Source organism: Ixodes scapularis, unplaced genomic scaffold, assembly GCF_016920785.2.
Source record: "Ixodes scapularis isolate PalLabHiFi unplaced genomic scaffold, ASM1692078v2 PGA_scaffold2__306_contigs__length_199485367, whole genome shotgun sequence".
NCBI lineage: Eukaryota > Metazoa > Arthropoda > Arachnida > Ixodida > Ixodidae > Ixodes > Ixodes scapularis.
The window spans coordinates 133,448,870-133,593,048 of record NW_024609857.1 but is presented as its reverse complement, the minus strand read 5'-3'; the positions used below and the strand labels follow the sequence as shown (position 1 = coordinate 133,593,048).

At 45.4% G+C, this 144,179-nt stretch overlaps 2 protein-coding genes across 2 annotated transcripts; one reads left to right on the top strand and one right to left on the bottom strand.

Annotated features, from left to right (window-relative positions):
- Positions 1–41,306: 41,306 nt before the first annotated feature.
- Positions 41,307–42,442, top strand: LOC115330108. Its single transcript, XM_040206419.2, has 2 exons — positions 41,307–42,371; positions 42,431–42,442. The coding sequence occupies exons 1-2, from the start codon at positions 41,607–41,609 to the stop codon at positions 42,440–42,442; spliced, it is 777 nt and encodes a 258-aa protein (XP_040062353.2). The 5' UTR covers positions 41,307–41,606.
- A 16,286-nt stretch (positions 42,443–58,728) lies between these two features.
- On the bottom strand, positions 58,729–134,200 carry LOC120836322 (SEC14-like protein 2). Its single transcript, XM_040218037.2, has 12 exons — positions 133,828–134,200; positions 113,993–114,062; positions 105,533–105,576; positions 99,444–99,506; positions 97,850–97,943; positions 97,680–97,774; positions 94,498–94,576; positions 94,359–94,439; positions 93,835–93,921; positions 82,455–82,561; positions 59,765–60,065; positions 58,729–59,526 (listed from the first exon to the last, which is right to left on the bottom strand). Exons 1-12 carry the CDS (start codon positions 133,885–133,887, stop codon positions 59,408–59,410), a joined length of 1,200 nt encoding a protein of 399 aa, XP_040073971.1. The 5' UTR covers positions 133,888–134,200; the 3' UTR covers positions 58,729–59,407.
- Positions 134,201–144,179: the final 9,979 nt, after the last annotated feature.

Here is a 144,179-nt window from a genome sequence, read left to right as displayed (position 1 = left end):
GCTGACGAACAAAACCGATCCCACCAAGCGTTGCACGCATGCGTGACGCCGCCATAACTGTAGTTCATAGGGTGCAGACTCCAGTTCCCGAGACAGCTCATGCCACCTCGTGCTCTGCTCGCACAGAGCTCCAGCGAGGTTGTCGCGCGTGCAGAAAGACTACGGCTCCCATGATGCACGGTGGCAGTGGTAACGTACTCAAACTAGCTGGTGAGATCGGTCTATTGTTGCTTGGCTTCTCCCGCATCGAATACGTGGTAAAAACATTTGTGACATCGCAATTCCTGCTTGCAAAAAAAAAAAAAAAAGCGGAAACTTTTATAACTTCATAATAAGTCGCTCATGGCCTGGCAAATTCAGGCAATTGTTTCATTGGTTCTATTAAACTTTTTCTAAGAATTGTTTACAAAGATAAAATCGGTCGCTGAGAAGCGCATCACGCATTATGCGCAATTATTTGTGATCGCAAAATTCAACACAAAAAGGGTAGTAATCATGGCAAGTTTAGGCCCCATTTTTTTTTTTTTTTTTTGTGGACACTGAAATATTGCCGACTTGTTAGATTTCACACACGTCGACTGCGAGGGGGCCTCGCACGTTTCGCGTCCACCGGGTGAATAAGGAGGTCTTTAGTCGAAAAGACTCCGGAAGCCTGCCACCGATTCTTCCCGCGAGTTATTTAAAAGAAATATATATTCGTTTACTAGTTTACCAAATTCAAGAAGACATCAACCTGAAACTAATATGAGACCAGCCTTCACACCACGTTCAAGTTAACAGTACACACGGGGTGTTTACTTCACTGAAGTGTTTACTACACACACGAGAGGTTCTCAAATTTCGCTTTGCTATTTTGAGTTTGATGAGAAATTCCCCTTCCAATTTTATCTTCTCCAACGGCGATGTTGTAGTGGGGTGATCCGCTGGATATTATATTTTCACTATTCAGTTTTTTGTAGTGGGGTAGAGAACAGAGCATCTGAGCACTTCGATACCTCAGCGCCAAAAGCGTTCGTTAGCACGACTAGGCGTGCCACGTTTTGAAGCTTTGGTAAAATGTTCTACTACAAATATCACTTCACCAAATAAAGACAAGGCGTGATATACAACAACTCATGTTTACAAACAAACCGAAGCGCCGCTAGCGGACGCCACCGGCGCCGCGCATGCGCGGTGGACGGTGGGCAAGAAGCCCGCCGTCGCACGTAAACAAACCATTGCATTGCCTTGTTTTCGGCGTCGGTGGGACTCCCCGTGCTCTTCTTCGCGTTGGAATTGTTGATTTTACGTCCTTCTAACAATGTCTGACTACTTGAGCGGCTTCAGCAAAATTAACGAGGCAAAACTTTGCGTGGATAATGTGACTTGTGGCGATTCATTTCACGTGCACGCCGCAGAATGGGCACTAAAGCCTGACTCCCACGATGGGATTCTGCTCACTATTTTCATCGCGACGTCGCTCGGGCTGCAAAATCGTGGACCCTAGCTGAAATGGTGGACGTCGATATTGAAAACCGCAAGTAGAATCGGGCATTACGAATCGGTGATGGCCACTGGTAACAATGATCAACATCTTCTTGTATCTACTGTTTACACTTAGGCTGCTTACCGCAACCAACCTTCAAAAGAGTTTTGAGGCCTGCACTTAGTTCTTATGGCAATTACCGGGTCAACGTTTGGTTTACGGGCCGCTGTCGTTTGAACGCGCTGACGAAAAAGAGCAGACAAGTTTGAAAGAGCAGACGACAGTTCGAACGCATGCGAAATGGAGTGCGGGCAAGAAGCACCGCGTCCCGCGTCCACAAACCATTGGAATGTCACGTTGTCAGCGTCTGTGTGAGCCTGCATACTTTTTTTCCCTTTGGAATTGTCGATTCTACGTCCTCATAGCAATGTCTTACCACTTTAATCGCCTGAGCGAAACTATCAAGGCTCGTTACACCGCTAGACTTTGCGTAAATAATTTGACGTGCGGCGGTTCATTCGCGTGAACGCCACAGAATGGACGCCAAAACCACGATGAGATTCGTCTAGATATTTCGGTCGCGACGTCCCTCGTGCTGCAAAAGTGTAGAAGGTAGCGGCGATGATCGACATCGACACTGAAATTCGGAAGCAAAAACAGACCAAGCGTAACAAGTCGGTGATGGCCACTGGTACCAATGATCAACACCTTATATGTACTGTTTACACCGAGCCTACTTAAGTCGTTTGAGGCCTGCAATTACTTCTTATTGCAATCACCGGGTCAAGGTTTAGTCTACGGGCCGCTTTTGTTTGAACGAGCAGACGACAAAAACCAGACAATTTCGAAAGAGCAGACGAAAGTCCGAACGATCAGGCGGCCGTGTGAATTCGAAGACGCACTGAACCCGCGGATGGCCCGGACAACTTGGCGGTTTTCTCTCGTTCATGTTGGAACAAAACAAATACATCTGGCGTCCACAAAGTGTGGCCCGCACAAGCAATCGTAGTTCGACAGCGTCTGGTTTACCCTTTTCACTGCTACTATCCACGTACTCGGACCAACGGAGCTGGCAGAAACACATGAAAACTGATCTTCAAACCTTTCCAGACTCTTTTGTTACAGCCCCCGTCGCAGAATTTTGACGACACGCAGGTTTTTTCTCTGGTTTCTCCGAAAAGAACACAAGAATGCATGTCTCGCACGGCGACTTCTGCCCACCGACCCAGACCGGAAGTGCGTCCGACGCGCCACCACCGCGGCGTGACGAAGAGAGTTGAGTTCGTGTATAGACCGTTTCTGTGTACTCTCGTCCCCAGCCACCTAATAGGCATATCCGGTATGGGCGACAAAAAAATAATCCAACGTTTCAACCTGCAAATGGCAAAAAAATAAAGGGGAAGCAAAACGAGGAAGTGGGACGGTTACGCTTATATCCTAAATGCCTTCTATTGGCGTGGCAAAGGCAAAACAATGTTTTCGCCCATACTGGAAGTGATGTCAATTCAAGATGGCGGCGCACTTGCAGAAAAGGTCTATAGGCTTTGCCTAGCGTTACCCAAACAACGCTTGAAGCGAACTCATGAGTCGAGGGATCCGCGATCTGCGTGTGTCAGTCCTACCCGCGACGTCACAAACGATGATAATGATAACTAGAGAAGCGCCCCCTGTAGTTCGCACACGCCGCCAATAGGGTCCGCTGGGTTTCGGGAGGAAGGGGGGGAGGGGGGGGGGGGCTGCAGTTTAATAAGCCTCACCCCTGGCTACGCCACTACCTTGATTGGCTTATTCGAACGTGACCTTTGTTCGCGCTAGTTGTTGAATATAAGACGGGCTCGTGAGTCGTGGCACCAAAAGAAAGGAGCTGAGGTCGTAGTTGAAACTCGGGAACGCGTGTGTAAATGAGCAGAGCGTACCACATTAAGGTGCAACCCCACCCTCGGTTAGTGTGATTCTGAACCAACAGATGGCGGTGGGATCGCTTTCCAGGCCTGTACATTATTGCTAGAAATCGTGTGTGGTGGCGCTTCGATACAGTGTGGTATTTTTCCATACCCTGAATGTGACATCCCTGGTCCTTGGCATGTTTTTCTTCGCACGAGCTTTATCTGGAACGCGCACGGCTGTGCCAGTTCTCGTGCAGGGGGGCCAGTTGCCTACGCTCCGAGCTCACGTCTCCAGCAAATGTGGTCCGCACTTCTAGTCCGCACAAAACGCCAAAATCGTCCTGAGCCAAATGGCGAGACACATCCACAACAAAACAACCGACGCGTTGAAAAAAATGTAAAATGGCCTGTGCGCCATTAGCACCCCGGAGAAATTTCGGAGGCCAATTACAAATGTTTCAATGTGATCAGATTTATATCAAGAGTCGGCCCTTTCGTCGTGAAGTGTTTGCCTCTTTGTGTATTCCCAGGAAAACGTGATGACATGATAAACTTGGGTTTCCAAAATTCTAGCTTGAGGATTCAGATACCTCAAAAATCAAAACAAATAAACTATTTTTTGGGTGGTCAGGTGTCTTATTTAGGTGGCTGGGTGTTTATTTTGACCAAAGCCACGACACTGGAAAACACAAACGATGATACTCAGATTTAGATATTGACTTTGGTAAACCCAAAGTAGGACTGGTGCAGGAGTCATAATAAAAAATGCCAAGGTTAAAATTAAGCCGCAGCAATAAATGTTAAGAATTAATTTTAATACGAGTTCAGTCACAGATGCAATGACTGGCCAGGCAAAGATTCTTGGTCTGTGGATAGCATTTTGCACATATTGCAAAAGAATCCAAAGCAACCAACGCTTTACTTCGGCTTTTAAAGTACACCCGCCTGAACCAAGAGCTGTGAACTGACATCACTGTTTTTAATTTACGTGCGGCTATTTATTTTTCGCCAATCTTTCAGTGCGTATATATGTGTTTGTGTTTGTGTGTGTGTGATGTGTGTGGGGGAGGGGGGGATACGTGTATATGTATGTGATCTCACTCTTTCTTTACTTCTCTATTCTGTCTGCTGTCTCTCTACTCCCTTCCTTTTCACGCAAAGTAGCAAACCAGCACTCACAAGCATTTTGACCTCTTTGCTTTCATGTAAATAAACATACCTTCTCGTCTTAATTTGGTGATTTATGCGCGCAAGTAGTGGTGTGCAAAAATGAAAAAGATGCAAGCTGGTAGAGTTTGACGTTGTAGAAAATATAGTGTAAGCACGCATATGGTAAGCTAATCAAGACTGAAACAGCGCTACATTTTACACTACTGTTTAGCGTATCGAAAGTTAAGAGTGCACGGAAAGCTAAAGCTTGTACACATATACTGCTCAGGCCGTTATGTTTGAATGTTCATAGTACTTTAGTACCCTCCAATTTGGTGTAAGTTGTCTCCTGATTGCTTACAACAGAAAAAAAGGAAACATTTTAACTCTGGATGGATAGAAAAACAACCGCATCTCCACGTGGTGAATGATGTTGATTGGGACGAAGCTCTGGTGGTGCTTGTCTGCCTAGACGCTGAGCCGCAGCATGCCGAGCCTTTCGAGCCCCAATCAAGATCATTCACCACGTGGAGATGAGTTTTCTTTTTGCTCTACACGAGCACGGGAGCACGTGCTCACGTGCTCGTGAGCACGTGAGTGCGTGAGCTCAAGAGCAGGAGCACGTGCACCCGACGGCGGACGACATATGGACATGGCTAGCCCCTAAAGGTGTATTCACACACAGCACTTTGTCCGCGGACAAATTCCTACGAAAGGCGTGACGTCACCTTTTCCGGGGTATAAAATCGGCCATTGTTCTTGCGAAAACAGCAGGCAAAACCTAGGGACATGTACACGGACCTGACGAACGTGTCCTCGGACCTGATATATCTTGCGTATCACGTGGGCGAACGTCACAAAATATGTCCGCGGACCTGCCGGACCATGATTATACGGGTTTTGAAAGCGATCCAATTCTGCCTTTTTTCGAGTCCGCTGTGGTCCTCGGACAAGCCCGGGAACCGATTGCGTGGAAGTGCTCGTGGTACACTTCGTTGCACGAGCGGTTTTCTTTTTTTTTTTTTTTTATGCCTCTCACGGTTCTCGTGCACGGATGAACCTTTGCTCATTTTCCTGTACGATTAGTACGCACGAGCTACAGCTGTGGAATATGCTCGAGGATTCCTGCGCATAGTGAAAAGAGGAGCCGAAAAGAAAAAAAAAGAAAACGACTGGAAATTGTTTTCAATTCGAACATGGAGGCCAACAAGGCTTCACGAGTTGTTGTGGCTTGTGCTCTCATGATGGCGGATGAGGAAGTTGCGGAAGCACCTAATATCGGCGCAAGAAAACCAGGGATTAAAACATGAATGTCCAAGAAGAAACTCGGTATACAGAATCTACTCTATCAAGAACTTCTGGAGAGCGACCCCGTAGAGTACCGCCGCTTGCTGCGCGTTGACTCCAACTCTGCTGACATTCTCTCGTCAATTGCATCATGCATCCAAAAACTCGACACTGAAATGCGTCCAGCCATCCCAACCAAAGACAAACTTCAACTGACGCTGCGGTTTATTGCCTCAGGTGTGTGGTTATTCTTCTTACTTTTGTCCTTGTTTTAGCATATTTGAGGGCTACGCTCGACTTAGCCGTGTTTCTTGTTTTCTTGCTAATTTTCAGGCGAAAGTCAACATTCCCTAAGCAGGCAGTTCCGCATTAGCCACAACGCCGTCAACGGGTTCCTCGTTGAAACTTGTGACGCCATTTACAAAATGCTGTGACCAAAATATCTGGTGTCCCCGCGGACGAAAGATGAGTGGCTTGCGGTAATGAAGAACTTTTACGAAAGATGGCAGTTTCTGCAATGTATTGGAGCGCTGGACGGAAAACATGTCACAATTATCACACCTCCAAACTCTGGATCTGTGTATATTAATTACAAGAAGACCTTCAGTATCGTGCTTTTTGCTCTTGTGGACGCAGACAGCAGGTTTTTGTACATTGATGTCGGCGCACCTGGGTCTGATGGAGATGGAGGCATTTGGAGGACGACACCACTGCGGAATGCCATCGAGAACGGAACAGCCGGTCTGCCGATCTCGGGACCTGGACCGGTCGGCGTCCCACCCGTCATCGTGGGAGACGACGCCTTCCCCTTGTCTACAAACTTAATGAAGCCGTACACTGGTACAAATTTGGACGAAGAAAAGGTTATATTTAACTACAGGTGTGTTGCCTACATCGTGTCATTTCTAAACACCGTTTTCCTTATCGTTTTCTTTATTTTTTTTTTATTTCAGATTAAGCCGAGCCAGACGGGTAGCAGGAAATGCGTTTGGCATTCTGGCAAACCGCATTAGGTTTTTGCACACGACTATCGATGCCGAACCAGGAAGGGTCACCTCATTCATCAAGGCGGTGTGTGTGCTGCACAACTATTTGCGAGCTGCACCTGTGCTTTTTAAAGCGTCGAGGGAGGACCACCAGCGAAAAAGGACAATCTACTTCGGGCTACGAAGTTGCAAAGGGCGCTCCGGGGCAAGAGCTCTAGAAGGCGCCATCGCGTGGCAGAGGGAAGAGGCGGGCCTTAATCTGCGGATAAATAACACAATGTAACCTTATCTGCATGTTCAGACAAGTGCAGAAGCAAAGATACCATTTTATGAGCTGTATATTGCTACTTCGCTTACTTAACAATCGTTCATGCATGTGCTGGCACTTTGACCACCAAAACATTTTGTTGTATGCTCTAATTGTTCAACTTTATGTAAATAAACTTGAAAGAATCTTCAGTGTTTTCTTATTTTTTATTTCGTCATGCTATAATATTGGTTCGCAATCTAGCACACTCGCCCACTCCAACAAAAACAGCCGTCAGGTCCTAATGGAATAAGTACGAAAGGCAAAGGATACAAGCATTTGTTGGTTTTCAAGTATTCCCTTTACTTATGAGTGCGAAATGCTAATTTTGGTTTAACATTTTTTTAGTTTAAATAGGGTTCGTTGAATTACATTTGTTCTTGCTGTCGGTCTAAATAACGCTTGACGAGTTCCAATACCTCTATCTGACACCCAATAAAATTGGTTCCGTTCAGGCTTCTCATGTGGCCCGCCACTACTCTTCCAAGATTATCAGCGTCGTCGCCACTTGTTTCAGTTGCAAAACTTTCGGCAATTTTAGTGAAAGAAACCGTGCGCTCTTTCCACCCAGAGCTGGAGCAGTCATCTGCTTTCTTTTTTCCGTCATCGCACTTTGAGCGCTTCACAGGAGTGCCAGACGCTTCCACACTGGAACTCGTTGTTCCGCGCGGTGTGTGTGTGGAATGCGTGCCCAGGACGGGTTCCCTCATCCCAGTCGTAACAGACGCCAATTCTGTCTCACTGTCCATCTGGAAAGGTAAAAGAAACACGAATGCGTTACTCTAGAGGAACTATATGTAAAGCCCCCGCTTGCACGGCAGAATATCGCAAGTGTCGGCCATTTACTGTTCAGAGCAATGAGGGAGAGAGAAAGCGAGAGAGAGATAGTTTTAGTAGTGAAGGGAGGACGGCGATGGGTTACGTGACCAAGCGTAGATGTCACCACCGTAGTATTGTGGGAGAAGCGAGAGTTGTTTTTGATATAGACGCAGCAGGTCGGACCCATCGAAGGCTCACCGGCGGTTGGCCATTTCACTTGCAAAATTTAATTAAAAAAAGCTTACTCAATAAAGGACCCTGTACACTGCATTTAAGGTCAAAACTGTTGCGTGGCCCTGACATTTGAATGAAACTGCCTTGCGGCCAGGACCCGGCCCGCGGGCCGCCGGTTGTCAAACCCGAGGTTAGTGTCTCGCAGCTTCATCCAGAGACTACCAGCACTTCAAGAAACCGTGATTAGCACGAGTGAACGAAACAAAATGCTGAAGCCTGAAAAAAAAAAAAAATGCTGAAGCGTGTAGAGCAAAGCCAGAACTCGAATGTCAGCCAAGCTAATAGGATTCAGTGACCTCCATCAACGAACGCTCGACAACGTTTCGTTCGATAGGTCTAAAAAATTAAGTTAAACGAATGGGTCAACCCGCCAAACGTTACTCACTCCACTGGGATCATTGTGTTGGTAAGATTCGTCGCACTCTCGGGAAAGGACAGGTTTGCTCCGATCCAAGAACAGGAGACTGCGGTAGAACCTCCATCTACCGTTGTACGTGTACTCCGCAGCTTGGCCGCTCTTCGTTTTCATGATCTTTTCCTTCTCCCGTCTGTAGATGCGTCGCGTATTTTGAAAAAAAGCTCCTCACTCCCTGTGAAATATCAGACAACAATAAGCGGTCAAATACAACTCGGGGTCGACACTAATTAGTCCGCCTTCAATGAACCCACCTTCCGTGTAAGGCCCATACTGGGAGTAGCGCCGTTGCATTTCATTGGCAATTTGTTTCCAGAGCTCAGATTTTATGCCGTTGTTGCGGTACTGGTCGTTTTGAAGGCACCAAAGCTCTGGAAACTCTTCTACGAGTGCGATTAAACACAGCGTCGCTTCACCGCTGAGATCCTTCATCGTTGTCGTCTTCAATGCCAGGTTCATCAGACGCTGGCGGGATTGGAATCGACCGTCACGTGCGTTGCGTGGCCGTTTTCTTGTAGCTTGGAACGAAACGAAGCACCACCAAGGCTCTGGCGCGAGGTGGGAGCGTTGGGAAATACCAATCCTGAACAGATATCTCGTGCAGCGAAGGCAGCGAGAAAGGTACGAGCTCAGACTCGCAGTTCTCGCCTTGGTCCACGGCAACCATGCAGTATTAATTCGCATGTCCTCGGACTTGAACAAGTCCGCGGACTAGTCCGTTGTGACATCGAAGCCACGTGATATGCACATTTCACAGGTCCGCGGACATGGTTCCCGAAATTTGTCCGCCGTGTGAATACACCTTTAGGAGCTTCGCCCCTAAAACTCCACCTGCTGACAGCTACCAATCATCTCTGCGACGATTATGAATATTCACTGCATGCCAACGGTCGCGTGCTTAGAATGAGTTCTTTCCACGTGATTTAATACAATCGCAATTTTTTTTTATAAACAACATTGTTTACTCACGCAAGCGACCACATGTGAAGTTTAGAATATGGCACCCATTTCATTTGGATTACGTCAGGCATGTGCACCGACGCCCAGTAGAACGCGCAAAAGCAGCTGTGCTGCACCCACAGCCTTGCGCTTGTTTTTCTGACATCTCTGGCTCGCTCACTGTGGGCATCCAGGCATCTGACACCCTGACATCTGGCGCTTTTTCTGTCTTTCACGTGGCGTTCCAAGCGGCACACGACGCAAAATGCACATCAAGCTATTCTTGAACAGGTGTCGCCATCTGTATTTTATATCAAGACACTGCAATTTGCCGTAACTGAATGGGAAACGTTTGAGGTCTAATAACATTCTTAACGTGTAATATATCAATATAAAAGTTATGAGAAGTATAACATCGAAGGATGCTTCATAATTTAATGTCTCGTAATTTTGGTTAGTTGACGTGATTCCGTTTTTATAGCACCATAAAATAATAGCATTTTAAACTTTATTTTCTATTTTAAAATATAAATCGTCTGCACAATAGACCGATCTCACTAGGCGTTCGGCGCATACGTTTCGCCGCTATAACTTTAGTTCACAGGAGGCAGACGGCCGTGCATGCGAGGGCTCGTGTCGTCTCGTGCTCCACACGCGCAGAGCTCCAGCGGGGTTGTCGCACGTGCAGAAAGACTAAAGTTCCCTCAATGCATTGCGGCAGCGGTGGCTAAGTCAAACTAGCTGCTGCCATCGGTCTATTCTTTGCTTACTTTTTTAATTCACTAGATCCAACCGAACGCTTAAGTAAAATATCGTGGACGATGGGACGTTATAACTTGAGAAATATTTCTTTTTATTATTAGAGACTGTGGTCTATTAAAAGCTAAATAATAAACTAAAAAATAAAATTAATCGTAATATTGAGACATTAACGTATTGTTGAAAAACAGCTCTTTGATTGGACATTAACTTTATAATTGTCGGATACATAGGAAGAAAGTTATAAACCATCAGAAAAACAGCTAAACGTCATGCACGGTAGGTTGCACCTTAAGAGAGAAATGCGGGAATATGGCGTACAAGTTCCGAAACGATCACCCATGGCGACATGGCGACACCACACTTAAGGCGGTAAACGCAACGCGGCGTGTGCCTGTAAAAGCTAGCAGCGGCCGGGGCATTAACCGTACAAAAAAAGATGCGCGCGAAGGCGATTGTTTCAATAGGGGCGTAAGCAAATCTGCGAGTCCTATCGGTGTAACCATAGCCTCCTCTATACGTATAGAGGAGGCTATGGTGTAACGCGTAAAACCATAATGGAAAAAAATCTGACTGTCTGTAAGAAATCCTTCGGAATTCTCGGCGACCCTCTATCCGACCCACCTTTTATCATCATATTTGTATCGATTATCTATAGAGTTGTTTCAGACTCATGTCTTCAGACCGATGTCTTTAAAAACTTGAATCGAATTCAATCGACAAGATTTAATCTACTTTTCATCAGCATGAGTGGGCAGACTTTATATAACCTTTGGTGAGAGAGAAATCCGTAGCCTAAACTCACTAAAATGTTTATCGAGATGGAAAGGGAATTTTATCGCACATCCATAATATTATCTTTATCTATATGAGCAGACAGACATTCTGTATTCTCATTGATATACAAGCAGTTGAATGGTTAAAAATCAATCAAGACTGGAATAGATTTTTATGGCGCATCTTGTATGTACGCCTTACCGACTTGAGTGGACATATTTTGTATTATATTTGTTGAAACAAAAAACTTAAAAAAACACGTAGTCGCTAAAACGTGTACTTATATTAGACTACAAATATAAAAATACCCATGGACACACTGACCCCAAACTCGACCTTGTGCGTCGCATAATTGAGATCCATATTGCTCAGCGTTGTATTTCTTCTAAAGCGCTCGAAGAATACCGAACGAACGATTGATTACGGAAGTATGACAGCATTCATTTATTTGAATAAACTCAGTCGACATACGGGCGGGCACAAGGTGCTATAAGAAAATTAATAATTGAACATAGAATCTTCAGATAGCCGTAACGTTATAAATTAACAAAATGCGTGAGTATCTTATTTTATTTTTTGGTTATGGCTGTTTAAAAAAAAAATAACACTGTTTGAGGGGGTTTAGCTGAGCTTGTTTTAAGTGCGATAGAACACGAACTTATATTTGTAGTGCACTAAGAAGATCTAACATTATGCTCGTGATTACCGCGGCATGAAAAACACGAGGGATGTGAAAGATGTTTTCGTTGCAGCCGTGAGTCTTAGGTTAGCGAACGTAACGGACTGCAGTTGCTAGTGATAGCTCCTGCAGGCACCCTGAAGCACGGTTGTGCATATGACGGCGTGATCCGTTATCAGCAGCGTACGCTAAGCTAATGCATTCTATACCGTGATACCATATGTGCACAAATTTAGCCATGGTCTGAAGAAAGTGGGCGAAACACATGAAGCACCGCTACTACTCTCAGCGCCTCAGAAATCGGGTAAACTGTGTGCAAGGATAGAAACGGGAGACTTAAAGGTGGGTATATGTAAGAAGAAGCATGGAACTAAATATATAGAGTGCAAGGAAGGGGTGGTGTATAGAATACCTTTAACGTGTGGGAGGGTTTACATAGGACAAACCGGAAGGTGCATAAATCACAAACTGAGGGAACACGCATTGGAAGTAAGATCTTCGCCCTCGGGTAATCTAGCGGTATACTGCAACCGATGCGATTCTGGCCCAATGCTTCAGAAAACTATCAGCCTGAGCAGAAACCGTAACAAAAGGGCTTGGAAAATTTCAGAGCAGTTTTTCATACGGATGTGCGACGGCGACACGTGCATTAGCGCCCCATCGATAGCATTGTACGATTCGGAGGTGGACTATCTACAGTCCTTTGTTAGCTCAAGCTAGAAAAATTATACTTAGATTACTGAAAATTATGTTTACATGACGTGGATGGTTGTTGATAAAGCATATATGCTTCTTCTTTGGTTTAAGTCAGATTAAACCTCAGTTGCAAGCGCTCTCTACTGTGTGTGTCTCTTCTTCTAGTGGTTCTCGTTTTTTATCTCTTTTAATCCTAACAGGTGCGACCACTTGTGCACAGAAGTATGACATCCTATACCAGAAAACCATAGCTATGTGATGTAGCTGACATCAGTTTGAGCCGTTATGTCCTTGTCTTCGTTGGCATTGTTATTTTCACATTTTTCTTAAAAAATGTCAATACTGAAGAGGCCTCAGCGAAATAAAGCAGGATCATTAAGCCATACAAATTTGGGCGGTAAAGCGTACGGCGGCCCACACAGCATGGCTGGCACAGGGCAAGTGCTAATGAATAAGTGGTGTCCATGAGATAGAATGGGGCAATGCCGCATCACCTTACATCTGCGGTTTAGATTGTGCTGATTTATATCCACCCACAAGCTCGCACGTCTTTAAAGCCCTACAATAATTTGTGTTTTGCAACCAGGATTTGAATGTGAAGACCCTCAGAACCTAGTCTGAGTGGTCCGAATCCGCTAACTCTGTTTTTGTGCTCATAATAAAACATCCAATATATTTTTCTCTACAGCCAGTAAGTCTGCATGAAGTAAATGAAGACATTCCCGCGGAGGTGGTCCTAGTTGGACGGTGTCCAGTTCAGTTTTGCGGCCTCTTCTCACGTTTTTCTACTGAATACGGATGCAAGATATACGTACTTACGTAAAAGGTAGGTTTGTCACCTCATAGCTTTTTTGGAACACTACTAGTCTACTTAACTCCGTGGCGTTTTGACTAGTATACAAGCTTATAATAGTTTTGATCAAAACACTAAGGCAATGCTATAGCTTCCCCAATTTGTTTTACTCAACTTTCAAAATAGATGGTGTGCCCAAAGCACTATATTTGAGGCACAATGTAGAAGAGTAGGTCGATGATGTACATTGGATGGTAACAATGTGGTAAGAAACCCATCACGAAAGTTAAACATGCCAACGTATCAGCTGCATGTGTACGCCATGATCACTTTGTGTCCCTGCTTCAATCTCAACATTGCAAATCTACTTGTAGAAAAACATTTTATGATGAAGCAAGCATGCTTAGGCTATATGATTTTGTGATTTCGAAGTCATTGCCTTTTCTTTGTCCATTCACATGACCTGTGAAAGAAATCAGAAAAAAAGTTATTCGCGACTACATACAGCCAATTTTAAGATTATTAATATGAATCTGTAGTTTTGGGAAGGACATTTTGAGAATGTTGTCGAGCGCCCTGGCGAACAAAACTGGGTCCTTTTTAAGGAAGAGATAAGGTTACTTACTGAAAAATACGTATATATGAAAACTATTACTTTAAAATATAATTTGCAGGCATAGTTCAATATGGTACTCATAAAACTTTCTACCAAAAAGAATCGTTTATTTAAAGCCGCCAAATGTACTCTTCCTCCATTTCCCTGGCATAAATATTCTACTGCTGCCGAGTGTTATAAAAAGAAAATATGTAATTCTAAACTTAAGCTCCTTAACCAATCATTCCTACCTATGCTACAAAATAATCCTCGACAATTTTGGAACGTGCTGTCAACCCGTGGTAGGTCATCCATTATTTTACTTCAGACAGCAAATAACACTCCGGTTGACGAAGCTGTGTGCTAGAATAGTTTAGGAAGAGTTTATTAAACCATTTTCTAATCCTCACAGTAACACCACTGCAACCTATCATGTTATAACTTTTTCATTAATGAACCATGTTTTGGTTGACCCCAACGGTGTTTCAAAAATTATCAATAGCTTTAAATTATAATCAGCCACAGGTATAGACGCAATCAATTCAAAATTCTTTAAAGCGACAATTGAATACTCTTCTGTAGTAATTTCGAGTCTCTTCCAACAGTCACTCGATGCCTCTGTTTTACCAAACGACTGGAAAATCGGAAAGGTACTTCCTCTTTACAAAGCTGGCGAAAAGCTCTTCACTAACAATTACAGGCCCATCTCATCGACTACCATTATATGTAAACTCTTCGAACACATCATTTACACAAAACTACTTCTCTTCCTTGAATCGAACTAATTGTTTTCTCCATGTAAACATGAATTTAGGAAAAAAAATTCTTATGAATCACAACTAGTCAGCCTTACAAACGACTCTCACGTTGCCTTTGTTCGGGGATCTTAGGAGAACTACAATTTTTTTTACTTTGCAAAGACCATTGATAAGGTATCACATAATATTCTTCTTCAAACATAAGTAAACTGAACATTGATCCTACTCTGTTTATTTGGAGTTTAGCATTTTAACAGATCGTTCGCAATTTGTAACTTGTCATGGTATGAACTCCACTCTCAAATCTGTTTCCTCCGGCGTACCCCAAGGGCCCGTTTTAGGTTCTTTACTTTTTCTCATTTATATTAAAGACATTCCCACAATAGTCTCTTCCTCAATCAAATTATTTGCTGACTACTGTTTTATTTATTGAATAATATCTAATAACTCTGACTTCAAGAAATTACAGCATGATTTGAAAGCTTGTACATGTCTGTTTTTGTCCCTCTGTTAGTTTTGTGCTTTCTTACTGTTACATTTGGACTATATTTTGTTTATTTATTTGACAATACTATTAGTCCTCACAGCGAGGATTATATTAGGGGTGAGCAACAAAAGTGAACATAGTGGGCAAGGCGGCACGACAACGATGCGGTCACCAACGAACCCCTTCTTGTTTCTGCTGCAGGTGTTCGTCTTGATTGCCCTTCCTTCAAGCTACAATGACCATGGACAGTCCAAAGCCGAGGAGTGCCAACTTTTCTCGGACCTAACATCAGTTTACCCTTTCAACGTCGAGTCGGGGACTGTCTTTGACGAGCGAGTTTTCGCTTTTGTGTCATCGGTGCAATCTTGCTGCAGCATCGCTTCGTCATCGGCATCAACGACGCTTTCGACATACGCCCCCAACGGTATCAGCTTCAGTGGGCAAGGCGGCACGACAACGATGCGGTCACCAACGAACCCCTTCTTGTTTCTGCTGCAGGTGTTCGTCTTGATTGCCCTTCCTTCAAGCTACAATGACCATGGACAGTCCAAAGCCGAGGAGTGCCAACTTTTCTCGGACCTAACATCAGTTTACCCTTTCAACGTCGAGTCGGGGCGAGTTTTCGCTTTTGTGCCATCGGTGCAATCTTGCTGCAGCATCGCTTCGTCATCGACATCAACGACGCTTTCGACATACGCCCCCAACGGTATCAGCTTCAGTGGACAAGGCGGCACGACAACGATGCGGTCACCAACGAACCCCTTCTTGTTTCTGCTGCAGGTGTGTAAACCGTTTTACTGCTGTAAAATCAAAAACAACTATTTGTGCTTGGTTGTGCTGCCTTGCCCGGGCGTGTTGTGTGAATGTTTGGCTGGTTGCTTTGATGCGTTCTGCCTACTTATACTTTTACTGAGCGGGGACGTAGAGTCAAATCCCGGACCTACCGTAAGTGAGCAGTTAGAAACTATTCTCCTAAGTCAACGGGATATGACGGCAAGACTCGCGTCAATAGAGCAAAGGCTAGAACAATCAGCTGCCAGTGCTAATGAACGGCTAACTTCAATCGAGCATAGAATTGAAGCACTTTCGTTTTCAGCCCAGAAGCTTGAACAGTGTGAAGCCACTATTGAAAGCTTGAAATGCCAGGTCGTGACGTTATTGGATAAGGTTGACGACTTGGAAAATCGCAGCCGCCGGAACAATTTAATTGTCTATGGAATAAACGAGGAAGATAATGAGACGCTTGCTTCAATAAAAAAGGCGGTAATTGAGGATCTTTTTAAATCGAAAATGGGAATAAATGTTGCAAGCGTTGAGCGCATACACAGACTAGGTAGAAAGGCGGCAAACAAGTCACGACCGGTTATCATTAAATTTTTTGATTACAATGAAAAAATGCTATTGATGAGAAACGCTCCTAAACTTAAAGGTACTAAGATATCGGTATCTGAAGATTACTCTCGTCGAGTTCAAGTCATTCGAAAACAGCTGTGGCAGACGGTTAAAGATAACAGAACACCAGATGACAAAGTCTTTCTTCGCTACGATAAACTTATCTTAAACAACGACGTGTACGCGTGGGACCACGAAAACAACACAAGAATTAAGGTTACATCCGCACGTGCGGAAAAGTGACTCTTAAATGATCAGCAGCGTCAGCTAAAAATAATAAATGTCAATGCAAGAAGCCTGGCGAACAAAGTTGAGGAGTTGGAGCGTATACTGCTTGTTCATTCTCCTGATGTGGTGGTTGTAACAGAGACATGGTTACATCCTAATATAGCAAATTCAGAGCTATGCCCGCCTGAATATAACATAGTTAGAAAAGACAGGGCTTCTAGGGGAGGGGGCGTAGCTATAATTCATAAAAAGTCCTTGCAGTGTATGCCTGTATCTACACCAATTGATCATGAAGTATTGCTGTGTAAACTCTGGTACGTCAATGTGTCATTCATGGTATGTGCTGTTTATAGACCACCAAATGCAGCTATCAGTATGATTAGCGATCTCAATGATTACTTAATTAAGCACGTTAAACCCTCAACTAATTTCATCCTACTGGGAGACTTTAATTTACCGCACATTGACTGGAGTACACTTACAGTGTCCAATAAAGATCGTGCGAGTGGAGAGGCCCTGATTGATTTAACATTTTCACTAAATTTAGTTCAAATAGTAAATTGCCCTACTAGGGGCGAATCACTGATAGATTTGTTTTTTTTTAAATGATCGCTTGCTTAGTAAAAAATACAGCAGCGAAGTTTGCGAAGGTATTGCTGATCATGATATGGTGCTTGTGTCAATTTATTTAGATCAAAGATTGCGATCTTTACCTGTTCTGTTAACAGTTCCAGATTTCAACAATGCTGACGACGTTTCCATCATCGATTTTTTAGAATTGTCTTTTGATAAGTTTGAACAAATTTCTTTTGAATGTGGTTCTAACATTGAAGCGCTGTGGTAATACTTTAAGAATATTGTAAACAAGTGTATATTGAAATATGTACCTCATCGAAAGAAAAAGACTAACGTTCATAATCCATGGATTAACAGAGATATCTTGCATTTGAAACGTAGAATTGCCCGAGTGAGAAAGAATTCTAAATCTAATTGAACAGAAACATGTCGCCAGCTTCTTTCTGAATTAAATGCACGACTTAAACTTGAAATCTCAGAAGCAAAGAAAAAATATTTTAATACTTCGCTCCGCTCTTTCATTAAAAGTGCGCCACAAAAGTTCTGGCGTTATATCTCACCTAAGGATAAGTCATCTGTCCAAAGTAATATTACCGCAACTGAGTTCAATTCTTTTTTTAAATCGGTATTTACTACTGACGACGGAGTTATCCCAAGCCTCGAAGTTAACGATGCGGACGTAATTAGTGACATTTTTATAACTCAGGAGGGAATTTTTAACTTAATTTTAAATAAATTAGACGCTAAGAAAAGTACTGGGCCGGATATGATACCAAACACTTTTTTAAAAAGGTATGCAGAATGGATGTCCAAGTATTTACATGTTTTGTTTTGTTTTTCTCTTGAGCATGCAGTATTACCAAATGACTGGAAGACAGCAAAAATAATTCCGATACATAAAGAGGGTGACTGGAGTGCAGCATCAAACTTTAGGCCAATATCTTTAACTAGCACCACGTGTAAATTGCTAGAGCATATTATTTTTACACATATTTCATGTTACTTAGATAAGCATAACCTAATATGTAGAAATCAGCATGGGTTTAGGAAATCACTTTCGACTACAACTCAGCTCATAGAATTTACGCATGACTTGGCTGAAGCCATTAACGAGAGGGGCCAGACTGACGTAATTTACTTAGATTTTTCTAAGGCGTTTGACACGGTGTCTCATCCAAAGCTGCTGGCAAAACTTTCCAGTATATTCAAAAACTCACAAATCATAAATTGGTTAACCGCGTATTTATCAAACCGAAGCCAATATGTCCACTATAACAAAGTTGATTCGGACAAAGTGCGCCTTACTTCAGGAGTGCCCCAGGGTTCCGTACTTGGGCCACTTTTGTTTTTGATTTACATTAATGACATTCCAACCAATATTGATGTCCCGATTAGATTGTTCGCTGACGACTGTATTATATATAAAACAATAAAAAGCCATACCGACAATCTTAAACTGCAGCAGGCTTTGGATGAGATACTGTGTTGGACTAAAAAATGGCAAATGAAGTTAAATTTTTTTAAAACAGCCGTCATGACAGTGTCCTGTAAAAAAAAAGCCAATTCAATTTAGTTACCTACTGGATGGACAACCAGTAAAGCGGGTCGAGGAGTACAAGTATTTAGGACTTCTTTTTAACAATAAACTGAACTGGAACCAGCATTTAGAATTAACGGTTAACAAAGCGAGGGGCACTTTGTTTGCGTGTCGTAGGAAATTAAAATATGCTGATTTTGACACTAAACTTATTGCTTATAAAAGTTTTATTAGGCCTGTGCTCGAATATGCTAGTTCAGTATGGTACCCTTTCACACTAAACGGTATTAACAAGCTTGAAAGTATCCAAAAGTTAGCTGCTCGGTTTATTTTTAATGATTATCGTAGAGAAACATCGTCCACCGAATTAGTTATTAGAGCGAAGCTTCAACCGTTGCAAATGAGAGCGAAAATTGATAGATTAAGATTGTTGTTCAATATTCTTAATGGCACTCTTCATGTTCAAAGCTCTAACTATATACAACCATTATCGACCGGGTCCTCACGTCTAAACCACACAAGAGCGTTAAAACAATACAGGTTCAAAAACGACTGTTTTAGATATTCTTTCTTCCCTCGGGCAATTCAAGAATGGAACGAGCTACCAAATGATGTCGTCGTTAACACAACTGTTGCTAATTTTGTATCTGCTCTTGAATTCATACTTAATTGAGTTTTTATTTATAAATCTGCATCTTGTATACATGTTTTGTACCCACTCCTACCATGGCTCCTTGACTGGAGCCAGTAGTATTCCTAAATAAATAAAAAAATAAATAAAAAAATAGCCACGCAGAACATGGTGTGCAACATAACATTAACAGCGTACTTTATGGTTATATTATCAGACACAATGGAAACACACTCACAAAAAGAAATACAGAAAGCACCGTGAGCCAGAGATTTAGTTACATACATTTTACAACAACTTTTGCAGACCTCTCATAAATTCAGAAACGGTGTTGGCTGCAACAGTGCTTTCTGGCAGCGCATTCCACTCCTTTATCGTTCGGGGGAAATATGAATTTTTAAAGCAATTTTTGGCGTAACGATATTCTTCAAGTGTTCTAGTGTGTTTGTTTCGCGTAATTCTAGAGTTATGGTGTCTTATCAGTCTTTCTTTGTCTAGCAGGAGTGTCCGTTTGAAATCAAATAGAGCATTTTCAAGCGTTCATTCCTCCGCCACTCTTCTATTAGGTTTATTCCTGCCCTGGAATGCAGTTCCGTGGGTGAATCTAGTCTCCTATACTTCCAGAAAATAATGCGCAACGCCAATTTCTGAATCCTCTCTCATTTTAATGCTAACTTCTTTGTGTACGGGTCCCACACTTCACTGGCATATGCTATACTCGGTCTTATCATCATTTTAAAAGCTAACAGTTTAGTTTCCGGAGTGGCCATTTTTAACGACCTTCTTAATGACCAAAGTTTACCAGTAGCTTTCTTAATTATATTATTGATGTGATTGTCCCACCAAAGATCGCTGGTTATTGTTACCCCTAAGTGTTTAAATTATTTTACTCTTGACAAAGTCTTTCCGTTTAAGTGGTAGTTATGCCCCGCAGGAGTTTTCTTATGTGCCATTGACATGCAAACGGTCTTTTCCAGGTTTAAAGACATCTGCCAGCTTTTACACCACTTGCTAATTTTTTGTAAACAAACCTTTCAACTCGATGGAATCACTGTCATCATTTATATAACTATATAAAATGCAATCATCAGCGAAGAGCCTTGCTTTAACAGTAATGTCACGAAGGACGTCATTTATAAAAATTAAAAATAACAAGGGTCCGAGTACAGATCCCTGTGGGACTCCCGAGTAAACTTCTCGTAGCATCGAAGCATGCCCATCAATACTAACAAACTGCTTTCTAAGAGTCAAGAACGCTTCAATCCAACGCAGGACTTTGAGATTCTTTGGCAAAGGCTCTAGCTTAACGAGCAGCTTATATATGGTTCACCTTGTCGAAGGCCTTCTGATAGTCTAAAAATATTATGTCGGCCTGGCCTCTATTGTCAAGTGTCGAAGAAAAATCATGAATTAGTTCCGTTAATTGAGTAGTGGTAGATAAACCTTTTCGAAACCCGTGCTGCTTGCTATCAAGTAATTGATAAGCATCTAAAACGTTCTTATATGCTTTGAAATGACGTGTTCTAGCAATTTACAACAACAGGGTGTTAACGAAATCGGTCTATAGTTTGTAACTGAGCTTGCATTGCCCTTTTTAGGTACAGGTATTATTTTGGCGATTTTCCAGTCATCTGGAGCAGTTCCATCTGACAACGATCTCTTGAAGGCGAGGTTAAGCTACTTCGAACACCATTCAATGTAACGATATAAGAATTCGTTAGGAATATTATCAGGACCAGCAGCTTTCTTTAAATTGATATAAAGTAACAAAGAAAAATACCTTTTTCTGATATTTCTACGTCATTGATTGGGGAAACATTTGCAAATAAAGAAAACTCCGGTAGGACATGACTATCAGTAGAAAAAACGCTGACGAAATATTCATTAAAACCATTTGCGATTTGTGTCTTGTTTCAATAACCGTGACCTTAGTAACTTTAAAGGGTTGATGACTGGGCTAGTTGGTAACTAAACATTTGAACGCTATTAGCGCACACGTATGGAGAAGGGAGAAGAGATAGGAAAGAGCGCTCTTTCCTGTTTCTTCTCTCTTCTCCATACGTGTGCGCTAATACCGTTCAAATGCTTAGTAAGTCCTTTTTTACTTGATGTTAGTTGTCGCCAAAACCTCCTTCGTGATTATTTTATGAAGTTTTGCATTTTAACATGAAAGAAGGAGAATTTCGATGCCTTTATTTTTGCTTTAAGTTTCGTACTTAGCGTCAGTATTTCAGCCGGTAGCAACCCATCCCTTTTCCCACGCGCTTTTGTTCTGCACCTGGTTAAGCGTCTTTTATGATGGATTATATCCCTTGTAATCCAAGGACTATTTGGATTCCGCTTCTTTACGCGCATCGGAACGAACTTATGAATGCATTCTAGTACAGTCCTTTTAAAATTAAGCCATAGCTCGTTCACTCCAATCAGGAGGTTCTTAGCAAGGTCCTCAAATGTATCGTAGTTCAAGCCTAGTTCATCTATAATTGATTCGTCATCAGCTTCCTTAAAGCTTCGATATGAAGATATTTCCGTTTTCTTAAGTGTAGCTTCCAACGATAGTTCGAAGTGTACCATTCTGTGATCAGAAATTCCCGGGTAAATCTTGCAATCGTATGTGTAACGTGAGAGGGTCTCACTGACAAATGTTAAATCTATTAGGGATCGTGATTCCCCCTGTACCCTAGTATGCTCTTTGACAACCTGTGTCAAGTTCTGAGCTCTGGTCAATGCAACTAAACATTTACAAGTGCAAACTAATGCGCATGGATCGTAAGGTTACGTTTACTTTTACATATAGACTTAATGACTCAACACTACACTGTAAAAAAAAAAAACCCGTAAGGTAACATCCTTTTTCAAAACTGGAAAGCGCCGTGAGAGGCGCGCACGGGCAAAACGCCGTAGAGGCGACATGACGGCACGAGTCCGTAAATGTACGGCTTCACATATTTCTTAGTTCAGGTCTGTGTTCCCTTTTCTTTCAAGTAAAAGCACATAACACACGCCACGTTTGCTCCAGGGATAGTTTTCTTGTTGGCAGATGTCTCATGTTACGTGCCATTCGCGCGAATGCGAAAATCTGTTTTGAACGGCGGAGGGAGACCCACCCGAAGGCAGGCGCACTCAGCTCGTGGACGAAGACATCCCAGCTAGGACAACACCACCTAGAGGAGAAGGCCAGCACACGCTTCCGGTGACGTCACGGCAGCAGGCTGACAAGCGCCGCGCTATAGAGCTGAGCTGAAGGCTTCGCGCGTAGCTTTTACGTTGTAGAAACGCGGGTTTTCGCTCAATTTATTTTTTATGAGCTAACGTGAGAACTGTGAACGCTGAGTGATATAAAGAACCAATTTTAGAACGCAGGAAAATTCTTATAACCTACAATTATTGTAGTGAAATACAAGAAAATGATATCTTGAGACAGATGTGTTATTTTTTAAGCGATAGACTGGGTGGTGTAATTATCTCTGAACGACATGGGACTTGTGTAATAAAAAATAATCCCTATGAAATGACAATAATCGAAGTTGTAGGACCAGACAAAACGAACTGAAGTAACAATTGGATAAATGATGCAAAGGCATTCATTTCATTTAATTTCATTCATCTCAAAGGCATCCAAAGACGCATTACATCAGGGGGAATTCAAAAAAATAAAAGACAAAATAGTAATTGAACATAAGAGACCCCAACAAAAAGAAAATGTCACACACACACACACACACACACAAAACCGCTTATTAGCATGTTATTGTTATGATGCAGTTTTACAAATCAAAGTTCAGTTACACAAATTGATGCACTTTTTCAATGAAATGGGATATCTCTCAGTTACAATATGGTCAGGTAGTTTGTTCTCGTCAGTGTTGCAAAGTACTAAGGAAGAAAAAAGGAAAGTGTAATTATGGCACTGAAATGGTTCAATCTTGAAGGAATTATCTAATATGGAGGATATGAAATTGCCAGCCCAGCACTAAGTAGATTGAAAATTGGAATCTGAGTAATATACATCTTGGAAAAAAAAAAACACACAATCAGACTATTTTTCGTCTTCTTTCTAGATTAGGAAGATTTATGCTAGCTTTTAAAGCGGAGACACTAGTTTCGAATGAATAATCACTACATATAAATCTGTCTGCTTTGTTCTGAAGATTCGAGCCTCTAGGTTATAGGTAACTTAGGTGTGGATTCCAAATTATGCTCGCATATTCTAATGGTGGGAGGATAAATGTTTTGTATGCGAGTAGTTTTGCTTTAATAAGAGGTAGATCCCTACTAAAAATCTCATTTGTATGAGAAACTTCTGTGTCCAATAAACACGTATGAATCATACAAGATATATAAGAACATATAAGAGCCCTATAAGAAGTAGATTAGAATAATATAAGAAATTTGTAAGAAGTTTCTTATAAATCTTATATAGTTATCATATATCTTGCATGATTCATGCGTTTATTGAAAACAAGAATTTTCTCGTACAAATGGCTTTTTCACAAATTAAGTGTTTTAGTGCGCTATTTGTTATTTGCTCAATGCATGATAATGAGTCTGTGAAATACGCGCCAAAATACTTGTACGACAGCGAGTCTTCTAATGGTTTGGAAAGTAACGAGTACTGGGTTAGTGTTTTAGTGGAGGACTTAATTATGGACAATTCTTTGCATTTAAATGTGTTAATGTTCATCTGCCATAGGGAACACCATGATGATATTGTATCTAAATCGTCTTGTGATTAATATAGGTGTATTAATTTTCCGGTAAATAACTCATGCATTAGCAAACAGTCTAATTGTCGATATAATTGATAATGCTAGGTCATTGATATATATTAGAAACAATAGAGGCCCGAGTACACTACCCTTAGGGACATCTGATGCAACAGCAACGGGATCCGAATTGCCAGATAAGTATAAAAGTAATAACATTCTAAAATTGTGATGTGCTGGTTTGAAAAATGTATTGCACATAGTTTGAAAAATGTATTGCACATATTTTGAAAAATGTATTCCACATATTTTGGCAAACTTTTCTTAGACCTGTGATCAACCTGCATAGGTTCAGCAATTCAAAGCACTCTGCCTGTTCAAATATAATACTTGTTTTGCAGCAAGCAACCTATCTGGTTACTACATCAAAAAACACCTGTGACCTATTTTTTGGCAATGTCATAATGTGAAAACTTTATATTTGCAAAAAAAAAGGGCCGCAATACCCGAGCGTTGCCCCATATGCAGATGTACTTCGACAGTACCGAGTCTGTGAAACGACACATTTAGGGCAGCTAAAAACAAGTTTTGTACACAAACAGAAGTGGGCATGGGAGCTTCATATTCAAAGTTGCTTGCATTTACAATGCAGAAGAGTCATAAAGAAGAAATTGGTCACCTTTGAACACTGCGAAACGAGCCTCCTGGTATCCATATGTTCTGAAAATGTCCGTCTTCAAAAACATTTATACACATGCATCTTAGATGCTGTAGATTATGTGACACCGAGACACACAATATCTGTGCAGCATGTTGGCATTTACGTTGTAGCACCACAAGATACCCAACAGACTGCTACAAGGACACCGATTATCTGCACACACACACACACACAGATCGACCGACTTCAGAAAGCAGTTGCCTTTGCATGAGGATGAAGCGCAAGCATGTTGCTGGCCGGACACGAACTAATTTGTTTAGCCTTGACCTCTTAGTGTATCTTGCAACAAAGGTTTCTCAGTTGAAAGTTTTCACTGCAGTCCAACACATGCTTCAGCTCCAACTCACGATGGGTTCATCATCACAGGCGTCAGACATACTCTTCCTTGGTCCGAGTTCGCTTCTTGACATCCGTGACGGTTGGCAGCGAGTGTCTTTGATCGAGTTTCAGCTTTTCATTTCTTCTGTTTGGCATTCTTGGCGTTAATGCAAACATTCATTTCGCTACAGCATTTACACCAGCTCTGTCTTCCTGTGCAAGCAAACTGTAGCCAACTTGTTTCGTGCTGTCGATGCGGCCTTGCATTTTTCGCCCCTTAGGTTTTTCAAGGTGGTGTAGACTGCACAGCTGGCCACATAGCCCAAGGCCGGGAGGCTGTGCCTTATTGTTTTTTTTTACAGCACAGGGCCACATTGCAGGTATACCACGTTGCAGGTAGGGCGTCAAGTATCCGCTCGCTTGGGAAGATCTTTCTAGTTTCCATTGCTAGCTGTAGTGACTGTTGACATGGTGCTCCACAGCAGTATTCTGTTTTCATCTTCGCAAATGTGCCTTGTAGACACGTGATATTAGAAGCAAGCCAGTTGCCTATACATTCCGAAGTACTCTTCTAAGGTGTCAGTTTTCAGCTTGTCCCATGGAGGCCGTACAGTAGCCAGAGTTCGTCAAAGCAGTATCCGGGATGTGTGACCGCTTCTGCAGGAAATAGAACGAAAAAGGAGGAAATCCTATTAATCTAAAGAAAGTTAATGCAATCAAAAATGGTTATAAAAAGAAAAAAACAAGAAAGAATGCTCTTCTTTTAGCTGAAGTGGTTCTGTATTTGACAGAAAACACTGGCAGTGTTTCGATCTGGTATTTTGGATCACAAACATCAAAATTATTCTTGAATTTGATGTGCCGAATGCGCTATAATAGTAATAATAATAATAACAATGCTTATTGCACGAGCACATAGAACCAGGTAGAGAAAATAATAATAATTAATACAGCTTCCTGGTGTGTGGTGGGATTCTTTGGGGAGCCTGAAGCGGCTCCAGCTAAATCTTTAGTATATGGCTCTGGTGTATGGTTAAGTAAACTGATAAATGAACCATATTCCGGCTTGCGTGCACTCCAAACTACAGCTCAGAGACCCGCTGAAATATAGGTCTTACTAGTTAGCTGTAGCGGATCATTTCTGCGCTCCGATGAGGATACGCAGAAACGACACAATGTACTTCTGTTGTTGTTGTTGTTGTTTTTTAATTGATGTGCTGGTTGCAACCGCGATAACCTATCACTTGCGTAGCTTGCGAAAACATTCCAACCTGAACTCATAAATCAAGTCATTTTTATTTAATTCTGCACCTGCAAGTAGCGCCAGCATTTGAATATGTTGCTTCCAGGCCACAACCAAATCACTCCCAAGAATGCATTCAGCGAAAAGTAAAAACAAAAAAACGAAACCACGATGATAAAAACTAAAAAGTTCTCACCCTGCCATGCCATCAAGGAGCGAGATCTTCCCATCGATTCGCTGTATAGTCCACGCTTTCGTAGTCATCCTTGCAGAAACTCAAATATGGACACTTTCACATCCAGTTTTCCGTCAAAGCACGGATAAACAACATCTGTACCGAATGACAGCACCGACCAGGCACCGACAACCGAAAGGCAGCTTTCACGTCCACACACGAGGCCGCGAGAGCACATTCCAAAATGTGCTCGATCTCACTCGAGAGTTGAACCTCTGACCCTCGGCGTCCAAAAACCTACTCGCTTCCAGAGTTGTTCTAGTTGATTCCTCCAGCCTTATTGTCACGTGACCCAACCCGCAGGAGTCGGTAAAAAAAGCCGTCGAAGAAAGGAACTTGACAAACGACCGTTGAAAGAAAAAAAAAAAAAAAACGCAACGTTGTGGCGTTTTTTTTTTTTCCTTTCCCTTTACGCAAGCGTAGAGGGAAAGGAAAAGTAAAAGAGAACGTGCATTGCAAAGAAGCCAACTGTCTAGGGGAGCCTTGCGGAGAAGCGCACTACCAGTTCAGCCTACTCATGACGACGCTCCTTGAAGGGAGAGAGGGAAGCGCTCCGGCTTTCCATCTAGGTGGTGTTGGCAAGGGGCGTCCGTCCGTCACGTGATGTTTACTTCCCGGTCCGTACGCTCGCTCGCGCTTGAACCACCACAGGCGGTTAGGGCGGCAGCTCTCCGTTGTCGCTGCGAACATCTTTCACCATTCAACCGCACTGAAAAGGTAAGCAAGCTCATTTCCGCATGCGCCTTGCGAGATAACCGAAGTGCAGAAGGAATCAAAGACGCGTAACTTAACGCAATAGCGCGGGCTGAGTCAGAAAACGCGCAAATTTTTTTGCTTTAGCTTCCCGACTCAGTTGCGCGAGGGAAACCTATCCACGCATCAGACTCGACTCGATGGACGTGTGCAGGCAAAGGGCTCTTCGCCATGGATGGGTGTTTGGTTTGCTCTGGGCTGAGAGGGCTCTCCTGAGCTCTTTCTGTTCGTACCTTTTTTGCTTTCGGGCGCCGTCACCCTTTCGCTTTCGGACGCGGTAATAACCGGAGAAATCCGATTTTAACATGAATTACTGAACTGCGCTCGTTGAATAATTAATGAACGCTCTCGCGTACTGAATTTAAGAGAGCATGTCGTGTTTTCTCTAGTTCACACACTGATGTTTAGGGCAATTGCTGGATTGGGTATCCCCGCTTGATCGCTGCAGCCCGAGTGCAGACCGAGTGTGGCCGCACTCGGGGCTGCCGCAAACGTCATTCGCCAGAAACGTTTTTTTTTTAAAACGCTGTGTAAGCCGGATACTTGACGTTGAGAAGACGTGACAATTTTTACGGAAGCGCAGTGCCGCAGAAAAAAGGCACAACTCGTCGAAAGCAAGTTTCGCCGGTCTCGCGGCGTGTTCGAAGCTTCCTTCGTACGCTTGAATGCCGGTCAAGAATCGACATTGTGTGGATGTGTTTTGCGAGTGCAGTATGCCTGTAGCCGTATGTGCCTCTGGAGCAGCGTTTGACTTTACTCTGACGAGTGTATTTGTAACTCACTGGTGGTGGGGGGGGGGGGGGGGGGGGGAGGTACGTCTTTTTCGTTGTTAGACGGTTCAGAGAATACCGCGCACAACGGCTCCTCATCACTGATTAGCGGCGGCTCATTATCATTCTACTTAATTTCACTTGACGTTTGAGCACGGCTCGCCTAATTGTGATTGGTCAACAGACTGCACACGACCATATGGGCCGCGCTTCAAAGATTTTCATTCTCGCCGTCTTTTGCTTTTGCCTTCGAAAACCCTCCTTGCTCCACAGCGTCGCTCTATTCGTGCTCCCATGTGATCCATTAGAGTAGATTTGGAACATAGCCATTGTTAATAGTGCATAAGAGCAACTCTACGAATTGCTTTCTCCCATTTATTGATAGCAACTCACCGGAACATCTGGACGATCCAGAACTCTTTGGCCGATATATGATGCAAATACATCTATGCGTGACATACCCTCAAACCTTTGCCGCGGCACCGATTCTTGATCGGTATCCAAGCGTGCGAAAGCACAGAGACTCAGCGCTTGGGCATGCCAAGGAAGCTTTGATCACGCCGCAAGACCGCCGAAACTTGCTTTCGACGAGTTGTGCCTTTTTCTTGCGTCACTGCGCTTCTGTAAAAATTTACACGTGTACTTATCAGCAAGTATCCGGCTTACACAGGGTTTTAAAAACGTTTCTGGCGAATGACAACGAACGAATAGAAAACGTGTCTTCAACACGCTGCGGCCAGCCTCCGCGCAACGCTCCAAAAACGCGATTTTTCAACATGCAAGATGGCCGTCTGGTGGCCGCACTCGCGGAGCGGGGATGCGTGATCCAACAATTGCCATAGAGATCAGTGAATTTATCTGTAAAAAAAGTTCTTGTCTATGGCAGTTTGTTTCGAGGTAGGCCACTAGTCTCCACTAGAGAGCTGGATGGCGCATTGAGCAAGCAGGCACGAAGCCACCGGAAGTAAGCGGCTTGTCCCGGAAGTGAGCGCTTGACAGGCTTTCCCACTCTTACGAGCGGTGGTCCAAGCAGTGTCCAAGGCGGTTGATTTGCTTTTGTGATATCAAGAGAGCCTGCTTGTTGCGCGATAACAGTTCATGCAGGCCCAAGAAGTCTTCGTGGAAGCCATTTGATGTGTGAGAATTTGGAGATTTTAATTGATTAAGTGTACATGCCCCAAGTTCAAATGCCTCATTCTCAAGATTGATTACTAAAAGGGATTATTAAAACCCTCGTAAAAATGCAAGAAGGCGCAAACCAAAAAATTTACTAAATGCACTTAAAACCCAGCAAACACTGGGCTTCCGGGACAGGCATCGAACTTCCGATGGCTTCACTCGCGCCCGACTCGGAACGAAGCTAAGCGCCTTCCAGCCCCCTATATTAGAGATCAGTGAGGTAGGCGTATTGGGCGAACGACGGCCGTGCGTGCATAACATACCGCGAGATAGCACCACCGACGTCATTAGATGCGAGAGAGCCTCAAGTAAGAGTGCGTTTAACTTAAATCATGGAGAGCGTTTACAATTTAATGGCGGCGTTTTAGATGTACACACATTATACACTTTTGTGCGTGTAAAAATTGCCTATCTTATTGGAACAAAAATGGTGTCTATAGAAAAGTGTTATTTTATTCTTCGCAAAAAAAATCTTCATGCATCTTTTTATAACCGGATTTACGTTGAAAAACCACCTGTAGCCCCGTAGATCAACAGCAAAATTTTGCAATTTAATGGCGCCCATAAACACATGACCCGATCTAGCAGTTCAACACTATCTTACTTAAGGCTCTCAATTAGATGCTGGCTGGAAGCAGATGACGACACGCCACCTGCTTTTGCCGCTGTGATTTATTAAATACTTTCAGCAGATATGAGATGTATTACCGCTCGATAATAAATAAGACTGAAGTACACAAACCACTTCCGTTCCACGGTGAGCTTCCATAGATGAAAACAATTTTGTTCTTTCATGAAATTGAGGAACCCCGAGTTACTCACTTATATTTGCCAACGTAAACGCAACTATTAAAATATGTGCTCAAGCAAAAAGTGGCCACTTTCCGAGAAGAATGTCCAACCCTTAGTTTCCCTTTTGTAGTAGCTTCTCATTGGCTGGAACGATTATTAATGCCTTGCGTGGGAGGAAGAGCGGTGTCAATCATTGTTTCGGTGGCACCGATTACTCGAAGGACACTTGTATGAATCTTCCTCCCACTAGTTTCATTTTAGGCAAAAATGATTGTCGTGACATGTGTAGTTTATTTGATATGTTAAACAGTTTTGGTGCTGTGCAGTTGTCGAAGATGGGACTGATTTAGTAATTGCATCGAGATTTAAAGGCAATGAGGTCCTTGCCAAAGTTCTGTGCTTTTGCTTTCTATCCCCTTTTATTACAACACTTCCAACAGCAACCTTTTTGTTGCGAATAATTGTGTGTTATAATTGCAGTTATAATAGGTGATAAACCGGAATCGCCTGCTCCAAAAGCTTAAATGTGGGGACACGCTACCACAGCCGTGATGAAGCTCTCACACATCTTTTTGCTGCAGATTATACTTGTGATCATCGCCAGCAATGACGGGGCCCATATGCTGGACGAACCACAGGACGCCACGGAATTGATTGTTCTCAAGCCAACCACGGGAAGACGGTGGTTCCTGGGACCCATCTTGGTGGATTGCAAGTTGGGAGCATTAGGAGCCTGCCAGCACTGGTCTTCAACTACGATGCCTCTATAAAAGCCGCTATCCCACGCCAGTCATTCGAGGCACGCTACCACAGCCATGAAAGAACGCTCGGACATCCTTTTGATGCAGGTTCGTTATTTGAATACTTTAGCTTGCCGTCGTTCAAGCAACTATTGCCTGCTAGTGGTATCCTGCCCCAGTGCTTGGTTGTGCCGTTTTCGTTGCGTGTGGTCTTGGTTTCGGGACGTCATGTCCTTAAGTTTGCAGTGTGAAATAAATTAAATGAAATCTGTGCTACAAAAGCCATGTCTTTGCTGCAAAAGCTCTACAAACAGTTCTTTTGTAAGCTTCTCCACTGATGATTACATTTTGTCTGTTAATGCATGGAAACATTAGCCACTTGTGCTTTCTTGCCTTTGAAACAGGCTCAGATAATGATATGGTTTGAAGTTGAACAGGGGGGGGGGGGGAAGGGGGGCGGGAAGGGGGCGGGGGCTTCATTGTTTACTTTTAGATTGCAACACGCATCTCCAATGTTCAACTCAAAGAGCTTCCCGCAGCGTCCATCTGCATCACACTGGGCAAGCCTTTGTGCATCTTTTGGCATGCAGGATGCAGCACTACTTTATTTCAGTTGTAGGCTACTCTATTAGGTAAGATTTGTACTTGGAGTGTGGTTCGGTACAAGGCAGGCACGTAGCCAGGAAAGGGGGGGGGGGGCATGGGGCCCGCCCCCCCCCCCCCCTTCCCCGAAATCTTCCATTGTGCTGGGACCTCCTCTCCCCCTTCCCTTCATACAGCATTTTGTCATTGGCGGCCCCCCCCCCCCCGCTCTTCCCGAAACGAAATCCTGGCTACGTGCCTGGTACAAGAAAAATTGTTTTTCTTCATATGTTCACAAATCTGGTTCCCTCCATTTTCAATTATATATAAGTGGCTCAGATAAGAAAGATTGTAAATAATTTGATTCCCAAAAAGCCAGAAAAAATACTGAAGTGACATATTATTTCTAAGTTCACAGTTTACCATTTTCGTCTCTGGTTTATTTCTATGGTATAAACTATACAACAAGTATTCACCCTGTGCCACCTACCTTATGTGAATGCTGAGGATGCTTGCTTTTGTTTATTCGTTGAAGCTGATCAAGATCCTTTTTTAACAAACGGATGGACCGGATGAGGAAGCAGTTCTGGTTGTCACGAGCCAAAATTTCACCAGCTTCCACATATCCTTGTGATTCTTTCCTGATAGCCTGCAGTTATCTGACCTTATTGAACTCTGTCATGCAACCACATTTGATAACTGTACTGCCAAATTTTCACACGACACCGAGGGCTGTCTTTGATATAGGGCTTTGCTTGACCTGCATAGTCTATGCAAAAGCGGATCATATATTGTTCCCACCATACAATGCACCTGGAGGTGTCTCCTCTTCCAACTTTTTTTTTTTTGCTCCCCTTCGCTGGTCAATACACAATCTGATATCCATGTGGGGTAGGTGGTGCCATATGATTAAGTTGTCTTCTATGTTTTGTTTTATTTTTAATTCCTGGTAGCAACCTCCACGGAGAGATTCTTTTGTTTGCCGAGTCACTTCTATCCGTACCTGTTTTTTTATGTTTCTTTTGTGACGTATCAACAAGCCAGTCTACAATTTTAGTCACCGTGGATTTTTATCCTAATTATATTGACGAGTAGGATCAATTGCGGCTCTGTTTTGGTTGTTGGAGCACCAGAAAATCCACACTGTTTCATGGGAGTTACTTCAGCTCAAGTTCAAGTTCATTACCTTAAGGGCATTCTCGTGTAATGCATTATAGGGGGGAGCAAGAATTTGTAGCGGCAATAACAACATTCTAAATAGATTAAGCATTAATGTCGAGTACACATAAACAATTGTTTATGTGTACGTGAAAAAAAAAACAGTTGTAGATATTATTTTAGCATTCAAATTGTTCTAGACTTTTCAAGAATGGAAAAAAATGAAATCTAAGTATGTCACCGAAGCCCATTACATGTTACTGTAAATCTGCCAAATTGGTTTATAAAAGAATGCAGCAGTTTGACCCAAAATTCTAATTAGTTGCGGGACCCTCGGGTACACCTATTCAGCGAGCCAGCCATGTTTGCAGGCGTCGGTGAGGACATCTGCCTTGTCCCTTTAGCGACCCTAGTCAGTCCCAAGCGGCGAGGCGGTGCCACTCGTAGATTTCTTGTATGCACTTCCAGGCATGGATCAGAAGGCACCCAGGCGTCCCTCGCCTCAAATAAGCTCCTTTATCCCACTTTTCCCTCCCAAGTTTTGGAAAGTTGGAATATCTGGCACGGCCTGCTCCTTCGAATTCAACGTCACTTATGGAGGGAAACGGAAGTGGAAGGAACAGGTACAGAGCCTGAGTAACGGACATGCGTGGCGTGGCGAACGCGGGTAGAGAACAGCGAAAGAGAGATTGTTCAACGTCTCAATCAGAGTCACGTGGTTTATGGACGAGCTGCCGTCGCCACAGTAGGAGTTGTGTCAAGGCATCCTGGTCACCACATAAAAATGATGAACATTAAGAAACAAATAATTTTGTAATTATTGGAGTTTTAAATATTCTGAAATGTTTTGCGTATGTCCAGTAGGTGTTCTCATGTAACAAATACTCTAACTTGCCTAATTTCCGTGTCCATGCCCCTTTCAAGTAATTTCATTTGGGGTTTACAGCTTTCTTAAATCACACTGGCACCTGCAGTGCACTTACGTGTAACTCATAGTTTGCAGATATCGGGAGGTCTAGTTTGTCATCGCATTCTATTCAGTACCTAACCACATTCCACTTTTTTTTTTCTTTTTTTTCCAGGTTCTGCAGTTGTTCATATGGACTTGATTGCTCTGGAAGTTATCATGATTGCCTTCCACATGAAGGCTGGACGTGACCCTCTAATTAATTCTCAAGAATAAAGGTATGCACGTGTTTTACTCCCTGCGGCCTCTTGTGTGCACTTCCTCGAAATTTTTTACTAACACGGTGTTCAACCACCTGTTTGTCTCTGGGAGGTGCACTTGGCAGTAACATCTGAAATTTACTTGCGACAGCAGGCTTGAAGATACCCTGTGAATGCGGCAACTCCATCTTCGAAGGCATTTTTCAAACTTCCCTTGCTAAAATGGTTTCGTAGCATAAGTCACAAGTTGGTTTCACTGTCTAGCGTCTGCCAGAATTAAGTTGAAGGTCCTGCACTGCACTTATGTGCAGGGCTTAAAGTCTGGGGGGTCTCAGGGCGTCTCGAACCCCCCACTGATTTTAACGGACGGTCCGGGACCCTCCTCCACAGCCCCAGCATTAGTGAAATCAAAATCATATCTTGCAATAAAATAGCTTGTTTTCAGGGATGTGACATTTGGGGATTAGCAATTTGAGGGTTGCAGGTACGGCGGGGACATAGTCAGCAGTCAGTTTTGTTTTACGTGCATCTAATACATTTCGTCAGAACCCCGCCCCCCTCCCCCCTCCCGCCCTCCTCCCTTCTTGTAGGGACCCCCCTCACCTTACGGGAGACTTCAAGCGCTGCTTATCTGTAACTCACAGGTTGCAGCAATCCGGAGGTTCGTTCTGTCATCACATTCTGTTCAGAACCTAATCACATACCACATTTATTCGTTTTGTTTTCCAGGTTCTGTAGTTCTCCATATGAACTTGATTGCTCAGGAAGTTAGAGGTTGCTTTCCACATGAAAGCTAGACGTGACAAACTAATTATTTCAAGAATAAAGGTATGAACATGATTTACTTCGTACTGCATCTTATGTGCAATAGCTTGAATTTTTTTACTAACACGGTGTTTAATTATCTCTGGAAGGCACAGTTGGCAGAAACTTCTGAAATTAACTCGTAACAACAGGCTTAAAGAAACTCATTGGACGCATCAATTCCGTCTTCAAAGGCATTTTTCAAACTTCCCTTGTTAAAATGGTTTCGTATCATAAGTAGCAAGTTGGTTCAACTGTAGTGCCCGCCAGAGTCAAGATGAGGCTCCTGCAATGCGCTTACATGTAACTCGTGGTTTGCTGAAATTGGGAGGTTTATTGTGTCATCGCATTCTGTTCATAACCTAATCACATTCCACATTTTTTTGTTTTGTTTTCCAGGTTCTGTAGTTCTCCATGTGGACTTGATTGCTCTGGAAGTTAGATTGCCTTCCAAATGAAAGCTGGATGTGTCCGACTAATTATTTCTCAAGAATAAAGGTATGAACATGTTTCACTCCGTACTGCATCTTACGTGCACTTGCTTGAAATTTCTTACTAACACGTAGTCTTGTGTGAATAGATGATTTTGAGTTAGAAGCGAATAGAGGTATTGGCCGAATATTTTCGAATTGAATATCGAATAGTTTTTCCAGGCATTTTACTATCATTGCAAAATCTTAGACGAAAACCCAGCTAAACTTGTGAAGGTTGTTCCACTTGTTCGTTTATAAGCTAAGTTTAATCTATCTATATTTATGAACTGCGACTTCAGAAGTTCCGATGTCTTGGAATGGCAAGTAAACGATGGATTTGACATAAAATGAATCCTATAGAGATGCCCAATTGAGTGAATTTACAAATCTTGCTATATAACATACTCTTTCGTTAATTTAAGTTAAAAAATGAAAGCCGTTTACAATTCCCTGTAACGCCGGATTAGAGCACAGCTCTCGAGGAGGAGGATGGAAGGGTACTGAAGGATAGGTGACTCCCTGAGGTCACGTGACCTCAGGGGGTCACGTGACCTCGGGGAGTCACGTGACGTCGTGGGGGCGGGGGGGGGGTCACATGACCTCATGGGGGTGTTCCCGTGAGGGTAACTCTCATAACCGTCATGACCCTTGTGAGGGTGATCCTCGTGAGAGTAACCCTCGTGACCCTCGTGAGGGTAACCCTTTCGAGGGTAACTAACTCTCGCAACCCTTGTGAGGGTAACGCTCGTGACCCTCGTAACCCTCACGAGGGTAACCTTCGTGACGTCATTATGGGAAACTTCCCATAATGCAACGCGCGATTACGGCGACGCCGACGCCGCTCATGCCGGAAACAGGCGCCTAAGAGCTGCGCTCTAAAAGAATGAATCGCGCATGAGGAACGCAGGTTGTAAGGGCATCTCTGCCTAACATAGCATACTCTAGCATAACAGTCATTTTAATTTTGAAACTTTTACAACAAAGTAGATATACATATTTACGAAGTTTCCATTTATTTTCAAATGCAACCGGCACGCGTGTACCACCCCGCGTTCAATGTATGCTTTTCTTCCAAGCACGCAATTGCGATATTTCTGCTTTCCCAAGTGTTTATCGTGGCGGGTTATCCTGTTGAGTGCGCTTCTTACCGAGCACGGTTGCACTGCGGAGAAGCAACACCCGCGGAGCTCGCTTCCGCAGGTATTGCTTCTCCGCACTGCAACAGTGCTCGGTAAGAAGCGCACTCAACGGAACTAGCCCGTCGCAACCAACACTTTGAAAAACACGAATAGCGCAGTCCTTCTCAAAGCGAATATAGAATAGTGTATTGTTTGAAACTACTGTTCGAAATTCCGAATATTCGCACAACCCCACTAACACGGTGTTTAATTATGTCTGGGAGAGACAGCTGGCAGTAACTTCTGAAATTAACTCGTGACAACAGGCTTGAAGCAACTCTGTCTTCACAGGTATTTTCTAACTTCCCTTGTTAAAATGGTTTCATATCATAAGTCACAAGTTCGTTTCACTGTTTATTGCCCGCCAGAGTTCAGCTGAGGCTCCTTCAATGCACTTACGTGTAACTCATAGTTTGCGGAAATGGGGAGGTTTATTCTGTCATCACATTCTGTTCATAACCTAACCACATTCCACGTTTTTTTTGTTTTCCAGGTTCTGTAATTCTTCATATGGACTTGATTGCTCAGGAAATTAGAGATTGCCTTCCACATGAAAGCTGGACATGGCCCACTAATTATTTCTTAAGAATAAATGTATGAACATGTTTTACTAATACTGTATCTTGTGTGCACTTCCTCGAAATTTCTAACACAGTGTTTAAGCAGCTGTTAATCTTTGGGACGCGCAGCTGGCATTAACTCCTGAAAGTAACTTGGACCCGCAGCCAAGTCACATTCCCTGGGCACTAGATATTTAATTTGAATTGTTCCCGCATCAAAAATTAGTTTACGTGTTCTCTGTAACTTGCAGCGGCAGAAAGCTGTAACTCTCAACCACTGAGCTGCACGTCATGCGAGACGACGGGAAACGTTCCGACATTAAAAATTAACCATTTCTTCGTTTACCCTGAGACTGAGTTTTTTTTTTTTGAAGAGCAGAAGTAACATTAAAAACAAAGAGGTCTGGTTGACTTCCACCAGCTAGCCTGTACTTTGACTCTTTTCTCATTAAAAATTAGCTGGCGTGTTGTCCGCACATTGCACAATGGCCAGAGCCTGTTAAAATGATAGCTGCAGTGATATAACAAAACGGACATCTCGGTGAACAATAAATATAGCAGTAAAATGCTATATTATTGTTCACTGAGACGTCTGTTTCGTTAAATCACTGCAGCGAGCAGTGCAACAGGCTCTGGCTGTCGCTGCAAGGTGTAGACAACACACCAGCTAATTTTTTATGTAGGAACGATTCCTGTCATCACGCATCACGTGCAGCTCAATGATTGAGATTTACGATTTTTTGCCGTCGCAAGTTACGGACAACACGCCAGCTTATTTTCGATGCCGGAACAATTCCCGTATCTGTGGATCACGTGCATGAGAGTTACGGTTTTCTGCCATGCTTCTACGGGTCAAGTTACGGGCAAAATCCGTAGGGCCTCATTACTGTCATGCACGTAATACCTAGTTAATGCTATGACCGTTATGCAAGACAACGAAAATTGTACCGACATCAAAAATTAACTGGCAATTTCAGTAATTTGACGGGATTTTTTTTTTTTTTACAGTGTAGTGCTTGTAAACTCTCATAGGTATCTAGGAACGGTCATAAGCTCCGAACTTTGCTGGAACTTTTTTTATTATTTATGTGACAAAAACGCTCACCGTGTCTTTAGTTATCTTAAGTGTACTTTTTCTACGGTACTGTCATTATTAAAACTATTTATTTATAAAACACTAGTGAGGTCAACGCTTGAGTATGTAGCCTCCATCTGGAATCCTGGTACCACTTACCTTACTGACTCTCTCTAGTCAATTCAGAACAGATCCCCACGTTTTATTTTGGCTAATTATAATCGTACCGATAGCGTAACATGAGTGAAAAATGCTTTATCACCAAACAGTCTCGCATATTATCAAAAAGTATCTAGTATTTGTGTCTTTCACGGAGTGTTTCATCACAACACTGTACTCAGAAATCAAATGATAGCCCCCATCGTTTGTTTCTGCAATTTTGATCACCGTCACAAAGTAGACGTTTCATATTTCCATTATAACTAATATTTGGCTTGATTTATACCTCGGGTTTCGAATGAATGGAATCATAGCTAGCATCTATTACATCAATTGCTGATAGTGTTCTTTTAGAGCGCAGCTGTTAAGCGCACGTTTCCGGCTTGAGCGGCGTCGCCGTCGGCGTCGGCGTAACTTCACGCGATACATTATGGGAATAGTGCAAGCGGGCATAGCCGCGAGTACGGCATTATGGGAAAATAGCCCCGCTAACTTTAAAACGAAATTTTGTGCAGTTTCGCCGCTAAATTTAGCGGGAAAAATTACCCGCTAAATCTAGCAGAAAAAGTTCCTAGCGGAAGAATAGCCCGCTAAATCTAGCAGAACAAATTCCCCGCTAAGTAGCAAAAAAAGTTCCGCTAAATCTATGGAAAATATTTTTCCACTAAATCTAGCAGAAACAATTCCCGGATAAATTTAGCTAAAAAAAATGTTCCTGCTAAACTTAGCGGAAGAATTCTCCTCTAGTAGACAAAATTTCCCCGCAAAATTTAGCGGAAAAATTGCCCGGCCATATTTACCGTTAAGTTTAGCGAAAATTCCCCGCTGATTACTAGGGGAGCGGATGGAGGAGAAGTGGAGGTGGAGGAGGGACATGAAATGCTCGGTGGGTAGAGGGAAAGAGGGGGAAGGGGGAAAGTTAGCAGCAAACATTAAGTTCAATTAATGTGAAACTGTCATCTGAATCAGATGGTAATCTGGATCCATTTCACTGCTTCTGAGTGTTGTCAAGTGATGACAGCCATGATGGTTGGCCCTCACTTTCTAACAATGACATATAGACCAAATGGTTTTGTGAGATGCGGATTTGTAACCCGCACCATAACTTCCTCTATACTGACAAAGTCTGGCAGATCACCCCGAGACGCGGCCGCCGAAAGTGAAAAGGTAGAGCGGCAGATAACGGATGAGAGGAGAGCATGCAACGGGCGCCCCGCTGCGGCGAGACGCCGCAACACACTTGTCCCGAGCGATGGAATGTCCGCTCGGGCTACTCGAGTTATTCGCGCTACCGCTTCTTTTCTCGTCGGGACTGAAAAACACGTTTGGGTCCTCGCCAATGGAAAAGCTGTGCGCTGACTACAGGCTCCCCGAGAAATGCTCGGTGCTACCATATCCTCGCGCTCTAAATCTGCGACCGGGCGCTCTATGGCTCCGTCGTCGAACCGCCAGCTTTTGTGAGTAAAGAAGATGCTATGCCCGCACTTAAGTCCTCTGGCCACGTTTTTTTTTTTTTTTTTTTTTCTCTCCCTTCACAAAATTCATCACTTGGCGCGCGGCAAGAGTAAAACCTGGGGTCATGCCGGTACAGTTGTGTGGTGCAGGCTACACAAGCTCCGAGAAGTGCTTGTTCTATCACCTTGTGTGATCACATAGCCTTACAAGGGCGCGTAGCAGCTGTCTGCTGTGCCTCAGCGAGCTGCGCACAAAGGTCGTGCGAGAATCATTTATTATCAAGCCCGCGCACGTTTCTAACGAACAAAGAATTAACTGGTGAGGCACGAACAAGGGCTTCACCAATGCGCCCAAACAAGCTCAGAGAGCGTGCACTGGTGGCTTAGAGGGCTGTAGCACCTCCCCTCGAGCGCCTTGTCGGTTTCTGCTCCCTACGGCATGACACTTCCCCGAAAGAACAATACCAACTTCGTTTCGTTTGAGTTTCAGGGAGTCACCACAAAGTGTGCTCAGCGGCGCTTAGGCACTTCACGTGTATGGAAATAGTGTGCAGATCTTCCCAGGTACATCTGCCAGCTCGCAGGTATACTTCCCGGGACGAAGCAAGTATACTTTCCGACAGTTAGGGTGACGAAACAAGTGTCGACGAATGGTGGGTCGATTAACACTTTTCTGACCACGCCCTTTGGTCATCCACCCTCGGTGGTTGAATTAAGTTTAGTGCTGAGAATTATGTTTCACAACCTAGTGGATAGCCGAAAAAGTCTAGTTTCGTTTTCAACGTAGGTTTAAGCTTTATCACAGCTGGTGGGCTGTCCAAAACAGTTATGGGACAGGTCGTATCACTTGTCTTACGTGGCTAACTGCTTGCATTAGTCTTTGTAGCAAACATGGCATTATTTACATAATTCAACTGTATTGTGGCATTTTGTTTAGACCACAAAAGCTCTGGGAACATTTCAAGTTATGTTATAGCCATTGCTTAACAGATGGTCGTCAGTAAGCATCACTATAATTTCTAAGGCTGTCTTGAGCCAGCGTGCCCGTTTTATGTTCCCAACAAGGCTCAAAATGATCTAAATGCGAGGGAAATTTAATCGAGGCGATGACAAAACCGAGGTAGAACACAAGGAAAGTATTGTGCTGGTGATATGATGTGTACTATACGCCTTTCACCAATATAAGCATTCCTTCGTTGAAAAGCAGATTTGCTACGGAGGCTAACTCTCCGACGAGCCAAAAATAGAGAACGTCACTTAATTTACGCTAACTTTCAGAAGTAATATCCGTGGGTGTGGGGCACATTATCTATAATAAGAGGTTTTTTAATTGTGGTTTAATTTGACATAGCTGTAGAAGTTTCTGTATTATAAGCCTTACGCACGTACTTAAAAAGCACAATTTTAAAAATCTTTTTTTAACGTTATATCGACCTGTGTCTGCTGAGAGAACATGTCATTGGCCAAACTTTGGTGTGTAATATTTCTCCATACCCAAGTCAGTCCGAAAAATAAAGCATTGGCACTAATTCTTTGAAAAAGACAACCGTTCCCGTGGTCAGGAAACAATTATATGTGTGTAGTGATCTGTGATAAGTGATTTTGCCACCAGATGGCGCAACGTGTGTTCTGTTTAGTATGCTTTGATGGTGAGTTTACCGGGTTGTCTTATCTTGTTGTTATGTGTGTTTATGCATCTATGATGTCACGTGACATATGTTAATAAAAGAGCCGCCGTCCGTCAGCGACGTCAGAACTACGGGACACCCAGCAGGCAACATGTCTTTGTCTCATTCTTCGTAAGCCCCGAACGCGCGGGGCCGCGGCTTCCTACCCGGCCACATCATGTGAGTGCTGTTAGCGTCCTCTCCTTTCGTACCGCCGTGTAGAGGAGATTACTACAAATTTTGGCGACGAGGTGGTTAACCGTAGTTCTCTCCGCGTCTCGGTGCACTGGCCGTGAGAGCCGACGCGATTTTTTTTTTCTTCTTCGATCCATTTCGTTTCACTTGGAACACGTTCCATGGCTAGTCAGAATGGGCCCTGACAGCTGCTTCCCTTCAGCATGCGTCTCGTGACAACGTAAGATGTGAGTTTGCACTGTTTTTGCATCGTTTCCTACAACCTTCTACAACATATATATAATGGATAATGGAACACAGCCTCCTGTAGCTGCCGGCACGTCAGCGCTCGCGCCGGTTCCATCACCGCCCGACTTCTTGCCAGTTCCGGGCAAGCCCGAGCGTGCATGGCCCGCGTGGAAACGTGCTTTCTTGATGTTCCTTGAGGCGTCCGGCTTGGACAGTGTTGCGCCTAGTCGAAAAAAGGCGATCTTGTTTTCCATGCTTGGGGCTGAGGGCCAGAGAATTGTTGACGCTTTTCAGCTCGATGAGACTCCCGCTTCCGAGGAAGGCGATGTTTTTGAAGTCTTTTTGAGTGCTATCGAGAAGCACTTTGAGTTTTCTGGGTGTATCGCGCTGGAACGCCAAAAGCTTCGCGCTCGCGTCCAACGCCCGGGAGAAACCGTCTCGGAGTACTTGACCGCTCTGCGACGCCAAGGGTCTTTTTGTTCTTATGGAGACGCTTTGGAAGAGAGGCTTGCTGAGATATTTTTGGAGGGGTTGGACTCTAAGCGGGTCCAAGACCGCATCCTTCGAGAGTGTGTAGGGACGGGGGTACCCACTTTAACCCGTGTCGTTCAGCTCGCGCTGCAGTACGAGCAACTTGCGCGCGCCACAGAAAGCTTTCACCTGCAAGCTAACAGTGCTAGCGGTGCGGCGCCGGCAGCCGTTGAACGCGTCTTTGCGCACGTGCCCATTGGAACGCCGGACGTCCAAGATGGAGGTCCATGGCCGGCTCCTTCCCGAAGTCGGTGGCAAGATGGCCGGTCCGGCGTCACTTCCAGCCACGTGCCCCGGACTTTACAACACCACCCACCCCAGCGTCTGCGCTACCCTCCTCCTTCAAGGCACGGAGATGAAGGAGTCGGTGTTCCCTGCAAATTCTGTGGTCGACGCGGCCACAACCGCAACGAGTGTCCAGCGTCTGGTGTGGCATGTTTTTTGTGTGGAAAGACGGGCCACTTTGCGGTGGTTTGTCGGAGTCGCCGCCCACCGTCGGCGGCCTTCGTCAGTGACCCGCGGCGAACGTCGTTCCCGAGCCGTGGCCTGGGGGGCTATGTTGCGCTTTTTGCACTCCCAGGAGACTAGGGAGAGGGAAGTGACGTCAACGACACAGCAAACGCAGATTGGGTGTTGATTTCGTTTTCTTCTGTCAACATCCAATCTGCATTTGCTGTGTCGTTGACGTCACTTCCCTCTCCCTAGTCTCCTGGGAGTCCAAAAAGCGCAACATAGCACCCCAGGGCTCCGGCCGTTACTTCGCTGCCCGACCGTTTTCACGGAATGTGCCGTCAGGAGGTAACGATCCTGTGAACATTGTTGGGCCATCCCTGGTGCCGGAAATGCTGCCGAGCGTCCCCGTTGAGTCGGCCGAGCAAGCAGCAAGAGGTGTTTATCGTCGGGATGCCTTCATGGCCGACATCAAGGTAAATACAACCCCTCTTCGTCTCCTTGTCGACACTGGCTCTTTTGTGTCCATTCTGAATGAACGAGAGTTTAATGAAGTACAACGGAGTTCCGACATTCGACTATGTCCGCCCTCGAAAACTCTTGTTCACTACATGCAAGACACTATCCCTGTGCTTGGATGCTTCACCGCTCAAGTTGTTTTTAAGGATCGTTATGCACCGCTGGAGTTTTTTGTCACCCGGACTGGAGGATCGCTACTTGGCGTCGACGCCGTCCGAGCGTTGCGCATGAGATTATCAGGAGATGAAAATGATTATGTTTGTTCGCATGTTGATGCAGCTCAGGGAGGAGGAGTTCCACGGCAGTATGTGAAGTCGGCGGTCCCCCTGCAGCGACGGCCGTTCATCATCACGTCCTGCCAAAACCGCCAACCGGCCGGATCCAGAGATGCAAGGTCCCGGTCATCTTCTTTTGTACCTTCGGGTGCCAACGTGTCTACATCGTCATCGGTCTCGGAAAAGACCACTCCGAAAATTCCCGCGGACTTTGACCACGATTCGTCGACAGCCGCGATTCCGCGACGCCATCCTGAGAGCCATGGGCTCCATCAACCACATCTTCCTGAAAACACAAGTCCTGAAAATACAAGCCATGAAATCACAGCACAACTGCTCCACCATGAAAATACAAATGCATCTCAAGTTTCAAGTCCTTTTCTTTCAGATCAGTCCAAGTTGCCCAAAGGCTTCGAAGAATTTGAACATCTCTTTAGTCCAGGTTTGGGTTTGGTCAAGAATTCCACCCATACTATCAAGCAGCGTTGCAACGTGCCACCGGTACAGTCCAAGCTGCGCCGTCTTCCGATGACCCTGAGGGATGCTGTCTCGGAAGAGATTTTCAGACTGGAGAGAGAAGGTGTGATCGAGAGAGTGGATGCCTCCGAGTGGGTTTCACCTATCGTCGTCGTTCGGCGGACTGACGGACGTATCCGGATGTGTGTTGACCTCCGTGCGCCAAATCAAGCGGTAGTCATCGATTCTTTCCCGCTACCCCACATCGATGAACTACTGGGTTCCTTGCGTGGTGCCAGTTGCTTCTCCAAGCTGGACCTGGCGTCCGCTTACCACCAAGTTCGTCTCGACCCGGTGAGTCGTGATCTCACTGCTTTTATCACGCATGAGGAACTGTTCAGATTCAAGCGCGTTTGTTTCGGGTTGGCTTCGGCACCTGCAGCGTTTCAAAACATCATGTCAAAAATCCTGAAAGATTGCAAAGGAGTCCAGTTTTACCTTGATGATATAATAGTCTACGGTGCTACGCAGGCAGAACACGACGAGAATCTGCGTCAGGTCCTCTCTTGTATCTCCCGAGCCGGGATGAAGCTAAATCGTGAAGGTGTCTTTCGAGTTACAGAGCTTTCGTTTCTGGGACACCATCTTTCCGCGGAAGGACTAGCACCCCTTTCCGCTAAGGTAGATGCAGTCCTGAAGTTTGAAACCCCTACCGAACCAGCAAAGCTGAAAGCATTTCTGGGACTTGTTGAATATTACAGTAAAATTATCCCTCATTGCTCAACTGTCGTAGAGCCCATGCGTCGTCTTCTCCGTAAAGGAGTTCGCTTTCACTGGTCCCCGGAAGCCGAGGCCAGTTTCCAAAATGTAAAGGCTTTCATAAAAAGTGCTCCGATTTTGTCGATGTTTGATCCAACACTTCCTATCGTTTTGGCTACGGATGCGTCTAACTATGGTCTTGGGGCTCTGTTACAACAACAGTACGGAAGTCAACTGCGTCCTGTCGCTTTCGCTTCGCGCTCGTTGACTGATGCCGAGCGGAGGTATTCAACAGGTGAAAAGGAGGCGCTGGCCTGTTTGTGGGCCTGTGAGAGGTGGCATGTGTATCTGTGGGGTCGGTCCTTTGTGATACGAACAGACCACCAAGCTCTAGTCGCCCTGCTTTCTAGCAAGGGGTCTGGGATCCGCCCTTTGAGGATCACCCGGTGGACAGCCAGACTGCTTAATTATAATTTCACTATTGAATATCAGAAGGGATCTGCGAACCTGGTTGCCGATGCTTTTTCACGGCTACCCGTTAACTACACGGAGAATGGTATGGAATTTACCGAGGAGGTCGTTTCTCTTATCACAGTCCCCATGTCCAAACTCGCATTTCAACAGGCTACGGCTAATGACACTATCCTTCCATCTGTAATCCGGTACACTACCACGTCCTGGCCGGAGGGTAATGACATCCACACCGACATGCGACCGTTCTTTCAAGTGCGTGAGCAACTTTCACTGTATGAAGGTATCTTGTATCGTGGAGAAAGGCTCGTGCCGCCATCAACACTCCGTGACAACATCATCCATCTTGCACACGAGACACACCAAGGAATATCACGAACAACAAGCCTCATACGTGAACACTATTGGTGGCCCCGCATGAACCAGGAGATCAAAACCAAAGTGGAAAATTGTACGGTGTGTCATTCGACTGATAAACCTGTAAAGGCCGCACCCGCTCCGTTGCAGCCCATAAAGTTCCCCGACCAGCCTTGGGAAAAACTTGCTGTCGATATCGTAGGCCCTATCGACAGGGCGCCACAGAGTCAACGGTTTTTCATTGTCTTGATAGATTATCATTCGAAGTGGCCTGAGGTGCAGTCTGCCGCAGCAATAACGTCTTCAACTGTCATTTCCTTTTTGAGAAATGTGTTTGCTCATGAAGGACTTCCCTGTGAGCTTGTTACAGACAACGGGGTACAGTTTATGTCCTAAGAATTTCAAGACTTCCTTCGTGAAAATGGCATAAAACATTTGAAAACGTCCTTGTATCATCCACAATGTAACGGTCAGGTGGAGAGATTTAACCGTGTTCTCAAGACGTGCCTTCAGGCAGCTATAGTTCAAGGCCGTCCTCTTATAGAAGCTGTTCGAGACCATCTCGAAGCGTACCGCCGTACGGTACATCCTGCGACGGGGTTTGCCCCTTCACTTTTATTGCATGGTCGGATCCACCGGTCTAAACTAAACCTCCAAGGGATGCCTACAAGGCAGGTTCCTGATTTCGTTTTACAACAACGTGCTCTTCTTCCCGAGAGGGTTCAAAGTTATCAACAAAACATGAAGTCATATTGGGATCACCGGAAGGCTGCCAAACGGCCACAGTTCTCCGCCGGTCAAGCCGTGCACGTGTTCAAGCCCACACATCGTGGCAAACTTCAATCAAGGTATACACAGTCGAAAAGGGTTGAAGCCCAGCTGGGATCAGCCACGTACAGGCTCGATGATGGAAGGACCTGGAATGCCAGTAAATTGACGAAGGCGTCTGCACGGCCTCGTGAGGGAGATTCCGACATCTACTCGGACGAGGAAGATTTTCGTGAACTCTCCAATAGTATTCCTTCACTTCCACTTCCAAATGTCCTCGCACCATATATAGATCAAAATGATAGTATTCCACACAGTATACCTGAAAGTCATACAGTTCCTGATCCGGGGCCACTGCTCGTCCCCGGTGCTTTTGACCCTGGGCCTCCTCAATCTCCACTGGCTGGCGAGTCTGGGCCGACGCCTGGGCAACCTGGATGTTCCTGGTGGCCCGACACCGAGCCTCCGGCTGCGCTCGGAGATTCCGTGCAGCCTGCTCCCCCAGAGGAACCAAGTCCTGGCGAACCAAGTGGGGCTCCCCAGCAGGTGGAGGTACCCTGTGACCCAGTGGTTGTGCAGTGCGACCCTTCAAGCCGTGATTTTTTTTTCGTATCCCAGCCGTCAGTGACTTTGGCAACCCCATTGGCTACTAGTACTCCCCTACGACCACAACGAAAGAAACGTCTCCCAGCAAAGTTGAAAGACTATGTCATGTCTTTCATTTCTTCAGATGACTCAAATATGGAAAGTGAACAGAATTCATTTATCGACATTGTTTAACGCATAGTTGTTGTTTTGGAGACTGTTTGGAGTTCCCGTGTGGAGTGTAGTCTTCAGGTCCAAGAGCTTGTTTTTGGAGATGTCTTTCCATGTGTTTCTTATATTCCTCCAAATGTCTTCAATGAGTCTTTGTTTTGCATCCTTACATAGCACTATGCCATAGCATGTAATAATGAAAATGCTTTAGGTATCCTTGGCCAAGGTAAAAAGATGTCCATGACAAACACCAACTCTTGACAACACCTAACCACTAACAATTACTAACATACACTACACCTGTGTCATGGACATCAAAACAGGAAAACAAAGGCAAACAAACTTCAGTCCAAATCTGTAGCAACTCGAGGTAGGCTATAGGGAATCGGAGACTGTGTTTGTATCTGATGTAGAAACTGTCTATGGTTTTTGTCATACTGTGGTGACATGGATGAAAAGAGCTACGGTACTGCTCAGCGTCGACCAGACGATCTGCCGTCTCATTGCCAGGAACGCCGCTGTGAGCCGATACCCGGTTCCATATGTTACAATTTTTTTTAACAGACAAGGGGAGAGCGTTGTCTTTATTGTGGTGAAATTCGAATTGTGTTTTGTGCTTTGTTTCCCTCCGTTTCTTTTTAAAAATTTTAAGGAGGGAAGTGTGTAGTGATCTGCGATAAGTGATTTTGCCACCAGATGGCGCAACGTGTGTTCTGTTTAGTATGCTTTGATGGTGAATTTATCGGGTTGTCTTATCTTGTTGTTATGTGTGTTTATGCATCTATGATGTCACGTGACATATGTTAATAAAAGAGCCGCCGTCCGTCAGCGACGTCAGAGAACTACGGGACACCCAGCAGGCAACATGTCTTTGTCTCGTTCTTCGTAAGCCCCGAACGCGCGGGGCCGCGGCTTCCTACCCGGCCTCATCATGTGAGTGCTGTTAGCGTCCTCTCCTTTCGTACCGCCGTGTAGAGGAGATTACTACAATGTGTTTGAGAGAAAAGTTGTCGAAGTTTCAATTAAGCGTTTCTCTATAAAAAAAAAAAACTACGAACCCAATTTTTTTAACGTGAAATATTCTTTAGATCTCAATTTAATTTTCAGTAAAGTCGCGCCGAAGCCTCGAGGCCTCTAAGCTGGGAGCTCCTTGGTCGAGAGAAGTCATGTGTTTGTAGCCATGGAAACACATCAAAATAGACGCCTCACTAAATAGAGAGAGAAGCTAAAAAGTGGTCTCCCTCTCAAGTACTGACTGTGCACCATGCTGCTTAGCTTCGGTGGTCAGACGAGAACCAGCGTATTCAGCATGGTATGGCTGAGGTCAGTGAGAGCACGACTGGAGGAAAATACGAAGACTAAAACTTAGTCCCGCTTTAGACTGGGCAATTTCTCCCGGCAACTTGACGTCGTAACACCAGCAACACGGGCCGCCCGCGTTGACACGCAGCAACCAATTGCTGCAATTTCCATTATCATCATTACGCTTTATTTTTCATGCACTATTTAGACACACACTGACGCCCTATAAGCATGTTTTTGTGTCTTTAATTGGCGTTGAGAATACTGACTCATGTTTTTGACACGGTTTATTCCCCAAAACGATCAATTTCAAACCAGAACCAAGTCTTTAGTTGTTATCATATTTGGCACGGAGTGTCAATTGAAAATATTACGTCCCTGATTGACTGCTGCCGCTTCAAACATCTCCGAGTTGTCTGAGTTGCTCGTCATTTTCAAACCGGGTGCGATCCGTGCAATTCGTGTTGCACTAGGAGAGGCTAGGAAACAACTCGCCAGCAACACCGAAATTGCTAGGAAAAATGCCGCCCCTTGCGTGTCTTTTCTTTCAGTTGTTTTTTATGCGCGTTTTACTTTATCGTGAACCAGTACCAACCAGCCAAGCTTTCAACACTGCTGCTTAGAATAGATGGATGGATGGATGGATGGATGGATCTGGCTAAACCCTGTGAATCGGGCGGTGGCTTGCGCCACCTAGCCAACATTATAAATCTAATTATATGTTTTGAATTCCAAGATTAAATCTCACCCCTGCCTCGATTTTAGCCACCAGTCTGATAACCTCCGCTTGGTTATTTCTACCCGTGTAAAGTCTATTTTTCCTTCACTGTCTTTAAAACCCAATGCTTTGATTAAATCCGCCCGGTCACTGTTAACTGTTGGGTGAAGCCCTTTACAGAAAAGTATTAAGTGTTCAGCCGTTTCCTCCTGCTCCCCACACACACTACATAAAGTGTCCATCTCCTGGTACTTAACCCGGTACGTCTTAGTCCGCAATACTCCTGTCCTGGCCTCAAACAACAAAGAGCTTCCCCTAGAATTATCGTAGATATTTTCTTTGCAAATTTCCTGTTTGAACATTCTGTATGTCTCCAGTGCTGGTTTTGTCTGCATACCCGTTTCCCACAGACCCTTCTCTGTTTCTTTTATCCTTTTCTTAACCCGTAATTCCTGGTTGGCGCCCCCACTGCCGCCCAAATATTTGCTTGATAATTTTCTAGTTCGCTTTCTCCATTTGGTATCTACATTCCTCGTGTACAAATAACTGAAAACTTTCCTAGCCCACTGCTCTTCCTCCATTTCCCTCAAACGCTCCTCAAATTCTATCTTGCTGCTAGCTTCCCTGCCCTCGAATGACGTCCATCCCATGTCGCCTTGTACCCCCTGATTCGGCGTATTTCCATGAGCTCCCAAAGCAAGCCTACCTACGCCCCGCTGTTTAATTTCTAACTTTGCTTGAATATCTGGTCTCATGCACAGGACCGCATTGCCGAAGGTCAGGCCGGGAACCATGACCCCTTTCCAAATCCCCCTCACCACTTCATACCTACTGTAATTCCACAGAGCCCTATGTTTCATGACGGCTGCATTCCTGCTACCTTTCATCGCTACATGTTTTTCATGCTCCGTTAGATACTCAACACCATTATTTATCCATACCCCAAGATACCTGTACTTATCCACTACCTCCAACATGACCTCTTGTATCCTATGCTCGCCACCATCTTTATCATTAAAAATCATCACTGCCGATTTTTCTTGACTAAATTTAAGACCTAGTTTATCTCCCTCTGTACCACAGATATCCATTAATTTCTGCAAATCTTCTTTGTTGTCGGCCATTAGCACTATATCATCTGCATACATCAGCCCCGGTAGTGATTGTTTAATCCATTCACCTTGCTTGATGAAAGAAAGGTTGAAGCCAAACCCGCTCCGCTCTAGTTTGTTCTCCAATCCCTGCAAGTATAACATGAACAACAAAGGCGACAAAGGGCAGCCTTGCCTAAGCCCCCGCTCTATCTCTATAGGCTCCGATACATTTGTTTCCCATTTTATAAGCACCTTGTTGCTATTATATATATCTTTTAAAAGATTAGTTACTCCAGCTTCTACCCCTAATGTACCCAGTATGCCCCACAAATTCTCTTGAATTACACTGTCGTAGGCTCCTTTGATATCCAGAAACGCTAGCCATAGGGGCCTTTGTTCCTTTTCTGCTATTTCGATACACTGCGTTAAAGAGAACAGATTGTCCTCTAACCTCCTTTGCTTCCGGAACCCATTCTGCAGCTCCCCCAGCACCCCCTCGCTCTCCACCCATGCCTCGCTCTCCACCCAGACCCATCCCAAAATTACGCCATCTTCAGGCAGATCTGGAAACTCTGCACAGTAACTTCAACAAAAGTCACCATCAAGGTGGCAGGGCTAGCTGTCTACGCCCTCATGTGGGGTAGTACAAGCCCTGCAGGGATGGGCAGGTACCACATAGGTGTCGCAGGACCACCGTATTGCTGAGCTGCTTTCTTTTGTACAATTTTGAAGAACAAGAAGTGAACTATATATAAGCGATTGAGTTTCCGTTTTGATGATGTCTTTTGCACACGCAGCAGTGCAGTATTTCCAACTCTGCTTGAACAGGGGGTAATTTCGAGATGGGTCTATAAGGACACGTGATTTACAGTTGCGGGGCAATTACGTTTCACGTAATTGCCCCCAATTGCTTAGAAATTTGCCATACATTTTTTTTCTAGTGACTGTGACAGCATGTCTCTCTGTATATGTACAGACAGAAAACAATAAAACGATCTCTCCAAGCGTTTGGCGCATGCTTGGTAGTTTCAAATTATTTTTTCTATTCTATTTTTAGCGACTACTAACATTAGTTTTTAGGCAACACTCTAATAACACTACCAAACTTTTCGTCTATAGAACCGCCATGGTTAAACCGCTTGTGAGATTGTTGTTATGAGACTGAAAATCACCTCCATACGTCACTGACCGAGCCCATAACTAAATTGATGACTGTTAAATACAGTTTTTTCCTCTTTTTTAAATTCATGGTCACAGATAAATATGTTTCTGAGATAGAGGTATTTATAACATCTTCATTTCTCTATTTCCAGAGTTCATCTGCCAGAAGTTCAAGGTTCTGAAAAAAGGCCCAATGAGGACGTGATTGTCCTCATTGCTGAACAAGGAGTCAAACAAGAAGAAACCTTGTGATTAGGTCTTATTTTTCTCCTTCAGTCAGTTCTTCAAATAAAGGCGACAAAAATATTACTTTTGTGCTTGTTTTTGATACCTGAACGTTTGTAATATAGCATATTGTTACGGTGAAAATGGGGTTTATTTACAGGTGATTGAGATGGTAGAAAATAGAGGTGACAGCATCCGTTGCCAGCAAAGCAAAAACTACTGATCCTCTTCTTCATCTCTCCTCCAAATCACTGCCCGACCACCTCTTTTTTATCCTCGTAATACTACCCCCCCAGGTAGAAAACGACGCCTCGTCGTTGAGTTGAAGGTGGTCGTGGTGTCACTGAGTAAAAAATGGTTTGAGGCGTAGGATGTGGACGGTTTGACGTTGTTTGTTGCGGCCGGTGTCGTTTGGGTGGATTGCTTCAATCACGTAGGTGACGTCGCTTAGTTTGCGGTGAATGCGGTAAGGCCCAGTGTAACGAGGGAGGAGTTTTTCGGCTAGTCCGACACGGCGTTGCCGAGTCCAGAGCAAAACAAGGTCGTCGGGTGAGAATGTAACGACTCTGTGATTGTGATCGTAACGTGCACACTGGCGTTCTTGAGAATCAAGGGTACGAATTCTCGCTAACTGCCGGGCTTCTTCGGCGTCACTGACTGCATCTGTTGTGTAGGCGGTAAGTGAAGCTTCAGGTTGTAGAGGAAGGAGAGTATCGAGCATTAACCGGGGTTCACGGCCGAAGAGAAGGTAAAAAGGTGTGAAGCTAGTTGTATCGTGACGGGAAGAGTTATAAGCGAAGGTTATAAAAGGCAGTGCTGTGTCGCAGTTGGTGTGGCTTGAAGAGACGTACATGGATAACATGTCGGTGAGTGTCCGGTTAAATCGTTCAGTTAATCCATTTGTTTGAGGGTGATAGGCGGTGGTCACCTTGTGAAGTATAGAACAGGACTGTAATACTTCTTCCACGACTCGTGACAGAAAGCCGCGTCCTCGATCGGTGAGAAGTTCACTAGGCGCTCCGTGCTTTAAGATAACTCCTTGTAAAAGAAACTGAGCAATGTCGACTGCAGTGCTAGTGGGAAGTGCTCCCGTTACTGCGTATCGAGTTGTATGGTCGACTGCCACTGCTATCCACCGGTTTCTCGCCGATGACAAAGGGAAAGGACCGAGTAGGTCCACGCCCAGGCGTTGAAATGGGGTTTCAGGCGGGTGTAGTGGTTGCAGGAGTCCGGGTGGTCGGGAAGGCGGCTTTTTCCGGCGCTGGCAGAGGTTGCAGGAAGAAACGTATCGTTTGACAGATCGATAGAGGTCGGGCCAGTAAAACCGTTGTTTTACTTTTTCATAGGTCCGGACGACTCCTAGATGGCCAGAGGATGGGGCGTCGTGTAATTGTTGAAGGATGCTTGCTGCAGTTGTTTTGGGATGACGAGGAGCCAGGGTAGTCCGTCAGGTCTAAAGTTTTGTCTGTAAAGAACTTGATTATGGAGACAATAGAGGCCGCAAGAAGAAAGATTTGTGCCAGCCGTCATGCCGTTAATGATGCCTCGGAGGACTGGATCAAGACGCTGTTCATGTCCGAGATTGACGGGGTCAGTGATGGGGAGCACCGGAAGGTCGAATGCATCAGAGTTGATATCTGGTGGGTCTACAGGATGGCGGGATAGGCAGTCGGCATCTTGATGTAATTTGCCGGATTTGTATACTATAGTACAATCGTATTCTTGCAGGCGGAGTGCCCATCGTCCGAGGCGACCGATTGGATCTTTTAAAGAAGCGAGCCAGCACAATGCATGGTGATCGGTGACGATGCAAAAAGGGCGACCGATGATATATGGACGAAATTTGGCGATTGACCATACGACGGCTAGGCATTCTCTTTCTGAAATTGTGTAGTTCCGTTCCGCTGGAGAAAGCAGTCTGCTGGCATAGGCAATGACTTGCTGCTGGTTGTGTTGATATTGCGCGAGGACGGCTCCAATGCCATGGCCACTGGCATCCGCACGAATTTCTGTAGGTGCTGAGTCGTCAAAATGGCCGAGGATCGGGCGTGATGTAAGTGCTGCCTTCAAGTATGCAAAACATGTCTGCTGTTCTTTGTGCCAGATAAAAGACTGATTTTTCTTGAGGAGCATAGTGAGAGGTTGAGCGATCTGGGCAAACTGTCCAATGAAGCGTCGAAAATAAGAACAGAGGCCCAAAAAGCTTCGGACGTCTTTCGGCGATTGAGGTAGAGGGAAATTGTGAACAGCGTTTATTTTTTCGGGGTCGGGTTGAATTCCGTTTTTATCGACAAGGTGTGCCAAAATTTTAACTTGTCGGTGGCCAAACTGACATTTGGATGAATTGAGCTGTAATCCAGCCTCTCGAAAGATCTGCAGCACTTGCGCCAAGCGTTCGAGGTGAGATGAAAAGGAGTCCGAAAAAATAATAACATCGTCCAGGTAGCACAAGCAGATGGTCCATTTTAAGCCTTTCAACAGACGGTCCATCATCCTTTCGAACGTGGCAGGCGCGTTACACAATCCGAAGGGCATTACTTTAAATTCAAAAAGGCCATCGGGATTGATGAAAGCAGTTTTCTCCCGATCGACTTCATCTACGTTAATCTGCCAGTAGCCGGCTCGAAGGTCGATGGACGAGAAGTACTCAGCTCCATGTAAGCAGTCGAGGGTGTCATCTATTCGTGGGAGGGGATAAACGTCCTTTTTAGTTATTTTGTTCAATCGGCGGTAGTCCACGCAAAAGCGCCAAGACCCGTCTTTCTTTTTAATGAGGACAACTGGGGCTGACCAAGGGCTTGAGGACTGTTGAATAATATCTTTAGACAGCATGTTGTCTACTTCTTGCTGAATAATACGGAGTTCGCTCGCAGAGACACGGTAAGGACGCTGATGAATGGGGACTTCCAGACCGGTATCGATGCGATGGGTAACGGCAGCAGTTCGGCCAAGAGGACGATGCTCAAGGTCGAAAATGTCGTGAAATTTGGAAAGTAGAGTGTGGAGTTGTTGCTTTTGGTCTGGGTGCAACTTGGCGTCTATCATGTTTGTGAATTTTAAAGAGCCAGGGTACTGCAACTGCTGCGAAGTAGTAGCTTGAGAGTCGTTTTGCGAAACAACTGAAATAACACATTGGTCAGTTGGGAAGGTCGTAGCTACGGTCGTATCCTTAGCTAAGGTTTGAGTAGACGTACCAATATTGGTTATCCAAAGATGGGCCGTGCAATTGCATATGGTGGTGACTGAGTGGGGTAGGGCGAGTTGTTTCGATAACAAGATGTTCATATTCGGTGCAATTACGTAATCACCACTTTCTGCAGGTAGGTTAGTCGTCACGTCTAGGGAGACAGTGGCAAGTGGTGGAATTCTCAAAGTTTCGGCACAGCATAATTTATATTCCATAGGTTTAGAAAGTTCACATGTGTCACAGCCGCCGAGTTCTATTTTTCCTTTTTCACAGTCAATAAGGGCTGCGTGTGAAGAAAGAAAATCCCAGCCTAGAATGATTTGGTGGGGACAGGTCGTCAGTACCGTGAAAAGTATAAATGCCGTGTCGCTATCGAACGTAATGCGTGCACCGCACATACCGAGGGACAAGATAATTCGACCGTCTGCGCTCCGTAGAGTTTTTGTGTCGGGTGGGGTCATCACTTTTTTTAATTGTCGTCGGAAATCTTCCCTCATTATGGAAATAGCGGCGCCTGTGTCCACAAGTGCATGCGTCGGTATACCGTCAATATAAATGAGCATTCGGTTACGAGCGGTGCCAAAAGTACTGTGAAGAGGATTTTCGGGCAATCCGCGAATTGCAGCCTCACCCCCTGAGGCTGCATGACTTAGTTTTCCGAGCGCCTTGAAGTGAAGGGCGGCGACGAAGTGCGACGGGGAGCAGGCGACAGGGATTGGCGGCGGTGTGGAGACGGCGATCGATGATTATGCGACGGAGCATGGAGTGTGTCGTCTTGAAAATCGCGGCGATTGGAAAAAGAAAACTGACCATTGTACGGGCGACGGCTTATAGCTGAAAGTGGACGTTGTTGTGCGCTCCAATTATTGCGGCAGTAGCGAGCGACATGGCCTGCCCTGCTGCAGTTGAAGCAGATAGGGCGGTTGTCAGCAGTGCGCCACTCAGCAGGGTCTCGACGGCGGCGTGGTATAAACCCCGGTGTAGCAGCTGGTGAACCCAAGCTGCAGCAGTCGGCCGCACGGGCATGTGCCTCCGGTGGGGTGAGGCGCCATCGACGCTGAGAAGAGTCATACAGCCTGTCCAACTCTTTCCTGACGACGCTTTGCACGACGGAGATAGATACAACGTTCGTTGCCAAGTCGGAAGAAGGGGCAACGGTCTCCGACGGCATCATGGCTTCAAGTTCGCGGCGAACAATTTTTGTTATTTTGGTTGACGTCGTATCAGTATCCTCGCATGATGATGTCGAAGGGGTGTTAGGTAGTCTCTCGAACTTTTGTGCGATTCGACGACTTTTTGCCGCCTCAAACCGACGGCATTCCTTGAGCACATCTTCTACAGTCGTACAGTCCTTGATGATCAGGAGCTGAAAAGCATCATCCGCAATTCCCTTGAGGATATTGGCAATCCGGTCAAGCTGGGGCATTTCAGGATTAGCTTTACGGCAGAGGGCGAGGACGTCCTGGATATATGTAACATAGGACTCCGTGGATGTTTGCACCCTTGATGCCAGTTTTCTCTTTGCAGTGAGCTTGCGTCCGGTTGGATGACCAAAGAGGTCTTCCAATTTAGATTTGCACATATCCCACGATGTAAGTTCTTCTTCGTGGGTCCGGAACCACATGAGAGCCGTATCCTTCAAGTAGAATGGTATATTCGCAAGCATGATTGTGTTGTCCCAACGGTTGTGGGCGCTCACTCTCTCGTAGAGATCTAACCATTCTTCTACCTCTTGCTAACCCGTGCCGGCGGAAGGCCCAGGGTCCCGAGGCTTGGCGAGGACCAAAGGTTGCATCGGTACAGGGGGTGGAATTGACCCAGAAGCTCCGCCTTCGGGTGGGGTGCCGGACGCACTGGCCATACTGGGCGGAGGTGGGAGACGTCGGTTTCGAAGGTCCAGGTCGACAACCACTGTTACCCCGCACCTCCACCAAAAGGTGTTACGGTGAAAATGGGGTTTATTTACAGGAGATTGAGATGGTAGAAAATAGAGGTGACAGCATCCGTTGCCAGCAAAGCAAAAACTACTGATCCTCTTCTTCTTCTCTCCTCCAAATCACTGCCCGACCACCTCTTCTTTATCCTCGTAATAATATATTATAACCAGTACTGGTTTTCAAAACAAGTATAGAATCATACTTTACAAGAAGCTATTGGTCAGGAAAGAAACCTAAGAAAAATGTGCAGCAAGCTAAAAGAACCTTACGATGAGCCATACAAGACCATAAAAAAGGTATAGACGGTTAAAGAAACCGAAGAAAAATCTACAGACAACTATAGATTGCCGACTAAAGGGAGTCAAAGAGTAAGCCATAAAACATTCTTTAGAAGGCCATAAAAGTTTCATTAGAAGGCCACATGGAAAACAATAGAATTCTAAAGAAACCAAGGGAATACTCATTAAGAGCTACAGCCTGCTGGCTAAAGAAATCAAAATAAGTGCAATAGATATCTATAGCGCGGCGGCTAAAGAGAACCATATAAAAAGTTAAATACTTTTATAGTTAACCAGTGATAAACTCATAGGAAAAGCTAAAGACGCCCATAAGCGAGACGGTAAAAAAATCTGAAGGCTGCCGTAGAAAAATATACAGCTGATTGAGCCAATTTTCTATAGCCGACCAGGAAAAATATTTTCTATAGCCTACCCTAGGATATTTTTGTATGGGTCCCGTTTACGTCAGACACGGGGAATGGGCTCACAAGCGGAGTAAGCGGAATATGTGAAAGAAACTCCGATATCGCAGCTCAGCCGCGTCAGCAACAGCTTGGCAGGGCACTGACCCGAGTATGAAGTGTGTGCCGAGGACGAAGGCAAGACTTGGGTCGTTGTGGCACAAGATAAGTGACAGCAATGGGTAAAGATTTTTTTATCTTTTAATGCTGATTAGGGAACGAATATCCAAGCTAGCTGGTTACGAAAGGAACAGTCGCAGGATCATCCTATTCATTATCGAGCGATACCTGTTCTTAGCAGACGATGTGGCAAGAGAACCCGAATCGGCCGGCGTTCGCGGAGCACGCCATCTGTAGGCAGCACTTCTTTCTACACGTGTATCGTCTGCGAAGCGGCGCCGTAGATTGGCCAGAAGAGTTTTTTTTTTTTTTTTATTGAGGTAAGTTTGTTCCTGTGTTTGTTTGTTTTTAGAGCGCAGCTCTTAGGGGCCCGTTTCCAGTCTGAGCGGCGTCGCCGTCGGCGTCGGCGTCGGCGTCGGCGTAACCGCGCCCCTCCCTCTCCTCCTCCTTCACCTCCTCCTCCTCTTCCTCCCCCTCCTTCTCCTCCTCCCCTCATTGTGTAGCATGGTCCGGGCGGGTCACGTGACCTCGGGGGGAGGGGGTCACATGACCCGTTTCCAGCCTGTGCGGCGTCGGCGTCGGCGTTGGCGTCGGCGTCGCCCCTCCCCCTCCTCCTCCTCCTCCTCCCCCTCCTCCTCCTCCCCTCATTGTCTAGTATGGTTCGGGGGGGTCACGTGACCTCGGGGGGAGGGGGTCACATGACTTCAGCGGCGAGGAGGAAAGCAGTACGAAGGCGGAGGAGGGGGGGGAGGAGAGACGAGGAGGCGGAGGCGAGGGGAGGGGAGGAGCTTGAAGGACGAGGAGGTGGTAAAGGAGAGGGAGGGGGAGCAGGAGGGGAGGAGGACTAGCAGGCATGATCGCGAGGGAGGAGGAGGAATATACCCTCCACTCCTCCTCCTCAAGAGCTGCGCTCCAATTCGGCGTTACAGGAAGTTGTAAACGGCTTTCACTTTTTCACTGTAAACTTCCACCACTTGCTTGCACCCCTGAAGTAAATTGCAGCGTGATGCGATGAAAAACCATTCTTCCAGGGCCGTCTAAAGTGCCTTAAAAGCGTTAGCTTGCATGTTGTTGATTTCATTAGCAATCTTTGTTGATACCATCAACGAAAGGGGCATCAAGAACTGCAAACGGGCATTTGACGCCCCGTCTATCGTTTGGAGTACAAGTAAATTTACACGATTTTTTTTTTTTAAATGAAAAGTAAATTTGTAAGCTCTTTCCAAAGCACGCCTCAGAGTGGCACCGGCAAGTTCCCGTTTCAAGTATAGTTCTACAAAATCGCGATATGCTAAAACTCTTGAATAAGAAATACACCAGTAAATTTGACTAAAAAAAGGCATCAAAAACGTTCTTGATATTATATATTTTAATACGCACCAATCACTGGGTAGAAGCATAATCTGGAATTACTTATGTTTCTAGTCGGAAGCGAATCCCTGTAAAACTAGCTTCGCATGCATATCTTACTGTAGCAGTCCTCGTTACGACCATTGACTTCACCCCGCTCGCAGACCCAGGGCAATTGCGTTGCACATAACCACAAGGCGCAGTGGTCATCTCTGGTTGACTTGAGCCTTGTCTCTCCCCTGACCCGGTCACGCAAAATCGGGCAGTTCCCATCCGGTTCCGCTCAACACTACCTAGGTACTCACAAGGCCTACTTACACTCCCCATGACGTCTCGCTAGTGTTCGATAACGGCCGGCGCGGCCAATATCTCACACCTTGACTGTGAGGTCCAATACTTAGCTGTGTCCGGGCAGGTGATGATCCGTTGATTATCTGGAGGGTACACAGTGCAAAGGCCTTGTGCTTGAATTCCTTTTCACCTTACGATGAACCGCAGCGGAGACTACAAGCCATCGGAGCCAATCCAGTGCTGTCTTAATGTCACGTGACTTTAGTGAAGGCTTCACAGAGCTGGATTGGCTGGGATAGCTCGCAGCGTCCGCTAGGCTTCATCGTAAGAGGAAACAGAGTTTAGGGGGCGTTGGGCCGCATTCCCGCACAGTGGACATCCGCAACCAATCAACACTGGATCTCCGCAGACCCGCTATTGAGTTTGTCTTTCTGGTCGTTGACACTGACAGTGTAGCAGAACTCCTTATTGGTGAACCAGCTAGAACTGTTGTCGAACTTGAGGATGTCTGAAAAAAAAAAAAGAGTTGTTAGGGGGGTCAGTAAATTATGAGAGCTGTTTTTTTCAGATTTTTGTTTAGAGCACGGCAGTCATCTGCGACAACGGCGACAAGAATTCGAAAGAAACAGTGATTTCGTGTGCACTTTCAGACGCTTAAAAGAACGGAAGTCCGGGCTGAAGCACGAAAGCCCCGCAGCGTTGTGATGCGGATCCACACTGCAGCGGGGAAACAGAAGGTAGCTTACATGTTCCTGGCTCCTGGCACTCGAGCTGGCCGCTCTCGGGAAACATGGTGCAGTTGACCTTCCTCAAGGGCAGCACTTCGCTGCTCGACTGACCGCCGCTCCGGAAAGACAGTCCGAAGCACAGGTCGTTCGACTTGCTCTGGAAACACCAGTCCAGGACTGCGCCTGCTCGCTCCACGGTCACGGGTACCTCAAGGACGGCTCCCCGGGTAAGGCTACACTGCTTGGCGCCGGGCTCGGTCCACAGGCCCGGACTGTGCACCGCGTAAAGATCGCATGGCACCTCTCCCCCGGGGCGGACCTGCGGGCAATGCCCCTGAGCTCTCTCCTCCGTGTCCCTTGTACGCCCATCAGGGGTGCTATCAAGCATCACCGATGTTGTTTCCCAGAGGTAAGTTATATTACCTTTAAGCTATTTTTTTCATAGTTGTGTTAAGAGTATTTAACTGAACGTCGGGTTTTATTCGCAATAGGGACTTTTAGCAGACCTTTAACGTACTACTGTTACCGTGGGCCAGACTGCGCATGCGTCACCGCGTAGCATTCAAATCCTGAAAAATTTGATTTCAGCATGCCGGTGATTCCTACCGCGGTACCGGAGCTCGACTGTTCACAAAGGTTGGCGGCAGTCAATAAATTTATACAAATGGTGGACCAATAACGTGGGATAATGATACAACTAAGGATCGGCATAACCTGGCTCCTGATACTCAGGGATAGCGTTTCTTGACAATGCTGTCAAAGCTGTGGGCGTACTTGAGCTCGCAAACCCTGGGCACCGAACAAATTTACTCGTGTGCCCTCTTTATTTCTTCTGATATGTCATGAAAAGCTGCCCCAGAGTGGAGTGCACCGGTACCGTGCTCGCCGCTAAAATGAAATGAAAAATGAAGTCAGCTAGGCTTCCTGCACGAGTGAAATGCCCTAGTTACACGAGCTCACCGTATTTTGTGGCCACTAGCAGCGGGTGGACACAACTTTACCCAACAGGAGTCCCTCAATCCATGTTGTCAAAATAAAGAGAAGTGTTTTGTTCTGAGGCAGATTACTTTTAAAAGTAATTTCGTCTTGAATATATGCGTTTAATGACTATTATAATAACGCGCCTTGCTCCCACTTTATGGCGCACAAAATAACGGGTATTTCATATCGAAAGACGCTTTTAAAAACGCATGCTGAGAACCAGCTCATATTAATAGCCTTCTACGACGAACAATCTTGATGGTGCGGAATGCACGTTGCAAACGAACTGTTGAAGCTCACCGTCAGCAAGGGGGATCGGTGGCCGAGTGGGCTAGCGCACGCTAAAGTCACTGGGCGCACACCAGCTCGGAGCACGTGGAGCGAAAGCTCCTTCTGCAGAACCCAGGGTAGAGTGTACTAGAAGGTACGAGCAGTTGCACCTCAAAATGTGGAAAGCGACCAGGTGGAACCACGGGGTGGAACCAAGTAGTGTGCCTCAATGTCCTTCTGTTTAGGGTGATGCCACCCTTTGTAGTACCCGATGCCGATAGCACGCGCTCACGGGTAAAATACAAAGAAATCGACGAAAACAAAATGTCGCCGGAGCACAGTCAGCGCCACGAGCGCGTGCAGGGACACGTTCTTTCACGCGCTTCTGAACAAAAAGTAAAATAAAAGTGTGAGACAAAATGGCCAGATGTCTCCACCCTAAGCAAAGCGCACATGAAGGCACCCTAGAACCAAGCCACTTAGGGTGCCTACATGTCTGTCTGTCTCAGGGTGAAGACATCCATTGTTGCCCTGAATGTGCCAGCGCGTGACGCTCTCGCGCACTCGGTGCGTGACTTGGGCGGTAAAATGGCGTCTATACCTTAGCCAAAGCTACGAGCTCGAGCTGAGTGACACCAGATTGCGCGCATTTCAAAATACATAAAAAACGATTGGGCGGAAAAATGGCTGAGATGTCACCACTCAAGCAAAAGCGCGCGAGTGTATGAAGGCACTCTAAAGCCACTTTGATAGCAGCGCCACCTTCGCTGCGATAAAGCAACGACACAGGTCAAGATCATATGGGCAATATAGCCCCTTAAAGGCTATTAGCGATGTGCGCGACCAAAAGCGTCGCTGCGGTCAGCTTTCCATGATTGGCCAAACCATGGGCATATGAGCATTGTCAGATTGTCAGCTTTGCCGGTGTTAGTTTCGGATTGCGATGGCTTTTATAGCTTCCACTGTGCTTTTTAAACACACCACCGAACTCGTCGTCGCACCTGATGGTAAGTAGCCAGGATAACAACTGGTGACGTCACGGCGAGGCAAATCCCAGTCGTGAAGTCACGGATGGAAACCATAAGAGGTCGCAACCGAAACATCTCGGCTAAAGCCCCTTGATAAAAGCGTTTTTTACAGGTACCGCCAACAATTGTTGTGGAAGCGCGCGAGACACGTGCCATGAGCGGGTGCTCCGCCGCCATTCGCTTCCAAGGCCCGCTCATTTCAGTGCTGCGCCGCCATTTGCTTCCAAGGGCCGCTCGAGACATGGGCCTCGTGCACTCGCGCATTTGACGCTACTTGCAAGACAAACGCAAACACATCGAGGGGCTTTAATCTCGGCGCTAATAGACGCTTTACACACGCGCCAAATTACAGCCGCCATTGCTGACCTTCTCTTGTCTTACCAAGATGCCGAGCAACTGAAACGGTAGTTGACGATCCTCTACAAAGGCCGATGCTTTAGAAAAGGACACAGTTGAATATAATCTGTCAATAACCTGGCCTGCTATGGTAATGATGAAGTGAAATAAACGGAATAAAAGGAAACAAAAACTGAAGGTCAGGTATGGCGGGGTCCATGCACAGCTGCTGCAAAGCGTCTATATTGTATTTTTTATTATTTTGACGTCAGAGGTAAGGTCAAAGCACCACGACACGACGACGCCGCGACGTCATCGTCGACGACGTTGCGGGACGCCAAGATGCTGTCGTAAGGCCGTCGTGACATCGCGTTGCATCGACGACGACGCCGTTTGGCGACATCAAGTCGGCGTTGTAACGCGGTCGTGACGTCGCGTTGAGGACGACACCGTTACGCGACATCAAGTCGCCGTTGTGACGCGGTCGTGACATCACGTTGCGTTGAGGACGACGCCGTTACGTGATATCAAGTCGCCGTTGTAACGTGATCAGGACTTCGCGCGCCACATCGAGGACGACGTGAACGTGGTCGTCGATTCCGACGTTGACGTCGAGGCCCCACGCAACGTCAAACATCGCTATGACGTCACGTTAACGTCGTCCTGACGTCATCGTGAACGTCAACATCACGACGAAGCCTTGACGGCGTGTAATGTCAATGTCGACCTCCTAAAATTGTCGGGACGTCTTCGTGAAGTCGAGTTGCGTCATGTCGACACCGACGTCGACGAACTGACACCAGGCGTCCTTATGACGTCGCACTGACAAGGACGCCGTCATCTTGACGTTCCGTGACGTTGTCGTCGTCATCATCAACGTCAACGTTGACATCGTCGTCGTTGTCAACGCAATATGACGTCAGAATGCAGTCTTGATGTCGTGTAACGCGCGTTGCCAACGTCGATGACGCCGTTGACGTCAAGGCGTCGTCCTGATGTCGCATGGCGTTGTGACAACAAGTCAGGTCGCGGTGACTTTATGTACGTGACGACTGACGTCTAGGTTGTATAAAAATATAGTCCGCCGTTCTATTGTTTTTATGACCCTGACCAGTGTGCCGGTCGAGCTTGGGCTTGGAACGAAACGAGTTTTTCATTAAAAAAAAAAAAAAAAAAAGGCTAATCCAAACCACTTCGCTCGTAGTGCCCTCTCGGGCGCTACGACCTAAGTGGCTTGGATTAGCCGGTTTTTTCTACATGCGGAGGTACCTAAATAGCACCCCGGTGGCCCCACTTGTCTCTTCTAGTACACTCTAGTAAGGCCAACGGTAAGGTGACCACGACAACGCGTTTCAGGCGCGTGACGCTGGTACGAGCCACGCATGCGCAGTTGGGCCCACGGTAACGGTAGTACGATAACGGTAGTACGGTAACGGTTTGCTAAATGTCTCTTCTATCTCAAATTATCTAGCACCCAAGAAAACATTATTCGATACTTCGTTCTACCTTACGTCCGGACGATTCCGACGCTACAAGCTGATTAAACCAATCAAACAGTTTCGAAAGCGCGTCACATAACATTCCCCGTTCCTGACTTGTTTATCGATGATAAAACCCGTACGGGAACTCAATGGTCACAATGTTGCTGCTTTTTTCACGCTGTGTGATTGGTCCCATCAGCTCGTAGTGGTGGCTACGTTCGGACTTAGGGTCGAACAAAGTATAGGGACTTCCCGTAGAACATAGAACTCCGTCCTATGTCCCGCATGCCTCACACATTTATTGATTGCTTTCTTATCGGATGATCACAATATACAAAGCTTCCAAATATATTTCTCTTTACCCTAAGTCAGAGCGTTGCCATAGCCTAGAGGAAACACAAACGCCCACACTGACACCAAAACATCAGGGTCACCCGGCCCTTTTTGTATTTGATTGAATGAGCCAGACGTAACGTACGAAAAAAACGTCAAAGGTCATGACGCTACACCTTTCGTGCTCCTTAATTTTTCCTTTTGGCTGTTAGCCCTGGCTCCGCTCTCACTTAGGGTGAAACTAAGTATGGCAATATTTGTAGTGTAGGGTTCTCAAAAAGTATTAACGAAGAACACGGTTGGAGTGCGGACGATTACCCTAAGCGGACTGACATGTCATTGAAAATGACAAAGTGCAGAAAACACTTCGCCACTACATAGGCGTAATTTTGCACTGTGAAAGCGATTATGATATGTCACTGGTTCAGTAACTAAACTGGAATCACATTTTGCAATCAAAAGGTTTTTGCATGTTTCGGTATGCGCAGCTTGCTTTCCATCCGATATGTTTTCGCGTATACAGCAAGATGGGCAAACGTGCTCGTAATCTGTGCGTAAAAACGGACCTCATGTCAACCGATTGAGGAGACCTGGATGAATGGATGTACGGACAGTCGTGGCTATATATTGTCACGGGTGGTGACGAATAAACAAGAAATGAACAGAAATAAATAAACGTTTAATGTGGCGAACTTGTGCCAAAAATAAAGAAGGAAACAGAAGAAAGCACACGGTAAAAACGTTCCGTAAAAAAACGTAGGACTTCTCATTAAAAGCTACGGAGAAGCATCCGTAATCTGAAATACGGTGGACTTGTCCGTAAATCTAAAGTTACGATTCTGTAAACAACAAAAAAAGTTGTTCGCAACAAGCTGAAAATTGTCTTATTTGGTTTAGACTAATAGACAACGGTTCTCACTCTTTAAAATATCATTTATTGCACTGTTAAACAACTTATAATAAAGGTTCTGAAACGAGGTGGCGCTAGTTACCGCTTAGTCGAAAAGGCTCGAAGTGAGATTTTTGTCTAGTACAATCACACTTCCGCTATCTCTTCATCTACCATGGAGAATAGAAGGGTAGGAGAGGGCATGACGTCGACCGCGTAGCCTCCACAAGCCATGCTCCCTTGACGCCTCGCCTCTTTCTCATTTTCCTCCTTACTCTCCTCACTTACCATGCCAACGTGACCACATCACGTGACCATAGCTAGCCTTCGTCTTACTATAGGCTACTAGAATACACCACAGTCTAGCCCTCGATCTGATAAAACCTACCGGACGGAGCGCGCGCAAGCATGCAAGGAGTCCTTCTACAATCAACCATCCATCTCACACGTGACATGTCACGCGCACCAATCGCCAGAGAGATCTGCGGTCACGCTGGGCACAAAATCGTTTAAACTTTTTATGACTAGGCTTCACCAATATTGCAACGTGCCCCCTCCTAGTACTTCTAACCTCCTTGTCATCTACCCATCTCCGCTCGCTTGTTTTCCTTGTTTTACTACCGCGCTTGTTTTGTCGAGGGGTAAAGGCGCTTGGTGATTTTTGCGGTTGCGACTGTTCTACGTTAAACTACCTTGTTGTTATCAAAACGGTGAGTTTGTTCTGCTCTTTTTATTAACATTGATTGGGGACTGTCATATATGCGTTCGTATTTTTGACACTTATTTCCTCGAAAGGAACGAAATCACGGATTTGCGTCGCTTTAAGCTTTCGGGTTCAATGACGGTCGCCGCTATCTCAGTCCGTGTTTGACGTTCTTCTCAGAATTGAAAGCTCATGTCCGGTACTCGTTTGAACCTTGTGTCATGTCGCGAGCTCGCTGGTACGCGCGGTTCGTCGTTCGTAGCGATTGGGAGGCTGTTCGCGCGTGCTGGCTGGCAGGAGTGTTGCAGTAAAGCACATGACAACGCATTGTCTGAGTGCGTGAGTGTGCTTTACGAGTTTCGCAACGTTGTTCGCGCGGCCTGTAGCCTGCTCTTTTCGCCGGGGGGTCCCTATTGTTTCGTCGAAATTCGTTTCGCGGAAGTACGTTTCGTGGACAACTTTTCATGGACACGTTTCGTCGACACGAACGTTTCATCGGCACTCGTTACGCGAATTTCACGCTGCAGGGTCGTTTCGCCACGCGTGTATCATTGAAGTGCGCGTTAACCCACACTCCCGCCTGCGTTCACACCACTTCGCGGTGACAGCCTGCGGCTGCACATTACAAAAATGTTAACCCACCTAACCGACCCGCACAGGTCGCTTCGCGGCGACAGTCTCGTGCAGGTTATTAACCCCCCCCCCCCAAAAAAAAAAAAAAAATAAAAATAAATAAAAAATAATTTGAGGTGTTGATGAAACGATCTGTCGAGGAAACGTCGTTCGATGCACTGATTCCTACCGGTGTATCACCATTGCGTGATGCGCGTTCACTAGTTAGCAATCACAATGCAGCTGACGAATTTCTCATTTCACACAATGCACCTGTGTCACCGTACGCTGATTCCCCCCCAACCACATGGTCTAAGACCATCGTATTGATATTAATTTTTATGCTCATAATGTTTTATGTGTATATTGAAGCAATATACGTCCACTCATTACTTGCATGGCGCCACTCAGGAGGGCACGTGATACCACTGTTCCACGGACTGTAAAATTGTATGCATTAATCTTGGCTCTGCAGTCAGACTGTTTGTAAAGAGCTTAGCCACCGTTCCTGCAGATTCAAATCGTCTGAGATGCAAGCTCATATTTTTTTCAGGAGGCATCATCAACAACAATTGCACGCCTCCTTGTCACTGATGTTTAAAGAGCCTATGCCATTCCTGAAGGCGGTATGCGTCTTGTTTGGAGCTTTTTGCGTGTTGAATTTACCTATCTAAAGGAAGCTTTGGCCAGTCTCGAGTTTATTCAACGGAGAGAGAATCTTAAAATGTGTCAAGTCCACAGGATATGTCATAGAATGACATAATCTATATCACCCTTTCATTTATCGTGCCGTAATGCCCTTTTTCACAACTCGCTCAAACATTTGAGCTGTATTAATTTTACAAAGAATTACGCTGATGCATTTTTATAATGAATTGATAACATGTGAACACTGGTTGTCATTAGGCTGTAACTTTCAAGGCTGGGAAACATGGTTATCTTGTATAGACCAGCACGCAGCACTGACGTCTTGCAGCTGCGGCGGCGCTGTCGATGGCACTGCGCATGCGCGCACACTTCATTTCATGCTAATTTGGTTTCTGCGCATGCGCAGTGCCCACACCTGGTGTGGGCAAACGCGGGCTTGTGTATAAACAGCGTGTCGGTGTATAGAATGTGTATTTGTTCAGCAGTCTTTCAGGCTTAACATGATCCAACACTACCATAGTCTGACCTGATAATAGAAAAAAAAAATGGCTTTACCTTCACCAGGCTGAGTATTCATGAAGCAAGCATGGCATTAATGTTAGATGATGCAATATATCCTCTTAGACTAACCTTCCAAATCAACCTGGAGAAGGGGTTGAAGAAAATGGGAGCAGTGAAGCGAACGACGGCCCATCGCAAGATTTTAGCGCTGCTGAAGGGCTTCAAATGAGTCTCCAAAGAAATCCCTTGAATCTGTATGTTTTTTTATGGTAAGTGCAAATTTGAATTCCTGCACTTCTAGCGTGTCTCTAAGAGGGAGACACCTCTAATGTGGCTGACGCCAACCTTTTAAGAAGTGTAAGGAAGGGCTTTGGGAATATTCAAAACTTCCAAATATCGAAGCGAATGATGTCATATTTTGTTTATACTTTCATTGAATATGACGGTTCTGCAGTTGTACCAATTTTCAATCTGAGAATGCTCCAGGACACACCATCTTAAACAAGCAACTGAAACGACTCGCAAAAACCCACACAGAAGTCTGGAAACTGTATGCAAATAAAACTTATTTCCACTCGTTCATTTAAAACTGGAAGTCATCCTATAATTGTAAACAAAGATGTTTGATTTATAAAATTTTTGAGCCCCCAGAGCAAATGCATGATTTGCTGCGATACGCTGCTGTGAACCGGTGATGCATGCATGCAGTGCGAGTGCTACAATGTCAAGGCAGATGTGGCTGACATGATATGGTATTCATATCCTGTGTTATCAGGAGTCTGCATCTGTTTAATTACAGCAACCAGCATCCTGCCATTTTGCAGCTTATCTCCTTGCAACTTTTTTGTCCCTTGCTCTCGCACAAAATAATTATTCGTTCAATATTTAAATGTATTATTATTAAATAGTAACTTTTAAGCTTCGAAGTAAGTGAAGCTGCGTGGTTTTTCTTTTTGTTTTATACAGGTTTCTCAAAGCACAAGTCGGCCGGTTTGGCAGCCACCTGCAGCTATGCTTGTACTGCTTGACTACTTATCATGTCCAGTGCCAACTGCTATTTAAGCTGCTCTAACTTGATTGAATTGATAGTCGAACAATCTTGTGTCTTGTTTTTCAGAAAATACAGTTTGCACCTCAAGACATCGAGCAATGTTTGATGATTTAACCATTTGTTGAATTACGGAGTCAACTTCGCTTTTGTTTTTCTATAGTAAGTCACAAGTCTGAGCTTTTACAGATTGAGCATGTCCCTGGGAGGGAGGCAATGCTGATGTAGCTGATGTCACTTTTTCGACAACTGTTGTAGCAATATCAGCCGCTTCTAACATGGTGCCACTAAAACCCCAGTTTGAGTATGTATCAAGCTTTTTTCTATTCCATATTTTAGCAGGTTATGAGTTAACTTCAAAATGGAACTACATGGTTCATTTTTGCTTTGTAGAGGGTTTTTCAGGGCACAAGTTGGCTGATCTCTGGCAGCCTCCTGCAGCCATGCTTGCACTGCACTGTTACTTTGCATGTCTAGTGCCAGCTGTGATTTAAGCTACTCTTACTTGCCTAAACTAGCATTCTGACAGTCTTGTGTGTCTTGTTTTTCAGAAAAAATAGGTAGCAGCTCGAAACGTCGATAAATGTTTGATGATTTAACCATTTCAACAAGTCGAGTTACAGAGTCAACCTCGCTTGTGTTTTTTATGGTAAGTCACAAGTCTGATTTCTTACATATTGAGCATGTCCCTGAGAGGGAGGCAACGCTGATGTAGCTGATGTCACTTTTTCAACAACTGTTGTAGCAATATCAGCCACATCTAACATGGTGTCACTAAAGCCCCAGTTGGAGCATGTATCAAGCCTTTTTCTAATGCATATTTTAGCAGGTTATGAGTTACCTTCGCAATGGAAAAGCATGGTTCATTCTTGTTTTGTAGAGGTTTTTCAGGGCACAAGTTGGCTGATCTCTGGCAGCCTCCCCATACTTGCACTGCAGGGTTACTTTGCATGTCCAGTACCAACTGCGATTTAAGCTACTCTCGCGTGCTTAAACTGGTATTCTGACAGTCTTGTGTATGTCTTGTTTTTCAGAAGATACGGTTAGCATCTCGAAATGTCGAGCAACGTTTGATGATTTAACCATTTGAACAACTCTAGTTACGGAGTCAACTTCGCTGGTGTATTTTCATGGTAAGTAAAAGGTCTGAGTTATTACAGATCGAACAGGACTCTGAGAGGGAGACAACGCTGATCTAGCTCGTGTCACTTTTCCGACAAGTTATGTAGTAGTGTCCATCACATGTAACATTCTTTTGGCCCCAACTGGTGTTACTATGGACTATAGCTAGATTCAAACCTAATATGCTAAATTCATTTGAATCTAGTTACTATAGCTAAATTCAAGCCTACTAGGTCACCTGCTGCTGGCTTTTTGTAGCCGATGATTTGCCACGTTTGATTCGCAGGTAGTATTAAGTAGTGACACGTTGCAAGTAACATATTAATGTAACAATTGTTTTCTTGTTTGTGGGAAGTAACTTCTGTAACTTCTCGCTAAGTTTGTTGGAAGTAACTTCTGTATCACATTATTCTTTTCTGGATAAAAAAAAAGTAGCAATGTTCTTTTGTAGTTAATTTTCTAATCTTTCTAATTACAGTTACATTGAGGAGCATAATCTGATGCATACCTTATATTTAGATTGTCATGGATAGACAACGACCAAAAAGATTACGCATTTTGGATTATGAATACAGAGAAAACACTGACAACAGATAAACGAGGAGAATTTTTTTTTTTCAACTCCCTCCAAGAGTTGTGCGTACTGTGAGGCGCAGTGGTGGAGAAAGATAACCTCAGCGGCAATGGCTTTGTGTATCGTTAAGGTCTTAACCAGGAACAAATCCTTGTGTGTGCAAGCCATTCCACCGAGTGTGCCAGTTGAAAGCTTGTTCAGCGATGGAAATAGATGCGCTTGCCTTCAGTAAAGTAAAGATTTTGGATGAAAATTTACAAAAGCAACCGCTGCTTTAACATAAGATGTAATAACACGGATACAGGCACTTTGTGCAATAAACCTGAGCATAGACGGTTCCTACTTTTCCTTGTTTATTTCTTTAATAAAAAAGTCGGGTAAAATAATGGAATTACCTCTTAAGAATAACTGTTATAGGTTACCTTTTTCTTAACTAGCTTAATTAGGTAGTTTTTGTATATAAAGTATCTTGACCAAGGCGATAAATATTGCAAGGGCCCTCTAAATGCATATTTTTCGCTTAGTTTATGTGGATGCATACAAGGTCTTGCTGCAAGAAGATTTTAAATCTGCTTTCTTGTATATTCTAACACATTATAATGTAACCTTTAACTAAAGGGAACTGCATGGTTCTTTAGTCTTGTTTGTAGGAATTTCTTAGAGCACAGGTCCGCTGATTTCTGGCAGTCTCCTGTGGCCATTGCACTGCGAGATTACCTTGCATACTTATAGCCAGCTACAATTTAAGCAACTCTCATTTGTATAGATTGTCATTCGTGTTTGTCTTTTTTTTTTCAGGAACTACATTTGAAACTGTACAACGTGGAGCAGTTTTTGACGATTGAGAACTTTGAAAAAGTCAGTTTGTGGAGTTGGCTGCACATGTTCTTTGCTGGCAAGTAAATACTTCAGTTTTTAAAATCTAGCATGTCTGAGATAAAAGCAAACCTGATGTGACTGACAGCACCCTTCTGAAAACTGTTTGGACAATATTGGTCACATCTAACCAGGGTTTTTCCCACGGTGGGTGGCAGTGGCTTCGCTGCCAACTAGTCCTGCTAGCCACCCAATTCCTTGAAAAATGTCTTGTGGCCTGCATGTTTTGGCTTGGAAATCCACAGTGCTCGCCAGATTTCTGTGCCATGACATGCAGGTACAGGTCCCCACAATCCAAATTAATGCGACTTGGTTGAGGTGCTAGGAGAAGAAAGCTGCAGCTGCTGCCTCTGTCCCCCTCCCCTCCACAGTCGCAGTCGGATGTCTATTTGTCTACAATTTATGAAGAAAAATCTGCGTCTAACATTTATTTTATCCTAAAATGTACAGCTTCACTAGATCAAAGGCCACATTTATTAAGAAGGCCTTCCACAAGATTGGCTTTTTCCTCTTTATCTGTGCAGACCCGATTATAGTCTCTGTAAATTAATTTTAAGCGGTTGGCTTCACATATTTATTTCTAGTAGATATAAAATAACTGATGTAATGAAAGTTTCATGGTACTTTTTTTTTAATGGGTTGCTTGTTTCAGCTTGTCCTGTTTTCAATTTAAATGCGACAGCATTTGTGGGTGAACCTTTTATCACTTTTTATTGGTCAGTTGGTGTGTTGGATGGTTCATGTGACCGATTTGACTCTAGCACAGGCAACGGCACAGGCACTTGAGGACAGCTTGGTTTGTATGAGCACTCATGCAGAGAGAACACTTTTTAAAATCGTGCATCTGACCCTATGCCTTTGCCAGCTCCAAAACCAACTTGTGAATTGGAGTACCTATATGGCATGCAGGTACACCAAAATGCATCGTTCGCACACATCAGAACAATCTCTTAGAGAAAATTATAAAGAAGAATCTCCCTCTCAACGGGCAACAAAAAAAAAAAATGCGCAGTCAGAATGCGCTGACGAAGTGGCCAAGTGAGCTCCTTGAGTGGTAGGCACTTGGGTAAAAAAAATGGCTAGATCACATTTGGGGGTTAATCAGGTGCACAAAGTGTGGAACTTGCAAACAGACATGCATGCCATATAAAAATACTCTGTTAATTTTTAACTCGCTCGACTCAAAAGCGTGTGCACAGCTGTGCTCAAACGTGGATAGGATGGAGCTCCCAAATTGTGAGATTGGCAGGGGTGGAACGGCTGCGCCATTTTGCGCCAGACGCATGTGTCTGCGCCATCCTGCGCCGCAGTTAATACCTCGTGCCATTATGCGCCAAATGGCAAAACGTGCGCCAAAAGCTTTTTTATTTTGTCTTGGTTTCGGTTTTATTGACTTGATTGGCCACAATGAGCGCGTTTAGCCTGACCGGCCTTGTAATCCTTTGTTCTGTTTATTCTCCCTGTGTATCCCGAGTAGGAAGCGCGCGAAAAAAACTCGGGATTTTAAGCTCTACACCACCTCCTGCGACTGGATTGTTATTCTTTAACCATAAGCGGTTAAGCAAGTCGGCTGAGCTGAGGTCGAGCCGTTAAGCGTCAGATTGCCTGAGGCTCTGCGGCCCGGGATCCGGACGTCAGCCAGTTGAAAACAAATGAGCAAAATATTCCTTTTAGTACTTCATTGTTAGAAGTCGGAACTGCATTCCCGCAAGATAAATTGTGATTTGATAGAACTGAAACACTGTCCGATCCGAAACCTTGCCGGCCAGCAGCTCTTACGCGAGTGGTAAATCTGCTCGGCATACATTAACCTTGCTCCTCCTTATCGCTTCAAATACGATAACTTCGTTAATCGTAGTCTGTTGCTTCGATATCGAGTTGCACAATAGGTTAAAGTCGAAATTTGTTGCCCTATTCCTCCATGCAACTCCACGTCCGTTGCTTACGCACGTCACGTGGTTCGCACATATAATTACTATGTCGAGCACGTGTGGGTTGTGCGATAAGCAGTGCTGGTTTGCATTTTGAGCAACTGAAATCCACTCAGAAAATGTCAAGGATACTATCTTCAGAAACATAGGGTACTTGCTTTTTGATTCTCATTCACCGCTCATTCACACTGGAAGCGGATCCGCGTTCGCAAAGCGGTTGCGAACGCAGTTGTATAAAGATCCAGTGCAATTGCACGCGCACTCGATGACGTCAAGTGCGCATGCAATTGTACTGGATCTTTATACAACCGCGTTCGCAGCCGCTTTGCGAACGCGGATCCGCTTCCAGTGTGAATGAGCGGTAAGGCTCACAAAGTTTCAAGTTTTCGCATCTGTTATGCTGTTATCCCATCTATCTAGGTCCCTAACCACTCATGTTCATCTGTGCTGCTAAGCACGATTGATATTGCTCCCGTGCTTGTCTTAGACACAAGCTGAAGTGCAATGAAAACTGATCTGAGCTGCTCCTAGCCTGCTCCAGAGCATAGTTTTAGCTGCTCCCAACCTGCTCCAAAACAGCTGTTTCAGCTGCTCCCGTGGCTACTCCCAAGTACATTTCATGAGTTCCACCCCTGGATTGGGGACTGGGGAGGAAGCTACTGCTTAGTCCCCAGTTTTTGATAGCAGTTTTAGTACAAATGCACTCTCTCACCCCCTCAGTTCTGTGAAAACTTTCAGGGATATCTAAAGAGAAAATAAAGTTTTTAATGCTCGTGCTCTCTAAGCACTCGAGGCTGACCACCTGATTTGACGACGCGAAAGAGTGCAAGTAGCCCTTCGTTCTAATAGGAGATTTTAAGTGGCTGCCCAAACTTAGAAAAGTCTAGGATATGAGCTTAGCCAGTTTTACATAGACTCTTCTGCAACATCTCATGAACCTTAGAAATAAAGCATTACTCAAACTGGATTGAGTTTTCCGGTTGGTTCATCAGTTCTCAAGAAATGTTTCACATTATAAAGCAAATCACTATTGTAATTCCGGCATTGCATTTTTTCACAGTTTCGAACGAATCTAAGCTTGAATGAAGTCTATCGGTTTTGACTAAGGAACAGGAGAACAAGACCCTCAAGTCAAACATAGGTTTTAGATATCGGATCACAGGATGAGCAACTAGGGGCTATGTCCATTTGACTTTTGTATAAGATGCATGACTAATAATTAAATGGGCTGAGGGGGGCTGTGTCTTATGCACAAAGCTCAATTTGCACATGTTGATTTGATACAGATATTTAATTATTTTTTCTTTGTTTTCTCTTCTTTAGCACATCACGTTACATGCAGCATCTGAAAACAAAGGCAAAACACCACGGGGCTCCACTTTGGCTTCTCAAGGACCGAAATAAAGTGTTCGAAGGTACTTTTCTTATTTTCTGATCAATTATTCAGGTGACATTGCATGATTGTTGCAAGCAGCGTAGGAAAGAATACTCAATATTCTTTTAAAGAGATCCTTTTCCAATTCAAAATTCTGTAACCTTTTTTTTTTTATAGAAAACCTGTTGGTCTCAGCGTCATAATGAACATTACTCTATGTATAGAGCAGTATCACTAAGGGACTGGCTGTAAAACGAACTGGAGAAATTTGCTCCTACAAGCATTGAGCTCATATTCTTACCAAAGGTCTATTTTAGCAGTGAACACCATTGTGACATGTCAAGGCACAGCTCCGTCTCTGTGGAATGTGAAAACAGCATTCTCTATATTTTCAAGCATGAGTGCCGACGCAGATGACAGAGTGACGTTTGGTGTTGTTGAGAAGGTGCTTTATATCGCTGTTTGAAATTGCAATGATCGCAGTGGCCGATCAGACTGCAGATAATGTTTTGTAATCCCACTGCCTTCTATAATTCTGCATGTTGATCTGAATGCCAGAACTCGCAGAAGAAAACACAACTGACATTGAGGAAACTTGCTGCAGATGCATTTCTCAGCTGTATTGCCTGCTTTCCACAACAGGTGGTGGCACTTCTCGACAAGAGCACTCAACACGACTCAGTTGTATACATCGGTGCCCATTGTCAAAAATTTTAATAATATAGTTCTATTTTTCACACACTGGAGTTGCACCTTAAAAGTTTTCATGGGAATCTGTGTCACAAAAAGAAAACCGTTGATAATAAGTTCAGTTTGCTAAATGAAGGCATTGATTCATCCAGCTCGTTTTACAGCCCACCTTTCAATTGACACCGCCCTATGTGGAGAGCAAGTCGTCTGTTTCTTGCGTAGACATTACGGTGACGTCAGAAAGGTGACGAGCTCTCATTGGCTTTGAGCGGAAGATATAGTGGGTAGACCACAATGCTAGACACCATGAGGTCTACCCACTATTTTTTTTTGTTCAATCGGTCAATAAGAGCTCGGCCTTCTGACATCACTGCAACCCCTGTGCAAGAAGCAGACAAACTTACGCTCCGCATAGGATTACGGATACTCAAAAGTGCTTTCCGTAATATAATTTACGGAAAGCCTACTTTGAGTGCCCTTTTACGGACAACCTTTAAACACTTTTACAGATACTAGAGCGATTTCCGTAATAGGTTTTACGGAATGCATATTCCAGTCCGTTGTTTTACGGACAGCTCTTGAATAGCATTACGGATAGTAGAGCACTTTCCGTAATCTGTTTTGCGGAACGTCCTTTAATTTGCGGATTGTGTATGCGTTTAAAAGGATTTTTCCGTTATTAGGATTACGGATGACCTTTCCGGCAGCATAGGTGCCAGAGAATTTCTCCGTAAAAGAGGGCAAATTTTTTTACAGTGCAGAGCGTCGCGGGCGTCGAAGTCGGCGTGTCAGCAGAGTCGAACGCTGGGGCGAAAACTGACTCGACAAGATCGCGGGCGGCCTCTTATCTAGAGTGCGTCGCTATCTCGAAGATTCGGCGAAAGCGGCTCGAGCGTCGCGTGATCGGGCGAGAATGAACACGCACTTTCTAGAAAACAAAAGCAGGAATAAATGATAGAAGTTACGAGCGGTACATGAATAAACGAGAACTTTCTGGAGGTCCGTGACCGAGCGTTGCTTTCTCAGCCCTGGGCGCGGCATTATCCCCCCCTTTAAAAGTGCATCGTCCCGATGCAGCACAAAAACGGAAAACAAAAAAACAAAAGGACAGCAGAATTGCTAGCCGTAGTTCACAGTCCACAGTTCACTCGTCGACGAGAGTGGAGAGTCCTATCGTTCGTAATACGGCTTCAGCCGGACGACATGCACCACCTCGGGTCGCGGCTGACGTCTTGCAGATGGGCGCGTTCCGTCGGGTAGAACTTCGTAGTTCAGATCGCCGAGGCGTCGGATGATCTTGTAGGGCCCAAAGTAGCGCTTCAGGAGTTTTTCGCTGAGACCGCGACGACGAATCGGCGTCCACACCCAAACTCTGTCTCCGGGCTGGAAGTGGACGTCGCGGCGACGAAGATTATACCGGTGAGCGTCGACATGTTGCTGGTCTTGAATTCGTAGTCTGACTAGCTGGCGGACCTCTTCTGCCCGTTGAGCAACCACCTGGGCGTCATCGCTCCCGTCATTGACTGACTCGTGCGGCAACATTGAGTCTAGCATAGTCGTCACCGCCCGGCCATACACCAGCTGGAAGGGCGTCACTCCTGTGGTCTCTTGCACGGCTGTGTTGTAGGCGAACGTGACGTAGGGCAGCACTTCGTCCCAGGTCTTGTGCTCCACGTCGACGTACATAGAGACCATGTCGGCGATTGTTTTGTTGAGCCGCTCCGTCAACCCGTTGGTCTGCGGATGGTATGCCGTTGTTCGACGGTGTTCCGTGTGGCTTAGACGCAGGATCTCTTGGGTCAACTGTGCCATAAACGATGACCCTCGGTCTGTGATCAGTACTTCGGGGGCGCCATGGCGGAGGACGATGGACTCGATGAAGAACTTGGCGACTTCGACAGCAGTCCCCGAAGGAAGGGCTTTCGTCTCGGCGTAACGAGTGAGATAATCGGTGGCGACGATTATCCAGCGGTTCCCCATCGTCGACGGTGGAAAAGGACCCAGCAAATCCATTCCAATTTGCTGGAAGGGCTTGGTTGGCGGGGTAATCGGCTGAAGGAGACCTGCTGGCTTTGACGGTGGTTTCTTGCGTCGCTGGCACTCATGGCACGATCGTGTGTAGAGATGGACGGTCTTCGGAAGCTTTGGCCAGTAGTACTTGTCACGAATCCGGGCAAGGGTCCTGCTGTAGCCGAGATGTCCGGCCGTTGGGTCGTCGTGGCACGCTTGAAAAATTTCTTCTCGGAGGCTGGCGGGGACAACCAGTAGCCAGGGGGTTTCGCTGGTTCCGAAATTCTTTCTGAAGAGCACGCCTCGCCGCAGGACAAAGCTCGGTAGGTCCCGAGAAAAGACCCGTGGGACAGAGCCTCCTCGACCTTCGAGGCTGTCGATCACGGAGCTAAGTTCCGCGTCGTCGCGTTGCAGTGCCCTCATGTCGGTAGCGTCAAGTGCGCCTAGAAAACGGGCGTCGTCATCGTCGTCCGCGCCGGATATTGGAGGTTCGACTGGAGCCCTAGACAAACAGTCAGCGTCATTATGCTTGCGGCCGGACTTATGCACAATGGTTACGTCGAATTCCTGCAGTCGAAGGCTCCAGCGGGCGAGGCGTCCGGACGGATCCTTGAGGTTTGCGAGCCAGCAGAGGGCGTGGTGGTCTGTGACCACGCGAAACGGGATCCCGTACAAGTACGGGCGGAACTTGGTTATCGCCCAGACGACAGCAAGACATTCTTTGTCGGTCGTTGAATAATTTTGTTCTGCCTTAGACAGCGCCCGGCTTGCGTAAGCGATTACTCTCTCTGCCCCTTCTTGTCGCTGAACGAGTACCGCACCGAGACCGGTATTGCTGGCGTCCGTGTGGATTTCAGTCTCCGCCGACTGGTCAAAACGTCCGAGGATAGGGGGCGACTGGAGCCTTCGCTTGAGTTCGTCGAACGCTTGCTCTTGCTCCTCTCCCCACTGGAACTGCACGTCGTCTTTCGTCAGATGCGTCAGCGGTGCAGAAATTTGCGCAAAGTCACGAACGAAACGTCTGTAATAGGCGCACAGCCCAAGGAATCTTCGAACGGTCTTCTTGTCTGATGGCTTCGGGAACTCGGCGACAGCGGACGTCTTGGCGGGATCAGGGCTTACACCCTGAGCACTCACGACGTGGCCCAAGAATTTGAGCTCACCATAGGCGAACCGACACTTGGAAGGCTTGAGGGTCAGCCCAGCAGCTTTGAAGGCCTGTAGCACGGCTCGCAGTCGTCTCAGGTGCTCGTCGAATTCGCTTGCGAAGACCACAACATCGTCGAGGTAGACGAGACAGCTTTGCCATTTCAAGCCGGCAAGGACGGTGTCCATAACGCGCTGGAAGGTTGCCGGCGCTGTGCACAGCCCGAACGGCATTACTTTAAACTCATACAGTCCGTCCGGCGTGACGAAGGCCGTCTTCTCACGATCTCGTTCGTCGACCTCTATCTGCCAGTACCCGCTCTTCAAGTCCATCGACGAAAAGTATCGGGCGTGGCGTAGTCGGTCCAGGGTGTCGTCGATGCGTGGCAGTGGGTAGACGTCCTTTTTTGTTACGGCGTTCAGTCGGCGATAGTCCACGCAGAACCGAAGAGTCCCGTCTTTCTTTTTCACCAGGACTACCGGTGAAGCCCACGGACTCCTTGAGGGCTGGATAATGTCGTCGTCAAGCATTTCTTGTACCTGCTGCTGGATGGCTTCCCTTTCTTTCACAGAGACCCTGTACGGCGGCCGATGCACAGGGAGTGCGTCGTCATCAGTAATTATCCGATGTTTCGCAACCGTCGTTTGGCGCACTTTCGACTACGTGGAGAAGCACTCACTGAACTCGGCGAGAAGGTCACGAAGTTGTCGTCGTTGTGGGGCTGGGAGGGATGGGTCGATGTCGAGCTCTGAGGACGTGATTGTCTTGTTCTGCGTCGGAGAGGCGTCTTCTGAGATCACGGCGATCGCGGCTGAGTCTTCAATTTCCTCGACGTAGCCCACAGTTGTACCCTTTGTAAGGTGCTGCGACTCTTGCCGGAAATTGGTGACAAGGGCTACTGTACGCCCGTCCTGGAGCTCAGTTACGCCTCTTGCAATGCCAATCCCTCGTCTGAGGAGAAGTTGGACGCTTCCTTCCAGCAGTGCTACACCGCAGGTGGCTCCTTCGGTCCCGACGGGCACAAAGACACTCGACAGCGGCGGCAGGTTTACGTGGCTGGCGAGGACTCGCACTGCAGCTGACGTCGGTTTGGTATTTTCCACCAATGGGGCAGGCTTCCGAAGCGTCAGCTTGTTCTCCGCAAGGTCGATGATGGCGCCGTATTCACACAGGAAGTCCATTCCGAGAATGACGTCCCTCGAACAGTCTTGCAAAACGACGAACTTCACAGGGCATGTTTCGCCGTGAATCTCGACGCGAGCGGTGCATCTCCCGACTGGTGTAATCAGGTGTCCTCCGGCGGTTCTTATTTGTGGTCCATCCCACGGCGTCATGACTTTTCGAAGGCGGCGAGAGAGCCTCCCACTCAAGACTGAGTAGTCTGCTCCGGTGTCCACGAGTGCAGATGCGTCGTGGCCGTCGATGACGACGTTTAGGTTATTGGACACCACTGCAGCGGCGTCGTTTTGGTCTCTGGTAGCGTTCGAGTGGGGGCCCACCGACGTTCGTGGAGGATCTTGGCGTCGGTCGTCTTCGGGAACTCCACCTCCAGGGGTTGCCGCGCCTAGTTTCCCCGGCGAGGAGCGAGGGGGGACAGGCTTTCACGTCGCGGTCGGTGCATCGGCGAAGCTGGACGTCGCGGTGACGGCGACCGGAACTCTCGGCGGGACGCAGGCTCGGGGGACTGGGGTCGTCGCAGGTACTCGTCGATCTCCCGAGGGCGTTCACCATACCGGGGGCGCGGGTCGCTCGGGTGGAACCCGCGTAGCCCGAGTCGTCGGTATGGGCATCGGCGGTAGGTGTGGTCCGCTTCCCCGCAATGGAAGCACAGAGGGCGTCGGTCGGGCGTTCGCCACACGTCGGTCTTGCGGGGTGCGCGAGGCTCCGGGCAGGCGTACTGGACCTGGTCGTCGTGGCGTCGGTCGTGCTGCGGCGCAGGAGACTGACGTCGGGGCGGCGTGACTTAGGTGCGGCGAGGCGGCGGTGGCCGTCGGGCCACTGCGGCGTAGGTCAGGGCGGGCTCTTCGGGTGGTGCTACGCAGGCAGGAGCCTCCGGTTGAATTGCTCGCTGGACTTCTTCGCGCACCACTTCGGCGATCGACAGCTCAGCCGGCTGGTTGGCAGCAGGCAGAAGCTTGCGGAGCTCCTCCCGGACGATGTCGCGGACGATTTCCCGAAGGCCGTCGACACCGGTGGCGTTCAGGACTAGTCGGCAAGATGCGGCGGTTCGAGGAGCAGGCACGCCGGCGAGTCGATGGTAATGGCTTGCTCGGGCCGACAGCGCTCGCTCGATGTTAGTGGCTTCAGCCACAAAACCGTCGACGGTTGTCGGGGGATGGCGGATAAGGCCCCCAAAAATTTCAGCCTTCACGCCACGCATGAGGACGCGAAGCTTCTTCTCATCGGCCGCCTCCGGATCGGCTCGGGCACATAGGCGCATGACATCCTCTACGAAGCTGGTCACGCTTTCGTTGGGGCCCTGCACCCTTGTTTGGAGAAGGTCCTCCGCTCGCTGCCGACGGTGGTGGTTGAGGAACGTTCGCTTCAATTCCGCGGCGCAGGACTCCCACGTAGTGAAGGACGCTTCGTGGTTTTCAAACCAATGCCTCGCAGTTCCTTCAAGCGCGAAGTAGAGATTGTGGAGGCATTGTTCAGTCGTCCATCCGTTGTGGCGGGCTACACGTTCGTAGTGTTGCAGCCAGTCTTCAACGTCCTCGTGGACGTCTCCGTGGAAAGGCGTTGGAGTCCTGGGTGCGACCGGCAGGTACACAACGGCAGAAGCGGCCGGGGTCTGCGCCTGGTTGGCCATCGTCGTCTTCGGGTTGGTCGTGGGTGGCAGAAGTCCGTGTTCCGGGGGTAGACCTCGGATGCGGCGACTTGACCGGGTCTCGATCTGGTCTTCGTCGGGTCCTCCGGAGCTGGGGTTTGGACTTGTACTGCGGGAACTTGGAGGGCTGCGCCGTACGGACATGTGATTACCCCGCACCTCCACCAGAGATGTCACGGGTGGTGACGAATAAACAAGAAATGAACAGAAATAAATAAACGTTTATTGTGGCGAACTTGTGCCAAAAATAAAGAAGGAAACAGAAGAAAGCAGAGCGTCGCGGGCGTCGAAGTCGGCGTGTCAGCAGAGTCGAACGCTGGGGCGAAAACTGACTCGACAAGATCGCGGGCGGCCTCTTATCTAGAGTGCGTCGCTATCTCGAAGATTCGGCGAAAGCGGCTCGAGCGTCGCGTGATCGGGCGAGAATGAACACGCACTTTTAGAAAACAAAAGCAGGAATAAATGATAGAAGTTACGAGCGGTACATGAATAAACGAGAACTTTCTGGAGGTCCGTGACCGAGCGTTGCTTTCTCAGCCCTGGGCGCGGCAATATACCTTTTGTGCCGGGCGGTAGCTTACGCCACCTAGCTTAGAACATTTACTCCCCTCGTTAACTTTTGCTCTGAATTCCGGCCCTCGTTAAATAGTTTATCCCTCGTAGGAGTATCATCTCATTAAGAACGCGAAGTCGCCTGCCTAACCGGCGCCCGTATTTTCTCATCTACAACGCGTTTTATGACATCTGTTCAACAAGCTCGGAGTTTCAAGCTTGACGGTCAGTCACGACCTAACGATTTGTTTGCAGTAACTAGCTGTAAAAAAATATTTAGAGTTACGCTACACTTTGAGGTTATCGGTGGCTGGGCCCAAGAAATCCCTTATATTAACAATAAAAATTTGCCGGCAAAACAAAAATTTGTCTGGAAAGTTGGTGCAGAGGCACGCAAAGGGCAACAACCATGGCAAATTACTAACTATTTTCTCTTTTATCTCTAGCATTTATAGACCCTTTTCAAAACCCCATCAAGCATGAAACTTGTGTCATTGGACTCGAGTTCTGTCTGAAAGCTGACGCAGCTCGTTCTCAATCCGAGCTGAATGGAGTTCAGACTGAACGCCGACATAGTCCTCGTGCCCAATGCATGCTCAGAGTACACATGGGACCAAACAATGGCGGACTCGAATGATTGGAGTAGCCGCTACTGGATGGCACAGACTTTTGAAAAAGGTGTATTGAAGACTTTGGCAATAAAGCTTGGCGTGACTGCTTTTTTTAAAGGTGTTTGCTTGGGTGCATATTGCGATAGCAAGCAGCAGGACGTACAATGTCGGAACATTTTGGGTCACCGTCCGCACCACGGAGTTGTCCTCCCCAGTGCACGGGCAGCTGGCTGGGGTCAATGTATTCCAAAATCACCGGTTGCCAGTCGTCTGCAAGAGAGACAAAAAAAGCAGAACACTCAGGTTTTTCTTTAACTGTGCCGCGAATGGACACGCTACATGTCTAGTCCCCAGCAGTTTTTACGGCGCTAAGTTAGGCCGTGGGCGTGGTCGCACGGTGCGGCCACTGGAGCACTTGAAAGCATGCTTCTAAGGGGAAACGGGAGCTTGCGATAGCAATGCTTCTCCTTACAGTAGCCTGCAGTGTCGCTGCAGTCTACTGTAAGGACAGTAGCCTGCAGCACGAGCACTTTGCATGCGACTTCGTGGTCGCGCAATGAGTTCTGACTACATAAGCAAAGTCTGGGAATGCTCTATGAGGCCCAAACAGAAAGAAATCGAATGTGGTTTGTGCACGAGCCGTTAGGATAGCTGAGGATATCTTTTTAACTCAAGTACTATATAGACCCGTACCATCGTTGCCGTATGTCGGCTCATAGAAGTCACCGGAGTTCCCGTTGACCACCGTCACATGTGATTATGCGCGACTGTTAGCGCGAACAAAACGTCGGCATTTATCTTCAAATGTTACTTCATACGGCAGTGGCGAACCTCATACTTTTTTCGTTTTGGTTACATTAGAAGTCTTCACGGCAGCCTTTTAATACTAAGAGTAAAAAAACTACGACATCAGTGATGTATTGTTAGCGTTAACAGTTTCGTACAGTGCACGTTCTATTATTCTTAATTTGGAGATACTAGTTTCTTTTTTTTTTTATTGATAGCGGAACGTTTTCCAAGTATTTGGGGCCGGAAATCTTTCCTGGTGGTCGGAAAAGCCCGCATCAGTGTCTTGCTTTGCTCAATATAAACTTCGGTAAACTTGGGATTTTTGTCTAAGAGCCAAGAGAAATACCAAAAAGAGCAAAATTGTGGGCAAACGTAAACCCCTGTAAACACCCCCGAATTTTTGGAAAAAATACACCCCCCAAACAACCCCTATCTTACATACCTTTTTTTGGAAGTTACGTGCCTAGTTTTAGATCCCGAAACCGTGGAAAGTGGTAAATGGCGAATGTGGCGTGCGAATGTGTCGAAAAACAAAAATGACGTTAGTCGCGTTTGTAAGCTTAAAACGCTGCCGGTGAGTGTTGTGTTCGCTATTGTAAACACAACGCACACCGGCAACGACTTTTTATTTAAAGGTGAAAAAAATAAAGCAAATTGGTGTGTGCATGTTTATAAAGCCGGAAGTCTGCCCCAGTGGCCGACTTGTGTCTCAGCTTTACATGAGCAATTTAGCCAGTGCGGTACAACCGCTAGCCTGGGGTCTTTAACGTGCACCACGCAGTAGTGATGCACGACCGCACGCCGGTACGTTCAAATGCGAAGATAACAAAGCAAGCATAAAGGAAACAGAGTTTAGAAGACGAAAACGTGATTCGTATATTTCCGCGCTCGTCGCCGAACAAGCGCGCCCGTGGCCGAATGGTTTTCGTCCTCGCGAAGGGGTCGAGGTTCGATGCCTGGGAAAAGACGCCTTGTTTTTTTTTTTGTTTTTTTTTTGTAGGTGTTGAGTTCTGGTAAATTCTGGAACCCTGTAGCTTGTTCAAGGTTAGAATGTTCTACTCGCCGAACTTTCTACGCCGATTCTTCCAGAAGCCCACGCGTAAACATAAGGGGCTTCGTGTGGCGAGTCGGTGTCAGACTCGCCCCAGCGTAAAATCCTGCTGTTTCGCTGCCATCAACGCGTGCGACGCTAGCCTATTTCTATTTTGTTCCGGGCACCAGTTCGCCCTATTGAACGTGTAGTTTGTTTCAGTTTTCGTTGCCTTATCAATTGGCATTCGTGACAATATATGAAAATATTACGGTGAAGACACAATATTCCCCGCCACCCCCTCCCATCCCCCCCATCTTACCCATTGCTACCAACCCCCATTTTTTAGATATCCGATGCATTATACCACATGAAAGAAAAAAAATAGGGAAGAAAGAAAGGACAAAGCAAGGAGTTCAACAAAAAAAGCAACAACAAAAAGTGACAGGAATAAAATTGTCCACGTTATGTCATTCAACAAAGTGGCTTATCTTGTAGCATAGTCACCGAATAGAACAGGGGGCTATGTTGAACGTTTAGACTCCTAGGAGACTAGGGAGAAGGAAGTGACGTGAACAACGCTCTTTGGATGTTGATTGGTGGAGTCGCTGATGACGCCTTGCGTGGTGCTGCTAAGATACGTTCATTCACACCTACGTGACTTCCTTCTCCCTAGTCGCCTGGGAGTCCAAAACGTGCAACATAGCCCCCTGGAGGTCTATGTTTTCGCCGTGTTCGCTCTGGTCAGTCACCATGAGCGTCTTGCTAGGACATGGACGCAAATCCCGTTGAAAATGGTGGAAATGTTGAAGGTCCATCCCCAGATGGAGATGTGCGCCACGGATGTGTCTCTGCCGGGTGTTCGTTAATAGAGGTAACGTAGCTGAATTCGGTAACCCTGTGTTGGCCATGCCAGCATAATGGTGAAGGTGTTGGTTGCCAGCTGGAATGATCGGCTGATTTCGAGTAGTGTTTTATTTTCTTTACGTCGACATACAACGCATGACTTGTGAAGGCATTTTCGAACGAAGGTTGTTCCGGAACTGCCGTAAACTCGGAAGCGTTCCACAACCTTTCATCTTCGAGTCGAAATCTGCAGCGTCCCTGTGATGAGCGATCCTGCAACAAGCCGAGGAGGACGAGGAAGAAGAAGACGCGGTGGGGCATGCGAAGAGCGCGAGTGGGAATTCGGGCGGTTGACAAAGGACGGAGCAGACGCAACCAGGCCGGACCTCCGTCGGCGTGACCAGACGTCAAGAGGCTCGACCCACTACCCTCTTTTCACGCAGTCCGGCGCCAAACTTCCGGAAGTAGACAAGACTGCATGCGTGGCGCAGTTGCACACCCGCTGCCGCTCGGAGCCACAGACGTGCTGGGCCTGATTCAAGCCTTCGGCCAACGCCCAACTGCCTCGTTGCTACGTCCCTCGGCCCTGACCTTAATAGACACCTGGTCATAGGCTGAAACTGAAGTACGGGGCCTGATTCAGGCCTTCGGCCATCGATCAACTTCCTCGTCACTACGTCCCTCGGCCCTTACGTCGGTAGACCCCTGATCATCGGCTGCCACGGGTGCTACGCCGTAAGGACTGAAAAGCCGTGAGCGAGGGACTTTTGAGGGGACACTCGAACCTTAACATTTGTTGAAGTGGTGTAAATAGTTGTGTAAATATTCTCTTTCCACATTTCTACAGTGCAAAGTGAATTATCCCATAACGCATCCTCGTGTCTTCTTTCATTTCTTTCCAACATCACGAACCTCACGACAGTCCCACACGTTACGCTTTTCAAAGGGCACTGCTGAATGTAGCCCAATCTTTCCGAACAGAGCCCAGCTTGTTCACACAAACAAACTGTCCGACTTTCAACTTTCATGTTCATGCCTCTCGCCTCTTCTCGAAATGGACTTTGGTCCTGTCGTGTTGTTTCACTGGTCATCAAAGATTTTTCACTCTTCGAATGGATTATGCAGATACTGGGAAGATGACAAACCCAAAATATTTAGTCTTGTCCGGAGTTTGCGTCAATGAAAAAGCAAAGCAAAAGAGAGCCCGGTTAATTCATGGGGTGAGCATCTGTAGATACCCATGCAGTCAGAAGCAGCTGACTTCAATTTCTGCTTTTCTCCCAATGCGTATCGTGCATCATGATCATTCTGTTGAATATTTCAACTTTCCCGCTGGCTCGCGAAAATTAGATTATTTTTGATTCCACGAGACTCCACGAAGTGTATAAATTCCCTTAAAATGAATTGTGGGCCGCTGTCCGAGACTATGCTCTTTGGGAAACCTTCTCTAGAAACAACAAGTGATGTAAAACTCTGACCCTTGTGGTGATGACGTCTGCGCATAATAGCACCTCAAGCCATTTTGATATGGAGCCCACTAGAGTTAGGCGTAGGGGTCTCCGCGGTTGAACGGACCCACGATGTTAATTCCAACCTTCGACCATGGCCGATCTGGGAAGGGCGCTGGTTGGAGTGGCATTGAGAAAACCTTGACACTTTTTTTCGGTCGCTTGACAGATGCCAGAGGAATGAATAACTTGTTTCGCACTGTTGCTCATTTTCGGGCACAAGTACAGCTCCCCGAGTCTTGTAAAAGTCCTAACTATTCCAAAATGTGCCTCATGCGTCTTGAAGACGAGAGGAGCTTGCAGTACATGGGGTATCACAAACCACTCACTGCACAGGAGAATGCCGTAATCCCCGGCAAGGTCATCCCTCACGCCGTAGAAAAGTAGGACGTCAGAGAATAAAGTGCGTCTCGGCGGCCACTCTGATTTGACGAACGATGTCAGTCAAGACCATGCCGTTAGTTTAGCTTCTTGTAATTTCAATTGGGGGATGCCTTTGACGTGACCCAGCTTAAGGTCAAGAGCTGACTAATACCCCTGTTACACGGGCACACTTAACTGCAGTTACGCTAAACCAGAATTAGCGCACAATACTTGCCGACAACATTCTGCGGCGATGCAGTCAGAGCTATGGGCGAACGTGCGCTTGAGCATCTTGAGCACCCATCAAAGCAGTGCACGCGCTCTCTTCACTTCTTTTGAAATAGCTGTCCGAGAGTATAGTGCGGCATCTGTGATGCCACGTAACCGCAGTTAAAGCTGAGTTAACCGCGGTTAAGTGTGCCCGTGTAACAGGGGTATAAAATGACTTGGGAACGTAGGGAGGCTGGTTAGAGCTGGCCTCTTTATATGAAAACGTGATGCAGTCATTTGTATCAAGGTTCTAGCATACGGTTGAAGTCTCCTAAGGTGCCGTGGGAGATCTCCATGCAGCCTCAATGGTATCCGACTTGTTCTGTGACATGTTCACGCCCCGTCAAAGACAATTTTGTCGGCGGCACGTGATGACAAAAAGCACTTGTGGAGTTTTGACTCGAAACTGACAAGTCGAGATGCACGGTCATTTCAGGAAACGATGCGCATTTTCTCTTGGCCAACCTAGTGTAACAACAGCTCATTGTTCGCCCTTGTGCCTGTAGATTCAGAGTTTTAACGGCATTCATTCCCAACAACGATATTCCGGTATTTGCAACATGGAACAAAATCTTGACCGATCAGTTCTTAAATTGCACCGATGCGTAGAAGGCTCCAAATTTCAATACGTTGACGGGAATAGCTAAGCAGGGTCACCGGCGAGGGGATGGTCTTAGCATCATTGCCGAAATATCCTTGAAAAACTTCTTTTTCGACTACAGACGCCGAGGATCCTGTATTCAAATGGAACTGAAGAGGTTTACCGTGGATATTAACGCTGATGTAGAAGGAGTTTCTGGGCAGAAACGAAAGCCGTGATTTTCGGCTCGGGTAAACAAACCAAGCATCGCAGGAAGCTCACACTTCGTGAGAATGTGACGCTACCGGTTGGGATAGAACACGGAAGTTTGAAAACATGACGTCACCTGGATTAAAAGTTAACTGAGAAAAAGAAAATGTATCTGTGAGCCGAAGCTTATGTGAACCTATAATCGTCCAAAAAAGAAATGACACGGTGGGGTACTATGATATCTGTTTTAAGAAAAAAAAACTTGTCAGCAAGAAAGAATACAGCATCCTCTTTCTTGCTGAGATTTTTTTTAAAATTATTATTGAAATAACTGCTACATGCTTCCACAGTGTAATATATAATTTTAACGGTGTTAAACTTAGATAGACATCGGATCATAAAAACAATTTCGTTTTTTCTCAGTTATCTTTTGATCAAGGTAGCGTCATGTTCTCAAACGTTCGCGTTTTATCCCAACTGCCAGTGTCACAATCTCACAGAGTTGGAGCTTTATGTGATCCATATTTTATTTATCAAGGCCAAAACCGCGGTTATCTTTCCTTAGAAACTCCCTGTATATTCCCATGTGGCAAGGCACAGATAAATGACAGACTTCCTCCATGTTATGCTCTTTGTCGGAGGAAAAAGAGAAAAAAGCTTTCCTGGATGCGCACGTGACTGGCGGCGAAGGGGCCTCTGCCTGCTGCGTAACGTTGCCTGCTGCTGCACATGCGATGGAAATGGCTATGTCGGCCGAAAGGTTGCACGTCTTACCTCGGACAGGAATATGTATGTCATAGCTTTGAAAACAATCGACACTAAATCCATAATTCGTGTACCGGCGATCGTCGCGATGGGTCGCCTCGCGACGTTTATTTCTGTTTATTCATAGGTGACAATACAGAAAAAGCATAAAAAACAGTGTAGAAGAAGGCGATGTGATTATAATATATGAAAATAAAGAAAAGTGCAGATACATCAGTAACCATATCACAATACTCCACGGCTTCGAGAAAGGTCTGCGAGCGCCTGGGATTGAATCTGATTCAAATCTCATAGATCTGCTCAGCCAAAGTCTCCCGTAGGCCTCCTGCACTCTGAACAAAGTTTGGCACCCTCATTTTGGGTAGTACAGGCTCACCTGACTGGGCCTTGCTCGCACTACTTATGACACCTTCGCTTACCTTTCACCTTTCTGTGCAGTGCTCAAGGACAAAAAAACACCTCTGGACGTCCGAAATCGGCTAGATTCAACGCCGCAAGACAATCGAAAGTGCCAGATTTATGCCACCACCGCTAGAGTACGCGTCTCTTATCTCTGCCTGGTGACGACAAAGTATCTGGCGTTCCGACGCCTCTGTCTCCCTTTTTTTTAAATTTAGAACGCGTGAAACGGTGTTTTTGGGCTTGAAGGTGGACGAGAACGAGGCTAGCGGGTTCCACGCGATATTATCTCACCGAGGACGAGGTACGTTACAGACCTCACGTGACTGCGCTTAAGCACCTGATTAAGCGACATTCAAATGTTTGACCTAGCGGCAGGAGACGATAAAAGCGCAGGTGGGACGTGGAAGTCAAAGCAGTTGTCCAAGCCAGACAAACTGCTAATGCGCATCACCAGTCTTTCCACGCAGACCATTAGCAGGCAACCAAAATGAAGTGGGAACTGTATCAAGCACGGGAACGATACGCCAGGGCTCTCGGCACATTACAAAAAGCAAACGGCGGTCTTTAGAAGAATCGAAGATATTTGCTTCGACGGAAAAGATGCGGCGAGGAATGTTTGGAAACGACATGGGCACAAGGGAGGGCCGTGGGCAGACTCCATACGTCCTGGATGAGTGCACGGGGCTGGAAGTGAACGACCTGGACTCACAACAAACGGCATACTTAAAGACGATCTCTCCGGCGCACATGATCAACGCCGACGCACAAGGGGTTGCTGATTCTCTACTTGATCCCAACTGGTGAGAAATCGGCAAAGTGAGCGTGGTGCGCGCGCTGGTTAATCTAATGAAAAACACTTCCGAGGGACGGGATGGTATCCCGGCCAGTCTTCACGGCTGTTAGAAAGAATGCCAGAGAGCAACTAGCATCCCTCCTGAACGACGTCCTTTGCGAAACGAACACATACTAGAAGACTGGAGACTCGGCCGGGTGGTTTTGAACCCGAAGGGAGCGACAGGCAATACCTACGCAGCTATCAGCATCTGACTCTCACAAACACGGTATACAGACCATTTGCGTATATCCTCAAGGAGCGGATGGTAGCGTGGGCGAAGGTCAGCGGCCACCTTACTGAACTGCAGGCGGGCCTTAGGCAAAGACGCCGACTTGAGGATAACCTATTCACCATCACACAGTGTATTGAGGTTGCCGGAAAAGAAAACTGACGGCTTCTGTGTTGCTCTCTGGCCGTCGCCAAAGCGTAGGACAGCGTACCACATCCAACGCGTGAACATTGTTTGGAGCAATTTGGGCTGCCACACTAGGGTGTTCTGTCACCCAATCTCTTTATACGGGCAACATGATGAGGGCTGACCTTGCAGCGGTGGAGTCAGATGAGATAGCAGCGACAGAAGGCCTCCGACAGGGATGCTCACATTCAACACTTCGAATTCAGCTACGCACATGCTGTGCGTAGCTGAATTCGAAGAGAGACTAATACAGTCGAAAATGAGCTTCTCTCTGAACCATCTAGAAATGGTTCAGTTAGGAAGAGAGAGAACGCAGGTTTTTTGGAAGCGCCATCCCGTGGCTGCCATGGCACAAAATGGTTTGCACGCGATTAAACCCTGCAAGCTCACACGAACGTTCAGTTCTCGCTTATCTGATCCTGACTGATACAGCGGTGGCTCAGCGCTTCTGCAGTTATCGGGGGAATACATCTCGAAGACATATGGAAAACTCCACAAAAACGAGCATGTGAGTAACGGGGCAATTTGACAAAAGCACCGATACTCAACCTTTAACTGCTGGTCTGTCCTGGAGAGTGGCTTTATTTTTCGCGGTGGCTTTGGGCCTGAAAGCCATTTTAGTTTCTTATGTCGTGTTCTATTTGACACCAGAGGCTTGCATTTTAGAGCGCCCTCACTCACACTCACCCTCACGGCCACACTCACCTCAGCCCCCCATTTACCCTCACACTCACAGCTGCAGTCACCCTCAGGCCCTAAGCCACCCTCACAGTCCCACTCATCTTTAGTCTTTCGCTCACCCTCTTTTAGGCTGACGGCCCTCACGCCGCTTACGCGCTCATCGCCCTCACGGCCCTCATGCACTCATACTCCTCACAACCTCACAATCCTCAAGGTCCTCATCACCCTCACACTCACAAATTTTCGGTGTTCACAAACTCACTCACCCTCACTTCGCCTGTGGGGATGAGAGTGAGTGAGGGTTAATGAGGGCCCTGATGAGTGAGGTTTGTCAAGGTATGTTTGTAACCCGTCTATATTATTTCTGACGTATTGCTTATCACTATAGTCGCAACACTGTAATTGTTCGTTACATGATAATGGTGATGGTGATCGGGCGAACATCTGTAAGGGTCGTAACCTTCCGGGCTATTAATACTACGGGGCGCTTTTAATCAGTCGAATTAAATTTTTTTAAAAGCAACACGCATATTCATTATAATCCAGCGGCCCGTTCCACCAATAAGACGGAACCAAGAAGTTAAAGTAAGATCAGAGCGTAAGGGATCTAAGTCCGTCCTCTAATATCTCAAGCTCATCTGACTTGACATGCACTACTAGAATACCCTCCTGCAGCCACGACGAGGCGCGACCGCTTGCTCAAGGAAACAATAAACGTTCCTCCAATTTATTCCAATCAAAGTCCTACAATGTAACTACTTTAAACCAGGAAGAGAGACAAGTTGGTAATGTAATTCACTTGAAAGTCTGCCAATTATTTTTTCCTCATGTACTACCACGCTGGTTCCTGTTCTTATTAGCGTATATACAGGTCCTTAGTAAAATTTAGGCATACACTGGAGATAATGTATTTTCATTTTCCTGCTGGTGCCTGACGCCCTTCAATACAATACTCTGACCACCTTGACTCCACTTCCTGCAAAACGGAGCATGGTATTCACAGCATAGTCACCTCACTAGTGTCATGTCACACAGACACCACGAGCACTTTTTGCCGGGCCTCTTCACGTGTGCTCCCATTTGACAGGCATAGCGAAGCTTATATAAGAGGCTCTGACTCGCCAAGTATCTAAGTGAACCACGGACCTGTTGGGTTCGACAAAAACAGGTATCGGGCAGGCCTCCGGTTGTGTAATCACAGCAGCGTAGAGCACGTTACAGACTTCAAGTTAGCAGTCACAGACCGTACTGAATTGGTTACCTCTCTGCAGCATCGATTCGTAGCGCGGAATTTCGGAGACAGATTGGCCTCTGACTATTTAAAAGTTCATGAAGCCAGATTTGTTTTTGCTCATTCAATAGCAAAGTGAAAGACGAGGACAAATTACGGATGGCTCTGGACGGGCGCACCTGTTCGTAAGAATTACAGGGTACCTCTGCTGATGAAGGACATATGAAAGTGGGAATACTATTCAGGGTCACTGCTCTACGCCGGAGTGAGGGCCCGGCCACCTAACCTTACGGGTGCATTTTTTTCTTCTCTACACTAAATTATGAAGTTCGTCTTCAAACCTGTAAAATAAATATCATCAGATCACTACTTGGACAGCTGGTCAGTAGCCCCACCCCTGCCCGTTTCGATGCATATGATCGTCGTGCCGACGTGCGGGCGTGTATCACCACTATGTGGTGCACATCCAAGACCATTGGCTAGTGGTCGTATTGCCCTGGCTAAATTCCTCATATTTAGCTTAGACGCCAGACACACATTGGGGCTGGTAACTACAGGATGTACTATATACACACAACAAAATATAAACTACAGGTCAGTAGGGTGCGGGATTTATATTGAAGGTAGTTTTAGTCAGGGGGCGCCGGCACATCAATCTTACTAGCCAAGACACCGCAGGACTTTGTGAAAGCATCATACATTTTTGAGGATAGCATCATGTAACAGGGCGTCCCTCAGTCGAGCTGCTCAATTTTCGTATTTATTCTCCTCGTGGTACGGTTCTCATGGAGGCCTCAGTTCTTTCTCGTAATTGGTGACTGTTAGAGGAAATAAGATAAAGCACAATGGGTTGGAAAACTGCCAGCAACAGAATGTAACTGAGTAATACTGACCGCTATTGGTACCACATGATCCCAGCACATGCGGCAACATGGCAAACGACGTTTTGTTCTTAGCGTGAGCTTCGATCAGATTCAATGACTGCGCCATCTACTTCGATCCTGGGTCACTGGATTGAATTGAGGCGGCAAATGAACCGAAGTCCCCCTTCAGACGCCTTATTAAAAGAATTCAGAAATTTCTTATTCCGGATCTTTCTACATTTACAGCGTGCTTTTTCTGCTTCCCGAAGCGGCAACTTTGCACCAATGGACTGATTTTCATAGCAAGCTATTCTAATTTCACATCAAGTTCGGGCGCAGCCGCCGCCACGAGCCTATGGAACCAATTAAAAAAGTTGAAAACGAAACACCATAGTGTTCGCATGTTTGTGGATGTTTTCTATCACCACTGAGACAATAATGTACAGGGAATATCCCCGTACCTTGCTCTTTTAGGATGTGTGTTCTAGTTTGTTTTTGTGTATTCCACTGGGCTCAGATATGTGCTGAAATGAAGTACAGAACGTTATATGTTGCACCAGCCCCTGAAGTCCATCGCATGGCTCGTGCAAGTCGTCGAATCATGTAGGTGGTCATCTTTGCTCGTTCTCAACGAAAACGAAACGAATTTGCTACAGCGAGTTCCTTTCTCCAAAGGCTACGCGCTCAGCAGCAATACGACCGCAATTGCTGCTGATGTGACAACGGTGCAAGCCGTGCATAAAGTGCGCACTTACCCCTGCCATGGATGAGCACCTTGTTCACCGTTCTCTGCGTCAGGAAGGGCCGTATGAGCTTCCAGAATATCGGGAAGAAGCCGGGTGCTACGAATCGAACATATGCTGGTCAGACTCGCCCGTCTACTCCTTCTCAGCGTAACTTCGTGAACTGCGAAAGCTGTGTTCCCAGTAAGCCTCTCGATGCGTCGAAGAGAGACACGTGACCATGTATTCTATCTCATTATAGTGTCATGCAGTCTTGGCAAAGCGACGGGCAGCTACTTTTGTACGAGTTTTGTATGGGGGATCCGTATTTAGGGGAAGAAAAGCGACGTCTGGGGCATACAAAGATTGTCCAGTTAAAAGGGGAGGACCTCCTTCTCCTCCACTCCAAACGCCTGTGTTGCGCTCTTGCCCCTGTCCCTTGGGCTGCCACGTGTTTCGACTTCATCGCTCTGATTGACTGGAGGGCGCAGCAGCGTACGCTATTTGTCAAGTTACGGGGAAACAAAAAATAGTTCCTGACCAAACTTCAAACTCACCGTTAATGAGCAGTGCCCGGTGAAGAGTCTCAGGGTAGTGGCTCTCGTAAATGGTCATCATACTCCGAACGCAGTTGATCACTGCGAACAAGAGTAGATTATTTTCTCACTAGAACCACGCAACCATTAGCAGATATACCTTGTAGGCTGTAGACTTGTCGGAGAGAAAAGTTATCGAAGTCGAACACTATGGTCATCGAATCTTCGATTGTCCCCATCTGTAAACAAATTTAGAGTAAAACTTGGACTGATTTGCATCTTTGGAGGACGAGGCCTATTGACAAAATGTACCCGGTGAGCACACGCTTATCAGAAAGCAGGCATGCCCGTAAAGACTGTGATTCTATGGATGTGCACTATGCATAGGAAAGGGGATGCCATTCTTTGTAGTAGCCAGTGCCGACAGCGCGCGCTCTCGGGGCAAAAATATAGCCGCGAACAAAATGTCATCGTAGCAGTGCCAATGCCAAACGCTCACGGAGGAGACGTATTTTGAGCATGTGTGGGACACAAAGGCTGCGTTGGCGTTCGGCGAGGATTCGAGTCCAACCGCAGGCTCCATGTACAACCGCCAATGTCGCTTGATGGAGTTTTGAAAAGCGCCTATTAAAACTTAAACATTGGTAGATGCGCGTTGTAAAACGGCATGCTTTGTTGTGGAGTAAAATAGTTTTCACTTAGCATTTGACCAGTTTCATTTATTCTTAAGGTTACGAAATGATTCGAGTATTAATATTAGGTAACTACTTACACCACGCCATAATGTTGGCCAGAATAGCGCCTTTGCGAGGACGCAGTCAAAACAAAAAAATATAATGACCAGATTGAAGCTTTAATGGCGGTTATGCAAACAAAATAATGCATTTTTTGTTTGTATTTGCTGATCAACTACAGTAACACAGGCTTGAAATAAAACACAAAACCAATCAAATCTTTTTTTTAGAAAATTGGGTTTGATTTAGTTACATTTTCGAAACATTTGCATATTCAAATTTATGCAAAATCTGCTTTTTTTAGACATATTACATTGATTTTTTACTCAATAAAAGGAAATAAGTTTTTTTTTCTGGTAATGTCAAGGTCATTATAATATCTTAAATAGGTCACACCTCAAAAATTGCCGAACTTTTCCAAAAAAGTTTGCCATTTCTTTCTAAAAGTCACTTTAGAGATATTCATTTCTTTCAAACCATTAAGCGTAATAAACCTATTGCTAGGGTCACAAAAGAGTCCTAGTGGAACATTTTTAAAAGTGACAAAATAACGAGTGTTCAAACATGCTATTCCCGACAAGTGGCAGAAAACACGTTGTGTCCCTTTATTATTTTTGGTAAAGTTTGGCAATTTTTGAAGTTTAACTTATTTATGACATGTTAATGACTTTCAATAGCATTTATGTAAATAAAAACTAAGTCGGCCCTATTAAACAAAAAAGTGAAAGCCGTTTGCGACTCCCTGTAACGCCGAATTAGAGCGCAGCTTTTGAGTAGGAAGGAAGGTAACTAAGGGCCACGTGTTCTCGGGGGGGGGGGGGGGAGATCACGTGACCCTCCCCGGAGGTCACGTGACCTTGGTGGGGTCAAGTGACCTCGGGGAGGGGAGGTCCACGTGGGGGGCCACGTGACCCCCCACGTGACCTTGGGGAGGGGGTCACGTGACCTGGGGGTGTCACGTGCCCTCGGGGGGAGGGGGGGTCACGGGACCTGGGGGGTCGCGTGATCCCCCAGGTCACGTGCCCCCCCAGAGAAATTTTTCCGCTAGATGAAATTTTTCCGCTAGATTTAGCGGGGAAATATTTCCGCTAAATCTAGCGGGGAAAATTTTCCGCTAAATCTAGCGGGAAATTTCTTCGCTAGATTTAGCGGGGAAACTTTTCCGCTAGATTTAGCGGGGAAATTTTTTCTCCATTTAGCAGTGAAATGTTTCCGCTAGATTTTGCGGGGAAATTTTTCTGCTAGATTTAGCGGGGAAATTTTTTCGCTAAGTTTGACGGGAACATTTTTCCGCTAGATTTAGCGGGAAAATTTTCCCGCTACATTTAACGGGGAAATGTTTCCAATAAATTTAGCGGGGAAATTTACCTATAATACACCGCGCGGTTACGCCGACGCCGACGTCGACGGCGACGCGGCTCAAGACGGAAACGGGCGCCCCCCGAAGAGCTGTGCTCTAAAACTCAATATCTGAATGGCAGCAACAAGGGCGCACAAAAGATCGCAGCTTGAGGCACAGCCCTGCCTCATGGTGGTGCCAGCCCTGGGAACAAGGTGTGCCAAATTCATCATGTGGGCGTGGTCCATGTTGGCATAGTTTAAAGAGTCCAGGCAAAACGTCCCTTTTGGGACACCGTGATAGCATACGTCAACTTAATTGCTGCGTGGTCAGTGCCGTCAAGCTCATAGAGGACGTCGCAAGTCGAAAATCTTGCAACGTTCGAGACGAATACCAAATCAAGGAAGCAAGGGCTCGAGCCATTTGAGGTGTGGGTAGGGGATCGACAGACTTAGAAGAGTTCAGTGGAAGACAGCGCATCAAGAGGTAGGTCATCGCCTCCATCGCTAAGAAGTGCCTCGCCGTGATCCTACAGGTCTGTGTGTGCAGTAAAGTTGGCCATTATCAACATGTCCTTGTATGTTGTGTCTGCTGCACAGGTTAATGCGATGTCGAGGTGATTCTATGAGGACTTTGTTACGTGCGGTGAACTATAAACACAATCGAGAAGGATCCAGCCGCGTGGCAGCAATAGTTAGATGAACAGTGCCTCAAGATATATATCTTCCAGATCGAATCGAGCAACCGCTTTGAGGTCCGAGGGCACAGCAATCAGTGCTCATCCGCCCCTACTTCGTGTATCTTTGCGAAATACAGTGTGCGAAGAGAGATCGAAAAACTAACCGTCGTTCACGCCAGGGTTGAGCCACGACGAAGTGAGAAGCACCAACATGTCGCACGCATGTCGGTGATCTTGTTTTTCACACTGCGGCAGTTTACATAGCAAGGCATAGAGCCCTATTGGCCCCACAAGAGGAAGTCCGACGACAAGAACAGTGGCGAGCACGTACAGTAGCGGTGTCGTAAATGCGTAGAGCTTAGCGGAGGGGAAAACAGAGTCGACGAGAAATACATATTAACGCAACCGGCCTGCGGTCGTGTATCATCACTACTGCGTGATGCACGTTAAAGACCCGAGGCTATGGGTTGTACTGCACTGGCTAAATTGCTCATCTACAGCTGGGAGACTCGTCACCCGTCGAGGAAGAACACGTTCTAGGCTGTAAAAACATACACACAACCCAATTTTACATATTAATGCCAACAAACCTTTTCGACTTTCTTCCGCTTCTCCTCTTGAATTCTTTCAAGCGTGTACACGACTTCATCGGCAATCTGCTGTGGAGGCACGCACTGTAGCATTCCTGAAGGAGAGAATGTAAGCCCCGTGAGCTGGGATTGACTCGGGCAGCTGCGCCCAAGAGATACCGCCTCGATACCTCTGAAGTCTCCGTTTCCGAAGGGAAGGATCCAGACCGGCCGCCCGCCGCGGTCGTGCCTGAACAAACCGCCCGGAAAGTACCGTCGCACCACCTGCGCCAACAAAGCCCGCAACATCAGCGCCCTTGGACACTTGAGAAACCGCAGGGGCGGTTGGCATGGTGTATCCTGGTATCTCTCCCGGCGGTTAAAAAAGCTACCAGTCGGATTTTGAGGTGACGTGACAGGCATTCATGTCGATTCCGTTCAGCCTGTCGTTTTCTTTCATTCTCCCTTAAACCGACCTTCCGCGCAAATAACTTTACACGCTGCTACCAGATGACACGAGTACAATTAATTTTACTTACATTTCAAGCATGTTTGCCCTCTTTCTGCGTGCCAAATTGGGGAACAAGAGATCAAAGCCGGAACGACGTTGAGGCACAGATTTGACTTTAACTCTAGGTGCCTTTATTTCCTTGTCCCCACAGAGTCAGTCACGTGACATTAGAGTTCCTCTGGCGGCTATTTTAAACGTTGAGAGAGATACCCGCATTCACCAGCAAGCCGGCCCCGATAGTCCTGCTACATATTCAGCTCACCCTTAAGCTGACAGTGCGGTGGAACCTACGCGCTTGCCGCACCAACCAACCGACTCCATTTAAAGTTCTGAAGCCGTCCGCGCGTGGACTGGGTTCAGGGATTAAAGCGTGATCACGTAGCGAGAAATAGACGCGCAACTCGTCCAACGAGCACAATAGCTTCCACCGCGCTGTCAGCTTAACGGACGAACAGAATATGTACTTGGTTCACCCCTGAGATCACATTGCGCTGGAAGCCAAATGGTAGTTAGGCCATTTGTGCTCCCATGTTTCGCCACGTGATCTTCCTCCCAGTCATACCCAAATAAAAAAAGTTAGGTGATAAAAAAAGGGGGGGGGGGGGCAATCATTGGTTCAGCAGGCGCCTGACTCCAACGGCACAGCAGCTTTGGTGTGTACGGATTATAGCGCAGATGCCAGCATGACGGTGTCGCGAAGTGCAATGCGATAGGCTTGGGAAACCCCAAGAAAGATCGCGTTAATCTGTTCTTCTGGATTATAACATCTAAAAGTGTAACGTTTATTCGACGGTTACATTTCTCTGACTAAAACACACAGCAAAGCAGTTTTAAAATACGAATAACCTGAGCAAAAGTTAGTTTCCGCTGATAGTCTACCGCATAAGGTCGCAATACAAAGCTCTTATAAGTTTATCTGTGTGAGGTGTTAGCATGGCGCACATGTGTTCTAGAAAATCATCTAAAACCATCGAAACACTCATGTTATCAATGGCTGCAGACAAGGGTCTTGTTTCGGTAGTTCCCTAAAGCTCTTTCTCGTCGCTTTTTCCTCCACTGCAAGCGCTTACCTTGCATCGCGTTTAACCGGAATCAGGTAGTACTTTGTTGATATGACGCATTTGTTTATATTTTTTACACAAGCGTTACCAGAGCGAATGTGCTAACCGAGTTTACGGGCCTTCACTAGAACGTTAATCTAAACGTACGTTACAGCCTGTCTGGCCATAGGATCTACAGGTGCCCTCAGAGAAATGCAGGGGACGACAGCTTACCTCCGAGCTCTTGTACGTCTTTGTGATGGAGCCGATGTCTTTCTCTGCCCGCCACTTAATGTCCTGAAACAAGTGCCAAACCCATCCATCTTTTTGAGAGGAACCATGATATTAGTTTTCCCAACTGTTCCTTAAAAGTGAAATCCATCAACTAAAAAATGTCCACGAAATCCCAGGACACTAATTAGTTTTTGTTTTAGTACATTAACGTATACAGAAAAGAAGAAACACCCGATCGCTTTCCCTCTCGCCTATTCAGCGAATCGAGCGTTCACGTATGACGGTGACGGATTCCAGCCTATAGTGAGCGACATGTCAATATTTCAGTAGGTGATCAGTCCCCTGTAAACGCTCGTTGCCTGCCACCTGTCAAAGCCACAAAGCTCGTGCTATAGGCGAAGCATATACAACATTCTTAACCTCTCGCCGACGATTGTAACGCTTAGGTGCTCGCTCTTGGCAGACCGACCAAGCTGCCAGAGGTTCGTTCGCCAACTCATGGCGCCATACTTTATCACATTCACGTGTCTGTGTGGCCGATGCTTTTATGCTCCGTTTCTCATTAAAGGGAAGCTGAAAAGGTTCTTGAAAAGAAAACGAGTTTGAGGTAAATTCCAGAGTATTTTTGTCTTGTGAATTTGAATATCGCGAGCATTTGACACGAACGTATCAAGAGACGCGAGAAAAACCGAAAAAATCCGCTGGGTTTGACGTCATACTCAAAGGTTTCAGCGTCCTTCCGCGTGCTTCTTGTGAAGGAATGTGGGCAGCGAAAGCTTTTGACTGCTCACGTAAGGCTTGCGGAAAGCGAAGAAATGTTCAGATCCCTGTATAATACAGAATGATTTTTGTTTTTCATTTGGAAAAGAAGTTTGACACAAAAAATAAGAAAGACGTTTACAATCCCCTGCAACATCGAATTAGAGCGCAGCTCTTGAGGAGAAGGAGGGGAAGGTACGAAGAGGAAGGTATGGCCCCTCCTCCTCATCCGTACCCTCCCCTCCTCCTCTCCTGCTCGCCTCCCTTTTAGGGGAAAATTTCCCGCTAAATATGGCGGGGAATTTTTTCCAGCGGGACAATTTTTTTGAATACATTTCCCGGGAAAATTTTTTCGCTAAATTTAGCGGGGAATTTTTTCCCCTAAATTTAGCGGAGAAACTTTTCCGCTAAATTTAGCGGGAAAGGTTTCCCCTAAATTTAGCGGGGAAGTTTTTCCGCTAAATTTAGCGGGGAAGTTTCCTGCTAGATTTATTGGGGAATTTTTTCCGATAAATTTAGCGGGGAAAATTTTCCGCTAAGTTTAGCGGTGGAAGTTTTCCGCTAAATTTACCGGGAAACTTTTTCCGGGAAATTTAGTGGGGAAATTTACCCATCATGCAGCGCGCGGTGACGTCACGAGTGACGTCACTGGTGACCCTAGTGACGGCCCACGTGACGTCACGTGTGATGTCATCTATGACGCCACTGGTGACCCTCGTGACGTCCCACGTGACGTCAGGTGTGACGTCATTTATGACGTCACTGGTGAGTCTTGTGACGTCACAGGTGACGTCCCGTGTGACGTAATCATGGGAAACGTCCCATAATGCACCGCGCAGTAACGCCGACGGCGACGCCGCTCAAGCCAAAAACGGGTGCTTAAGAGCTGCGCTCTAAAAATATAGAGGTTTGGTTATACAGAAGAGGCATTAATGGAAATGGGGGTCAGATCTGACATGGAAGTTTTCAGGGAAGCAAGAATGGGTGGGAGAAAGCGTGTCAAGAGTGGTGCGAAGGGGTGAAGCCAACGAATCTCTTTATTCCAAGGCGATCGGCGTCTTTGTTAGAAAAATTATTATTTATTTTTCTAACAATAACAATTTTTCTAACGATGGCGACATAAATAAAAAAATTATTATTTATGTCGCCGAGAATACGCAGTTGGTTCCTTTTGGACACATCTTCTCGGATGAAAGTTCGCTGGCTTCCTCCGTCTATCATTCCTCTTATGTATCTGTAACCACCTTTGCCAGCGATCCAGCCCCGTTTACAACTCCCTGCAACGCCGAATTAGAGCGCAGCTCTTCGGGAGGAGGACCCGAAGGAAAAATCCATCAATGTAACCCTGTTTGGCAGTCAATGTTTTTTAGTGGACCGCTGACTGTGCCTGACTGTACGTCAATCATGTCTGATTGGCCAACAAGTTACTCTGACCGACAGTCAAACTCCAGTCAGACCCCGCTTGTCGGCTTTCTGATGGTTTCCTGGTGGCAGTCGGCCGCCGCGAAATGCCATCAGGATGTCTTGGTGGTGATTCTGACTGTACATCGATTGTCTCTGACTGTACGTCAGAAAGCTTTGACGTGCAGACAGACGTACGGTCAAAGCACGTAAAGTTCGTTCGGATACCACTATTTCGTCAAATCTATACGAAAAGTAATCTATGCACGAGAAAACGATTTTAGGACGTGAGCCCATAAAACCGCTGACGTTAGAGATATGACACGCCACCGACCGACAACCTTGATCAGAAGCCCACCGAAGAGCCGAACACGACACTTCGCACTTCGCTTCGCCCATAGAGGCTTCGCCGAGCTTTCATGAACGATCGCTCTCGACTCGTTTTGTTTGCCCGCTTGCTCCAACCTGTCGATCCTGCCCGGGCTCTACAATGTCTTATGTTTTAGTAGAATTTCTACTCGACAAGACCCAGCGTGTTGTGAGTTCCGACGATGTAAGGGACTTTAGCGGTGTAGTTGAAGACGACAAGGTGTACCAGGTCTACTGGGCCGGTGACGCGCGAACAAAAGAATCGTTCTACGACGCGAAAGTACTCTACATGGCAGGTGAGTAGAACTGAAGTACGGCGAGTGATGTACGAGTGCTTTGCATAACATGCTGACGGCTTAACTGCATTTGCAGCCGAAGCGTCTCGTATAAAACGAATAGTCAAATCGAGTTTCTGCAACGGTGGCGTAGCATAGGCAATAAAGAAGAAAAAAAGTGGCGTAGCATAGGGGTTAAAGTGTCTGATTTGTACGCATGTGGTCGCGGGTTCGATCCGCGGTGGTTCTCCTTTTTTTTTTCTTGAACATTTTATTTTATCGAGGCATTTGGCGATATTTATGAGTTGCCTATAGCTTTACTCTTATGTAAATGCTGCCCTTGTTGATGAAATTTCCTTCGCAGTGGCAGTCAGACGCCATCTGATGGACAATCAGATCACGTCTGATGGTCCATCACGTTCCACCAAGGCTGCTGACTGGCAGTCGGTGTCCCAAATTACGTAGCTTGATGGAATTTTCAATAGGGGAGCCAAGGCCACAAAGGTCACGTGACCGCCCCTGAGGTCCCCAAAATCACGTGGGGGCACGTGACCTCGGGGGGGGGGGGGGGGTCACGTGACCTAAGGGGGTCACGTGACCGCCCAGAGAAATTTTTCCGCTAGATTTAGCGGGAAAATTTTTCCGTTAAACTTAGTGGGGAAATTTTTCCGCTAGATTTAGTGGGGAAATTTTTCCGCTAGATTTAGTGGGGAAATTTTTCCACTAGATTTAGCGGGAAAATATTTCCGCTAGATTTAGCGGGGAAATTTTTTCGCCAAATTTAGCGGGGAAGCTTTTGCGCTAGATTTAGTGGAGAAACTTTTCCGCCAGATTTAGCGGGGAAATTTTTCCGCCAGATTTAGCGGGCAAATTTTTCCGCTAGATTTCGCGGGGGAATTTTTCCGGTAGATTCAGCGGGGAAATTTTTCCACTAGATTTAACGAGGAAATTTTATCCGCTAGAGTTAGCGGGGAAATTTTTACGCTAGATTTAGCCGGGAAATTTGTCCACTAGATTTAGCGGGGAAATTTTTTCCGCTAGATTTAGCGGGGAAATTTTTCCACTAGATCTAACGGAGAATTTTTTTCCCTAGATTTAGCGGGGAAATTTACCCATGATGCACCGCGCGGTTACGCCGACGGCGACGCCGACGCCGCTCAAGCCGGAAACGGGCGCCTAAGAGCAGCGCTCTGAAAGGACCAAAGTTCTGTTTGAACGTTGAGCCGTAAAAATTAGACATTCTGTCGAACATCCATAGCATAGCTGCGAAAGTCCCAATTGATGGGAGACAAGGGTTCGTTGAACAGTCGATCTTGGCAGTTTCGAGGTTAGTGGTTACTGGGTACGGCTCTTGTAAAAGAAATTTTACGGCAGTAAGGGGGCGTAAGAAGGAGTTAGAAGTTGGTAATTTTTCGTTTCTCCACACTGACAAAGCGGGAAAGTTTGCGATTAGGCCTGAGTCTGAGTTTCAAGGAAGTCAAGAGCAGCGTTTAGAGGGTTGTTTCAGCCCTGCAAGGTTAATCTCTAGCAGATAAAAATGAATTTGTTGCAAAGTACTCAAGGATTGTGAGATGCAAGAAGTCGCAGAAAAGGCTTGAGAGATTACGAGGGAATCGTTGTCTGTCAACTTGTTTCAAAAAGACCGCAGGCCCTTGTTGCGACTCGGGGTAGTTTGAAATCAAAATGGAACTTTGCAGAAAGCTGTATCGACATTCCTCCAAAGCTGCCCGCCATCAATCGAGATGACGTGTCTAATCCTTTTAAAACAAATCAGACGGACTGGTAACCTGTTTGACGTCTTTCTACCAGAAAAAGTGCGAGGTAATGTCCCTTGACAGTAACGACATATTACTTTCTCCGTCAAACATTGCTTCTCTCAAGGTTAATTTTGTTCGGTTCAAGTCAAATTGAATGTTTTAGTGATTCATACAGCGTAAGGTCGGTCTGCCAGGATGAGGCGACACTGGTTTACACTGTAGATGAGCAATCCGGCTAGTGCAGTACGACTGCTAACCTGGAGTCTTTTAACGTGCTCACGAAGTAGTGATACACGACCGCACGCCGGTACGATGCTCATCCAAGTCCCAGTCTCGGATAGACGCAGGGAGGTTTTTTCAACCTAGTATAACTGTATTTGAAATTCACAGCTGGGTGTTTACACGACAGACCGTACAATAACTGTCCGGGTCATTTTTTTTATATTTGTGTAACAAATATTTGTGAAAGCCACGTTCTTGGGAGGAACAACAAGCTATATGTGAACACCATAGCAGACGTTTTTCTAGAGATATAAAATTGAAAAGCAGAAGGCGTCGACGTTGCCGAGATTTCACTATGGTAATTTGCACAGCCGCCAATGTCAGACCAAAGCAGGCAAGGAGTTATTTCTTTTCTCATTTATTCGATAGACAATTTATAACATGCACACCATATATAAAAATTACAATTACATATTACTAAGCAAAAAAAAAGAAATAAAATCCCAAACACGAAAATTAAAACACGTTTTAGAGAAACGTTCACTATTTTTTTTATAAAGAAGCAACGTTATGCAAAACGTCGCCAAATATATCAAAACGTGCGTCTTGAAATGCAGCTTCCGCGCGACAACTAGTGTCTTTGCCGGGGGCCTGGCACGAGGTTCTTCAGTCGTGGTACCCGTACAATTAACTGACTGATCGCAAGGTGCGCGGTACGTGCCTATGCAGTGTTAGTTCCGGCGCGTAGCACAGGAGTAACAATCACCGTGTGACGTATAAAAAAAATAATAACGAAATGTTACATTACCGTGCGACGGAACATCACCGGAATATCCACGCAATCACGACACGATATCATCGTCATGTTGCACCAGCCGAACCAGCTCATTGACATCGCGTTGTGAGGTTGTCAGCGCAATTCGCTAGCTTTGGTCACGTAAAACTTATTTTATTTGTTGTGCATAAGCGCGTGTCCCGTCCATTCTTTTCGACTTTCCGTGATTTATAAAGACGTACACCCGGCACCGACTAGCCGTCTCTTCAATTTAGTCATTCTGATTTGTTTAGGGCACAATGACACCGAATACCACCATTAGTGTTTGAGCTAGAGATTGTTTGTTCGTATCTGTTCATATACAGCAAAAGTAGTATTAAAAAAAGATCGAACCTGCTCTCTTCACAGGTTACTGCTTCTTGGCCAAAAGCACGTGTCTCCGGCAAGTATTTTTGGTGAGCAATCATGAAGCGTTTTCTTGTAGGTGAAGAGATAGTTAGAATAGTACGGATACAAACCACAAATACGCACCTCTCGCAGCAAGTTCTCAGCCTTGGCGACATCGAAATCTCGAGCTGCAAAAAAATAAAATAAATATGAACAAAAGAAGTGTCCCGCCGTTTAACTAAATTGTTCTGTCGTAGATCGTCTGTGCGCGAAACTCACGATGTAGCTCTAGATAAGTTAGCACATAAAATATTCGTGGGTTATATTTATATGGACTTCTTTGATAATGACTAGCGGTTTCATCGTAACCGTTTTTAATATATCTCATGCGGTCACTTATGGCAGGGAGTTGTTAGGTGACAATTAGTTGTCATAGGGCAAGCATCGGCCATTCCCGAACCGCGGACCCGATCCCCAAGAGGACTATTGAGCTAGCCCAACGCAGTATGCGCGTGATAAGTCTGAGAGGAAAGACGGAGTTTTGCTAAATCCGCTATCAAATATGTCCTTAGAGTGCTATTCAGACGAGTGAGAAATCGTTGCCAGCAAAATATCAGGCATCTTAGATGCGGTGTGATTCAATGTCACCTCCGAGGCTGAAGTACGGAGGAAAGGGGGGGGGGGGGGGGGGGGGATACTCGAGAGGGACAAACAATCCGCTTTTCGACGGCGCACCAGTTTTCTTACTGCGGGAACCGCCAAACTCGTATACATGCTGTGTTGTCTGGAGCGGCGGCACCTACATCCAACTGCTCTACGGCGCGAAACGTCGACGTCGACATCGGTTGAGCTCGAGTCTCGAGCCGAACGCTGAAGCTAGATGGGCTTTAACTGTCTCATTAAATTATTTTCTCGCGCCTACACATTAATTTCAGGCGTCTTTCGTTTTGTAATCACGGAATTTAGTATTGGCACGCCACCTGAACGCCCACATGTTCTTCAGATATTTGGCTTTGTCATCTACGCACGTCACTAAAAGTGCTCCCGCGGGTTAAATTGTTTGGAAACGACAGTGCAATACTTTGTTAAAATATCTGTTTGTGCTTCGAAATCGTCATACGCACAAAACAAATTCGGATTGTTGAAATGTTGAAAGCTATGCACGTCGTCGCGAGATCAAAGTTGCGTCTAAACGCGTGATATTTGTCCATTCAATGACCGCAGATCAAATATTTTCTGCCGTGGGAAAATAAGACAACAAATGCGCCATACCGAAATTTAGACATTCTTCGCAAAGTGCAAACACACGGTTCAAACATGTCGTAGGACTGTGTGCTTAAGACGAAACATTTTGCACCGTGTATGTCACGTACATACAGGTTTACAAAAAGGCATATTCATCATGCCACCACATGAGCTTTCGTTAAGTTTTAATGACTCTAAAGACGTGGGGCAATGTCGGTATTATACAAACGGCCTCTCTTGTTTCTTTGTTTTTATTCGGGTTCAAACTATCGTTGATTGTGACATGCCACCGGAAAAAGTTGTGTATGTTGCCTATTCTGACTGTTGTTTACAATATATTGCGGAGATTAAAGGAGCTGTGCAACGATTTAAACGTTGAAAGAATTGGCATCTTCTGCTTTTAATAGTGTTCAAATTGTCACAAATGACAGAAAACACACCTCGTTTGATCGAAATGTTGCAATTCCGCCGCGTAATAGCGAGGCAAAACTTAGAATATTCCCCGACCTGCAGCCGCGAGCGGCGGCCATGAGAAACACGCGGCGTGACGTCAATGGGAAATCTTGTAGGAAGATAGCAAGTTGTGCGAATACCTGCTCGATAAAAGGTACCTTTTCTATAAATCTTGTCGTTCCAACATATTGATAAATGCGTCAAAAATCAGGTATCATCGACAAAACTTTTATTATACGGAGTTTTAGTGGCGCCATCTATCCTAGGTTCACAAAACCGTCAGCTCTCTCAGCTACCGCAAACAGCCGCCAGAAGCCAAAGGGGGAGGCGGACAGGGCCGGACGGCTATGGCAGGACCCGGATGAGAATTTCCTCCTTTCACCATATTGTTCGCGCGGCGCCCGCCAGCACGTGGTCACCCGGTCGAGAGCGGATGAGTTCTCGCTGCTCACTGATGGCTCTAAAGAGAGAACTGTTCCGGAACCCCGCGCCTACCCCATCAACGTCACTGCGCACGTGACCCGAAAGACGACGTACGAGCTGAGAGGCTACAAAAACCTGGATATTTTTCATTTTTTTTAAAATAAAAACTAGGGTATCCAGGCAAAATCTTTTTTTTTTTTTTTGTAGTTCACTACAGAAGTGCTTGGCATCAACTTCCACAATATTTTAAGCAAAGCCCTGAAATTGTTGCACAGCTGCTTTAATTATATCGTGAACCATGTTTGCGCTTATTTATTTATTTTTTATATTTTCACCCCCCCCCCTCCCTACACACACACACACCATACTGCATAAGTCCTAACGGCGCACTTCGTACAGATGTTGTCATGGTTCCGCGGCTCCATGCAAAAATGAGAAGAAAGAAGTAGATCGCAAAAGACAGCTGGAGGGTAGAAGAGAAAGAAGAGAAGGAAGAGACGATGGCCAGCGAAACCTGAGGTTCGGTCGGAGGAGGAGCTCCGCAAAGAGGTCTATGGCTATGGTCCAGGACTTGCCCGTCTCTTGCTACGCCCAAGCTCCAACGGCAACTCTTTACTCTCCAAGCCCAGGATTCCAGGTTACTACTGTGAGATGCACCTCTTCGCGGTTCGTCCACGCAACGAACTATCAGGGGCATTCTATGTGAGGGACTGAGGGACACCTCTTTGCCCGTTATTGAACCACATAGTTAAACCTACTTCTTTTTGTATTTTTTTGTTGTAATTGTTTTTCTTGCTTGGTCTTTGTTTGTATTTTTATTTTGTATATATAGTGTAGCAACTTCTCTGCCACTTGACGTTCTCTTCATTCCACTTGCGACCCGCCTCGGGCGAACCGTGGCAATGGCGAGCCTGCCAGGATGCTTCTGACATCCTGATGCTATAAAGTCCGAGGCGCGCTGGTGTCAATATAGAGAATGGTCTACAGACAAACGTTGTGTTGTGAAAATGCATAAATCTCAGGATGGCGGCGTTTGTTGTGAGCACCCAGTCTCATTCCTCACGGGCATAGTAACTACATTACTATCTTACTGTGGCAAAATGATATTTATTCGAGTGTTAGAAATCGAAGAGGCGGTTGGGCTCGAAGGTGTGGCTCTGAAGGAATGGCTGAGGACGCTACTTGAGTCAGCAGCTGCAGAGTTAAAAGAAGAGCGAAAGTGGGAGCAGGTAACCCAACAGTGGGAACGAGACAACGAGCAGTAATTTCTTACATCTGCGTCGGCACATCAGTGGAGGGAGGAGAGTGCGATGGAATCGGCTTGTCTTCAGGCGGAGTGCAATCGCCTGGACGAGATGATAACACTTCTGGAAGCTGAGGAGGATGCATAAGAAAGTTCTGATAGGGAATTTGAGGATTTCTCAGTACAGAGTGAAAGCTTTCAAAGGAGGGAAGCTTTGGAGCCGACAAGTGTCAACGGTTTCAATCCATTGGTAAAAATGGGCGGCCACATGAGAGGCGCGGATGCGTCCTCTGGAGATTCAGAACTATATTCCAGAGCGAGTAGGGAAGCTGAAGCTTCAGGCCTGTCGAACCCAGGGGACACTGAGGTGCACCCCGTGGTTGTAGGTAGAGATGCTAAGAAAAGCACAACGAGTGCTAAGAGAGCGAAGCATGAATCTACGGGTGAAAAAATGAAGCGCGAGCTTTGTTTGAAATGCAGGTCAAACGCGCACAGAATGTTGCTCAGGCAGCGCAAAGGAAAGACCTTCAGGCGACGAGACCGCTCGCAAGTCAGAGACCGCCATGCTGTGTAAAGTTCATCCAAAAGACAGAGCACGTGCTACGCTAATGTGAAAATTTGGATCATCTGGGGGTGGGAGAGATCATGCGAAATTTATCTTTAATCCTGAGGTCTGGTTGAGAGTCACAGTAAGCTGGGAAGCCAGAAGGCGAAGGCTTGAAGGTTAGATGAGTAATCAGTAACTTGCATATCTCATCGAAAGATTAAGACTGGGTTCTCTCGTAACGGGTTGTGCCAATTACTCGAAAAATATCTTTGTTTTCGTCTTCGTATGTTCGTGAATTTTTGTTATGGTATTGGAAAACTGAGTGCTATCTTTGCTTGTTAAACTTTGGAATTGCTAATGTGTTACGCGAAGACATTTGAAAATCGAATCTGCTTTTCTCGATAGCTGGTTCACGAAGTGATTTTCGATAAATTCGAATCAGTGTGTGCCTATTTGAAGTGTCTTCCGTTTGGTGTAGAATTAGTGTCTATTGAGAAATCTGTAGAGGAAGTTAGTTCTTTAGCCGAGTTCAAACTGTTTCTTCTTATGTGGACTAAGGTTTTTTCTTCTGAGGGTGACTAACATCGTAGGTTTTGTGAGTTGTGCATGTAATGACACCTGAAAGAATAGGGGGGGGGGGGGGAAGCTGGCAGTTAAGAACACAGTCTGCATTCGTGAAGTACAGTGTCGTGCTACTTCTAGCAGTATGATTTCTTCGTTTTCTGTTTGGCTTTGAAGTTTGGGAAAAGAAGGAAACGTATCGGTGTCACTGAATCAAATAAGACACTTCTGGAATGGGCAAAATATTGAGAAACATTTACAGAGTTTTGTAGAATGCTTATCATTGCGTGTGCTTTGGTATTTTTGTTTCGATTGATAGATTTGTTTCGTCTATATCGAACGCCTGTGCTTGGACTCAGTGATATGGTAGTAGTGAAGTTGTTAAGAAAAGTGTGATGTGGAAGTGTGGTTGTGGAAGATTGAAATTGTGCTGCGTTGCCGACGACCACATAGCTGTTCCACGTAGAAGTAAACTCCAAGAAAAAATTTAACCAAATTACATTTTCGTGTTTGGGGGGCAATGTCTAGGTTTCGCGTCTCCATGCCATATTGAGAAGAGAGAAGTAGACTGCAAAAGACAGCTGAAGGGTACAAGAGAAAGAAGCTAAGGAAGAGAGGATGGCCAGCGAAACCTGAGGTTCGGTCGGAGGAGGAGCTCCGGAAGGAGGTCTATGGTTATGGTCCAGGACTTGCCCGACTCTTGCTACGCCCAAGCTCCAACTACAACTCTTTACTTCAAAAGCCCAGGATTCGAGGTGACTACGGTGAGATGCACTTCTTCGCGGTTCGTCCACGCAACGAACTATCAGGGGCATTCCATCTGAGGGACTGAGGGACGGACGCCTCTTTGCCCGTCAATGAGTTACATAGTTAAACCTACTTCTTTTTTGTATTTTTTTGTTGTAATTGTTTTCCTGACTTGGTCTTTGAATTGTGTTTGTATTTTGTAAATATAGTGTAGCAACTTCTCTGCCGCTTGACGTTCTCTTCATTCCACGTGCGACCCGTCTCGGGCGAACCGTGACAGATGTAAATATATATATATATATATATATATATATATATATATATATATATATATATAACAACCGTCAAACCACTGTCCTTCAAACTTGGCCCCGACCGTGAAGCTTCTTTACCTGGATACGAACTGCCCTACGCTTCCCTCTCGCGAAAGCTCCAACCGTCACCCCGCCGAAAGTAGGACCCGACCGTAGCACTGTGTAAATGTTTGTCCATCTGGAACTCTTCCTACGCTTCTTTGGAAACTCCAACCGTCATCCCGCCGCTTTTGAAACTTGGACTCGCGTTCATCTGTAAAAGTTCTTCCTAACGAAGACCGAACTCCGGCCGAAATGTCGAAGAATAAATCGTCCGGTGTTGCTGTTTTCACCAAGATTTTTTTCTTCCCAGTTATATCTATCTATATATATATATATATATATATATATATATATATATATATATTCACACACACGGTGAGAAGGTGCAATGGGTCGGGTAGACGTGAAACGAAAGTTGAGGAGTTCCAGGAAAGGCCTTTACTTCACCAACGTTTCAAGTGGGGACCGCTTTTCTTCAGGGTGTGATGGTGTGTCAAATATCCTCTCTTTTAGACACACCATCTCACCCTGAAGAAAAGCGGTCCCCGCTTGAAACGTTGGTGGAGTAAAGGATTTGACACACCATCCCACCCTGAAGAAAAGCGGTCCCCGCTTGAAACGTTGGTGGAGTAAAGGCCTCTCTTGGAACTCCTCAACTTTCGTTATTATGCATTTGTGCATTTTTACATACCTATGAACTATGACTATCTAGAACGATATTGTTTATATATATATATATATATATATAGAGAGAGAGAGAGAGAGAGGGAGAGAGGAAAGTAAACATATATATATATATAGAGAGAGAGAGAGAGGAAAGTAAACGTACCTCGAAGCTTTTCGTGGAGTTTTATTACATATAAGTCGACGTTTCGGCCTGAGCCAGACCTTTTTCGAAAAAGTTCGAAAAAGGTCTGACTCAGGCCGAAACATCGACCTATATGTAATAAAACTCCACGAAAACCTTCGAGGTACGTTTACTTTCCTATGCACTTTTCGTCGTCCTACGCAACAGTATTTTTCTCTCTCTCTCTCTCTCTCTCTCTCTATATATATATATATATAAACAATATCGTTCTAAATAGTTATAGTTCATAGTTATGTAAAAATGTTTATAAATATATAAACACTATCATTCTACTTATTCAGGACACAACTTTGTCTTCTTTTATCCCAGCCCCCTAGACTTCTTTTCGTCTGAAATAAAGACATTAATTGACCCTGAAAACATTTTTGAACGCGTCCTTCCTTTAATTCTGAGAAAAACGCGGATCAATAACACGTTTATTTATACTAAAACGCCCTGACTATCCTGTTTACTGATTCTTCCCGAACACAGGGGCGATAGTCATCGAGTCAAAACCGTTTAAAAACAGACCGTGACCAGCGAGAGCGTTTTCGTTGCGTTTGTAGGTTTTCTCACTGCTATGCGAAAGTCGTGAAATGGTTGAGCTTTACGTGCTCAGAATCGGTAAATAAAAGTCGACCCGTGCTCCGATTGCACACAGTTGTTTTCAAATACGCTGCCCAGACACTGCAGCGGTATGCTATACCGGGAAAACTTCATGGACCCTTCACAGCTGTCGGTGAAGCAAACATATGACACCGCGAATACCTTTTGCCAAATTGGCCCAGCGCCAAGGCGAATACTGAGCCCGTACGTATACAGGCGCTGGACGCTTTCGTCTTATGATTATAAGTAATATGAAGTAAACGATGAATATAAGGTTTTGAGAATCGCACATGAAAGTGCCGTTTTTTTTAGGCTTTTTACTGCTCCAAAAGGCTGCACGTGCAGTGCGTGTACCTAAGCTCGCAGTATGCTTCTTGGTACTTGGGTAATGTACCAAGAGCCATATTCATTAAAGCTGGGTAATACTGACACCTGACCCAATGTAGTAACATCAATTAGGGTACGGCTAGAGCTACACATGAGAAAATAATAGATTCACTACTTTACACGGTCTGAAAAGTAATAGCAGAATTACCAAATTAATTGTCTTTTTCTCGAATACTTTAGTTTACTTCAGTAGGTCACGTGGTCCTTCCCGCTCGTGGTAATGTTTTTATATCTGTCTGTTTTATAATGCAACAACTGAGAGGTGTGGACGCTGGATAGCTGCTTCTTATGCCAAGTCGTCCTCTATTTCCTTCGGTATTAGCTCAAGTAATTAGTGTAACGTTACATAATCGTTTTAGTTCATGTAACCATGGCGTACGAACTAGGTGACTTCGCAAATAATGATTATTATATTATATAATGATTATTACCTTTGAACGCAGAAAATTTATATAGCTGATTACTTTAATGGGAGTCTAAGAAATCCACCGCGAAATTACACCTAAAAGAAACAGATTGCAATCTTCCTACATGTCATTTATAACATGAGTTGCCCTAGCAGGTTGCCTTAGCAGGAGCGCCCATCAAAGCAATGCAACGAAACACCTCAGCAGCAGAGCATGTGCGGCTTGACACTGGCCAGGTCAACACCACCTGTAATACCTAAGGCCTCTGAGCAGTTTCCTCTATCAATATAAATATTAAATGAAATTGTTTCATCATTTTATTTTGTTTCCGATGAATCTCATTATTTGTGCATCATGACTAAGGCATCAGCTCTTCGTGAGCACAGAATTTTATGAGATGATTGAATGAATGAGTTATTTGGCGCAGTCGGATAACGGCTACTCAGCAATGGGGTTCGAGCTCGAAGTCGAGTATCCTTCAACGCAATGCCTTGACACGAGAACCAGCCGAAGGTAGATGCAGCACACTTCTCAAATTTATAGGCGTGCACTCGATCGCAGTGTGATGACGTCAAAATTCTAGTGCACTGGCATGGTGTTAACCAGGCTCACTGCAAAGGACTCTGTATCCTCCGTGCCAAACATAGCACAATAACCCCCCCCCCCCCAACTTCTTTTTTTTTTTTTGAGGGGGGGGGGGGGGGGGGGGAGTGTTGTTGCAGATAGCAGACGCAATGGCAGCGTAAGGCAAAAATGTTAACAAAGCCAGGGCCTTGTCTCACCTCGGAGCCAGCGAAGCAGGAATGAGTCTGTGTGCTCGTCAGATCTTATGTCCACCAGGCGGCTCTTGAGCTGCATTGAGAAGGGACTGAGTGTCTCTTTGACTTTTCCAATATTATGGGAGGCCGGGACATTTCGACTAGTGGTTGAAGACGCATGCTTCATTACCAGGAAATTCAGCACATTATGTACACAGGTTACATAAGAACGTAACTGACGCTTTAATTAAAAATAAATCTGTATGTTCACTTTCCTGGAAAGCATGGAGACAGCCAATCGCAGCGCACGACAGAAGGATCACAAGGAGTGAAAAACTTAAAATACACGTAGACAACAAAAAAAGCAAAGTGAGCAGGAACAATGATCATTCGTTTAACTCGCCCAGTGTCCCTGCGTACATACATCTAATGGTCTCAAATATAATCGTGCTATTCTTAGCACGAATAGATCGCGTATTAATTCCCTTGAATTCTTCTATTGAGCGAGGTGATCGGATGTGTCTGAGCTATGCGGGATAGTGAACTCGCAGGCTTTTCTTAGAGTGCAGCACTGCCACTTGTTACTCGCTCCAATGGTAACTATAGCCACTAACAGTTTAAGAAAGACGGGGTGTGAATTAATATGTTAAAGAGTCTTGCTTCTTGAATCGTTTTTTGTCGGTCTTATCGGCTAATGCAGTAATCTATTGTTGCCAACTCAAACTTTGAAAACCCGCAATTGGAATCCGAAGAAAAACAGCTAAAAACCGCTGAGTTTTAGGGGCAAGGCAAGAATGACTTTTGAACACAATTTACCGCTGTAGTTTGTTTAGAAACAGCATGATAAATAAAGAACCCTTAGAAGGGAGTTATGGGTTTTGACTCATCTTGCTTCCTTGCACAGAATGATGTCTACTGCATGAACTTATTGCTACCAGGTATTACCAAGTGTGCTATATTTGCCATACCTGCCGATGTAAACCACCATCATTCCAATCTTTAGTGCAGTATTTGGTGGCAGTTCAAATCGTCTAACGTCGCACGGAATTTCCAGTAACCAGTCTCGAAGTTTCGACTCCTACAGCCCCCATGTTTCCTGAACTATTGTGCAAAGTTCACTGGGCTCACTTCATCTGGCAGGCTTGGAAAACGAGTTCCTACATTGGCGCATAAATAAGGTAAGAGGGTATTTCAAGGCTTCACACAGTAATATCTGGATGGCGTCACGAAAGCTACTCTCACTAACCACAATTGTTTTTTTTTGTTTTTTTTTTTGTGAGAGTAAGCAAAGATGACGACCCTGACTGTGTCTTATAAAATAAATTAAGCTATTTAGACCATCAGAAAAGAAACACATGTTAACATAAATTCAACACCACAAAAAATCCCGCCTTCCAAAAAACGACAAATTATTCTTCTAGACAACTCAGAATACTGCTAAATTTAGAGGGAAAACCGCTGAATTGGCAACACGGCTCCTTGGCTGCAGAGCGGTGGCTAGGTGGCGCAAGCTACAGCCCATTGTGGAGGGTAAAGCCGCTAGCATCCATCCATCCATCCGTCCATCCAGCGATAATAAGATGCTCGGAACTGGCCTCATCCGGCATTTTTTAAGCTGCAAATGACATATAAGTCGTTACTAGCTGTACCCATCGTAGAAGTAGGGCAATGTGTAAATCAATAGGTAACACGTTCCGATATCAGTGCGGTTATCCACTCTGTGTTGTTGGCCAACAGCCTCCCCAGTGCAATATATTAGGCATTTCTGAACCATCTCCGGTATGTCCAAGTGCTTCATTTCTTTACTTAGGATCGCGGTAAAACTTAACCGCCGTGCGATTTTATTCACGGATCGCTCTCCTAGCAGCAGGTGGTCGGCTGGCGACAGGTTCATTAAAAAACTTCGAACTTTAAAGAGTTCAACGACAGATATGCCAAATGGCATTTAAAGTACGTCGCGCCTTTCTATATATGGTTTGAATGGAATACTTTGCATTTCGCGGTAATTGAGAATTTATGTATACGCTCGTACTTCACCATAAGTTGATCTTTTAATATTATGTTTTGGTACAATTAACAAGATTACACGTAAATCGCTTTGGCAATCCAGCGATTATTCAAGTTATGTATTTATCGTCGATTTTTACTTTTCCCGATTAACCGGACACATGTTAAACTTAAAAACATGCACTAAAAAAATTTTTTTTTTTGTAAAAGTTTTACCATATTTTTAAGCCACAGCATCGTATTAGAGAATTTTCCTTCGTTGTGTTTCGTTTCACACGTTGCTGCTGCCCATGGTAAAGGGAGGTAAAGGATCAGTAAAGCTGTAGCAATTTTTGTGTGAAAATCCACTCTATTATGTTTTTAAATAATACAAGCGTTTCTAGGAAAATCCCGCATAGCATTGTTCGCTATTACTTCAACAATATTTAAAAACTGTCAACTTGGCGTCAGTGAAAAGGTGCAAACATTTCTTCTTGTCGTCTCTTCACTTTAACACTTTATTTCTACGTATACGCGAAACAAATGAATGAATTAAATTAAACAATAAATTCAAAATTGCTCTTCTTTTATCGCCTAAACAATATGAGCTCAATAATTGCGGTTCACCACTTATATAACTATGTATCCATAATTATCGGTCTCTTAAAAATGCACTAATGTGAAGAGAGCAAATTTAAAGGAGTTTGTCTTTTTTACGAAAGTGTTTCTTTGGAGATTTGTTTTTTGCGCTCAGGCGCCATTTAGGCGGGGGTAGCCCTGCTCTAGGCACCGCCCGGTGCTTACAAAACTAAACACCTTGTTTCTGTTCTCATTGGTTGGAGAAATGATTGACGTGTGAAAAATATGTTGTAAACCTGTCTCTCCGTGGCGTAATAGTATTTTTATCGACGTTATTTTTTTATGTTTGAGAATCAAGACGATATAGATAGAGTCATTATTGTTTTTAAAAAAAAGTCCGAGATTGCCTTTCCGGTTCGTCCCCAACCGATAACGACCATGGCTGCCGGCGCATATACGGCGTGCTCAAGGAGCGTAGGTAGTTGAGATATTTGCTTTTTATGAGTGCGAGTCGTTCAGACTTCACCGAGGTTATATAAGAACATCTCCTCAACCGATCTGGTTTGTAGCAAACAACTGTCGCAATTACGTGCCCTCGGAAGCGCTGTGCCGGTGGGTGATTGGATTAGTAGCGGGACTGGCCCAATCCTAGGGTGCCACGTGACTACGCTGCTTGATCTCGCTTGATGTGTTCCTTCGCGCGAGTTTGTGCTAAATAAAGATGTTTGTTCGCGTAAAAGCGGCCCTGCTGCTCTGTGAAATGCGCAACCGTTGTGATTACAACCATGGTTTAATACCGAGAATATATATCAGCCTACTCCGGTAAGAATTTACGAGCTATCAGACTGGAGGCAATCGGGCGTTTCTTTGTTTATGTTGCCGTCATTTTCGTTCAGAAAGCGAGTAGCTCTTAAGTTTTGCAGTGCACCTAGTCTAACAAAGTAATATTTTCTCGTCGCAGTTTAATTGCGTCTCATGACGCTCACCTACCTTCCTCCCGGATGTCATGTGAAAAAAGGTCGGTGGACGCTTAAGCTTCTCCTTTAAAGGGATGCTGAACCGAAAATTGAATTTCAGAAAACAACGCAGAATCAATAGGCGGGACGCTACAAATCCCAACACGTCACTCGCAAAGTGGTATCTACAACTGATCGTCGTATTTTTTAAAAGAACAGCGCGCTCGCACGAGGGCCAAAAGACGCGTCACCTCGCGCTGCTCATTTCCTCCTCTTTTCGCTTTGACACCGCGAGGGCGCGGAGAGGAAAGGGAGCGAGGCAATTTCTCCTCCTTGTCAACTCTGCTGCGATAAGATGACGTCAACATTGTCCCCTTATTTGCACCTTTATTTTCCAGAAATACGGCCATCCGCTCGAGATATGGCTATATGAGTGATGTTTTGTGGTTTATGGCGCCGTGTTGGACAAGTCTGCAAGCTTATTTTGTGAAATCCGAATTTCCGTTCAGCATCCCTTTAAAAGTGGAACGTGAGAGCGTTATCGAATCCTCGACCCGCTTGTGGCGCATCGCCTCTTCAAGCCTAGCCTCCGTCTCCGCCTTCTCTGCTTTAGTCTCACGTGACCGACTCCGTCGCCGAGCAGGAGCGGACGTAGATGCGATATCCGCACTCGTGGCAGATGACAACTGAGAAAAGCGCCCCGCATTGGTACATGGCGCCGCATCCATCGCACACGTGTCCTCTCCCGGCGGCCTAGTGGCGGCCTAGCTGCGGGGTACGCATCCTCCACGGACGAACGATGACGGCAGGATCGCAGCGCCACTGGGCGGAATCGGCGACGGATGGAAACAGTACGCTCCCCGAGACAGACGGGCCTATACTTCGTCTCACCCTACGATGGACTAAAGGCAAAAGCTACGGACCGTCAGGTCCAATCACGAGACACTTAAAAATTCTGTGGTATTTCGCTTCGGTGCACGTATCGGTGCCCGCGTCTCGGATCACTGATGAGGGGACGGGTGGACAATGGTTCGAATCGAAGAGCACTGAGTGACTCAACAATTTTACATCGCAAAGAATTCAACGACATATAGGCTCTTTGCAGCGTCGAAGCTATAGAAATGTTGCGGCGTTTTTGGATTCGAGCATTATTCGTCCACTCCTATTCAATGTTAAGCGTGTCATAGTATAGCGTGGAACGTGATTGGACCTGCGGCTCGTGGCTTTGGCCTTTAGTCCATCGTAGGGTGAGACGAAGTATAGGTCTTGTGGCTGTGACGTCATGACCCTATCGACCAATCAGGTTTTTCAATACACGCCAGCTTTCCTGTCACGGCACCGAGGCCGGCGCAACACGAGCTTCTTAACGCTATCGGGTTATTCGCGTCCCGCCGGCTTTTCTGGCACGCCACCGAGGCCGCCGCGTCCCAAGCTTCTAAACGCTATCGCGTTAAAAATTAACAAGAACAGTAAAGCCTGGAAGGACTGCATATATTTATATATATATTTAGTCCTCTCGGCCGTTTAATACCGCACATCGATAGAGGCTGACTAATGCTTGTATTGAACCGTGGCTCGAGCATGATAGAACGCTAGAACGCAGTTTTTATGGTCTCGTATTCTGAGCGTTGAAGAAGTTTTTAGACGGGGGGCGGAATATCTGACGGACGGAGGCGAAAACGGACGCCGACATGCAGTTTTTGTCTCTGCGTCTCACGGGCACTGTAGACGACGATAGGCGGTGGTGAAATAGCAGACCATTTTAATTGCTGATGCGCGTCTGCTCGTACAACTAGCAGGCGGTATCACACACCAGACTAGACGCACCAGATTTCTCGAAAGGAAGATACTGGACTTCTTAGCCTGTTCAACCGAGCAGCCACGCCAATCCAGTAGTAATAGAGGGGGGGGGGGGGGTCATTGATATGTGGGTGGAGCTTAAAGCGTGCCTTGTCCTCCACTTTAATTGCGCCTAACGGCGTAAATATAGCGCGATGTTTGTTTGTTTTTTGTGGAAAATTTGTTAAATAAAATACCTGTCTCAATTATGACATTTAAAATATTTTTTTCTTCATTTCATTGTTACTTTAATTATTATGCTAATTAGAGCACTTTACCGAATAATTATTAGACTATTGAACACCATTTATTTAGAACTAGAAAAAAAACAGTCTGCGCTGTGGTATTGATCATGAATAGGCGTCATGCCGAGTGTCACGTTGCAGACAGTATTTTTTTTAAGCTGCACAAACATGTTTCCAACCTCGTCATTCGCAGATCTCGCTCCGTAGATAGCCAGCCATTGGCTCCCCTAAGAATAGTTTGCGGTAACGTAGTCGCTCCAGATTCATTTTTATTATAATGTATACTTTGCGCGCAAAAGCAGTGTCAGCTTCATTATTAATTTGCCAATAGAGCGGTTGGTACGAAAGCAACACCGTAAAGTAACTTGGCTGATTTGACAATATAACAAAAAAACATACTACGTTTTTTTTCCTGTTGTTTCTTTTTTTATTGCTCTGGCGTCTGTTTTGCACGAGACGTCAAGGAAACGCAGGAAGACGTCTCCGGCAGCTTCCCATGAGGCAACTAATGTCGCTAAGAGCATTGTGGTATCTGCAATGATCCGGGGTTGACGCAAACTTGATATATCGTAAATTCAATCGGGAAGTTTAAAAAACAAAAATTTATATCATCGCATACTTTTTGAGACGCATGAAAAATAAGGAAATAAGCAGCGAAATTCGGACTGAAAGGTGCACGGGTTATCTCAAATAAAATGCGTTGGCAAAGGTAGATTCGGGAAGGTTTATTGTAAGAGTGATTGCGCGGAAGGAGTGTGCTTATTATCGTCCTTCGTGCAGACTTGGCTCGACGTGTCAGGCTTCAGTGATTGGTGTGTCGGGATCGATATTTTCGTTCGTTTTCCTCCAGCACTTCTTCTAAGGTTTATGTAGATGTGACTGGATGTTTTTGTCTCTTTAGCTCACCGATCACTCCTCATATCTTAAACGTATTCAGTTTTTTTCCCCTCTCCGTACAATAGAATTAGGCCACTGGTACTGCTCATCGACTGATGTATATTCATGACGTTATTAAGTGTATTCGAGTCAGATCTTGTAGATGTTCTTAAATAAACAAGGTACCTTCTGCCGCAACACGGCTCAACTTGTCTTGTACCTGTCTTTTTACACTTTTTCCGCATTCCATGCATATTCTATTCATCCATAAAGACTAACCTTTTATTTTAAAGAACTGTAATGGTTGCAGCCTTTTAGCAGTATACGTTGCATTATTGTCACGGACTTAACATACGCACTACATAGTTTCCATATCACCCTAATGTACTGTTGTATTTCGCGATGCTTGAAGTAGCCAGCCAAATGCTTAGTGCGCTACTAATCGAATATTATAGATATTACGTTAACCCTCCATCCTTGGGTACTGTCAGGGAGTTCCACAGCACCAATAGCAGACAGTTTATTTTTCCAGAATTCATGATTTTACTTCCTCCTGATGGGTACGATCGTTTGCATCGCCCGTCAGAACATGGGGCAGCGAAGTATGCGGTGAATGCTTTCTGGGCACTGTCGTTCTCACTTCATTTTAAGGTTATGAAAAAATACAAGATACCTTTAAAAGTTTTTCTTCTTTCCTGGCGCGAATGTAAATTGCTATTTCTGATTTGACGACACAAACAACAGGACATTTGTGAGTTTTTTTCTCAAAGCCAAGCAGTGTCAAGCTTAGAAGTGTCTGTTTTCGAGAGCTGAAGAAATCATGGTCTGGGAGTCGGACATCTTGACTAACTTCAAATAAGAAATTGCGAGAATAAAAAAAGGTTCTTAAATATTACCTCAATAATATAATCAAGCCTGTTTTGGGCTCTAGTTTCGAATTATTCGAGTATGCTCCAGCCTTAAAATTATGCTTTATTTATTTAATCAACTTCACATTCTCACATTCAGGGAAATAATAAAACAATAAATGTCTGCGTTGTTCCAAAGAATCGCAACCGCTAACAACGGCCTTCCAATAACAATACTTTGAAAAGGTACCCGTTTCACTAAAGGTAATCTGTCTGGGCAGTTCAATCTTCCACTATGTATTAGCATACACGGGAAAGACTAATTGATATGTGCGGCACAAAAATATAAAAGACACATCGTGATCATCTTAGATGGTGATGTAATTTTTAATCAACCTCTAAAACACTATCATCTGCTTTAAATCAACTTTACACTCATACCCATTCTCTTTCTTACCCATTCTTACACGTGAACCTTCTGCGTTGCTGACAGTGTGGTCATAGAATCCATCTAAGCGAGTGAAAACGTTCTTCCTTGCTGCATACAAGTTGATTATGCAAATATCGGTTGCATATTGAGCATCGTAGTTACGCACGAGTTTCAAAACTCCAGACTTGCCCAGTCGTCGTATGAATTTTAACAGGGGCTTTGACATAAGCAGGTGTTTGATGTTTAGCGTCCGTGATTTTTGCTGGTCACAGCCAGCGCCCATTTTCGCTGCAACGGTTTGTGAACTCTTGCTGGTAACCATTCGAGACGCGTGTGTTTGTGTTGTCCCCATTTCTGGTGTCCATCATGGGAGCACTCAGTGATCCAATTTTGTGCACGATCAATAGTGAGTCACATTGCTTCGCACAAAGCTGCTGCCGCCTATTAAAATCTGACCGCTTTTACTCAGCTCATAGTGTGGATTTCGTAGAGCGTCAATCACTACTAGAATACGAAAATCTGCTAATGTGCGTTAAATCTTAATTTTTTTTTTTAGCGCGCATTCGCTTTGTGATTTTTGAACACTTATACATGGACACTTCATTCCATCATTCATTTTTAGTCAAACTGTATGTACAACAAAATGGATGTTGCGCACATAATAAGTGTATAAAACAAACCTGTCTTTGTCCTTCTTTTAAGCTGTAGTTCAAACGCAACCAACGCTACGAGGAAATGATACCAATCAAGCAGCGTCAAAAGCGTCAAAAGTCAAAGTCACTGGGTCTTTTCTTCTTATGATTGGTTCAGATATAATAAAATATTTCACGGCGGCTGAAAAGCGCTTCAAAAGTACGGCGAATGAATTGTAAAACATTCCGCCATGCTCGGTGCGGTGCCGGCCAACACGCAAATGATCTCATGGATGATATATAGTACCCAAAAACGTGTCATGCGAAATTTTTTTAACACCCGAATAAATTATAAAAGAGTTGCAATCGCCAACAAAACAAAATTTACTGACCACTCATAAAAAAAAAGAAAAAAGCAACCGGAAGAATAAGAGACCGACATATATACTGTAGAAAACCTTTTCGCCTAAGGAAGAGACCCAATAGCTAAATTTACATAACCTTTTGGATGAGCACTGCATATTGAAAATATAGCCATATAAATCTACTAATCGCTGATTTCTCCGACAAGCTTTGAGAAAGGAGCAGTGCTATTAAAACCTTATATAAAAATGATCAAGGTGCCGCTGCCGGCGGACTGCCGAGGGCCTTCGAACTCAAAGCTAGTCGTGCTCCGGCCTTGCGAAAATTTCACGGGACCTTGAATGTTCCTTTCAGGACGACGCCCGCAAACGTGCTGCAATACAGCCTCTTCTAAATCCAATCGGCGCATTTTGATTACTATCATCATCTGAGAAATGGCGTATGTGCCCTGCTAATGGCGGTCTTCTAGTGACTAATGAAGAAAGACATTGAAGCTGCTCTTGAGTGGATGATACGATGCCGATACATACGAGGGGTTAGTACGATAGAACCCAAAAATCGAACACAAGAGCTTCGTAAGCGTCTATTCTTCCCTCAGATTCAATCCATTTGTGAGCGGCAGATGATAGGCTGTAAATCCTTTTGGTGCATAGACATTTTGCAGCAGCTGTGCATGGGGGTCACCATTACCGACCTTCAGTTTTTGTTACCTCTCATTTCGTTTACTTCAGTTCATCATTACCATATCACACCAGGTTATTGCCACTTATGAGTCTACTGTGTCCTCTCCAGCATGCCTTTGTGGAGGACCGTCAACGACCGTTTCAGTGGCTCAGCATCTCGGTAAAAGACCAGGGAAGGTCAGCGATTGGTTGGAGCTTCATTCTGACCGGTTTTATCTTTGTCACGACCGAAACTGTAAGTCATCGTAAAACAGCTGCACATTGAATACTTCATCACCTTCTGTTGACTTAGAAATGTGCCCGATAAAATATAATTTCATTAACGCCATTGGCATGGCGAACATCACACTTCTATATGAGACTGTAAATCACACTTATTTGTGGAAAGGGTCTGATTCATATCTAGTCCGCGCGCAGCATCTTACGGTACTGTACACCCGTGAGCGATAAGAAGGTGAACAACCCCCTTTTTGTTTTTGACGCTCCTGCAAGTTTTGGAACAAGCTCTGTTCCAGAAGAGGGCCAGAGCGCAAAGTTCAGACCCCAAGCCGCGTACCGTTTGAACCGTTGGGAGTTAATGGGTGATTTCAGATAAGATCGACCAAAGGGTGGCTGGTCGACATTTTTAAATCAACTGATGTTTTTATATGACATTGTCTAGTGTCTGGTATAAACGAATCCACACTTAGTTTTGACCAGAAAAAAAATTTGGAGACAAGAAAAATCGTAAGGCAGGGAGAGGTGGACAGTTGCAATAACGCGCACTGATGGAGGGGGCACGTTTGAGAGTGAATAATTAAAACAATAAAATTAGGAGAATTTTAAACCTTTTTACAAACAAACTATGGGTACAACTTGCTTGTAATATAAAGTAATCATATTTATTAAAAATTTATTTAGTTTTCTAAAAATTGCCAAACATGCCTGCTCGAACGACAAATGGCAAATTTTGGAAATCTGTATCTCATGAAATAATTTAATCATTATTACATAACTTGCAGACATTATTTTACTAATATATGGCTATTATTGAAAAAATAAATAAGGTATCTGAGTGACACAATAGTTACAATATATTTAGGCAAACATGGGGAAAAAATCAAACAAAAAAAATTCCAATGCGAATAAAAAAAAAAACACCACCTTCGATTTTTTAAAATTTGGGTACCCTGTTATACTCTATTTCGGCATTCATTTCTTTTAAAAACATGTTGCATCATTGCACTGTGAAAGAAGAAACAACTCCCCAAAGTAGGGTCCTTTTTCAAAGCCTACACTTAGCAGTGTCCTATACAAGAAGTGACTCTGAGTTCCAGTTTCATGAAACTTGCACAAATCTTTTATATACATTTATTCAGATGAGGTCATTGATAAAAAGAGCGATCGGTCACACAGTAAAAGGGAGGAGAAACTATATACAGCATTTTACATAAGCGTACAAAGTGGTATCATATTAGAGACTAATGATTTGAGAAAAGATGATGCAGTGTGAAGTTGTACCTTCCGGTATATTTTACATCTAGAGTAAAATAAATAACTTTACTTCCACACACAAAAACAAAGATATAATAGTAAGATATTTAAGTTGGCTGTGTATTTACGATTACAAACAATTTCAGGTGACGGATGCCATAGTGCCTAACTGGAGCAGCTTCGATGCTCTCGGTGTATGAATGAATCGTGGCAAGCCGATATATTTTATCCTGCTCGAGGATAACATTTTGGGATTTTTTTATAGTGATCAGATAAAAATTATTAGTAACCACCAACAAAAACAGTAGGTTAAATACCCCGTGAAGAAAAATGTGATAAATAAGATGTCCCTGTATTCAAAATGAGCAGTCCTTGGGAAATCAAATTCGGCACTTTACGCTAAGGTTTTCCTCGCTGTACCCATTTAATAAAGTTGCTTCCAAGCAGATCCGACTGTCCGTGCTACATATACGTCACAGGTCCCTTCTGTTGATGACTTGCTGAGCCGCCACGCGTGCCAAGACTGAATGCCAGGGAAGGCGCGCACCGTCAGCCACTCTTCTTTTTTTTTTGTTCACGATACCGAACAACCTCATTTTCGTCCAGATATACAAGATGCACGCCTTTCAGTTTCTTTGATAGAACGCTCACCATTGTCCTGGCCGTCTGAATTGCGCTTACTGAACGTTCTCTCAGGTTGTTCAGCGTGGCCTGGTGCTTCACGAGTCCGCCAACTCCGTCACATGCATTTTTCCCATGTCCAGATGCAGAAAATAACCACTGGGCTTGTGGGCAATCGTCCTTTGCAAATTGGTGAAGCTGGTAGCGATTCTTGAAATGACTGGCGGCGCCGTCACTTACGTACGTCACGTACGAGTATACCGCAACGTTGTCTTCAACCCACTCCTTCACTTTTTCTAGAGCCAAGCAAGCGTGAGCGGTGTCGTGACACAGGTCCTCACTGATGATGGCAAAGCTGTTTGTAGATTTTCTTGTCGTCACTACACATGTAAATATCGAAACTTGTTTTTTTTTCCAGTGATATGCTTGCACTTCGTCAGGAAGCACGATGGTCCAGTTTTCAGCAAAGTCAAAATGAAAGACAATGCTCCCGCGTTGCATGCACTGTTTTTCATCGTAGATCGCTTTACCTTGCGTTTGCCGGATATGGTTGTGAAGTACCCAACTTCCAACCGTCACTTGGATGACTTTTAGGAAAGTCTCAGGTTCCAAAGTTTTTTTCACAAGGTCGCCGGACTCCCATGTTGCAAGCACAATCTCTTCATCCTCCGGGATATCAAGTTCCTGGAGTGTAAGAAACTGGCCTTTTGGGCAGTGATCACAGTCTCCTTGAAGGCACAGTTCTGTTGCTGGGTCGCACAGAAATGCCGAGTTCATTTCACCAGTGTTGAATGTTGAGCCTGTAACGTTCTCTAGAGCGGCAATACAAAGATAATAATTGGCGCAGCGCGCACAAACGCACACTTCCTGGTGTGGAATACATTGGACCCATCTAGGGCGCAACGAATAAAATTTCGTTAGCCCAACGCCGGAATCGGGATGCTTGTCTTTGTATATACGGAAGGCCTCTCGTATTGAGCGTGTCATGAAGCGCTTTGGCACGAACGTTTTCTCTCCGTTGAGCATGACAGAGATGACGTCCTTCTGGTTGGGACTTTGGCGCGAACATTGTAGCTCGTCTTTCGTGAAGTACTCTAGGGCAGCAGACAGGTTCTCAGGGCTCACCTTGCACCTCGTGTAAGGATCCGGCTTATATCACACGCCATGCTTTTCCTTGAGTTTTCGGGATTTACTGATGAGGTACATTGAGGCCTGTGGAATCATCTTTTGAACCTCATTCTTCGTCAGTGTTGACGGCAGGAGTGTAAGCAGTTGACAACGTTCCCGGAGAGAGGTGGCGGTTTCAAAGGCCTGCCGAAAGTTGTCCACCCACTCAGTGCATGTGGAGCATGTTGGTTCGGACGACCCCGACGGTGCGTCCCTGTCGTTACGCAATACGTAGCCTTGAGCGTATATTCTTGACAGCAACCTGCTCCAGTTCTGTCTGCTTTCTCTTGATATAGGCAGGCCTGTCCCGACTTCTTACGACGCTTGGTTGTCTCAGCGGCGACACATCTGTAGGTAGTATGCTGCGATTTAGATCTTCAATTGCTTCTTCAGCTGGCACAAATATGTCAGGGCACTGCTCTGAGCTTCGCATCGAGATCTCCTTAGTGATGTGCATGAAGCAATGGTAGCGCAGGTAGTCCGTCGCACTCACTTTGGTGGAACAGTCAGGCGGAAGAATTTGCTTCAACGAGTTTAGGTCCAACTCGCCAACACTTCGAAAATTCCGCTGCTTTGGTATAGTCTTTTTGTGTTTGGAAAAGTAATCTGCACAAAACACTCGTTCGGAGCTCCAGGACGTCTTCATAATGTATACATAAATAATAGAAATTAAACCCCGACTGATGGCATATAATTGCCAAGTGAAAGAACTACTGGGTGCACAAGTGACAAGTCCGAGGCTGAGGAGCTCACTCACTGCAAACGTACATTTGAAAAGAGAGGTCACAACTGAGGCTGTCGGCAAAGCTTGATCCACGTCAAAGGAAGAAAGAGGGAAAGTCTCCAGACAAAAAATTGTGGTCAGCGGCCTTCGAAAAAGACTTTCCGGAATCGCACTGTCGTCCCTCCACGCGCTGATATGAAAGCACCCGAGCTTCTACCACGTGGTTCATGACACAGCCTGAGCCATGTCGGCGACCGGTTCGCGAGGGGTTGGCGGTAAGGTTACGTTGATGGTCACTCGGATTAGCCCTTGCTGTACTGAGCTACCGCCTGCAGTGCCTTATCGCCGGCTGGTGTCAACAACGAGAATACACACACCCTGTCTACACCAAAACTACAAGCGTTCACCGCACACGCGTCGCCGCCGCTTTTAAGCTTTTGTGAAATTGCTTTCTTTTGCCGCGGAGAACCGCCTTATCTTAACTACACGGCTGAAATCCTTCCAGGCGGGCGTACACAATATCAAGCGTTTCGAGAAATGCCCGTGGAGTAGAACTATGGGAAAATTCGGAGCCCGCGATGTCGATATAGTCGCCGTTGTGTTAGTACGCCGTCGCGTACTGCAGTCCCCCGTTGTGGGGGAGGGGGGGGCGGTCTTACTACGATAACATGGCGACAGCGTTTACACTCTATGTATTTACGCGAGGCTCGAGTATTTGGGGATAATGCTGCCGATTGGTGTGCCCCTTTGTGCCCGATATTATTGCCCGTGACGCCAGCGAGTGAGATGGCGACAGGCATGACTGCTCAGTAAACAGGCGTCGGCGGCCATGTTTTGCTGGTTGAAGCGAACCCCCTTGTCCTTGACAGCGAGCGGGGAAATGCGAAAAAAAGATTGTATCGGCCGTTTTGCCAGAACTAGCGACGAGTGTCGTCTGCGGTTTCCGGCAACTATTTTGCCATAATCGTGAGCTTAGCGAGGAAATGATTTTTGCTAGCCACAGAACACTACCACGCAGAAAGGGAATGCTTGAACATGTTTTTGTTCTGGATATATATCAGGGATATATATGAGAGAGAGAGAGAGAGAGAGATGAAGGTAGAGCGGAAGAGGGAATAGCATATAGTGTCGCAGGAGAATAAAGTAAACAAAGTTCCTAGTGGCCGATGGCTGCATGATCTTTTCTCGGATCACTAGTCCGTAATATGATACCTCTTTGTACACAGTAGTTTCTCCTTACTTTAAGTGTGTGAACGATTTCTTTAGTTATCATTGGCCTCATCTGAATAAAAATATATAAAAGATGTGTGTTGGTTTCATGAAACTGGAACTCAGAGTCAGTTGTATAAAACACTGCTAAGTGTAGTCTTTGAAAAAGAACCCTACTTTGGGGAGTTGTATCTTCTTTCTCAATAAAATGATGCAACATGTTTTTAATGGAAATGAATGCCGAAATAGAGTATAACAGGTTACCTAAATTTAAAAAAAATCGAGGGTGGTGTTTTTTTTTTATTCGCATCGGAATTTTTCTTTGTTTGATTTTTTTTCCATGTTTGACTAAATATATCCTAACTATTGTATCACACAGATACCTTAGTTATTTTTGAAATATTAGCTATATATTAGTAGAATAATATCTGCAAATTATATCATAATGATTAAATTATTTCATGAGATACAGACCTCCAAAGTTTGCCATTTGTCGTTCGAGCAGGCATGTTTGTCAATTTTTAGAAAAATAAATAAATTTTAAATAAATATGATTACTTTATATTACAAGCAAGCTATACCCATAGTTTGCGCCTAAAACGTATTAGAGTTCTCCTAATGTTATCGCTTTAGTTATTCACTCTCAAACGGGCCCCCTCCATCAGTGCGCGTTAATGCAACTCTCCACCACCTTCATGCCTTACGATTTTTCCTGTCCCCAAGTATTTTTTTCTAGTCAAAACTAAGTTTGGATTCGTTCATACCAGACACTAGACAATAACATATAAAAACATCAGTTGATTTGAAAATGTCGACTAGCCATCCTTTGGTCGATCTTATCTGAAATCACCCTAATATAGCTTTCGGGAGCCGTAAAACAGGCAAGAAACCAGGTAAGGTGTTCACCTTCATATTGCCGGCGGGTGTACATTCTGAATACGATTATAATGAGGACAGGTTTAGGTCCGGGCTGCGAATTGAAATCTAAAACAAAAATTTGCAAAGGAAGTCTAGTAATGAAAACATAACGCGGAAGTATAACGGGAATGCAACAAGTAAATTGCACTTTCCTCGTTCAGTTTAGGGAAAAAAAGAATACTAGCCATGTGATCATGTAACCAAAGCACGTGCATATAGGTGCAAATTTAGTAGGCTCATACCCAGTTAAATTTAGCGCAAAGGTATTCGCGTGGCGTTATAAGCGTGACGTCCGTCAACTGCTACTATAACGTCAATTGACAGTTTCACGTCACGTGACACCAGGGCATCAAGCGACACAATGACAATGTGACGTCACGAGACGGCATGTCATGAAATCGTGATGTCACGGAACGTGATACCACAAAGTCACGTGACACCTGCCATTGTGCTTTAACATCGTGAAACCATGAGGTTGAGATTATGCGAAGGAATTATTACAGTCAATTACTTGCACTTCGATGAACTCCTTGTCAAGGGATTTTCGATACTGCATATCATTCTATTGCGTGCCAGCAGTGTTATAGGCGTTATACCGAAAAAGAAATACCCAAATACGTCACTCGTTACATACGTACGTTACATCAAAATAAAGTGAACGCGTTACCGATCCCGTTACCGACTAAAAGTACCGCACGTTACTTTTGGTTTTTAAATTAAGGGTAACAGCGTTTTTCTTTATTTTTTTGCGACAACGTTTTTTGACATTGGGACAAAGGGCGGGTGCGTTGTGTCTTTTCTAAGGTGGAACATTTTGCGTCGGGAAGAGGCATGCGAAGTTTTGAAGGTATCTGGAACGAGTGCAATAGTTAATGACTTGTCGCCTATACTCCGTTTCAGCTTATCTTCAATCGCAGGCGACGCTACGAGATAACCGGACCAATTAAACAGCGACAAAATCGCAAATCACTGGGCCTTTTTTGTTTATGGTTGGTTCAGAGATGATAGAACACGAACAGAAATATGACGAACTTGATAATGCCGCCCTTTCGACGCTGTCTGATTAACTCCATCAGCTCGTAGCATCGGTTGCGTCTGGACTGAAAGTAAAACTAAGTATAGAAACACTGAACAAATTTAAAGATACTTTTTGTTTTAATTTTTCGAGACTATGTAAGAGTAATGTAAATACGGTACCTATTACTTCAAATAAGTAGCGTAGCTACCTTACCCGTTGCAGTTTTGAAAATGTAACGAGTACGTTACGACATTAACGTAACGTAATGCAAGTAATGGTAACGCCGTTACTTCCAACGCATTACCGCCAACACTGCGGTGCCTGTGCTGTTGTGACTGTAATATCTGCCATGTCGCTCAAAGTTTGAATCCCTTTCATTTCTTTCTATTCGCACCTTTTATTTCAAAACGCTTTGCCTTATATCTTCACATTTTGAAGTTATTGAAAAGCCGGGGTCGTTTTTAAAACTGGAAACTCATTCCGATATGTTTTCATCTCTCTCTTTCTTTCTTTTTGTATCTATTCGGCATGCATTTGTCACAAAGTGTAAAGAAATAACAACAGTGTTGGTAGTGTGCACTTTTTTAGGTGGTGGATTGAATTTTATAAACAAGGGATTGTTGGACGGGGTTACGGCAGAAACATGTAGCAGACTGACTTCTACTAGTGCCACTAAATAAGCTACGCTTCCGAGTAACGACACTTGGCCGTATTGTATCTTAAAATCATGGTTGCCAGTTATCTGAAGCTTTATCTGAAATCAAAGGAAACGATTTTCCGCCCTCCACAAATGTTTAAACAGTTCGCGACCGAGCAAGGCAATATTACATGAGCTTCCTAACACCGAATCTGATGCTGAGGAAGTCGCAGTTTTGAATCATGACGATCGGCAGTTGCGTCTGCTCTGCATACGAGCCAAAATGGCGGCGTCCACAACAATGTATGGGAACGGAGTGCCGATACTCTAAGCGCAGCTCATTTAGTGGCTCTAGCTTCTACTTTGCGACATGGTTGCCTACAGTTTATTTGAACTAGAGTTTTGTACTGCCGCCTCGCTTTGCACAGACCGTCTTAAAAAAGCGTTACAAACTAAAACATCAACACAGCAACGTCTGGCTCCCCTCCCCCCCCCCCCCCCCCCTTTTCTCTCCTTGCACGTGGTCAACCTTGATAAGCGAGTCAGAAATGGGAAACGCGACGACACTGGAGACTGCTGAGTCCTGAGCTAGATCTTCACTATCTTAATCTCCGCCGATAGCGGCGCGAGTCGGAGGTCACTTCACCCGCATACGAAACAGATCGAGACGGATCGGGGCAAATTAACATCAGATATATCTTTCCAGGATTTTTACCCACGTCCAAGGATGTCATAATATTTGGCTAACAAATCACGTACTTCTGGTCGAACTGTTAATTATTAAAGACAAATAACTACTCCTGTTACGATTTGGAATATGTTTGTTGCGAAAGCGTCGCGTTTGGTTCGTAGATCTTTGCAGTGTGGGTCTTCCTCAACGAGACGTCTCCTTTGTGTTCCAGCGCGTCCCAAGTCTGCAAGCGTTCAGTATACGAGGCTCTCCACTCGAGACAAGGCGGTGCATTTAGTTTCAAACTTACATTGATAGCACATAGTTCTCTTTCCTAGAAAAAAAAAAGTAAACTGCCAATAGCCAGAAACAATAGAATTTCGGCAAGTAGCAAACCTAGAACACGATTATAAAAAAAAATGCTACGTGTGTGGGGAAAATTATTGAATTGAAACGTGATGTTCATTTCCTTTGCACACGCCTTATTTTGTTTTAATGTAATCGTGTTCTGAGCTTCGTTGTTTGCTGACATCCTTCCATTGTTGATCACAAATGGCTGCCTCCGTGTTTTCCAGAAAAGCGAAAACACGGACGTTTTTTAGGCTGAAGTATTGGCCAATGTTGTATTTTTTTATAAAAATGCATTAATTCAATGGAATTCCCAGTGCGTCATTCATAAAATGTTCGCTACAACGATATACGCGACGAATATATATATATATATATATATTATTTAGAACTGCTCCTACAGATCATTAAATAAAGCTTACGATTGGGTGCATGCGTATAAAAGTTGTCGCGATGAAGCCGGAAAGACGTAAACGTCTATTGCCTTACATTGCAAAGTGGGTTGAAAGCGTTTGCCAATCGAGCCGATTTCGCAGTTCGCGCGGTGTAAAAAGCAGTTCGTGTGGCAGTACGTCCGCTTGCTGAGATACATTTCGAATCAAGAAAAGGACACAAGGCTACCTACTCAAGATCCCTGGGCACCGAGGTTGCCCAATCAACAGCCCTTGCAGCCACGCTCCAAGGACCCTTAGCGTAGCGCCGCAGTCATCCGGTATACTGCCTAAGCGCTGTTGGGACACTAGAAATCCCAGTGTCGTTTCTTGTTGCACATCTCAGCTTGATCGGAATCGAATTATTTAGGTTATGTTAGCACCATTAAATATCACCAAAATTAAATGATTCTTTTGTCATTAATTTCTTTTTAAATTGAAGGATGTTGTGTTTGGTGCTGACATGTTTCTAATATACCCATGTCACGGCGTTCACCACAGCCGCCTTCGTTGTCTTTGTTGTTCTCACTAGTTTATGAAAATATTTGCCGCTGAAACCGTAAGTGGGACTTTTTTTATATTTATTTATTTATTTCGAATATAACGACCCTTGTGTCCAAAAGAAGAAAAAATGAAGATTTCTATATCTCCTCTGTCCCTTACTAACAGCTATGGTCATGAAAAAGTAAACGTCTCGACATTGAAACTGCGTTTTCCAAGCTTGGACCTCAGTAAACAATGTGACCACTCAAACAAGCAGACAGACCCCCCAAACAAAACGGGTTATTTATGAGTCGCTACAGCTTTTCACGTTGTGATGAAAGGCATGCTGACAGCGGAGTTTCAGCGCCCTCACTTTAACCTATCAACATCGTCCTTACTTGATAAAACGTTAATTTGTTTTCCACATATACCCAGGCGCTGTAAACTATGTTTTGCGGTAGGAAATATAATATGCAATAACTACTGCAGTAAGCACTGCAAAAACAAAAGCGAAGGCAAAAAAAAAGAAGAGACAGGGCCAAGCGGCCTTCTCTTACACATTCGTTTCTCTTTGCGCGCTGTTTTTGCCACACACTCTCACTTTACTTGCCCGGCGTTTTCATTTTCTTACCACATATCGCGTGAACGTAATAAGAGCGTAAACATAATAGTCACATCCTTAGTTTCTGAAACTCTCGGTGGCTCTAGTCGCACATCACCCACCTCATCGAGCGCCAACTGCTGTTTCTCGTTCAAGTGTCCAGGATATCCACTGCTGTCCATGGCTTCTGCTGCCCACTCCGCGTGACTGCTGCCGTCCCGCGCACCGAAGTAGCACTTAGCCGCACTGCACGGCACCAAACCGGTCGGCGACAGTCAACAAGGACGCTCGTCGAAGGCCGGCACGTCGGAGCTCCCTCCCCCAGCGACCGTCACTGGTATCGCCGTCCCTCGCAGCGATAGGTCGCTACACCCCGATTCATAAACGGGCGAGAGCTAATCGAAGAACCGTATACTAATTATCCATGGTGGAAATCTATTTCTTTTTGAATCTACATGCCTCCACGGCAATCAGGTGCGTTCCAGGCATGTTTACGGGGCGAGCGCGCCGGCGAGTGCCCGCTTATCAATGGAAGGTCAGCGAGGCGCGTCGTCGGCGTTCTCGGGTCCTGCCCTTCGCGCGGAATCCCGCTTCTTCCGAGATCTTGTCTACGGGCGAGTGATAGATTCAGTTAGATACAGCCCGCCGGCTGCGAGCATAGTGGTTGCCATAGGTGCCAGATGTGGTATGGGGGCGCGTTTTATCTGAATGTTGTCGTTTCTGGGGGTTTCTTTAAATCATCACGTGACACCACGACGTGACGTGAATACCTGCTAAATTTCCGGGAGAATTGATGTGAAGTGACCTGAACTTATGTGACATGTCACGCGATATTGTGACGATATGGCACCGGGTCACGTGACACTACGATTCCACACCGTGATGTAAATTTTCCGATTTTATTTAGCGGAGGAACTAATATCACGTGAGCTAACGTCAGGTAACATGACGACGTGACGTCATGAGACCTAAGGTTGCGTAATGTCACTTTTCCCGATAAATTTAGCGCAGAATCGACATCACATGTTGCCACGACATTAAGTGACGCCCGGATTTGTCACATTTAGGTCACGCGACGTCACGATGCCAAGTCCTGGTGCCACAATAAAGAAAATACTATCGTTGTTAACACCCTTAAACGACCAGAAATGAGTGCTATTTCCGACTCTCACTATTGGGCAGGAGATCACACTATATGGGGCGCTCTGACCCGTTTGTTCTCCCTATACTCGGTGTTTACTCAACACAAGGCCTGTGCACATGCCCAGAGGCCTTATGGGCATGTCCATGTCATCATCTGAAATAGAGCGCGGGGCACAGTTTAATGTAAAAAATACTAACAATCGGCGAAGCGACGTTAAGTGTCGAATCTATCCTCAGAGAATGCGAGCTTGACCCACCTCGGCTTTTATGCTGAGCTGGGACCGTGCATACTGCATTCTTCATGCAGGCCGGAGTGGAAACAAAAGAGCCTTTCCTCCCCCTCGCCGGAGAACACGAACTCCAGCCGAACGCTGACACCGCGTTCGGCTATGTCGGCCGAGCGCTGAGTCATTGTATTTGTTGTCCCCATCCGTGTAGTTCTAAAGTTAACCGCTTGGGGCGTCACGGTCGCTCTTCCTTCCCAATAGGTGGTGCTACTCGTCTTCCAAAATGGCGGTTATAGTGAGGGTCGGAGATGCGTGCTTGTGAACCACTTGCTGATCCTGTCTACTATGCTGGCTTCACTGAGCGACACAAATCATTCCTATTTAGACGGGGAAGTTAGGGTGCAATGAGCGCAGAATAACTTTTTATTCAGAATACAAGAGCTGTGATTAACGTAATATTTACGCCAGGAGGCACGTTTTAATTCTGGAGCGAAACCGAAACTAACCTTTATTTTGGATATAATTTCTTGGTATCGGTGTTCATTTTAGATTCTTTCACAAGTCAAGATGTTTTTCATAGCCTCATTATTGGGCTGAAGAAGTTGCTCGGCGAAACTTTATTTGGTGACATACGTGTTCGATCCAGGCACTTCAAAATATTTTGGAAAGTTCAGTGCCCTTTTGAAGGCCGGGTCGCTCATACACCTTAGAGGTAACAGAATTTTGTGTTTCTTGAAAAATCGGCCCTGATGTTTGTGTGTTATTGCTGCCTTTTTTGACCCAGAAAACTGTTAAGTGAAATAATGAACTGTGGGCCTTTTTATGGGTTTGCGGCATTTCGATGATTAATTGCTTCAACATTATTGTTAAGCACAAGAATAACAAACTCAAACCACACCGCTGATGGGTTTAGAATATGTTCACAAAACGTATGTAAATTAAGAAACGCTGTTCTCACTACAAAAATCAAAGACGGAACACGAGTCAGATAGCAGAAGTGTGTGTGTTTTTTAAAGCAATGCGTGACGCATAGGACTCTATGCTACATTTAATGTTTGATGTTTGTCTATCTAGATAACGATGTCAGGGTTTTTCCTATACGAAAAATAAAACAAAATGAGAGCTTTCTGGAAAGACTAATATGGTTAAATGGCTTTTTTTTGTGATTGTACTGTTTATTGGGAGCCTACATTGCCGCAATTTATATTAATATTAACGCTGCAATTAAGAATAAGTAGCTTTTTTAAGCTCTAATATACTTTGTTGCTTACGATCTAATTTCAAACACTCGAACAAACATGGCAATCAAAGTGTGCAAATTATCATCACTTGGGCCAGTCCCAGCACTTTAATTAACAAGTTATAAAATAAAAATAGTCTAAAATCAATGAAAACATTCTAGCTAAATTGAGAAATTCATGTAAAATTATATTAATTATGGGTAAAGCATAAAGTGATATCAAATTCGTGACTTTTGACAATCGGCGAAACCTCCAAAGTGGACTTCCCACAATCGGCAAAACGTCCGGAACAAATGCCCCCCAAACCAAACAAAAAAAACAAAAAAGCGAAGTTTTTAAATACCAATCTTTCTAGAACGTTTATTTTTTGTTTTTTTACGCGCCGTCGTCTTGCCGATTTCATGCTTTCCAGTTTAAAGGAACGCCTACCCGCTTGCACGTCTGCTTACTGCAGCACGTTTCGTTGAAGCTAGAAACCGATGAAACGGCAGTGAGCTTTTGTATTGCGAATACTTGAGAACACAAGCACTGTGTGTTTCCGTTAGTGTCGCGTGAACCACACTGCGCATGCGCAGAGCCCAAAATTGAGGTCTTGTATTGCCGCATGGTGACGACGTGCACGCGCAGCGTAGAGCACGCAACTCTAAAGCAAACACGCAGCGCTGGCTTTTGCTTCTATACGCAATAATAGAACTCTCTATTAAGCTACAATCTCATACCGGCTGCAGCACTACATTGGGACAGTGAAGAGCGTTGTTTCCATTCGAAAAAGACATTTTGCGTGCCATGATCGCGAGCAGTTCCTCCGTGCCCGCTGAGGAGGAGAAGCGGGGGACCCTAACTCACTAGAGCGCTTCCCGTTTCCGCCGCGGGAGGGCGAGCAATGAGCTGGAGACGCGAATAGGCCTTGACAGCTTAAAGGGACCATGAAATGAACTTTGGGGGAATCGGCGCCCGAGTGGGCTAGCGCACACCAACTCGGAGCACGTGGAGCGAAAGCTCGCGCTGCAAAAAGCAGGGATCCTGGGTTCAGTCCCCACCCCTGCTCGCTTCGATCTGGATGAGCATCGTAGCGGCGTGCGGTCATGTATCACTACTGCGCAGTGCACGTTAAAGGCCCCAGGCTAGCAGTTCCACCGCACTGGTTCAATTTCTCATCTACAGCTGGGAGACAATTCGCTCCTTGAGGCAGACCAAGCTCTAGGCTGTATAAACATACACGCGGTCCAATTGTTATTATTTTTTTTTTCATAATATTTGGGTGGAGATAAGTGATTTTAGATTGGGATTTTACTAATCCCATATCGTCTAGGGGTCCAAATGAAAACTAGTGTACGAGAATAGAAAGCCAAATAACCTGCTTTTCGGTACGAACGTTTGAAAATAATGCGGACTACTTCTTACCTCCTTTCCTTCCAAAGCTGTCCACTTTTTTGACTGTGGTAAATCCGCGGTGCCCAAGCCCGTCAGCCTAAACCCAGCTCACACCCTGGACACTATATCACTGCGTCACTCTGGCGTATGCGCTCGTCAACAATCAACCCGCCGACGAATCTCTGGATTCGCGTTGGTGGCCAACGAGTACCGTGGCGGCACTTCTCATCACTTACGAATGACATTTTCCACGGTATGCTTAAAAAAACACTTTGGAAGCTCGGAAACGCCGCGTCCGGCGAAATACTACGTCGCGAACATGCAATTTCTCATTTCGCTTGAGTCGAGCATCAAATATAAGGAGGATAAAGTGGAAAGGTAATTTTATGGTCCCTTTAAAAAACACAGTGCATGGTTTATTGTATTCACACTTCTTGCTTCGTGTGTCGTGTTAAGGCGTTTTTTTGTAGGCTGATGGTGCAATCTCGTTGGCTTCGAAGTAATAACAACAGGATCGAGACTCGTCACGCCTTGTGGATTTCTCTAAGTGACTGTTTACCTTGTATTCTCTCAGCGGATGAATCAACGGCTGTATAGAGTTGCGGTCTCAGGAGCAGGTACGGCAGCGATGAAAGGGAAGACTTCGACACCTGCATTCTACCGCTGTCAGAAATCTTGGCATTCCCAGTGAAGCGACACTCTCCCTCGATAAAGCCGCATAACAACACGTCTTCTCATTCCCCCCCCCCCCCCCCCCCCCCCCCCATATCGTGTCTTTCCATTTTATTGTTTACGCACACAGAGAGCTCAAGGACGCCCGCCTTTTTATTTTCCGTGATGCCTACCTTTCGTCGAAGGTCATTCGCTCGTCTAGCGCGCCGTTCAACCCTAAGCTGACAGTGCGGCGAAAGCCGCGTGGTCGCTGCACCCCTTCTCATACGTTCATCTTTCGCCGCGTGATCGCGTTCCCGCCCACATGGACGGGCAGAGGACCGGGTGACGAACGGGAGGCGGTCGGCTGATCCGGCGAGCGCGTAGCTCCCACCGCACTCTCAGCTTAGCAGTGAGCGGACTATAGTGTGATGTTCGCCCAAGAATCTTGCGAGTAGGACTCCGGCGGTTCAAAGGAGTTTTGACATAAATCGCCGTTGTAAATGCCTGAGAGGCAAATCTGCCCCGTTGCGAGCAATGCTCTGGAAGGGAGTTTCTGGGGGGCAGCTCCAGAACTTGGGTGAACAACCATTTACTAGATAATGACGGCGTTCCTGCGAGTGATTTTGAAACAAGGAGAAACGAGACAAGGGCACGTTGTATGCGCTCCTTCCCGCGACCATATGCAGGACGCTGATATCGGCGGAAAAAAAAACATGCGATAAATTCTAGATTGTAAGTTCTTTCACCGGTCATGTATGTCCAAGGAACTAGCCTTTTTTATTTAGAGCTCCTTATTGCATATTTGTTCGCAAGTAGTAGCGGCTAATGCTCCACTGGTTTCGTGCCGCGGCTCGTGGAAGCAGATGGCTGCAATGCACTAAAATGAGCGGCACTAGGAAGCGAATGGCGGCGGACTACTGGCTCGTGACATGCATCTGGCGCATCCTCACAACACTTGTTTGCGGTGCTGTACCTCTTTCCAGTAGCCGCCTGCGCATGGGCCTCTTCTCGCTGCCAGTGCGCTGTCGCCATTACCGGAGGGCAGCCACGCCGAGGTACAAAAAGCAGCTAAGTAGCTAACGTTAGTTTAAGTCCTGTTCTGATTGTGTTCATAGTGTTTGTTTGGAGTTTGCCGGGGCTGCGCTGCTGACTTGTTTCTGTCCATAGGGGGGTATTTACACAAGGGATGCCTTTGGGGGGAGGATAAACATGACGTAAGTGATCGACGGAACCCCCCCCCCCCCCCCCCCAGCGGGAATCACACCCCCACTTAAGCATTCATACAAACAGCGGCGAGCCGAGAGTTGCCGGGAGTAAAATCCCTGTATAAAATTTACGCCTACAAGCAAACGCACACAGATCGAGGGGCTTCAGCCAAGAGGGGCGTACGTGTTATTACAAGCATTCCGCGGTCGAAGCATGAGTAGAGAGTAATAGGCTTCTCTCGTTCAATGACCTTCGAGGAAAGCCATGCAGTGTAACTGTACAGTGATACCGTTCTCTTGCTCTGCAGATGCTAGCTCTAATCGAAGCGGGAAAAAGAACGGTAAATCGTTGTCGCATCTTGTCAGATGCGCATAAATCAACAACGAAAGGAGCAACTCGCGGCTGTTCGTCCGGTGAATCTCAAGTTTCGGCCTCGTAGCCGAGGAACAATGCTCGAATATGCAACGCGTGTGGATAATCAAACATTAATATCCTTAGCCTTTGAAAGATTCTTTCTACAAAACAGAGAGCAAGAAACGTATCGGGTAGGGTAGACCCTAGAAATCAGTTTTGGGTAGTATCGCGATAATGTAACTAGTTACTGTTTTTTTTTTTTGTAACTCTCAGCTGTAACTCGATACATTTTTTTTTTAAGTAACCATAAGGATAAGTTAATTACATTTCCGAGAAAGTAACTAAAAAGTATCTGAAAAAAATACAGATACTGTTCGCGAAACAAATGACCCTATTTTGTGAACACTACAGAGAGTTCGTCCATGTACGGAGGTTAGGCCCCCCCCTTAGTTTCGTGCCGGTGCAAAAGAAAGACGTTTCTCTACTAGTGTTTCTCATTTTTCATCGCGCGGAAAAGCGCATCTAGACGTTGCGTTATTTCAACCTCTTTGTGCGTGGCTCTCACGTGCCGCCTTCCCCCTTTCTGGTTTCATCGAACACCCCCGCTTTTCAACCAAGCGCATGAGCCACCTCGCGGAAACACGCGACGCGTAGACACTCAAAGCAGGGAAAACATGAGCCCCAAAAGCGGGCGCCGCGCGGTGACTCCACGCTGTGACCAGGCACGTAGCCAGGGGAAGGGGGGGGGGGGGGGGCGCATGGGGCCCGGCCCCCCCCCCCCCCCCGAAATTGTCCATTTTGCTGGGACCTCCTCTCCCCCCTCCCCCTCATAGAGCATTCTGTAATGGGCGGCCATCCCCCCCCCCCCCTCCCCCCCGAAACAAAATCCTGGCTACGTGCCTGGCTGTGACATAGACCCATGCCAAGCCGCCAGGTCACGGCGTCCGCGCAAGTTGCTATGGACACTGTCATTCGGTTCCCATTTTTGTCGCTCATGTGTTTCTTGCTTAATGGCTCGTTCACACTTGCCGATTCGCAGGCAAATCTGCAAGAAAATCGGCGCCGGGAGGGGGAAACCCTTCGCCAGCAACGGAATATTCGACTGCGGCCCGTCCTGGCCGAGTCGCTCGAGTTGTTGGGTTTTCCGTCGGAGTTGTCGGAGTTCCCAAGTTTTGCAAGTGGCGTCGTCTCGCTGGCATCGTTATACAGGCTGAAATGCTGATCGAGACGAAATTATTAAACCCTGTTCGACAAGAGGCATCTCAGCAACGTAGACAGTACCCTCGAAGAAGATCCGTGGAATAAACTTGTGGTGAGTGGTACGTACACACGTTGTCTCCATTTGCCCCTTCTTTTATTATTGCCTTCCAGTATCGCCGCGACACTGTTGGACATTTTCTTGTCATTATGGGTTAGCGCTAACTGCAAGAAAAAAATATATGCGAGAGCATTTTTTGCGAACACCACTGGAGCCGGGTGCAGTATGCTCTGATATCCCCGAGAGACCGGAGCACCGCGAACGCGGCGGATAACAACAAATGTGAACGGTGCCGTCTTTTTCCGCCCAGTAAATTCGGCCTCTGACAACAATGTTTTCCTCAAGTCTGAACGCGGCCTAACCGTGTTACTTTTTGGTCTGGTCCTCCGTCTTTCGCGCTGCTTTTAATCCCTAAAGCGCCGTTCACACTCTTGCGACCGAGTTAGACCGAGAAAGACCAGACCGGTTTTTAAGCCTCTTGCGACTTCTTAGGACCAGCTCCGCGGCATCGCATCCGGTCCTAAGAAGTCGCAAAAGGGTTAAAAACCGGTCTGGTTTCTCTTGGTCGAAGTCGGTCGCAAGAGTGTGAACGGGCCTTAACGATGAACATTTAGCGCTGTACGAGTGCCTCTGCCGTCAGTGCCGCAGCAGTCGCGGCGATAGATTTCTTTGCAAAAGCGAGTCGGCGCCAGCAGACACTGGTCTGACCGAGGCAACAGACGATGTCTCTTTACTGATCGACTTGCCCTTTCCCAGGGTTCGTGAGCACGTTATCCACGGTCCAGTCTTTTGTTCTGCGTTGCATCCTAGAAATGAAAAAAAGGGTAAGGCACTTTGAGACGACTTTGTGTTGTTTTCGCTCCCTCCTTTCTTTACCTTGTCTGACGCTAACTGTCTTGTCCACTTTATTCAGTTCCAAATGGTTTAGCCTTCTGTTCCCCTCCCTATTATTGTAATGAACCAGTCTTTTCATCTCCCTCTCCTGTCCGCTAACAAAGGGGAATAGAGTAAAAGAGCTCCTAGAGAAAGATAAAGGGAAAGAGAACGCCAAAACAAAGAAGGAAAATAGTTGGATGATAGTTAGCCGTTATTGCTCTAACAAGAGACTCTCATGAGTGACGAACAGCAGGTGCTACCGTGGTCCGGCTATGAACTGCAATTTGACCTTGTCGAATATAGTGGCGATATCTTCACTGCTTAATGCAAACACTGCAAAAAGTATACGTAGCATGGAGGTCCTTTGGCTCCAACCTTCAAAAGCACCTCCGTGTGAGTCGCGACTTCAATTTCTGGACACTACCACTACGCATGGAGACAGACCGATGGAAGGCTGAAACCTCGACAGCGCTCTCCAACCTCAACAACTTTAAAACTATTATTTTATTTTACGTTTGAATATTGCATCGCCGTTTTGCACAGCCGTTGACCGCTTGTTTAGCAAAGATGTGTTCAGCATCAAAAAAGAAAGAAGACTGACCTTTCAAAAGAAGTTGCTGCTGTGTTACAAAATTAACTAATTAATTTATTACGTAGCCCACCTTGTATTGAAGCAGCAAACCCTTTGATACAATAAGATCGTGCGACGGTATTAATGCATAGCTCAAAAAGTGAAATAGGGTGATTTCAGATAAAATCGACCAAAAGGTGGTTGGTCGACATTTTTAAATCAACTGATGTTTTTATATGACATTGTCTAGTGTCTGGTATAAACGAATCCACACTTAGTTTTGACCAGAAAAAAAATTTGGAGACAAGAAAAATCGTAAGGCAGGGAGAGGTGGACAGTTGCAATAACGTGCACTGATGGAGGGGGCAAGTTTGAAAGTGAATAATTAAAACAATAAAATTAGGAGAATTTTAAAACTTTTTACAAACTATGGGTACAACTTGTTTGTAATATAAAGTAATAATATTTATTAAAAATTTATTTAGTTTTCTAAAAATTGCCAAACATGCCTGCTCGAACGACAAATGGCAAACTTTGGAAATCTGTATCTCATGAAATAATTTAATCATTATTACATAACTTGCAGACATTATTTTAGTAATATATGGCTATTATTGAAAAAATAAATAAGGTATCTGAGTGACACATTAGTTACAATATATTTAGGCAAACATGGGAAAAAATCAAACAAAGAAAAATTCCAATGCGAATAAAAAAAAAACACCACCTTCGATTTTTTTTTAAATTTGGGTACCCTGTTATACTCTATTTCGGCATTGATTTCTATTAAAACATGTTGCATCATTGCACTGTGAAAGAAGAAACAACTCCCCAAAGTAGGGTCCTTTTTCAAAGCCTACACTTAGCAGTGTCCTATACAAGAAGTGACTCTGAGTTCCAGTTTCATGAAACTTGCACAAATCTTTTATATACATTTATTCAGATGAGGTCATTGATAAAAAGAGCGATCGGTCACACAGTAAAAGGGAGGAGAAACTATATACAGCATTTTACATAAGCGTACAAAGTGGTATTATATTAGAGACTAATGATTTGAGAAAAGATGAGGCAGTGTGAAGTTGTACCTTCCGGTATATTTTACATCTAGAGTAAAATAAATTACTTTACTTCCACACACAAAAACAAAGATATAATAGTAAGATATTTAGGTTGGCTGTGTATTTACGATTACAAACAATTTCAGGTGACGGATGCCATAGTGCCTAACTAGAGCAGCTTCGATGCTCTCGGTGTATGAATGAATCGTGGCAAGCCGATATATTTTATCCTGCTCGAGGATAACATTTTGGGATTTTTTTTATAGTGATCAGATAAAAATTATTAGTAACCACCAACAAAAAACGTAGGTTAAATACCCCGTGAAGAAAAATGTGATAAATAAGATGTCCCTGCATTCAAAAGGAGCAGTCCTTGGGAAATCAAATTCGGCACTTTACGCTAAGGTTTTCCTCGCTGTACCCATTTAATAAAGTTGCTTCCAAGCAGATCCGACTGTCCGTGCTACATATACGTCACAGGTCCCTTCTGTTGATGACTTGCTGAGCCGCCA

What these genes read in the sequence shown, in the direction of transcription:
- LOC120836322 (XM_040218037.2), bottom strand. Translation starts at nt 133,887, where the DNA reads ATGGACAGCAGTGGATATCCTGGACACTTGAACGAGAAACAGCAGTTG. An exon ending in CGGAAACGGAGACTTCAGAG is followed by an intron (nt 97,775 to 97,849) that starts GTATCGAGGCGG and finishes TCTCTCCTTCAG; the next exon opens with GAATGCTACAGTGCGTGCCT. An exon ending in CCGGGCACTGCTCATTAACG is followed by an intron (nt 93,922 to 94,358) that starts GTGAGTTTGAAG and finishes TTCGATTCGTAG; the next exon opens with CACCCGGCTTCTTCCCGATA.
- LOC115330108 (XM_040206419.2), top strand. Translation starts at nt 41,607, where the DNA reads ATGGATAATGGAACACAGCCTCCTGTAGCTGCCGGCACGTCAGCGCTC.